Raw genomic sequence first — 115,060 nt, forward strand, 5'->3', positions numbered from 1 at the left:
ATCTATGTATACATATATAAGGTAATCATATAATAATCGCTCTGCTTTATTTACCAGTAGGTCTTTCCAGCGGACACAAGATCACCCATTCTGTTTAGAAGTTAGGCAGGTTAAAAAAAGTTAAGTATGAATTTGATGGGCATGTCTTTTTTCATCCTAACTTACTATGGTACTATGTTACATGGGACCCTCCAGCTGTTGCTTAACTACAATGTCCAGCCTCCTGACAGGGGTTATCTATCAGTTCAACAGCAGGAGGGTCACAAGTCGGATAATTTATATTAAAATATCTACCATCTGTTACACAATGTCTACCCACAGAGGCCCGGGAAAGCCTGTTGTGTGGAGGATGTGCAGGCTCCTGTTTCTATAGGCCAGCATAAAGCTGAGCTAAGGAGTTTGGGTGTGGGGGAGATACAGCTCTGCACTGATGAATGAGGATTTCCCAGGACACTTACAGGAAACAGAAAGCACTTACCATAAATATCATGAGAGTTGCCAGGGCAGCCAGAAGCAGCGCAATCTCACACAGGTAGCAGTGCATAGCGGCGGCAGCATCCCTGTCACATCTCACAGGGGAGACAAGAACTAATAGGCATACAGTATATATGGAACTAAATTGGGTACAGGCAAGCAGACGCATGTATAAGCATGTTTAATTTGTATACGGTTACCTAAGTATGTGGCATATAGGGGCCCCAAATTGTAGACACCCAATTTGAGCTATCAGTTCTGTCATTTACAGCAAAATCAACACATTTACATACATTTTTGGGGGGGGCAAAGGTAGAAAAAAGTACATACACCCTAGAAATTGGGTATGCATGTCTTTCTCCTCCAAAGCTGAACAGTTTTATGCAGAATATGTATAAGTTTACCTAAGTATGTGACATATAGGGGCCCCAAGCTGCAAACCTTTCCTACACCTGGTGATTTTGGTGACATTTCCAAAAATCACCTCAAAACTTCTATCTTGCAACATCTTATTTACCACATACTATTAGGTACCAAGATAAATCACCCCAAATATGAAATCCTTGGGTACACTGAACAGTTTGATGCCCAATGTACATAGGTTTATCAAAGTACATGGCATGTAAAGTCCCCAAAATCCACTGTGAATACAATACTTATCTGTTGGTTTACATTTACACTAGTTTATAAACATTGTCAGTTTTATGTGGGATAAAAGCTACAATAAGTTATGGTGACCCCTAAAAACCACATAGTATTTGAAAGTGCGCATTCTGACTTATCCAAAATGGATAATTCTGTCTTTCTACTCCAAACTACCCAACTGCAAAGCTACGCTAAAGGCAGCGGTTTTTATGACATTTCGGAAATTTGCCTAAAAATATTGCAATTGGTCACATTTATCTCACCCAATTTCTTACATACAACTGGAAAACAACCTAAATATTGATGCAGTTTGATGCCCAATATGCATAGATATACCTAAGCAGATGGGCCCCAAATGAAAATAGTGCATATGAATTTTCACTCTGGCCAACTCAGCTGCTCAACTTAACAAATAGATCACAACAGACTCTTAAATAAGTTTTATTGATGGTTTCAAATGAAAGTTAGAATTTATTGTGTATCTTTTAACTATGTTTGGCAATATAATATTAGGAATAATATAGTTTCTGTAGGAGAATAGATGAAATTGAAAACATAGATATCAAAATGAATATGTCATAGTCAGCATCAAAGATAGATATAGCTGTTACCTAATCAAAAATTCAAAAATATATTCCCAGTCAATTCTCAAAGTTAAAAAATCACTTTTTATTCATCATAAATGTTAAAAAGTAGGCATACAGACCAATTGATGCTCCGCCTTACGCGTTTCGCACCCACAGGCACTTATTCATAGGCAAATGCCTATGAATAAGTGCCTGTGGGTGCGAAACGCGTAAGGCGGAGTGTAAGCCGGCCCGGGAACTGAGGCAGACAGCCGAGGGGTAGGCAGCCCGGGAACTGAGGCAGATAGCTGAGGGGTAGCCGACCCGAGAACTGAGGCAGACAGCCGAGGGGGAGCTGGCCCGGAAATTGAGGCAGACAGCCGAGGGGGAGCCGGCCCAGGAAATGAGGCAGACAGCCGAGGGGGAGCCGGCCCAGGAACTGAGGCAGACAGCCGAGGGGAGCCAGCCTGGGAAGGGAGGCAGACAGCTGGCCCTGGATCAAATTCATCTACAAATGCCAGCGAGTCTTTTAAGCAAGAGATGGCTGAACCCAAGAGACACAGACAGGAAAAGGTCAGGAACAGGGTGACATAGTCCATGAGTCAGACTGGAACAGACTGGATAGGAATATGACGGAGCGAGAGTGGAACAAGAACAGACTGGATAGGAACAGGACGGAACGGGAGTGGAATGGGAACAGACTGGATGGGACAGGATGGTGGGGGGGCATGTAACGGGGACAGACTGGATGGGACAGGACGGTGCAGGGGCGTGGAATGGGAACAGACTGGATAGGACAGGATGGTGTGGGGGAGTGAAACGGGAACAGACTGGATGGGACAGGACGGCGCGGGGGCGTGGAACGGGAACAGACTGGATGGGACAGGACAGTATGGGGGTGTGGAACAGACTGGATGGGACAGAACGGCGCGGTAGCGTGGAACGGGAACTGACTGGATGGGACAGGACGGTGGGGGGGGCGTGAAACAGGAACAGACTGGATGGGACAGGACAGTGCAGGGGCGTGGAATGGGAACAGACTGTGGATTGAATGCAGAAGGACTGGAGCAGAAGGATTGAATGATGAAGGACTGGAGCGCAGAAGGATTGAATGCAGAAGTATTGAATACAGGACTGGAGCAGAGAGCAGGAGAGGGAGGAAGGATGGGACAGGACAGTGCAGGGGCGTGGAATGGGAACAGACTGGGGATTGAATGCAGAAGGACTGGAGCAGAAGGATTGAATGATGAAGGACTGGAGCGCAGAAGGATTGAATGCAGAAGGATTGAATACAGAAGGACTGGAGCAGAGAGCAGGAGAGGGAGAAGGAAAAGGCAGAGCAAGATACAGAGCGAAACAAGGGAAGATATAAGAAAGGGTACAGGTAGAAGTCAGAACAGGAAGCAGGAACAAGCAAGGTCAGGTCAAGTCAGAAATAGGTTAAGGGAAGGTTAGAAGCAGGGCCAGAACTAGGGGTAGGCAGAAGAGGCACTTGCCTAGGGCGCAAAGGCACAGGGGCGCCAGGCACGTACCTCTTCTGACGCCTTCCCCTAGCTCTGACCGCTATGTTCAGAAGCTGTGGCTGAAGTTCTACGTAGAGTATGGTTTTCTGCGCATGCGCACGCTCGCATTTTCTGCGCAGTCGCACTCGCGTTTGCTTGCCGCTCGCACACTTCTGCGCATGCGCGAGCGGCGGGAGCGAAGTACTTGGCCCGGGTTGCCTAGGGCGCCCGACCGAGTAGGCCCGGCACTGGTTAGAAGTAGGACTGGAGCAGTATTGGGAGGGAAAGACAAGGCAGGAACAGAAGTTAAGATAAGGAGGAAAGGTTCAAGGTAAGGCAGGACAAGACAGGACAGGACAAGGAGGCTAGAGCTGGAACCCTTTGCTAGGGGTGATGCCACAGTCCTAGTATGGGAAGCCAATGCTCAGGCAAGGAGTGTTTGGAGGGCTGGCCTTAAATAGGACAGTGTCAGCCCTGATTGGCTGACTGCAAACCAATCAGGCTGCTGCTGGGCTTGGGCTGCAAAGGAGAGGTAACATATAGCAGGCAAACCTACAGGCTGTTCTCCTGGCCCAGTGGTTAAAGAATCGAGCCAGAAACTCAAAGGTCCCTAGCTTGAATCCCAGCAGTGCCTGACACTCTTTTAGCTTATTACCTAAATGGTTCTCTGTTTTAAGTAATTTATATTCTGGTTTGGAACCGTGAATGGTTTTGAGTTTTTCGTTGCTCACCATTCATTGCCTTACATTCTCTTTTTATCTCTGCTCTTAGGAGTTCAGGGATTTGTGTTTTTTTAGTGAAAGATAGCTACAATAATAGACAGTTGAGTTACCATCTGAGACCACAGTCCCTGAATCTCTGATTTCTCCAGCTTTGTGGTGTCCTGCAGTTAGTCAAAACAGAAGAAGTTCCTATGGGACAACTCTACCTCCTATGAATTTCCTTTTTCCAATTTTTTAACTTCAAAGAATTTGAGCATGAATTTTTATTAATTCTATCTAACCTATTACTATTAAATATAAGATTTCTTATCAAGTAAGTTTATTGAAGCATAATTTGCACTTTATTGTGGGTGGTATAATTTTCCTTTTCTGTAACAGTATAAACATCAGATAACTGAATCAATTGGAGGGTAATTAACTGGTTTAATGAAGATTATTTAAATTGGAGGTTAATCAAATGGTTGAGTAATTAATTGGCATTTTTTTTACTATAGAAGCAATTTTTATTGAACAATCTGTAATTTATTGAGAAACATGGGGTAATCTTTTTTCTCTAACATCTTGTTAAAATTGCACATACTGACGTTGTCAGAACCTTGTATTTTTGATCAATTTAACTAAACTGCTGTTAGATCTATATCCAATTAGAACAACAAATTATTATTCATGGATTTAATTGCTTTACTTGCCTGTACAAATGTGGAAATACAAACACTACAACCAACCACGCGTTCCCAACCACTCTGCAGCAATCAGTTGCACAGTTAAAACAGGATAGACTTCACAGCCTTAAGGTGATTGGTCGGCGAAAAAAAAAGTTTTAAATGCCTATTGGTTGAGAGAAAACTGCACCACATGGGGAAAAAAGCGAAATATTAAATAAAACAAAAAAACAAGACCACCACCTAGAGGTTTTAATGGATATTACTTATATATTGTGACTACTGGAAAGAGGACACAAGGCTGAGAGCACGGAGGGCTGAGGAGGGAGGGCTGATGAGGGACCTGAGACCCCCAGGGCTAAAAGGGGGAAATCTGAGACCTGAGGGGGTGTACCTGAGACCCGAGGGCTGAGGGGGGAGACATGATAAATGAGGGCTGAGGTGGGAGGACTGAGGAGGGTGACATGAGACCCAAGGGCTGAGGGTGGGGGCTGAGGATGGAGACCTGAGAGCCCAGGGCTGAGGGGGGAGGGCTGAGAGCTGAGCCACAAGGGGGGAGAGAATGCAAGATGATTTGTGGGCAGCACTGACGTGTGAATGCAGCCTCTTCTGATACTAAGTACACTGTGCGGCGAGTCTGCATGTTTCTTCTTTATAACAGCTCACGCATGAGAGTGCATTCTCCTAATGCTATCCTACAATGCTTGCCGTAGAGGATAGACATTCGCAAGCCAGATGCTTCTGCCATTCAGGGGCTCTTCCCTGATGCCACTCCCTTTTTCAATAAAGGATGCTGAGGTTTGAGGCTTCCTGCTTCCTACCATACAGTCTCATGCACAGAGCACCTTATGGACCTACCAACTGAGGGTGAGAAATTGCAGCACTACACCCGTCAGAGACCGAGGCCAAAGCGGTCCAGCTGTCACCCTTACAGGAAACCTCATGTAAGCTATCGCTATTTTCTGCAGTACAGCTATGCCGTAGTGTACATTCACAGCCTGCACTATCAATAGATTTCTTAGAATGCAGTGTTTGGAGCTTACAGTATTGCGTTATTGTGCTCAATCGCTATGCTACATCATTTAGCCGCAAATGACGCCCGCACTGTTCTTTTTTTCTTCTTCTGCTAATATAAGCTGCATTGCTACATTTCCTTACAACAGGTTCAAATTTATTTCTGTTTTATTCTGATACCTTTTGTTTTTAATAGAGTCTGGTATAATTAGTCACTGCCCAGAGAGTGGCCAGTTATGAAGGTATAATATAGGTATCTGTAATAAGGTTTTCTGTGAAGTCTGTTAAAGCATTATAAGACAGATGATGTGCTATCTGTGAGTGTGTATATAACAGTAGTCACAATTGTTTTAAGGTCCAGTTATCAATTCACAGCTTGCATAAATTCTTTTTTTCTGTAGCTTGATGCTTCCGCAGGCAGTGGTTGCCTTATGTTATGTGTTTATATCTGTTAATGTGTGTGTGGGTATATATACATATACTGTATATATATACATAAGGTGAACGCCATAGATATATATTAAAACAATATTTTATAGGGCTATTGACACATTCTAGTTTGTCACTATGCCAATGTAAAGATGCCCAGCACTAATCCCACATCCCCTGCCCAGCTGCTACTCAGCTGTGTCCAGACCTCAAGACAGCTTCAAGAATAAGAAAGCTGTAATTGATGCTGGGCTTGGCAGAGGCGGGGCAAAGTAATGATTGGCTAAGGCACTGTTTACATTTATCTGTTTTGGTCTTGAAAAAGGCTCTAGAAACAGCACCAAATATTTAGAGTTTGGACAAGAAGTGAAGCACCTAGCACTACAATTATAAAATGGTAAAATGAAAAAGTAAAAAACCTCTGTGAGTTTTTTGTGTATACATAAGTGTACACTTCCACTTCTGGGAAGTTGTGTGACAATGTATAAGTAAATTGGGTACAGCTATAGAAAGTAATTTAATCCTTTAAGTGCCAGCAGAATTTGACATTTTTGTTTTGCCAAATGCCAGACGTTTTTGAAACATTTTGTGATCTCTCACTTTAGGGGCATTTTCTGAGGGGAAACCTTTAGTTTACCTAGGAAAACTACTGTATACATTGGGTTTTTTTCGGGAGAAACTGAGCTTTCTAAATCTGCCTGAGTTTTCATGTATTTCCACCTCTGCAAAAAGATTTATAGCGCTAAATACCAAAAAAAAAAATTCCTATTTTTCATAATATATGAATTTATACCAGAAACATATTTAATTTTACTCATGAAAATTCAACTGATTTGGAAAGCCCCATGTCTCTCGAATGTTCAAATACCAGATATGTATAGTTTTAGGGAGATTTAGGACTTCTGTACAGCAAAAACTCCCGGCAGTATATTACCGAACTTTGAACGCACTAAAGCAGAAAACGGCATACTTTAGATTCCAAGGCCAAAAAATCCTGAAACAGTAGGTTATCCAAGAAAACCATATATGTTTGAAAAGTACACATTCTGCTTTTTCCAAAATCGGTATGACTCTCTACTCCTAACTACCAAACTTCAAAGCTTGTCTGAATATACACAAAAAACAAAACAGTAGCACCTTCCATTAGTTATAAATTAAAAACAAAAAAGTGGTGTGCATTGTCAATTGAGTATAGAAGTAACAGAAAGAAAAAGAAAAAAGTTTGACCCATAATAATAAAATGATCTGTCCAGAAATTACCAAAGTTCAAATAAAATTAGGAGAGTAAGCCAAGTCCACTCAAGGCCAACAGTTTATAGACAGATTTTATAGAAATATACCTTTAATAGGTGACTGATCTCAGTCCATAACTTCATATCCTTTATTCTGGGTTATCGGGTTGTATTGGGTTATTGGTATTATGGATTGGCAAAAATTACAGGAATATGACCCTATTGATTGGTCGTTGGTACTAAGGTGCTGAAGTAAAACTGGAACAGAAGCAGGGCTATTTCCACCCTGTCTTCCGTGCTTGAGGTGTCATGTATTAAAGGACCAGTAACATCAACATTTTTTTTACAATTTTTTCGTTAATATGGAACGAAATAAAAACACCTTTATTAAGAAAGCCTTTATTAAGAAATAACTTACAGAAACTCTACTTCCTGTCCTCTACAGAAAAGGCGAAAGGGCGATGATAATCCATTGTGCGGCGCTCGATTTCTTCTTAGCTTTAAGATGTCCAACAGCAGGAGTAGCGCCAGCAGCAAAGGAGGAGGTAGCGAATCTACAATGTGCCTGTGGCTTGTACAGTCGCAAGAGGCTCCCACAAACACTACACATGCCTTTTGTGCGCCTACAACGCTAATGGGAGCTGCACCGGTTCGGCCTCAGCTCCCTCCCCCCCAGTGACTTCACACACACAGCGTAACAGAGAATCAATGCCAATCTTCCTTTGCCCTCACTCACTGCCAGTGCCCTCCTGACCTCTGTCCCTATTGCAATGGCCTCTGTCCAGAAGAGTGCTGCGACCCCAGTAACTTACCGCTGTCCACCCGGGCAAGCCTCTGTCCAGATCCCTTGTGTCACTCTCAGTGGTGTAAGTGAGTGAGGGCAAAGGCAGGAATCAAATGGCATTGATTCTCTGTTACGCTGTGTGTGTGAAGTCACTGGGGGGGGGGGAGCTGAGGCCGTTAGCAGCTCCCGTTAGCGTTGTAGGAGCACGAAAGGAATGTGTAGTGTTTGTGGGAGCCTCTTGCGACTGTACAGGCCACAGGCACATTGTAGATTGGCTACCTCCTCCATTGCTGCCGGCGCTACTCCTGCTGGACATCTTGAAGCTAAGAAGAAATCGAGCGCCGCACAATGGATCGTCGTCGCCCTTTCGCCTTTTCTGTAGAGGACAGGAAGTGGAGTTTCTGTAAGTTATTTCTTAGTAAAGGCTTTGCTATTTCTAATTTGTCTTGGTGTTTTTATTTCGTTCCATACTATCGAATTTTTTTTAAATTTTTTTTGATGTTATTGGTCCCTTAAGTTAATGTTGCCAATACGTGGTTAATCGCATGAGTCACCAAAAAACAACACTATGTTACACTCACACTGCTCCCTGTTAATGTGCGAGTAGCCGCCCCCTGCATGCAATCCCTAATACCGGTAACTTGATACAACCTGATAACCCAGAATAGAGGATATGAAGTTTTGGACTGAGATCAGTCACCTATTAATGGTATTAATGCCAGCAGAATTTGACATTTTTGTTACGACAAATGCCAGACGTTTTTGAAACAATTTGGGATCTCTCACTTAAAAGGATACCGTCATGGGAAATTTTGAAATCTGACATGGGGCTAGACATATTGTCAATTTCCCAGCTGCCCCAAGTCATGTGACTTGTGCTCTGATAAACTTCAATCACTCTTTACTGCTGTACTGCAAGTTGGAGTGATATCACCCCCCTCCCTTACCCCCCCCCCCCAGCAGCCAAACAAAAGAACAATGGGAAGGTAACTAGAAAACAGCTCCCTAACACAAGATAACAGCTGCCTGGTAGATCTAAGAACAGCACTCAATAGTAAAAACCCATGTCTCACTGAGACACATTCAGTTGCATTGAGAAGGAAAAACAGCAGCCTGCCAGAAAGCATTTCTCTCCTAAAGTGCAGGCACAAGTCACATGACCAGGGGCAGCTGGGAAATTGACAAAATGTCTACTCCATGTTAGATTTCAATATTGAATATAAAAAAAATCTGTTTGCTTTTTTGAGAAATGGATTTCAGTGCAGAATTCTGCTGGAGCAGCACTATTAATTGGTTCATTTTGAAAAAAAAACATTTTTTCCCATGACAGTATCCCTTTAAGGGGCATTTTCTGAGGGGAAACCTTTAGTTTACCTAGGAAAACTAATGTATAGATTGTTTTTTTTTCGGGAGAACCTGAGCTTTCTAAATCTGCCTCAGTTTTCATGTATTTCCACCTCTGCAAAAAGATTTATAGTGCTAAAAAAAATGGAAAATTCCTATTTTTCATAATATATGAATTTACACTAGAAACATATTTAATTTTACTCATGAAAATTCAACTGATTTGGAAAGCCTTATGTCTCTTAAATGTGCCAATACCAGATATGAATAGTTTTAGGGAGATTTAGGACTTCTGTACAGCAAAAACTCACGGCAGTATATTACCGAACTTTGAAAGCTTTGAAGGCAGAAAACGGCATACTTTAGATTCCAAGGCCAAAAAATCCTGAAACAGTAGGTTTATCCAAGAAAACCATATATTTTTGAAAAGTACACATTCTGCTGTTTCCAAAATGGGTATCTATGACTCTCTACACCTAACTACCAGCCTTAGGTCAAACTTTTTTCTTTCTGTTACATGTCTGAACGTGGCAGTTTTTTAAAAAAAAAATTATCAAAATTCTGAAAAATCACTTCAAAGTTTTAATTTTGCTGCTCCGCATATCCCAGGTACCAAGAAAAAGCACCTTGAATATCATTGACAGGTGTCCACTGAATAGTTTGGTGCCCATTGTGCATAGGTTACCATTTATAGACCAAAATATGAAGTTAGCGCATCCAAATTGTCCAGGACTTTACTTCAGCTACTGAAAAATCAACACATTTACTGCATTTTATGTCGGCTAAAAACACAGGAAAATGTGTTTGCGCCCCCAAAACCATTTATTTTTGTAAATTACACATTCTACGAAATTTAAAATGGGGACCCATGCCTTTCTGCTCCAAACTACTACAAGCCTTTCCCAAATTTGTTAGTTTTGGTGAAATACCTGAAAATTGCCTCAAAGATTCAACTTTCCAGCATTGTATCATCCATGTATCATGTATCAAGAGTGCATATGAATTCTCACGTATGGCACTCTGGCTACTACAATATAAGCACCCGGTATGTATATTATGTGCCATGAGACCCCCTAACAGTATGGAGACCCTCGAAAACCATACAATTTCCAAAAGTACACATTCCGACTACTCTAAAACAGGTAAATATGTCCGCACCCATATTTACAAAATTCTCCCCCGGGCCCCCCAGTCCGACCCTGAGCACAGGCAGCAGCAGGGCATGTAGATTGCACGTGCGTGCTGTTGCCGTGCCTAGGCTCATTGCCTGGGGGCTGGGGAACAAGCTAGAATAGAGCGAGCGGCTTTACAAGCAGCTCCTCCATTCAGAAAGGCAGGCAGCAGCAGGGAACATAGATTGCATGTGCCTTCTGCTGCCTTGGGGCCCCTGGGCGATCATGACCTAGGGGCCACTTGTTACCCGCCTAGGCTCGTTGCCTAGGGGCTGGGGAACAAGTTCCCACTCCCAAACCGTCAGCTGCAGAACAGAACAGAAAAGCATGCCCTCAAGTTCTGCTGTGTAAAATATTAGATGAAGCAATAAGCTAAAGTGTATAAATACACCATAAAAACTCAAATTAATTAAAGAATATGCCACAACAAATTATTATTCATGGAATTAATTGCTTTACTTGCCTGTACAAATGTGGAAATACAAACACTACAACCAACCACGCGTTCCCAACCACTCTGCAGCAATCAGTTGCACAGTTAAAATATGATGTTTCAAGCAGCATAGATTTCACAGCCTTTACATGATTGTTCAGCGAAAAAAAAAAGTTTTAAATGCCTATTGGTTGAGAGAAAACTGCACCACATGGAAAAAAAAGCAGAACATTAAATAAAACAAAAACAAGACCACCACCTAGAGGTTTTCATGGATATTACATAAATATTGTGACTATAGGAAAGAGGACGCAAGGCTGAGAGCTTGGACGGTTGAGGAGGGAGGGCTGAAGGGGGGTTACCTGAGACCTGAGGGGGTATACCTGACACCCAAGGGCTGGGGGGGGGGAGACATGATAACCGAGGGCTGAGAAGGGAGGGCCGAGGAGGGAGACCTGAGAACCCAGGGCTGAGGACTGAGCCACTAGGTGGGGGGGGTTGCAAGATGATTTGTGTGCAGCACTGACGTGTGAATGCAGCCTTTTCTCATACGTAAGTACACTGTGCGGCGAGTCTGCATGTTTCTTCTTTATGAGAGCGCATGCAGGAGCGTGCATTCTACTAATGCTATCCTAAAATGTTGTAATAGAGGATAGACATTCGCAAGCCAGATGCTTCTGCCATTCAGGGGCTCTTCCCCAATGCCATTCCGTTTTTCCATAAAGGATGCTGAGGTTTGAGGCTTCCTGCATCCTACTACAGTCTTATGCACAGAGCACCTTATGGACCTACCAACTGAGGGTGAGAAATTGCAGAACTACACCCGTCAGAGACCGAGGCCCAATCGGTCCAGCTGTCACCCTTACAGGAAACCTCATGTAAGCTATTGCTATTTTCTGCAGTACAGCTATGCCGTAGTGTACATTCACAGCCTGCACTATCATTAGATTTCTTAGAATGCAGTGTTTGGAGCTTGCAGTATTGCGTTATTGTGCTCAATCGCTATGCTACATAATTTAGCCCGCAAATGACATCCGCACTGTTCTGTTTTTTTCTTCTGCTAATATAAGCTGCATTGCTACATTTCCTTACAGCAGGTTCAAATGTATTTCTGATGTTTTATTTTGAGACATTTTATTTTTAATAGAGACTCCGTTATAATTAGTCAATGCCCATAGAGTGGTCAGTTATGAAGGTATAATATTGTATCTGTAATAAGTTTTGCTGTGAAGTCTGTTAAAGCATTATAAGACAGTGTGCTATCTGTGAGTGTGTATATAACAGTAGTCACAATTGATTGAAGGTCCAGTTATCAATTCACAGCTTGCATAAATTCTTATTTTCTGTAGCTTGATGCTTCTGCAGGCAGTGGTTGCTTTATGTTATGTGTTTATACAGTATCTGTTATATGTGTGGGTATATATAGTTAATAATGTACCCCCTCTTGTAAATTATAAGCATATTATAAGTAACCGAGGAGTTTCATGACCATATAAAAACATGAGGCCAAAGGCCGAGTGTTTTTATACAGGTCATGGAACTCCGTGGTAACTTCTAATATCCTCATATTTTGCAACAGGGGGTACTTTATAATACACAAGCTTCAGTGAGACATGTGACAGAAATGACATCAGAACTCACCATTTATAACTGATGACATCAGTACTCACCGTTTATAAGAATATAATTTATAAGATATTCGTGGCTTTTGTGCAGGCCCGGACTGGCAATCTGTGAGTTCTGGCAAATGCCAGAGGGGCTGCTATAAGGTCCCATAAAGTTAGTATTTTGTAGGCTGGTGGAGGCTGGTTGGGCCTCTATGTGGGCCTCTGTGTAACTGAAATACCAGGGCCTATTTTAATTCTCAGTCCGGACCTGCTTTTGTATATTATATACATATATACTGTGAGCAGGATCAGACGAATAGACAGGTCTTGAACAGGGCAAATTCCATTTACTGTTCACATATAAAGACTTTGGGAGCAAAGCAGCATAAAATAAAACAAAACAAAATCTTTGCTACACTTGGCTCTAACTAATACACAGGGTAGTTTCGCTCTCTACTACCGGTCCCCTACTGGGATTCCCGGTCAAACACAAACAGTACAACTCCCCAGAGACACAGTACCTTTACAAAGTCCTTTCCCATTGGGGAAAATAAACATCCGCTTCCAATGGCTACACTAGCCTGCTAATTATTCCCCCTTTCTAGGGGAATTTACCCACTCAGAACTGCTGTACATATGGGAGTAAGACATGAACCTAAGGGAAATATATCTCCCTTCAAACTGTGTTCCAGTTACCGGTTCACAATACATATATATTTACAGGATACATAAGGTGCACGCCATGGATATATATTAAAACAATATTTTATAGGGATGTTGACACATTCTAATTTGTCACTATGCCAAGGTAAAGATGTCCAGTACTAATCCCACATCCCTGCATCTTCCCCTAGCCCTCTACTCAGGGCCGCCATTAGAAATCACGGGGCCCCGTACAACAAAATTTTTGGGGCCCCCTGGGCCCCGCCCACACTGACGACCAAGCTCCACCCCATATCCCGCCCACTCCACATCGCAGTTAAAAGACCACACAGACATCAGCGCTAAAAAAGTAACCCCCCCACACACAAGTTGTAAAAAGCTATTGATGGTCAGGGCCCCCTTATAAAAAATTGGGGCCCCAAAAAAAAAAAAATTAAATTTTTAAAAAAAAAAAAAAAAAAAAAACATTGGCAGCAGGGGCCCCCTTATAAGTTAAAAACAAATTGGGGCCCCAAAAAGAAAATTAATTTTTTAAAAAAAAAAACAAAAAAAAACAATGGTGGCAAGGGGCCCCTTACGAGTTAAAAAAAAATTGGGGCCCCAAAAAAAAAGTTTTAAAAAAAAGATTGGTGGCAGGGGCCTATAGAATATTAAAATACATTGGTGGCCAGGGGATTAAAAAAAAAAAAAAAACACAAACTGGTGTTCAGTAGGATTGAACTCATGGCTTCAGTACTTCAACTTCGCCTCCTTTCGTGACTTCGGGTCTTTTCACCGCTTCAGGACTTCAATTTCGGCTCTTTTCGTGACTTCGGGTCTTTGCGCTGCTTCAGGACTTCGGCTTCGGCTGTTTTCGTGACTTCGGGTCTTTTCGGCGCTTCGTGACTTCGGCTTTTTCCGTGACTTCGGGTATTTTCGGCGCATCGGTTTCGGCTTTTCGGCACTTCCGCATTCAGCACGCAAGAGGCATGACGTACGGCTCGGGCGCTCGTAAGGGGGCCCGGATCTTCAAAAAATGCAGCGCTGCCGGGCCCCCCTTCATGCCCGGGCCCGGTACGCTTGTCCCCCCTGTCCCCCCCTGATGGCGGCCCTGCCTTTACTACTCAGCTGTGTCCAGTAGTGATGTGCGGGCGGGCCCCATACCTGTGGGCCGGGGCAGGTTCAGGCCAACTCCTCCACAAAATGTTCGGGTCGCTAGCAGTGCTCGGCTTCTGGCGCCGGAATTTATAGACTTCTGCCCGCCCCTTTTGTGATGTCACTGCGGGGTGGGCATTCATCTATAAATAGAGGGCAGCAGCGGGCCCGGGCCCAGTGCAGTTTGGGAGGGGCGGGTTAGGGTCTTGCGAATGTCTATCCTCTATTACAACATTTTAGGATAGCATTAGTAGAATGCACGCTCCTGCATGCGTCAATTTGTTAGTTTCAGTGAAATACCTGAAAAATGCCTCAAAGCTTCAACTTTCCAGTATCGTATCATCCATGTATCATGACCAGTATAAAGCATCCTAAATATGAAAGCTGTGGGTCTACTAAACAGTTTGATGCCCAATATGCATATATTTACCAAACTATGTGGCATACAGAGACCCCCAAATCCAAAGAGTGCATATAAATTCTCACGTATGACACTCTGGCTGCTACAATATAAGCATCCAGTATGTGTATTATGTGCCATGAGACCCCCTAACAATATGGAGACCATAGAAAACCATATATTTTCCGAATATACACATTCCGATGAATCTAAAACGGGCAAATATGTCTTTCTAACTGCAAAGCTATGCAAAAAATAATGTTATGACATTTCTGAAAATCATCACAAAGCTTGCATTTTACCCCATTATATACCCCACATTTCATAATGTACCAGCAAAAGACATCCTAAATATGAATGCCAGGGGTCTACTAAACAGTTTGCTGCCCAGTATGCATTGATTAACAAAATGTGTGGCATACAGAGACCCCCAAATCCAAATAGTGCATATGAATTTTCACGTATGACATTCTGGCTACTACAATATGAGCACCTGGTATGTGTATTATGTGCCATGAGACCCCCTAACAATATGGAGACCCTAAAAAACTGTATGTTTTCCGAAAGTACACATTGTGATTTATCTAAAACAGGTAACTATGTCTTTCTACTGCAAACTACAAAGCTATGCTAAATATAACACCTTTTGTGAAACTTCTGAAAATAGTCACAAAGCTTGCATTTTACCCTATTATATACCCCACCTTTCATAACATACCAGCAAAAGGCATCCTTAATATGAACGCCAGGGGTCTACTATACAGTTTGATGCCCAGTATGCATATATTTACCAAACTGTGTGGCATACAGAGACCCCAAAATAACTTCTAATATCCTCATAATTTGCAACAGGGGGTACTTTATTATAATACACAAGTTTCAGTGAGTCATGTGACAGAAATGACATCAGAACTCACCATTTATAACTGATGACATCAGAACTCACCGTTTATGAGGATAAGATATTCATGGCTTTTGTGTATTATATAGTGAATAAAGTACCCCCTCTTAAAAAAAGGGTTAGTGTCAGGTGCGGGTCGAGAAATTCTTAACCCGCACATCACTAGTGTCCAGACCTGAAAACAGCTTCAAGAACATGGAAGCTGTAATTGACACTGGGCTTCGCAGAGGTAGGGCAAAGTACTGATTGGCTGAGGCACTGTTAACTTATCTGTTTTGGTCTTGAAAAAGGCTCTAGAACCAGGATCAAATATTTTGAGAAGTGAAGCACCTAGACATTTAACTATTTGTACGAGTACAAGCAATACAATTATAAAATGGTAAAATGAAAAAGTAAAAAAAAACAAAACAAATCTCTTTGTTTTTTGTGTATACATGTGTGTACACTTCTAAAAGTTGTGTGACAGTGTGTAAATAAATTGGGTACAGCCAAGCATCCGCTCTCAATTACTGCAGTGTAAAATGCTATATGACCCATTAAGCTAAATTGAACATAACTATGGAAAAAAGAATTAATAAACATGCCACAATAAGATTACAATACATCATAAGTTAAAAAATAAGGAATATATTTAACTAAAACACACAGCTCTGGCAAGTAATTTAAGTATGCCCTCTCAAGTTCTGCTGTGTAAAATATTAGATGAAGCAGTAAGCTAAAGTGTATAAATACACCATAAAAACTCTAATTAACCCTTTAAGTGCCAGCAGAATTTGACATTTCAGTTACACGAAATGGCAGACGTTTTTGAAACATTTTGTGCTCTCTCACTTTAGGTGCACTTCATCGCATAGAGGCTTATATAAAGGCTGCAGCTGAAGTGGTGGGCCCCTCTGCAGTAGTGGCAGCAAGTAAAATGTATGGGAAAGCAATAATCTTTGCCCGTATGCTGACTGCAGTGCATGCTCTGGTTTCTCAGGGGCAAGACACTATTGAGGGGTCTTTTGGGGTTCCATTTGAAGGGGTGCTGTATAAAACATTTTACAGCACAGAGGAAGTGAGGTGCTTCCTTTACAAGAATCTGGGTAACACTCGCCAGAGTTGCCCCAAAGGGCATATTAAGGCCATAGCCCCTGTTCCTGCCCCCAGTGCCTCAAATAAAACATCTTATCCTGCTGTGACTATTTCAGCAGGGTCCTGAAAGGGGATATTTCCTTCACTAAAGAACCTTAAGGTGGTTGTTACACAGTCCCCCTCTACTACATCCAAAACTCCTCCTTCTTCACTGAAGTTATCTAAGGCTGCAGCATGTCTTTCAATTGTAGCAAAAGAGAAGGGGGGATGTCAATGCATCCCCCAGGGCCACAGTTGTTCCTACCACAAACATTGTGCTCCTGTTATGGGCACCATAGAGGGTGTGGGGGTGCCCATGATTGCAATACCTGTTGGGGTGGGGGCAGACAGTGGCCTTTCCTCTTCAGATGCCAAGAAAAAGAGGATATTTAAATCCAACTGGCTGATACCTGAGGAATGGGCATCAGTGGTTAATGATGAAGGGCAGCAAAATATCTGCTCCACATGTGGTGACATTGTCTGGCCCAACTGTTGGTCAGGGTCAACTGGTGTCAGACCATGCACTCTTGCCTCCAGACCAGGTCGGGTATAATAAGGGTTAATGGTCTGCAGGCCTTGAACACAGCAGTGTGGGTTTCCCCACTGAGTCAGGGGTACAGCATCTGCCTCCAATTAATTTGGAAGATCTTCCCTGGAGTGTAAAGGGACACCTAATGAGACTCCTGCAGAGTGGGCAGTCAGCATTCCTGGGGTGCTGAGATTTGGGAACTACAACCAGCATCTGTTTTTAGTGCCCCATGGTATTTCACTCCAGGAGTTCTCCATGCAGGTGAAACAAGCCATCCTTAAAGGAATTGTTCAGTGTAAAAATAAAAACTGGGTAAATAGGCTGTGCAAAATAAAAAATGTTTCTAATATAGTTATTTAGCCAAAAATGTAATGTATAAAGACTTGAGTGATTTGATGTACAACAAGTCAGTCAGAACACTACTTCCTGCTTTTCAGCTCTCTTGGTTTACACTGGCTGGTTACCCTGGCTACCAGGCAGTAACCAATCAGAGACTTGAGGGGGGGCCACATACCTGTTGCTTTTGAATCTGAGCTGAATACTGAGGATCAATTACAAACTCACTGAACAAAAATGTACCATGTGGCTCCCCTTCAAGTCGCTGACTAACTCAGAGTTATAGAGCTGAAAAGCAGATTGTTGGATTCTGGCTGTTTTATTAGACATCTGTTCACTCCAGCCTTTATACATTAAATGTTTGCCTAACTAACTATATTAGAAATATTTTTTATTTTGCACAGCCTATTTATTTACAGTTTTTATTTTCACACTGAACTATTCCTTTAAGCTGCAAAAACTGAAAAAAAAACATCAGAGAAATTGCTACAATATTAGGATTGGCAAAATCTATAGTATGGTACATCCAGAGAAAGGAAGAAAGCACTGGTGAACTCAGCAACGCAAAAAGACCTGTACGTCCACGGAAGACAACAAGTGGTGGATGATTGCAGAATCATTTCCATGGTGAAGTGAATACCACTCTCCAGGAGGTAGGTGTATCGATATCCAAGTCTACCATAAAGAGAAGACTACATGAAAGTAAAACAGAGTGTGCACTGCAAGGTGCAAACCACTCATAAGCATCAAGAATAGAAAGGCTAGATTGGACTTTGCTAAAAAAAAACAAAAAAAAAACATCTAAAAAAGCCAGCACAGTTCTAGAAAAACATTTTTTGGACAGATGAAATAAAGATCAACCTCTACAAAAATGATGGCAATAAAAAAGTATGGAGAAGGCATGGAACAGCTCATGATCCACAGGTTCTCTCAGGTAGATTTCCTGCCTCCTGCTTTTTGTGACATCTCGTGGGAGACTAACATCATTAAATATTTAGGGGTCTTCCTATCAGCTGAGGAGCATCCTGTCTCACAGAATTTCATTGATCTTGAGGAGCATGTTCTAACATGCATGGGAAAGTGGAAGCGTTTTGCTAAAGTACTTTCTGTAAGGGGGAGAGCTTTGATGATCAATCAGCTGGTGGTCTCTCAGCTCTGGTACCGGCTGATATGTCTTAGTCCAACTCAAGAATTCATTGCTAAGATCCAGAGAAGGTCACTGGACTGTCTCTGGATGGGAAAGCACGTGTTTCAAGCCTCCCCTTGAGAGAGCGAGGGCAGGAAATTGTGTGCATAGTTCTCAAGTGCACACCTTCCGTCTCCAGAAAATACAGAGATACTTGTATGCAGATCCTTCTCTACAGTGGTGTACCCTAGCATTGAGCTTTTATCACCAGATACGCAATATGGGGTATGACCGGTAATTGTTTGTCATTGAACCTGAGGGTTTCCTAAGAAGCATCACAACCCTGCCGGCTTACTACCAAGGCACTCTAAAGACCTGGAGCATGATCTCCATGTTAAGGCAAGGAGCCATTCAAGGGGAAGACATTCTAAATGAGCCCCTACTTTACAATCCATCTTTTAAGACTAGGATGTTGGAATCCATCGGCATCCACCACCGCCTTTGCTAGGCTCGGTTAACAAGAGTTAGGGATCCTCAGGCAGTTATGCAACACATGGGATTTCTCACCACTAGGGTTCTACACCGCCTGCTCAAGGAAATCAAGGAAACAATCTCTGCTGATTCTTACACCTTCATTGATGGGGTTTTACATGCTGGAGAGCCACATCCACCTTAGATCTCCTCACCTCCAGACATAATAATTGCACTCAAAACCGAATTTTACATTGACAAGTATTCATGATATAACAAGAAAGCTGTTGTACTCTCTCATGCTTCACACTGCACATTTCCTTGCCCTCTTCTCCGACTTTAGCCAAATTAGCCATTCATAAATCTAGAAAGCAATATTTGGAAGGTGGGAATACTCTGCCAGTGGAGGTCTTATTCCGGGTGCTGGTGTGTTCCCGCATCCGAGCAGAGTACACCCAAGCAGTGTTGACTGGTCAGTTGAATGAATTTGCTGACCAGTGGGCAATAGATATGGTACTTTGCTCAGTATCCTCAGACCTGGTTTCTGATCAGACAATCCTCACACTCCATATTTAAGTGCACTTTAATCTAAGTGGCAGTTGTATTTTTTTTTTCACTCAAATTTTGTCTTTAATGAAAAAAGCAGATATTAGTGATACATACTTTTCACGTACAGTGAAGTAACAGAATCAACAATATGCATCTGAGAGGTCACTGCATAACATGTAAGATACACATAATTTTTCAACAATAGTACCTCTGATAAGCTGCCTATGTATAGCCACGCTGTATAGGGGATAGGGTGGGGGGGAGGGGGGAACGGGGGAGAAATGAACTTGGGCATAAACCATTGCGGCTGCGTTCCAACCATTGACAAACCTGGTATCTGTATATCAAATATCTATGCTCGATTCCCCTATCATTACTTCTCTAACAATCCCTCAGCTCTTACTGCTGCCATGTGTTGGATTTAGTGAACCTTTGGTTGTCCTATCGTAGAATAAAGTCCATTGTTGCCATTTTTGACTGTCACTGAGAGGATGGTTCATAGCCGTCAGTGCTGCTCTCTCATACTGAATATTGGAATTTATCTCTTGTATTAACTGATCATTTGTGGGGGATTCCTTTTGTTTCCAGAATCTAGCTATTAGTCTCCGAGCTGCTATAAAAATATGAGTTAGCAATTTCTCTGATATCCTATCATTTATGTTAGTGTCTAAGCCAAGAAGGGCCGTTGTGGGCGCTCTTGTAACTGTTATATTTAATAGTGCTGTAATTGTGTGATATACCTTGGTCCAAAAGTTATTCAGTACAGTGCAGCCCCACCATATATGTATCATTGATCCTTTGTTTTTACAGTCCCTCCAGCAGAGATTGCTGGTACCTGGATACATCAGTGCGAGTCTGTCTGGAGTATAGTACCATCTGTGTAGTATTTTAAAATAGTTTTCTAGGTGGTCCGCGCAGCTGGTGAGTGTTTTCATCCTTCTGATGGCCCCCGACCATTCTTCCATCGGAAAGGTTTGTTGGAGGTCCTCCTCCCATCTCAATATTGCTGGGAACTTTCCCTGTATGAACCTTGTAGATATTAGATCATAGCATCGTGCAATACCTTTAGGCGCCGCTGGATTTTTGTTACATAGGATCTCCAAGGAGGTTCGATCCCTATCATATGGGTTAGGAAATTTGGAGAGTAAATGCCGGATTTGTAGGTATTTATAGAAATCTGATTTATGTACCTTGTACTCCTGTTGTAGTTGTTCAAAAGCCTTCAATCGACCTCCATCGTATAGGTCTCTAAGTGAGGATATGCCCAAGTCTTCCCAGGTCTTAAGCTTGGCTGTAGTGTGCAACTCCAACATTCTTATTGGTGCATTAAGGGACGGGAAAGGTATTCTACCTTCCGGGCCTGCGTTATCCGACCAAATTTGCAGGCCGGCTTTCACCGTGTCCAAGAAAGGTGTTTCAACGACTCGTTCTGGCGATTGTGGACCACAAGATTTGTTGTAGGGAATGGGGGGCGACACAGTGCTGTTCCAGTTCCAGCCATCTTTTATTTTGTGGCTGCAGGTGCCAAGTACAGGTTTGCGCTAAGATATTGGCTTTATAATAGCGTTCTATGTCCGGGACTGCCAGTCCTCCTAATTTGTTGGATCGAGTCATGAGGTGATTTGCTATTCTGGGTTTTTTATTTGCCCAAACAAAGCAGGTAATGATTTTTTGAATGTCCCGAAAAAATGCTCTTGGGATCAGTATCGGGACAGTTCTCATTGTATATAGAATTATGGGGAGGACCATCATCTTCACAATCGCTATGCGACCAAACCAAGAGACCATGCTAAGTTTCCAAGTTGCTATCACTTTTTTGACTTTGTTGAGTAGACCTAGATAATTTGCCTTATATAAGTGGTCTGGTGATTTCGTAAGGTGAATCCCCAGATATTTCAGCTGATGCTTTTTCCAATCAAACATATATGTGGCTTGAAGTTTCTGCTGTATGGTATCAGGTATGTTGATACTCAAAGCTTGGGTTTTGCTTACATTAATCTTGTAGAAGGACACTTTTCCGAATCTCTCCAAAATGCCTTGTAGCATATCTATACCTTCCTCTGGGTTAGTAATTACTATAATAACATCGTCCGCATATAGGCCGATCTTGTGCATTTTTTGCCCCACCTCTATGCCTCGTATCCCCTGTTCCTCCCTTATTGTTTGTGCCAAGGTTTCCATTATTAAATTGAACACTAGGGGGGACATGGGGCACCCCTGACGTGTACCATTGGAGAGCGAGAATCTGTCCGAAAGAAAACCTCCCATTTTTATTCTCGCTATAGGATTAGAGTATAGTGCCAGAATAGCCTTCAAACCCCAGCCTTCTATGCCATACGATTTTAATGCCTGCTCTAGAAAGCCATGATGTACCCTATCGAAGGCTTTCTCTGCGTCCAGGGATATTACTAGGGCTGGGATTATATTTCGTTTGATTATCTGAATAAGATCAATAAACCTTCTGGTGCCATCTAAAGACTGCCTACCTTTCACGAATCCAACCTGATCAAGATCAATGATGTCACTAAGTATGTCTTGTAGTCTGGCGGCTAGTATATTGGCATAAAGTTTCACGTCTAGATTCAGCAGGGAGATAGGTCTGTAATTCGGACACTGTTTAGGGTCTTTTCCTTCTTTGTGGATTAGTGAGCTGTGCGCCTCTAGCATTTCCGCTGGGAAATGTTGTTGCATTGCGGCATGATTAAATAATTGCACAAGATGTGGGATAAGCAAGGTTGAGTATGTCTTATAATAAATTGCAGTATATCCGTCAGGACCGGGGGCCTTGTGAGGTTTGAGCTGTTTAATAGCTTTTTCCACTTCAACTGCTGTGATTTGTGCATTGAGCAGGGCAAACTGGGTTTCCGTTAATTTCGGTACCTTCATCTGCCTAAGAAATTCCGCTATGTTTTGTTTGGAGGGTTACGAGGTGGTAGGGTCCCTGTTCAAATTATACAGCTTTTGGTAGAACCTGGCAAAACAGTCTGCTATTTGTTTAGGATTGTATAATATCTGCCTTTGTTCATCATATAAAGATTGTATTTGGGTTCTTACCCTAATATTTTTAACTTGTCTTGCCAGGAGATCACCTATTTTGTTTCTTTTGTAGTAGTACCTTATTTTTAGTTTCCTAAGGCCTATTTCCATTCTCTGTAAATCCATGAGATGCAATTCCTCTCTAATTGATGCTATTTGTTTAGTGATCTTTTTTGAGGGAGCATGTTTGTTTTCCGTTTGCAGTGTTTGCAGTTGCTGCTCCAACTCGGTTTTTCTAGCTGTTTGTTGCCTTTTGATTCTAGAGGCCATTTGAATGTACAGACCCCTAATGGTAGCTTTATGAGCTTGCCAATTAGTAAAAGGAAAAGTTTGTGCCGCTAGGTTATGTTCAAAAAAGGTCGTTATTGCCGATTGAATCAGCGATTTGTTATGTTGTTGTGTCAGCAGTGCTTCATTCAGGTGCCACAGCAGGAACGACCGTGGTTGCTGAAAGGTTGTAATTGTTAAAGTAATCGGTGTGTGGTCAGACCATGTTATGGGTCCTATGGTGGTCTCCGTAACCTTCTGTAGGGTATATTGGTCTACTAGAAAAAAATCTATCCTAGAATACATTAGATGTACATGAGAGAAGTACGTAAAATCTTTCTGTGTCGGGGATTTTACTCTCCATGGGTCATAGTAAGAGTGAGTTGCTATTAGCTTGGCCAGTGGGGTTTCCAACCTAGTGTTCCTGACTTTAGCGCTATTGGATTTACTCCTGCATAGATCTAGTTCGTTGTTTTGGACTAGATTGTAATCCCCTGCTATAACAGTACTACCCTTTTTGATCAGGTCCACCTTTCGCAGCACCATAGCAATGAATTTACATTGTCCCTTATTCGGGGCATATATATTGACAAATGTGTAACATTCACCTCTGATGAGACCTATCACTATGAGGTATCTACCCTGCGGATCTCGCCATTGGTTCTCCAACTCAAATCCAGTGCGATTGCTAAATAGGAAGGCCACTCCTCTTTTTTTTTCCTGTGCTGATGCCGTATATACTTGTTGAAATTGTTTATTCCCTAGGGTGGGCTGTGCATCTCGATTAAAGTGAGTTTCTTGCACCCAGACCACATCACCTTTACTGTGATGAGCCTCCTGTAATAGCTTAGATCTTTTAAAAGGGGAGTTCAAGCCTTTGGCGTTGATTGATATACATTTAAGCGCCATTGTTTCTTAGGTAACGGTGCTGGTGACCACTGGCGAGATCCCTGGGGCTCACAACTGGCACTCTCCTAGAGGCAATAGACCATAGTGCTCGCAAAGATAAACAAATACATTCAGTATCGAAGTGCCGCACGATCATGGGGATAAAACTGGGGGTCAGCAATTTTTGGGCTTCATGCCAACTATGTACATGTATGGGGAACAACCATTTCCTCATCTTTCCCAAATGTATGGGAATCTAACTGTGAAACCGTGCATAAAATACAAATCGTCCAAAAGTTAGATAAGAAAAAATAAAAAATAAAAATGACCAAAAAGACAGTACTCTAAACAGCCAGTCTCACAGAGTTGTGGGGGAGGTGAGCTGTTAAAACGAACAAAAAGAAAAACTTTTCCTCTGGGGTGCAGATCGCATCCACGGGGCTCCGGACCAGGCCCTGCATGCCCCAAAATACATACGGTAGTAGAGCTTGCTAAGTAGTATAAGTAAACACAAAGAGAGAGGATTATACTTAGACTGTCCCGGATCATGGAGAGCGTCTCATATGGGCTTTAGGTGTCATCCATTCCGTTTCCATTCGATGCCTTTTTTTCACCGGAGAATTGGGACTGTAGGGCTCCAATCGAATACCCCATGCTGGTAAAACTTTCAGGCCGTCCTCCGGTGTCTGAAGAACTGTTATGGCTCCGTCTCTGGTAACGATCAGCTTCGTGGGAAAGCCCCATCTATAAATGATTTTGTGGTCTCGCAGTGCTGCAGTGACATGGGCAAACTCTTTTCTTCTCTTTATCGTTGCCGCTGAGAGATCCGCGAAGAGGGAAATATCTTTATATGTATCCGGTATATCTTGCTTGGAGCGGTGTTCTTTGAGTAGTTGATCTTTGATGTGGTAGAAGTGTATCCGCACGATCACGTCTCTTGGAGCAGGGGCCGGTGCATTTTTCGCTTTCGGCAATCTGTGGGCCCTGTCTAGGATTAGAGCTGATTCCGGCGCTTCAGGGAGGATCGCCGCCATGAATGCTTGGACATACGCAGTTAGGTCTTTGGAGGGAACCATCTCTGGAATTCCTCTAAGTCTAACATTATTGCGTCGTGATCTGTCTTCTATGTCCGCTAGTTTCTGTTTCATGGCTGCCAACTCTTCTTCTAAGACCGATGTAAGATCGATAACCTCGTTGTGCGAGCCGACCATCTCCTCCATTTTGTTTTCGAGGTGCGCAGTTCTGGCTCCAATTTCCTGTAATTCTGTACGCAGCTCTGCCACGGATTTCTGCAAGTCGCTTTGAATATCTTTCCGCAGCGAGTGTAGAAGGGTTTTTAGCGTAGCCGTGGTGAGGCTTTCTTGCGTTTGGGACGGGCTATTTTCCCCGTATTGTGATTGTGCCAGCGAGGATGCTGGAGAGGATGGTTGCGAAACATCTTTCTCGTCGCCATCTTGGTGTCTACTCCGGGCGTCCCCTCCCTTGTTTTTCGATCCATAAAAGGCTGTTAATTTGGTAGGGGAGCCTTTTTTCTTTAAGGATTTTCCCATCTTCGTGTATCAAAGAGGTTATGGCTATCTTTCCAGCCCAGTCTTGGCTCTACTACTCCGTTGATTTGCCACGTTAGTGGGCCCAAGTCAGGAGCTCTCACGGAACACGTCTCACCCCATGCAGTGTTAGGCCACACCCCCCAGCAGTTGTATTTTAATCAGTTAATTATCTCCTTTGAGATGTGATTAACTTTGGTGAGCAATCATTCACCTGCAATTTGAATAATATATCAGCTAATGAAAAATCAACACATTGACTGCATTTTTTTTGTGGGGTAAAAACACAGAAATATTTATTTAACCCCAAAAACCATATATTTTTGGAAAATACACATTTTACAGAATCTAAAATAGGTACCCATGCTTTTCTGCTCCAAACTACTGAATCGCAAGGCTTTCCCAAATTTGGTGGTTTTGGTGAAATACTTCAAAATTGACTCAAAGCTTCAACTTTCCAGCATTGTCCATGTATCATTACCAGCATAAAGCATCCTAAATATGAACACTGGGGGTCTACTAAACAGTTTGATACCCAATATGCATAGATCTTACCAAACTATGTGGCATATAGAGACCCCCCAAATCCAAATAGTGCATATGAATTCTCACGTATGACTCCTACTACAATATAAGCACCCGGTATGTGCCATGAGACCCCCTAACAGTATGGAGATCCTAGAAAACCATATATTTTACAAATGTACACATTCAGATGAATCTAAAATGGGTAAATATGTCTTTTTTTTTTACTGCAAACTACCAAACTGTAAAGCTATGCTAACTATAACGCTTTTTATGAAATTTCTGAAAATCGGCACAAAGCTTGGGTTTTACCCCATTATATACCCCACATTTCGTAACATACCAGCAGAAGGCATCCTAAATATGAACGCCAGGGGTCTACTAAACAGTTTGATGCCCAGTATACATAGATTTACCAAACTGTGCCATACAGAGACTCCCGAACCCAAATAGTGCATATGAATTCTCACGTATGAAACTCTGGCTACTACAATATAAGAACCTAGTATGTGTACTATGTGCCATGAGACCCCTAACAGTATGGAGACCCTAGAAAACCATTTTCCAAAAGAACACATTCCGATCAATCTAAAACAGGTAAATATGTCTTTCTACTGCAAACTACCAAACTGCAAAGCTATGCCAAACATAACGCTTTTTATGAAATTTCTGAAAACCGTCACATAGCTTGTATTTTACCCCATTATATACCCCACATTTCATAACCTACCAGCAAAAGCATCCTAAATATGAATGCCAGCGGTCTACTGAACAGCTGATGACCAATATGCATAGATTTACCAAACTATGTCGCGCACAGAGTCCCCTAAATGTATATATAACAGACAAAATTTCCATGGGACAAAGAACAGAGCCAAGCACAATAAAATCTCTAAAATCCAACAAAACCACAAAAATCAATGCTTTTTTCCTCGACTACTGTAATCAGCAGTTAGAATCACAGTCTAAGTTTTTTTTTGCATGGCCAAATAGGTTTTAAGGATAGAAATAAGCGAACACCACCTGCACAAAGCTGAAAATGTAATAAAATGGCTAAATATGCAATAAAATGGCCAAAATGCACCAAAATCACAGAAATTGCAATATAATCACAGAAATAACATGAAAAAGGTATTGCGCATTGCAATTAGAGAAAATACTATTCGCAAAGGCAATAAAACTGTTTTTTCAAGCAAAAAAACAGACAATGCAATAAGAAAAAAAGACACAAAATAGTGTAAGTAAGTGTGTGTGTGTGTGTGTGTGTGTGTAAAATAAGTGTGTGTTTGTGTGTGGAGGGGGCACTACCCTGGGGTGGCAGGTTCACTGATCGTCCAGGAGTGCTTGCAGTCTTTTTGCTGATCTGGTAAAAGGGGTGGAGCTACAGGGACAGAAAGTGCGGGCAGCAGCAGAACACGTACATTCCATGTGTCTGCTGCCGCCTTTGGGGCCCCTGGGCGATCTCGCCTTAGGGGCCACTCCTGCCCTGGCTTGTTGCCTAGGGGCTGGGGAACGAGAAGGAATGGAACAAGCAGCTTTAATGCTGCAGAACATAGATTCAATGTTCTGTGGCACTTAAAGGGTTAATTAAAGTATATGCCACAACAAATTATTATTCATGGAATTAATTGCTTTACTTGCCTGTACAAATATGTATGTATATTTTTATTTGTAAAGCGCTCCTTGAGGGCAAAGCACTGTACGACAAAACAATAAATTAGTAGTAACAAACAAGGGGTCATTGGAATAAAAAGTAACAATAAGTGCATTATTAGAAATACAATTCACATAAATATAAAAAATATTATTACAATACAGATTAAGTGCTCAGTGTCAAGGAAACAAAAGGCTAGGGCTTACAGTCTAAATGGGAGGGTAACATACAGACACAATTCAGAGGGGTATTAAGGTGCTGTGGGTTACAGTTTGTTACACGGTTATATAAGTGCCAGTTCAGGTGTTATCCAGGTGCTCCCAGAGGTAGTCTTTGAGTTTTGTTTTAAAAACACTGAAGGAGGATTCTCTCCTGAGAGATTCAGGAATGGCATTCCAAATATAAGGAGTCGCAAGAGAGAAGGGTTTGATTCAGGAAACAGCAGTAGTAGTGGGGGGTACAACCACTCTGAGAGGAGCGGATGTTTCGGGCAGGAACATATAGAGAGACAAGAGATGAGATGTAGTTAGGTGCAGAGGAATGAAGGGCTTTGAAGGTTATGAAGAGGAGTTTATAAGTTATTCTTTGTTTTATAGGAAGCCATGATAAGGACTTCAGCAGCGGAGGGTCCTGTACCCTTTTCGATGAGAGGAGAATAATTCTGGCAGCAGTGTTTAATAAAGACTGTAGAGGGGAGAGATGGGAGTTTGGGAGGCCAGTTAGTAGAACGTTACAGTAATCTTGTCGGGATAGGATGAGAGCATGCATGAGCGTCTTGGATGTATCAGGTGAAAGGAAGGGACGGATTTTGGCAATATTGCGTAAGAAAAAGTGACAGGTTTTGACAGTGGTGTTAATATGATCAGAGAAGGAGAGAGAGGAGTCAAAGATTACCCCCAGACAGCGAGCTGAGTTGAAAGGATTAATGAGCATGCCATCAATAGAGATAGTAAATAGGGGAGTAGGACCAGACTTAGGTGGAAAGATGATAAGTTCAGTTTTTGTTAGGTTGAGTTTGAGGTGGCGCTGGTTCATCCAATTTGAGATAGCCAGGAGGCAGTTAGAGATCTGAGCCTCTGTTTCAGCTGTTAATGAGGGGGTGGATAAATATATATTTGGGTATCATCAGCATACAGATGATAATTAAAGCCAAATGAATGGATGAGATCTCCCAAAGACAGAGTGTACACGGAGAACAACAGCGGACCAAGTACAGAGCCTTGCGGCACCCCCACATTAAGTGGAACTGGAGATGAGGTTTTGTTATCATAGGAGACAGTGAATGATCTGTTAGAAAGGTAAGAAGAGAGCCAAGATGCAGCCCGGTTACGGACGCCAAGCGAATAGAGAATCTGCATCAGGAGAGAGTGATCAACTGTATCAAATGCAGATGATAGGTCAAGGAGGAGAAGGATGGAGAAGTGACCTTTAGCTTTGGCAACCTGAAGATCATTTGTAACTCTGCACAAAGCAGTCTCAGTAGAGTGACCAGGCCAGAAACCAGATTGCAGAGGGTCCAACAGATCATGGGTGTGTAGAAAGTTAGTAATATGGGAGAACACAATACGCTCTAGGAGTTTAGAGGCAAGTGGTAGAAGGGAGACAGGACAGTAATTTGATAGACAGGCTGGGTCAAGCGTGGCCTTTTTAAGAATAGGCTTTACACAGGCCTGTTTGAAAGGAGAAGGGAAGGTTCCAGAAGCTACAGAAGAATTGAAGATGTGAGTAAGTAATGGGGTAAGCTCTGCAACACAGTGGTTGAGCAGAGAAGAAGGCATAGGGTCAAGGGGGCAAGTTGTGAGTGGGTAGGATAAAAGAAGCTTGGAGACTTCAGACATTGTTACCGGAGGGAAGGAATTAAGACATGCAGAAGGGGGCTTAGGAAGGAGGAGCTGGTTTACATTAGTAGAGGTAGGGATCTGATTGCGGATGGACTCTACTTTATCTTTAAAGAAATCAGCAAAGTCCTGAGGAGAGTGTGTCTGGTTGACTGATACTGTTGATGAGGGATAGAGAAGAGTATTGAATAGAGAAAACAGGTGTCGTGGGTTGGATTTGTGATCGTTTATATGGGTGCTGTAGTACTCTTGCTTGGCTTTTGACAAGGCAGAATTGAGGCAGGACAATAGAAATTTATAGTGAATAAAGTCTGCTACATATGTGGAAATACAAACACTACAACCAACCACGTGTTCCCAACCACTCTGCAGCAATCAGGTGCATAGTTAAAGCATTGAGTTATTTCAAACAGCATAGACTTCACAGCCTTAACATGATTGGCCAGCGAAAAAAAAGTTTTAAATGCCCATTGATTGAGAGAAAACTGCACCACATGGGGAAAAAAGCAGAACATTAGATAAAACCAAAAACAAGACCACCACCTAGAGGTTTTCATGGATATTACTTTAATATTGTGACTATAGGAAAGAGGGCGCAAGGCTGATGAGAGAGACCTGAGGGGGTATACCTGAGACCCGAGGGCTGAGGGGGGAGACATTATAACTGAGGGCTGAGGGGGGAGGACTGAGGAGGGAGACCCAAGAGCCCAGGGCTGAGGAGGGTGACATGAGACCAGAGGGCTGAGGGGGGAGTGCTGAGGAGGGAGACCTGAGAGCCCAGGGCTGAGGGGGGAGGGCTGAGAGCCAAGCCACAAGGGGGGGGGGAGAATGCAAGATGATTTGTGGGCAGCACTGAAGTGTGAATGCAGCCTCTTCTGATGCGGGGAGTCTGCATGTTTCTTCTTTATGAGAGCTCACGCAGGAGTGTGCATTCTCCTAATGCTATCCTACAATGCTTGCCAAAGAGGATAGACATTCGCAAGCCAGATGCTTCTGCCATTCAGGGGCTCTTCCCTGACGCCACTCCCTTTTTCCATAAAGGATGCTGAGGTTTGAGGCTTCCTGCTTCCTACCATACAGTCTAATGCACAGAGCACCTTATGGACCTACCAACTGAGGGTGAGAAATTGCAGCACTACACCCGTCAGAGACCGAGGCCCAATCGGTCCAGCTGTCACCCTTACAGGAAACCTCACGTAAGCTATCACTCTTTTCTGCAGTACAGCTATGCCATAGTGTACATTTGCATTCTGCACTATCATTAGATTTCTTAGAATGCAGTGTTTGGAGCTTGCAGTATTGCGTTATTGTGCTCAATCGCTATGCTACATCATTTAGCCACCCACACTATTCTGTTTTTTTTCTTCTGCTAATATAAGCTGCATTGCTACATTTTCTTACAGCAGACTCAAATTTATTTCTGATGTTTTACTTTGATACCTTTTATTTTTAATAGAGACTCCAGTATACCTAGTCACTGCCCAGAGAGTGGTCAGTTATGAAGGTATAATATTGTATCTGTAATAAGGTTTGCTGTGAAGTCTGTTAAAGCATTATAAGACAGATGATGTGCTATCTGTGAGTGTGTATATAACAGTAGTCACAATTGTTGTAAGGTCCAGTTATCAATTCACAGCTTGCATAAATTCTTATTTTCTGTAGCTTGATGCTTCTGCAGGCAGTGGTTGCTTCATGTTATGTGTTTATATCTGTTAATATGTGTGTCGGTATATATATATATACATATATATTTACAGGATACAGACAGTGCACGCCATGGATATAGATAAAAACAATATTTTATAGGGATGTTGACACATTCTAGTTTGTCACTATGCCAATGTAAAGATGCCCAGCACTAATCCCATTTCCCCTGCCTCCTCCCCTAGCCCTCTGCTACTCAGCTGTGTTCAGACCCCAAGACAGCTTCAAGAAAAAGGAAGCTGTAATTGATGCTGGGCATGGCAGAGGCGGGGCAAAGTATTGATTGGCTGAGGCACTGTTAACATTTATCTGTTTTGGTCTTGAAAAAGGCTCAAATATTTTGATCAAATATTTTGAAGTGAAGCACCTAGACATGTAACTATTTGTACGAGTGCAAGCAATACAATTATATTGTATTATAATAAATAATCAAAGAGTTCCACAGTGCCAGCACCCAAACCATTTAAAGCGGACCTGTCACTTACACATAAAAAAACTGTATAATGAAAGTCCTTTACAAATTAAACATGGAACACAAATTCTTTTTTTCATTAAAGCTTCCATACCTGTTATAAAGGTATTTAAATATCTGAGCTGTCTATATATCTAAGGCCATTTCATTTAGCGGTTTGAGCTAAATTGTATACGGCTTCTTAGACTTACCAGGCAGGATGAAACCCACTGCTTTCTGTTCTTTGCTCTGATCTAAGTACTAAATTTATATATTAGTTTTGTGGTCCTGTTCCTATATTTTTGTGCTCTACCCATAACTATATTGTCAGCCCAGAACTGGTTAACATAAGGATTTACTAACCGAGGCACAAGACTTAGTTGCTGGTCATATATATATATATATATATATAAAGCCCTGAATCCTTCCTAAAAGATTCGCCCGAATACCGAACCAAATCCGAACCCTAATTTGCATACGCAAATTAGGGGTGGGAAGGGGAAAACAATTTTTACTTCCTTGTTTTTCTGACATATGCAAATTCATATTCGGTTCGGCCAGAAGGATTCGGCCGAATCCTGCTGAAAAAGGCCGAATCCCGAACCGAATCCGGGATTCGGTGCATCCCTAATATATATATATATATATATATATATATATATATATATATATATATACATACACACACAGTATACATATATATACCAGTTATATATAATTTTGCAGGTAGGAAATATATATATATATATATATATATAGGACCGGTGTTAGAAATCACAGGGCCCTGTACAACAAAATGTTTGGGGCCCCCTGGGCCTCGCCTACCCCGTCCACTCCACATCACAGTTAAAAGACCATACAGACATCAGCGCTAAAAAAGGTAACCCCCCCCCACAAGTTATAAAAAGCTATTGGGGACCAGGGCTCCCCTATAAGTTCTTAAAAAGCATTGGTGCCAGGGCCCCCCTTACAAGTGAAAAAAGAATTAGGGCCCCAAAGAATATTTTTTAAAAAACCATTGGCACCAGTGCCCCCCCCCCATACAAGTTAAAAAAATTGGGGCCCTAAAGAATATTTTTTAAAAAAAACATTGGTGGCAGGGGCCTATAGAGTATTAAAATAATACATTGGTGGCCAGTGGATTAAAAAACACATTGGTGTTCAGAGGAATTGAACTTATGGCTTCAGGACTTCAATTTCAACCTCCTTTCGTGACTTTGGGTTGTCGCTTCAATGTCAACTTCAATTTCGGCTGTTTAGCTTTTCGGTACTTCCGCATTTCGGCTGTTCGGGACTTCAGAACGCACACGCACATCTGAGTTGTCTGTGTGGGATAGTTAACATTTTATGTTTGTTTTTATAATGAACAATAATTCATATGTGAATACAGCAATTTCAACTTGTAGGGGGTTATTTATCAAAATCCAAAAATATCTTGAGTATTTTCTGAAAACTACTCCAACCAAATCCGCATGGGTTTTTCCCCTTATTTATCAATACATTTTTCCAAAAATTTCCTGTGCTTGAAAAAACTTGTGAAAAACTCGAATCGTACAAATATTTTTGATTTTCCACCTGAAAACCACAAAAACTTTGGATTATTGCACCAAACCCAGCACAGATCAGGATATCTTCGGCACTTCTCCCATTGACATGTACTCAGCAGGTCTGAGTTGGAGTACTTTTTTATTTGGACTTCTGACACCCTCAGGTTACATAAATACCAAATAAGTGTTAAACATCAAAACTGACCATTTACTCACTGCACCACTGTCAGACAAAAAATCACGTACATTGAAGGTACTTAAGAAAACATGCATGCCTTGCATCCCCATATAGTTGCATTTACCGTTGCTGCCTGCGTCCTGTTTTGAATTGAATGCTGCTACATTCAATAATGCTGTGGAACGAGGCAGTAGCATCTAGGCTCTCAGTGCTGGTGTGCCAATAGAATAATCCACATGGGACACTCAAGCTGAATGGCAGAAAGGACATCTTCAGGGCGACCAGCCCAGAATTTCTTTTAAATTCGTGTTCAAACGATTAATGTATCTCCACAACAAAAATGATTTTCTAGGGATCCACTCTCTGTATCTACATATTCTGATTCAAATACCCTATTGTGCACTGATGAGCCAAAAAAATAGCAAACTGGTCTGCAGTTGGGAATCCAATCAGCTTACTGCCTTGGCTGTATTTTAAAACCCAGTGGGTGAGGCTCAGTCTCAAGGGTATTTCATGTAAATAGAAATTTTAGTAGTAATCTTGGGTTTCCTTTCTATTCTGCTTTGGGTATAAAAGAGCAATGTATCTTCCCGACCAAATGCTTTTCTAATTATATATATATTGTGGGGAATAGCTCAAAGCAGCGGGTAGGGCTCAGGTAAAACAGTTCTTACAGAGGAGACAGGAGGCTTAGGTTTGCAACAAAAATGAAACAGGCTCCTGTCTGGGGTTTATTGTTCAAACCGGACAAATTAAACAGGCACAAGTTCCGTGCTATAACAGTCAATAATAAGGAAAACCTCACCGGTTTGCAGTGTTACAGTCCATAGGAAAGTTCCTTGCGGCGGTACCAATCAGTCGCTCTTTGGAGTTGCAGTCAAATACACATTTTGTTCACAATCACTTCACTGTGTTCAGAGGTTCTCTCTGACTCCCAGTACAACACACTCCCACTCCCCGCCAGGCTCCCTTAAACAGCCCCATCTGCGGACTAATTGGGCAGCATACTGAACTATCCTTGCTCCAGGCTCCTAACCTGTCTTACCCTGGAGATTTAAAGGGGCCAATACCTCAGGCTGGGTGCTATATACCTCCCATCATATACAGGCAGCCTATTGGGACATAGCTCTTTGTCACAATATATATATATATATATATATACACACACACACGCACACACACACACATACGGTTATATGAAAAAGTTTGGGAACCCCTCTTAATTCTTTGGAGTTTTGGTTATCATTAGGTAAACTTTCAAAGTAGCAACTTCCTTTTAATATAGAACATGCCAAATGGAAACAGTATTTCAGCAGTGACATAAAGTTTATTGGATTAACAGAAAATAATGCAAAATGCATCATAACAAAATTAGGCAGGTGCATAAATTTGGGTACCCCAACAGAGATATTACATCAATACTTAGTTGAGCCTCCTTTTGCAAATTTAACAGCCTCTAGACACCTCCTATAGCCTTTGATGAGTGTCTGGATTCTGGATGGTGGTATTTTTGACCATTCGTCCTTACAAAATCTCTCCAGTTCAGTTAAATTTGATGGCTGCCGAGCATGGACAACCTGCTTCAAATCATCCCATTGATTTTTGATGATATTCAAATTGGGGGATTTTGACAGCCATTCCAGAATATTGTACTTCTCCCTCTGCAAATTCCTTTGTAGATTTCGAAGTGTGTATAGGGTTAATTGTCTTGTTGGAATATCCAACCCCTTCCAACTTCAACTTTGTGACTGATGCTTGAACATTATGCTGAAGAATTTGTTGATAATTCATCCCACCCTCGACTTTAAAGGGCCCCTGAACTAGCCACACAGCATGATGGAACCCCCACCAAATTTAACAGTAGGTAACAGGTGTTTTTCTTGGAATGTGGTGTTCTGTTTCTGCCATGCAAAGCGCTTTTTGTTATGACCAAATAACTAAATTTTTGTCTCATCAGTCCAAAGCACTTTGTTTAAAATGACTGTGTCTTGTCTAAATGAGCTTTTGAATACAACAAGCATGAAGCATTTGTAGCATGAGTGCAGAAATGGCTTCTTTCTCATAACCCTCTGCAGCAAGATGTTCTTGCAGGTCTTTGGAGGTGATCTTTGGGTTGTCTGTAACCATTTTCACAATCCTCCGCATATGCTGATCCTGTATTTTTCTTGGCCTGCCAGACCTGGGTTTTACAGAAACTGTGCCTGTGGCCTTCCATTTCCTGATTGCATTTCTTACAGTTGAAATGACAGTTTAAACCTCCGAGATAGCTTTTTGTAGCCTTCCCCTAAACCATGATACTGAATGATCTTTGTTTTCAGATCTTTTTAGAGTTGCTTTAAGGTTCCCATGCTGTCACCCTTCAAAGGAGAGTCAAACAGAAGCACAACTTGCCACCTTAAATACCTTTTATCATGATTGGACACACCTGCCTATGAAGTTCAAGGCTTAACGAGCTAATCCAACCAATTTGGTGTTGTCAGTAATCAGTACTGAATTTCTTTGTTCAAAAAACACCTCAGTACTCAGATGTTGCTGGGAAATGAAAGACATACCACTGTTATCTTTTTTGTTGATAGTGTAGAAAATTATTATGCAGGCTGAAGTGGGATCCCAAACTAAAAACATGGAGGAGCACGCCCGAAACTTGTTTAGCAACTTGTCCAGGTGCTGGTAAATAAGGTAACATAGTACCGCACTCAAGGGAACACATGGCAAATTTACTTATGGTCGAATATCGAGGAATATCGATTCAAGTCGTAGTCGAAGGTCGAAGTAGCCCATTCGATGGTCGAAGTAGCTAAAAAAAACGTTTGAAATTCAAAGTTTTTTTTATTCTATTCCTTCACTTGAGCTAAGTAAATGGGCCCCCAACTGTGCTCTTTCTCAAGGATAATCAAAAAAAGAGCACAGTTGGTGTTCAAAACGTCAATAATAATAATTTATTCTTCAATAAATCTTGATTTTTTCAATATTTTTTTTCCAATATTGATTCCCGTTGAGTGCGGTATTCTGTTAATATATATATATATATATATATATATATATATATATATATATATATATATATATATATATATATAGACAAAATGCAGGGATTGACAGCACTCCAAGGAAATACATCAAGTCAATAATTCAAATGAAAGTGGAGATTTATTGGTGATCCAACGTTTCGGCTCCGCACAGAAGCCTTCGTCAGGGAAAGAAAAGCAGTGCGCAGGTGTTTGGTGGTTTAAATAGGGTAAAAAATGGCTCCAAGACACCTGTATACGATGCCTGTCACTCATCGTTTGTTATGCAAAGCAGTATATACATGTGGATACAAAGGCAAATGTTGTTATCCATGTTAGGTATGCCCCTTTGTATGGGAGAGTTCTGCTTATACACAGGGTGCGTCCTACTGTTACCCCACTCTGTCACATTATTCTGATGTGTAGCGAGCTACCCGTCCTATGCCCTGTATAGATGGGCCGGAAATGCACCAGAAACCCACAGTGAGCGGCGTTGTACCGTTGCTAGGCAACCCATGTGCGTCGCCGAGCACTCAACTGCTAGCAACCGCAAAGGGAAGCCAGCAGAGACAGCGCTTGTGGGCGAATGTTAGCGGAGGGTTTTGCGGAGTGTGCAGTCACTGAAACCAACGGCTGCCTACTGCCAGCGGTTCTACCCAGCCGCATCATTAGGGTTACATGGGTGCCACCGGCCTTCGTACTGCTTGTGCTCAGCTCACCTTGGTATAGGAACCCACATGCAGGGCAGGGTAGTACAAACACGTTAGGGCCATGCAGAGTTATGTTAGGGGAACTGACTAAAGCACCACCGCGTCCTTAAGCCAATTAACCTCCCAGTGGTCATCAGTGGGACAGACAGACAGGGCAAATATGGATACATAACAGATGCATATAGTCAGAGTGAACTGCGCTGTGTTTACATAAGAAGGGGAGGACAAATGGGTAAACCAAAATGACAATAAACATAATTGGACAAAAAAGCAACATTTGTAGCAAGCTATATGGCAACAAAACAGGATACAAGGTAGTAAAAGTCAATATTGTTTCACAAAAGCAACCCAAAGGCAGGGTCTCATTGAGAACTCGGGGAGCAACTGTGTCCAGTTTCAAAATCCAGCGGGACTCCATTCTCAGTAGGGCCTGGTCCCTATTACCCCCTCTTACCAAGGGGGGTTGATGGTCAATTGCCATGCACCTGAATGTAGGGAGACAACGCCGCTCACTGTGGGTTTCTGGTGCATTTCCGGCCCATCTATACAGGGCATAGGACGGGTAGCTCGCTACACATCAGAATAATGTGGCAGAGTGGGGTAACAGTAGGATGCACCCTGTGTATAAGCAGAACTCTCCCATACAAAGGGGCATACCTAACATGGATAACAACATTTGCCTTTGTATCCACATGTATATACTGCTTTGCATAACAAACGATGACTGACAGGCATTGTATACAGGTGTCTTGGAGCCATTTTTTACCCTATTTAAACCCCCAAACACTTGCGCACTGCTTTTCTTTCCCTGACGAAGGCTTCTGTGCGGAGCCGAAACGTTGGATCACCAATAAATCTCCACTTTCATTTGAACTATTGACTTGATGTATTTCCTTGGAGTGCTGTCAATCCCTGCATTTTGTCTACATACTTCTCAGACTAGCACCCAGGTTTCTGCATACTAATGGTTGTGCATTCCATTCTGTTTGATATATATATATATAAAATATATATATATATATAGAAGATTTGCTTTTGTAATAGTAGGTAAACGGGTATGTTTTGCAGAGAAGAGACAGGGACACACAAAATTGCAGAAAAATAAAGACTTTGCCTTTATTTGTTAAACAAAAACACATTAACAGGGTGTTTATCTTCATATGGCAATCTAGCATCAAAATATAGGAGTCTCTCATATTTAAAACTGTAGTCTTTCTGACTACCCCAGAGCCCCTCCTAGACTCTGGTCCACTACAAGGTCAGCACCCTGTTACTCAAATCAGCTTCACTGCTGCACTTGCATCAAAACACTCAGCCTCTCTCAGGCACAGTCACATGTCTCATGGCACTTGCTTTCTTTCAAGCTCAGTCACTCTGTCTCTCTTTATCAGACACTCTCTGTGTCTCAGGCTCCACAGGTCCTCTTTCAGGCTATTGTTCCCACACCAGGAACACCCAGGACTGTGTCACTTCTAGACCTCCTGGGAAGAGCCCACAGGTATGGGAGCACTCCCCTTTGACCTGCAGTAGCAGCTCTGCTCTCAGCTGCCACCTAATTACTTGATTGGGAGGGAATATTAACCCTATCTGGAGTAGGCATCCCCCTCCAGCCCATATCATACAGAGTAAATGGATGCTTTTCTGTACATTTTCATGCAATACAGATGTGTTTTCCAAACACACTGTCTATATATATATATATATATATATATATATATATATATATATATATATATATATATATATATATATATATATATATATATATATATATATATATATATATATATATATATATAGTTTCCAAGAAATGCTGTTGCACTCTAGGGACTTTTGCAGTAAAACACCCAGGAACCCACCAGGAACACCCAGGACTGTGTCACTTCTAGACCTCCAGGGAAGAGCCCACAGGTATGGGAGCACTCATCTTTTACTTGCAGTAGTAGCTCTGCTCTCAGCTGCCACCGAATTACTTGATTGGGAGGGAATTTTAACTCTATCTGGGTAGGCATCCCCCTCCAGCCCATATCATACAGAGTAAATGGATGCTTTTCTGTACATTTTCATGCAATACAGATGTGTTTTCCAAACACACTGTCTATATGTGTGTGTGTATATGTATATATATATATATATATATATATATATATATATATATATATATATATTCCGTAAGGCTGCTGCACACACTTAAAAGGAGATAATGCCCTGGTGCTAACAGAAGCATTATATATAGTTTCCAAGAAATGCTGTTGCAGTGAAAAAGCTTTATTGGAATATATATATATATATATATATATATATATATATATATAAGCATAGAAGCAAAAATAGCGACACTCACAGGTTTTTCTTCATGGTGCAAAAATAGAAAGATTTATTGTGCTCGACGTTTCGATCCCCCACAGGGATCTTTGTCAAGAGATTTCCAGTGAACAAACAGAATACCCACAACCCCACATACTTTTAAACCTTGGGCCGTTTATTTGGCGCCAAACTAGGTTGCTAAGCAACCCAGAACGCTAAAAAGTGAAGTGCCAAGTTGGATCTTTAAAAGAGGGAAGTGAATCAGTAACAACGTAACCCAGTGTAGTAAAGAGGAAATAAAGTAAAAACAAGGTAGCAAAAAGATAAGTGAACAAAGTAACAAAGGTTTTAAATGAAAAAGAAACGAAACAGCGCTTAAGCAGAGCACACAAAGCCATCCAATCCGACGTCCGCAATTAGCTAGGCAGTCATGGCGCTTAGGGCCAATCAGATCACAGTATAGAGGTGGGTGTGCCGGAAACCCGACTCTAGATCGCCGCATCTAGTTTCCAATATGTGAGTAACATAGCAACCGCGCCCAGGGATCAACTGGAAGCCGGATCGAGGAGTATAGCGCCGCAGGGTTTAAAGACCTTTGGCGTCTACTCCTACACGGCGGGTAAGAAAATTAATTAAAAGCCGAACCGGGGGCAAAGCACCGCCAGGTATTACAACCTATTGGTGTAGGTCCCCAGTCGGCGGGCACTCATCAATGTCAGACGGCTGTCCTTATAAGGGTGCGTGAGAAGTCATAAGGGTGCAGGAAAAATTGCTCTACCCATCCACCCCGCGGTGGTTCAACGCTGGAAACTACTATGCTTTGATCAACCCCACGTATTACTGGTAATGCAATGCCTGTCAAGTCATAATCAAATAATGGGGGCCAGTGTAATTTCTGCTGCGCTGGAAACATAGTTGAAACAAGTACGTTCCGAGGAAAAGGAACAGACAGTGAGGAGATAGGAGAGGAGATCAGAGGGTTAGGATCAGAGCATGTAAGTCATATACATCATTTGGCATACAAACACCTGCTATACATATAGGCATCACGGTCAAATGAAAGCATATTGATCAAATCTATAGTCCCTAATTCATATGAAACATCCTAAGGGCAAAGTCTCGTTAAGTCCCCGCGGGGCAACGGTGTCCAGCCGGTAGATCCATTTAGATTCGCGTCTCAGTAACGCAAGGTCCCTGTTACCACCACGTGCCAACGGTGGTTGAAAGTCAATAGCCATACACCTAAATGTAGGCAGACCATGTCCCTTCTGCAAAAAATGTCTTGCCACTGGTTGTTTTGCGGAGTTCTCTTTGAGGGCCTTACTGATGGCTGCGCGATGATTCGCGATTCTATCTTTCAAGGGTGTTGTTGCCTTGCCCACGTAGTAGAGGCCACAAGGGCAGGTGATAATATATACCACAAACGATGAGGTACATGATAGTCTATGTAATATTTTAAACCTCTTACCAGTGTGAGGGTGTGGGAAATCCTTCCCCGTCAGCATGGATCTGCATGTCGTGCAGTCCGGGCATCTATAGCAGCCTAATTTGCGTTGCGTGGTCAGCCAATTGGTCTGTGTTGTGGTGGACGCCTGTGAAAAGTCAGTTTTCATTAAAATGTCCTTTAGATTCCGATTTCTGCCATGGCCGAACATGGGTAATGGAGCCTGATACAATGAAAGGGTATTATCCATAGCAATAATCGGCCAGTTCTTGCGTATGCTCTTATTTAAGTCTCTGGAAATGTGTGAGTAATTAGTTTTGAAGATCATTCTGGACACAGGCTGGGCATCCTTAGTCTTATTAGCAAGCAAGTCAGTTTGGGAAAGTGCAAGAGCCCGCTGGAGTTGCTCTCTAAGTAGTCCTTCCTTGTAGCCCCTATTCAGGAATCTGTTAAACATATCATGGAGTTGGAGTTGGGCTTTATCCGGATCACTATTGTTCCTTATCGTCCTTAGGAATTGGGAGTAAGGGATTGCACGGATGGTGGTTGGAGGATGATCACTTTTCGCATGCAGGATCGTGTTACGATCAGTGGGTTTCTTGTATAGGCTAGTGCCTATTCCTGTCTCTGTTTTGAAGATCTGTAGATCAAGGAATTCAATACTCTGTTCACTATAGTTCAGAGTGAACCTAATTGGAGAATCCAGTTTATTGAGTGTGTCAAAGAATGTGGTTAGAGACAAAGGATCTCCATCCCAAATTAACAGCAGGTCATCTATGTAGCGTTGGTATAATAGGAGTTTCTCCGCTGCCCTCCCAATGATGTTCTCTCGTTCATACTGTAACATGAACAGGTTGGCATATGATGGTGCCAGGGCACTGCCCATGGCCGTGCCCGAGATCTGTAGGAAGAAGCTGTTCTCAAATCTGAAGTAGTTGTGGGTTAATGTTAGCTCCAATAGGTCTGTTAAGAATTCTGTTGGTACTGTTTTATCTGCTCGTTGTTCTAATGCTTTTCTGCACGCCTGGATCCCCTGATCGTGTGGTATTACAGTATATAGGCTTTTAACATCCATCGTGGCTAAGAGATAATTATCAGGTAAGTCCCCAATCTGGCGTAAGATCTGTATGACCTGTGTTGCATCTCTAGTGTAGGATGGCATTGTGGTCACCAATGGTTGTAAAAATGCATCTATATAAGTAGCCACTGGCTGGAATAGTGAGCCCACCGCTGAAATGATGGGTCTTCCTGGTGGCGCCGATTGCGATTTATGAATTTTAGGGAGAGAGTATATAATCGGAATTCTTGGACAGTCTGAAATCAGAAATCGATATGTATCTTGATCCAGCCAGCCAGCCAGAAGAGCCGAATGTAGCTTATTGTCCAGCTTTATCTTGAATCGTGCCGTTGGGTCCCCAGGGAGACTCCGATAGGTGGAAGTATCTGATAGTTGATCAAGGAGTTCTTGTTTGTAATAGTCGTAATTCAGAAGGACAATACCGCCTCCCTTGTCCGCAGGTCTGATAACCAAGTTCTGGTCCTGTGTCAGCGTTTTAATCGCCTGTCTTTCTACTGGAGAGAGATTGTGATGAGGTTTTGAGTTGCGTATTGTGTCGGTCATTTCTTTCGACATAATGTTGCTGAATGTACGTATGGCTGCTGGTGTATTCGGAGGGTCGAATTTACTCTTTGGTTTGAATAAAGGGGCTGGATTGACTGGGCTGTTCTTAAAATATTCACGTAATTTCAATTTCCGTTGGAACCTATGTATGTCACTTAGAATGTCTATTGGTTCTGGGGTCGAGCTTGGAATAAATGAGAGTCCTTTACTAAGCAATGATATCTCGCCGGAGGTGAGGATGTGGTGACTTAGATTGAAAATTACATTCTCCTCCCCCGAGGGGGTTTCTTTTTTAGGTTTGTATCTCCCCCTTCTGGTGTGGCTTCTCTTTCTTTTGATGTATCCTGCCGAGATCGTGTTCTTACCCCTAAAAAAAGGTTGTGTTCACCTTGGGTAGAGGGACCAGAGTCCGAGTCTGTGGACTGATCTGAGCTGTCTACTGTCAGCAGTGTCCTCGGTTTGTGCCTTCGTCTGATATTCATCGAGCGATCTGATTTCATCCCCATAAGCCAGCCATACACCCTTTTATGTTTATAGTCGTCGGCCACCTTTGGCTATATATATATATATATATATATATATATATATATATATATATATTATGGATTTGTTAGAATGTTTACAAAAATACTTGCTTTGCTAGGGTAAAGTTACTGTAATTGAAATATGATTTCTGGAAAAGTGTTTTGACAGTAGTATACTGTCAGACCTTTTGGATTTATAAAAGTCTCTATATCTATATAAGACTTTATATATTTGATATTATACGCTTGGGAGACATGTTGCTTCCCAGATCAGTTTATTTTCTATAATAATATAATATATACATTAATTATGAAAAATAGTTACTTATTTTGAAAAATAGTTAATATTGAGTATAACCCATTTACTTGTATATCACTGTGAATTATTTTGCTGCTTAATAAATATGTGGTAATAATAAGAATATGTTATCTTTTTACAGATGTGTGATTACACAGAAATTCACACTGATTTTATGTCTGTAAAAAAAAAAGTATATAAGTGGTTATTTGTTATTTCCCAGGGCACAGGTGCTGGAGTGCTAAGGGGTGCAAGAGCATGTTCCTTAGAGTTCACAAACACTTGGTGCAGAGAGCAACATTAGGAAGTGCAGCAGGTAACTGCCACAGACAGCACACACCTAAGGGGCAAATCACTGCATTAAAAACAATGGAGGTAGCAGTGTGCAAAGTGTAAAAAAATAGGTGATTGTTGCCTTTTTTTGCTCTTTTACGCATTGTAAATGACCCCTTTAGTGTAAAGGAAAAAGTGAAAGAAAGAAAAAAATATTAAAAATTGGCAGTGAAAAGCATAATCATCTCTAGTTGCAAAAAATGCAAAAAAACCTGTCTTTATTCCAAACATCTCACATAACATATGTTTCTGTTTTCTAATATAAGGTGCAGACTCCAGAACAGGAAAAAACAGAGGTCAATGAAAAAGAAGTGTCCACAAAATTGGATGAAGGATTGGATGAATTTTTCAACAAGAAACTTATACAAGACTATCAGTAAGTAACACAAATCTTAAAAGTTATACAACTTGTAGTGAAATGTACTCTGATCATCCAAAACTGTGTAATTTTTTTAAAGAACAGTATACTCGTGCATTAAAAAAAAAATTGTAATAGTGCTTAAATACAACAAACAATGACATTGAACAGTACATACTAAATATATAATAGATAAAATGTAGTACCGTAATTTTCAAAAACACAGCTGCATTATGCTTATAATATGAAAATGCATATTCAATTTCCTACTGTGAAACACTAACAATATGCATAAATTTAAGTGCATTGTGCATATATTGTAAACAATAAGTACTAAAGTGCAATGTGCCATATTATTAACAAAACACAGCAACCAGATGGTAACAATATTTAAAATATCCAAAAATATAACAATATATTCAGAATTTCCTCAATTTTAAAATAATAAAAAAACGGTGGTGGCATATCATGATTAAAGGAGAAGGAAACTGTACCCCCCACCCCACGTAGTCCTCCCTCCCTCACCCAGGCTAACTGCCCCCCGGGGAAATGCCCCATACTTTATACTTACACCTCGTGGCAGATTCTGGCAGCGGACTTCATGGCATCCATCTTCCGAGTCCTCGGTAAGCTGACTGGGAGATCAGCAATCTCCGTCAATTTCAGCACATGTGCAGTTGAAAACCGGAAAATTGCTACAACTTTGCATGCGCCGACATACCGATCTCCCAGTCAGTTTACTGGGGATCCTGAAGATGGATGGAAGTCTCTACTTTCTGCGAAAGCTGAAAAAAGCCCACCGTCCACTACCCATTCTCACTATCTTCTACAGAGGGTCTATTGAAAGCATTTTATGCAGCTGCATCACTACCTGGTATGGAAAATGCTCTGTATCAGATCGCAAGATCCTGCAGCTGGTCTGCTATCAGGCTATCATGTATATATTTAAATAGGACACTCTCCAGCATTTCAAGTGTAACTTCAGGCAGTACACGATCAATTGCAAATGCATGGTTTGGGTTCACCTTTTCTTTCAGGGCCCTATAAATAGGCCTCTTCTGCCATAATAACTGGCATATACGCAGTGATTTCTGCTTTGATCTCAGCAGTGCCTCCAAATATAGCCCTCTTCTGCTACTGCATGAGATCTAACACGTATTTAGTTGCGTGTGGCGCTACAGGAGTCCTGTGCCTCCACTATATGGGAGAACAGGTAAACTTTAATATGGCGTGCCTCCACCCAAGGTCAGGACAGGCTGAACTGTAATACCCCTCTCTGGGAACTTCTCTGATGGCAATACACAGTGGAACGGTTGATGGATTTATTTGGCAGGACACTATACCTTTAAATTACAGTCATACAGGTAGCCTGCCAGCCAGTAGCAACTTCACTGAATAAATGAACTGCTGAGGGAAATCTCCACTTATGTGGCAGTTGCTTCAAAGTCCTGAGAAGGACTCCCTTTGGTTTTCCATGCCCTGAAAAGAGCACGCTTTGTTCTTCAGAGCCTTGACTAGGACCCCCTTTCCTTCCGCACCCTAAAGAGAGCACACTTTTCTGTCACTGGGGTTCCCTATTAACTTTCCCACACAGAAACTCTGGGAGCATGCATACTTTGCTTGTATTCTCTGCTTCTCTCTCTCCCAGCAGCCCTTTCTCTCCCAGCAGCACTTTATTCTCCCTCTTCCTTCCTGTCAGCTCACAGAGGGTGGGGCTCCTCCCCCCTCCTTACACAGAAACAATATAGAGGAGACATAGTGTACACAGCTCTCATACAAACGTTTTCCTGATTTTAATAAGTCAAACAGATAATTACAAGATGAGTTCTATCTTTAATAATTCTGAATGCTACATCTCCTTTCCACAATTTTCTTAAATAATAGAGGCACTGCCTGGCCTTCTTAGACTGTACTCGAATATCTTCAGACCCTGTCAGGTCCTCAAAAATTTGGACCCCTAACTATTTAAAACTACTCACTCTCTACTGCAGCCTCACCAATAGTAATTGTGGAGTAAGTGTCAGAGCCGTTCAACTCCCTCGGTGTAGTTCATCTGCCAGTCTCCTGATACTTTGAACAGTTCCCCGAGTTTTTAGCTTCTCCTTAAAAATATTTGTGTGCACATGCTCAGTAATTGTTTTTTAACACACAGGGCCTAATGTGCATGAGTAGTAAACATTTAGTGAAGTTGAAACAAGATTTTACGCATGCACAATAGCATCACAAACAACGTCATGACCCCAAATTTTGTGGTGATTATTTCAGTTAATATACAAATATTCATAGATAGATTAGTAAATATACAAAAAGCCTGACTGTACTAGCATATATCAGTAATTCTCTCCCTCTTCCAAACAGTGAATGTCCACTGCAAGTTTCTTCAGAACCCTCTTCCCTTTCATCGTCTGGGTCAAGGACCTTTAAAAAGAAAATAGGAGATTTTTTTGCATTAAGAAAACCAAGAAATTCCAAGGGGCATAAGCCTGAAAAGGAGCAAGATGGGAGTCCAGTAACTGAAAAAGGCAGAAAACCTACTTTATCAGATATATTAAGACCAGCAAACAAAAGTGGTGAGACTAATAAAGAGAAACCAGAAGATGCCCCATCAGCAGAGTTGGGATCAGTGGTGGATCCTGCATGGACACCTGATGCTTCAAGAAAGATTAAACCAAGATGTTCCAGAGAAGGAAAATCCCAATCACTGATCCTTCTCTCTGAAGACGAGGAGCCATTTAGAATAAAACAAGAAAAGGTAAGCCATTTTTTCTTGCAGCCTTTATTTTTAAAATGAGCTAATACCTGAAAAATAGTTTGGCTAATGGTATCTTGTGTTATTTTTCAAAACCTCAGATATATGAGTTCACAGCAGTTCTATGGGGCTAGTTGCAATCCCTGCAGGCAGGATGACAGTGATTGTTATCCTGGAACTTACTTTTCAAATCCCAGTTCCTGCTTCCAAAACTTCCCTTCTAGGCTTCTCCCTATCTAAACAGCACAGCACAGACTCCCCTCCTGCAGAGGTCCTGTATACTGTAAGTCAATGGGAAAGGCACCAATCTTGATTTGAACTTATCATGATTTCTGTTGGGTTTAGCCAAAAGCCGACTTTTTTTTAATAAAATATTAGATAAATTCAGATTTTAGTTACTAACCCCCTTAAAGTTTTCATTAACTAGCATTGAATCATGTGGACCTTATTGATTCTTCTATTAATAGAGTTAACATGATCATTACATAACTTAAACAAGTGCAATTGCAGCATGCGTCTGACCTCATTAATCTTTTTTTATCAAAAGATGACCAAATAAACTGTTTAAAGTTGAGCCATTATGCAAAAACTATGTTGTTCTCTTAAAAATGGAAAGCCATGCCTTCATCTAAAAAAGATGATACCATAAACTGAGCTAAAATAGAATTATCATACAGTATCATTAGTGATTATTAGGAGGTAGAGAGAAATCAGTAAAATAACATTTTAGTTTAGGAAATATTTGGTTTTATCCTTGAGCACGAACAAATTTTACTTGTCCCCTTGTGTTAGTATGTGCATATGCTTAATAGTCATAAGAGCAAGCTGGGCAGGTGACTTTGGGCCCTCTGCAAGTACTCACACATTCTAGGAGTATAAATGGGAGCAAATGCCTTTTATGACATTATGATAATGCCAGCAGCACCCATTTTTCTTAAATTGTAACCTCAGCTGCTTCAGAAACTGTGAAGTGGCATTTGAGGGGAGTGATATGGTTAGGCAGGTGATAAAGTACCAAGTAAATATCCTTAGAACACTGAATCTCATCTGCCATTTAGCTTCCCAGTTTCCCAGTTTGTCCAAATACCCCTGCAATAATGACACATCCTGGCTGAATTGTTTTGATCATGGCAGATAGCCAGTGCACCACACATTGGCAGATATGGTGCATTACCAGATACGATTTTCTAGCATACAGGATCCCTGGTACATGGATATCTGTCTGTATAGGCAGGTTGCCATACGTGTACCAAAAATCGTACAAAATTTGAAGTATTGGATGTTGATAACAGTTGTTATTATGTAGGTTAATGGCAGACTTGGTAAATTCTAGTATTTAGTTGCTCAGGTAGTTAAGCGATTTGCTGTTACTAGACATGACTGGTTGCTTTACTTTATTTCCCATTGATTTTGAATGGAAGATGATTTCTATGTTTCCACCTCACAGGACAAAAAATTCTCAAACTAATGGCTAGAAATCACCCAGTCTGTTTAGTGCTAGCAATATCCTGAGCATTCACCAATATACACAAAGGAGTTGAAGAAGGGGAGAGTAAGGAAATAAAAGGAGCAAATATTTGTGCAGGTACATGACCATCTTTAGAGTGCTCTGGTTTAAGATCTATTCCAGTGTTGAAGCTGTTCTGGTTCTGTGTGCTGTGACTTAGTAGGAACAAGGTCATTGGGAACAGCAGCAAGTGATATCCAGATTGGGACAGAGTAAAGAGAATATACGGGAAATATGACGTGGCTAGATTTTGCTTGTCACCCTGTGTGAATGTCTGAAGGGGAGTGGAGGGGTAGAGGGAGCTAAAGAAAGATGAAATGTGAGCAAATGATGGGGAAAGCTGAGTTAGTGACGTTGGAATCTGAGGAGAATCTATAAAATATGAGTTTAAATTCTTAATTATAGAGTGGGGAGAATTCTACTCCACCTCAACTGAAAATCTTCAACTACTATTGATAAGAAAAAGAGGAAAACTCTGTTTAGGTGGTGAGGAACAGTTTGCTGGAGAACATAGTGCTTTTAAAATTTCATGATTGGAGAGGTAAGATGAGTAAAAAGACTGTATGACTTTACAATATCACTTTAAATTGTTGGGGTATGAGGCAAGGGATGTTTAAAGAAGGATAAGAGTGAAGAGAAGGGTAGAAAATTTCAAATGTGTGGCTGCAGCTAGTTGCTTTCTTAGTTTTCCAACTTGGTCAGTGTCTTAAGAAAAGAATGTGTGGTTCTCTATATTATTTTATTTTAACATACCAACAATTTAAAAGGTGGGTGGTCAGCCTACCACAAATACACATTGCCCCCAATGTTTTAAATTCGTTCAAATAACAACTATAACGAAAATGAAAATATAATATAAGCTTCAGCATACTGAAATAAGAAACTTTCTAAATACAATCAATTACAAATTCTGTACCATTTCTGAAATAATCAAGATTATCTTCACTATGCCTCTCTCAGCATCTGTTTCTCTTCATTCTCTCATCATGCAGCAGTTGGGTGTCAGATACTCACTGACAATTAAATCCGATATGTCTTATATGGGGGGCTCCTTTTGCCTAAAAGATGTATTAGAGCTCACTCTATTAAAATCACCAGAAATCCTGTATCTCTAAATGCAGGATTTGTGCAAAAGTCAGTTATTTTGTTATTTTTGTTTGTACTGGAATTAGTTATGATGAAGCGCCTCACCATTCTAGCTCTGAATACACAAGCCGAGTCTGAATCAAAGAAAGCAAGCTGTGCAGTAAATGACAGAACAGAAATTAGGGGCAGTAAAAATTTACTGTATCTTGCTATCAATAATTAAGTAAATAAAAATGGGTCTTACAGAAAATTTTAAAAAAAGATGCAAATATAAATCTCCCAATTAAGAGCAGATCTAAATGGGTTGCAGTAGACTACATATAGCAGATGTATGCCAAGATAAGCAAAATACCTGTAGGGGCAAGTCAAGTCATTGAAATTGCCTTGTTTAACTGCCATTTCTTAGCACTTGTCAAATATTAGCTCTAATTATTAACACTATTCATACATTCATACATTAAATAAAATCATCAAACTGTAACAACCACAGATGTAATTACTTAATCCATATAATTATTGAAATCCTTTTGTGTCCAGAAAGCAGCTTAATAAATACTATTCATTAAGTCGGAGTCAGGGCACCCGATTAATTAATTAATTTTTAGAGTTCCCAATGGTTTAGAGAATGTGAATTTCTTCGGTGTAACAAAGTGGAATGGATCATATGTAATGGTTCACCATCTATTGCAAAGAAAGACAAAAGATATATGAAATTAGCTAAAACTACAAAAAATTTACTTTGGATCTGCGCAGTCAGAGCCTTTTTAAAGGGGTTGTTCATCTTTAAATTAACTTTTAGTATGCTGTAGGGAGTGATATTCTGAGACAATTTGCAATTGGCTTTTGTTTTTTATTATTTGTGTTTTTTAAGTTATTTAGCTTTTATTCAGCAGCTCTCCATTTTGCAAGTTCAGCAATCTGATTGCTAGGGTTACAAATTACCCAAGCAACCATGCATTAATTTGAATAAAACACTGGAATATGAATAAGAGAGGGCCTTAATAGAAAGATGATTAATAAAAAGAAGCAATTACAATACATTTGTAGCCATAAAGAGCACTGTTTTTAGCTGGGGTCAGTGACCCACATTCAGAGCTGGAAGAAAGCAAATAATTCAAAAACGATAAAAAAAAAAGTCCTGTTGAAAAGTTCCTTGTGATTCTATAACATAATAAAGTTAACGTAAAGGTAAACCAACCCTTTAACTATTAAAAATGTGTGTTTTTTTTTAGAAAAACTTGAACTTTCTTTATCTCCCTTAATTATTCCTTAATCCTATTTCTTTAATAAGATATAGTGCTAAAATACATAAATTAAGAAAAAAAATAACAATATTACAAAATACAGAGAAACAATATATTTCATCATAAGCATAAAAATATAACTGATTTGGAAAGCCCTGCATTTCCTAAACATACAGATACCAATATGTATAGTGTGAGTATTTCTGTTTTGTATACATCAAAAACTAGTAGAAGTATACAACAGAATTTTCAAAGCATAGCAACAGAAATCACCACATACAGTAAGTTTAACCTAGGAAACCATATATATTTAGAAATTAAACATTCTGATTTATCCAAAAAGGTAATTTTTTTTTTATCTAAACTAAATTCAAAGTTTTGCCAAAGTGTTTTACCTTCCACATTTTGCACATTGTAGTTCAAGGGTTCTTTTCAACAGTTTGATTGTTTGATGCCCAAGATACATAGGATTACAAAAGTATGTGACGAGTTCCCAAAATAAAAATACAGGACTGTGCATACAGGACTTTTTACAGTCAGGAATTTCAATAAAACTACACTTGTGGTATTGGGTATTCAGCTTGGCAGGTCAGGGCTTTCACAGGCAGTTATAATTTCACACATATAAAATATACTTATGATATTAAGATATTTAGAATAAGTAACAACACTATACTTTTCCTTGGTTATCAGATTTCAAATATAAAAAAATGATAATCCCCCATAAACTCACCTTTGAATTTGGATTTGGATTTCTGATAACTTCTAAGCTGGTCATAAGCTAAGCTAATTTATCACTTTCTAGAAGAGTATACTTATCTTTAAGAGGCTGCTAGGATATCAAATTCCCATTACTAGACTCCACAACATGCTTCAAGAATTTGATTTCCTTTGTCTTCTACGATGAATTAAAAGGCCAGCCAAAGGAAGCATTAAAATTAAAATGATCGTGTAAAGGAAGAAAAGGAGTAAACTGATAATTGGTATTGTAACGCTTGCATAAAAGCTTCCAAACTATAATTGTATCTCTATACAATGAATTCTGTTTAATCTCTGAATTTTGGCTTTTCCAAGTTTTATGAAAACATTCTATCACGTTTGCATTGCTGTTTAATTGCTAGGTTTGTAAATTTACCCTTAACCAGATAGCCAGTCCACAACATATATTGAGGGCCGCAAGGCATATTTATCAAAATCCGAGTTAGTGAAAAAAAACCACTGACAAAACTAGTTTGACTTTTTTCTCAAATGTTAGCTTATTTAAGTAAATAAGTCTACAACGGACTGTCAGAGCAGCTGGCTACATCATTGAAGTGGCTCTTCCATCACTGCAGGTCATCTTCCACAAGCGCTGTGCAAGAAAGGCCTCTGCATTGCACTGGACTCCACACACCCCTCACACGGACTTTTCACGCTGCTTCCATCCGTCAGACGATTTCGCAGCATTAAAGCCCGATCAACCAGGTTGAGGGAAAACTTTTTTTCACAAGCTATCAGACCTCTCAACTCACTGCCTGCCCTCCCACTACATTCCAGACACACCTGAATCTACCTCAGAGACACTGACATCTGTACTAAGTGGAGCCACGTTGTCTCATCTCACTGTATGACTGCTGAGATGACAGTAAAGTTTACTTTGACTTTGGATAATGCAACAAAATATTCCCACACGCGTCAATTGTTAAGACGTTATTTTCGTCAATAAAGGGATTTTGACAAACTTTTGTTAAATTGGATAGCAGTCTGTTCGTGTTATTATCGCTTTTGTATCGGTTTGCATGTTTAGCCCTAAAATTAATATGAAAATAAGATTCCCTCGGTTTTAACCAATCTTTCATTTCCTTTAGGCTATTCCAACTAACAATAACTGGAGTATGATCAGAATAAAAGAATTGACCCAGGTTCTAGAATATAATCTATTCTAGAACCTGTTCCATGCTGGTGCGAATAGTAGGAAAAGTAATTTTCCAAAGGGTTGAAAAATCACCAAGAATCAGGTGTAGGGCTGAGGGGTGAAGATCAGTTAAAAACTAAAGCAAAAATTAACATTTTTTATGAGAGGGCTTTGTATGTGACATGCATTTGTACCAACTATGGACTTCATTAAGATATTCTCATGGGAGATCTGGATCTATTCTGGATAAATTCTGATGCTAATTGCACTGGTTTCTGAGCTGACATGTAGTAGTCATCTATATTAAGTACTAATCAGCCTTATATTGTGACATTTCTACTCCACATACACAGTACACATTATGTACAACATTTATACCCTACTTCTAGCCTAGTTAGGCTTTATTTCTACTTTGATACCTATTTGATGAAGCATTTGGCAGGAATTAGTGAAACCCTTAATTTTAACACAGTAACATAGTACGTTAGGTTGAAAAAAGACACACGTCCATCAAGTTCAACCTCCAGAGGAAGGCAAAATCCCCATCTGAAGCCTCTCCAATTTGCCTCAGAGGGGGAAAAAACTCCTTCCTGACTCCAAAATCGGACCAGTCCCTGGATCAACTTACACTATGAGCTATCTTCCATAACCTAACCTATCTTCCATGGCTATCTATAGTATCAGCCTGTAAAACTGAATTAGGGAGAGAATTCCACCATCTTCCATCTTCACAGCTCTCACTGTAAAAAAAACCTGTTCCGAATATGTAGGCGGAACCTCTTTTCTTCTAATCGGAATGGGTGACCTTGTGTCAGCTGGAAAGACCTACTGGTAAATAAAGCATTAGAGAGATTATTATATGATCTCCTTATATATTTATACATAGTTATCATATCACCCTTTAAGCGCCTCTTCTCCAGTGTGAACATCACATCACATTTGGCCAGTCTTTCCTCATAGCTAAGATTTCCCATACCTTTTACCAGCTTAGTTGCCCTTCTCTGTACCCTCTCTAATACAATAATGTCCTGTGCTCTATAAAGTGGAAGACTGACCCCTTCCTGCCGTTAATCAATGCCCATTTTAATACAGCTCAAGACCTTATTTGCCCTTGATGCTGCTGACTGGCATTGTTTGCTATAGCCAAGTTTATCATCTACAAGGACTCCAATGTCCTTTTCCATAATGGATTTGCCTAGTGCAGTCCCATTAAGGGTATAAGTGGCTTGGATATATTTACATCCCAGGTGAATGACTTTACATTTATCAACATTGAATCTCATTTGCCACTTAGCTGTTAGATAAAAGAACAGAGTAGAACGTGCTAATACAAGAGACTTCCCAAAGGGTACCTCACTCGTGGTATTTGGTTCCTGAGAGACAGTCCCAATGATATCCATCTTCCTTTATGCAATGCTTCAGAGCATGTAACCAAAAAGGCTAATTTCTTCATATCTGGTGGGACTGTCCAGTGGCAATTAGCTTCTGGATCAGAGTTTACTCTTTTATAACTAAAGTTCTCCTGAACAAACATATCTCTGGAGGCAACAAATACTGAAGATCACTTATATCTTTTCCGTAGCTAAGCAGAAAATAGCAAAAGCTTGGAAAACACCCACATTGGACAATCTGTTTATCATGGAAAGAGCCTCTAGCATCGAAACTAGCTGAACCAAATCCTATAATAAGATTTGGAGTCCATGGGTAACCTATATGAACATTTGCCAAGGCTTGCTCAACTAACAACTTATTAACCCCTCTACATAAACGTACAGTATCTTTTATTTATTCACTTTTTTTCTAGTTATTTTAAAATGTTGTAATGTTTTGTATCTTACTCTTTCAAACTAATTTCTTTCAATTGCTCCCTGTTTAATTGCTACACCCTGGGAAAACCTGGTAGATGCAACTACACATTGTTGCCCCTTTGAAATGCAAAATAAAAATATCTAAATAAGATCAGATGGTTTGTTTTCTTGTAAGCTTGAAGAATTTTTGTTTCGTCTGAGTTGTCCAGAAATTTAGCAATTACTGTTCTAGGTTTAAATTGTTTCTCTTTCAACTGTCCGATGTGGTGAATTCTCTCAATTTGGACTGCATCTCATTTTTCATTCCAAGATTGTGTAAAAGCCAATTTGAAATACGCTTTTCAAGGGTTTCCTGTTTGTAGGACTCAGGTATTCCTACAAATCTGAGGATATTTCTGTGAGATATATTTTCTAAATCATCAATTTTGTTTTCCAGTAAAAACATTTGAAATAGAAGGAAACATTGTCATCTTGTAAATCAGAAACCTTCCGCTTAAGCTGCTTTATATCTTTATCATGTGATGTGATTTGATCAGTTATAACAACAAGTTTTGAGTGCAGTTTATTAATGGCCTTATCAATTGTGAGTTCAATTGTTGGATTTACAAGGTTTGCTACTTCAGTAGCTATTAAAGGACCAGTAACATTATTTTTATTAAAAAAAAATTTGTTTGTATATAACGACCCCCTCCCTGATCACTGACCAGTTCAGAGCTCTTCTAAATTTAGTGGGGCCCTGATGGTCTGCCTGATACAATATTAATTACTATCAAGATGGTGGCAAATTAATAAGAGCGAGGGGCTGGGGCCCACTGTGTTTTTCCCCGGCAGGCCAGTCCGACCCTGAGTCCAGCACTAAATACAGCTTTAGCCAGCAACACATAAAGGCTGCAGGGCAGATAGAAAAAAGAATTACTGATAGTACTCAACACTCACAAGGTTAAAGCAACTGTTCCCCTGTTGTCCCTACTAGTGATGGGCGAATTTATTCGGCAGGCGCGAATTCGCGGCGAATTTGCCCGATTCGCCGCCAGCGAATAAATTCATTGAGTCCCGAAACCTGAAAATTAGAATTAATTAATTTCACTGGAATCGAGCCGCTCAATTTTTCGAGTTTTTGGCCGAAATCATCTGGAAAAACTGAACATCTTCTGTTAACATCTTCAAATGTTTCAGGGGACCATTGCCATTGACGCCTACATGACCTCAACAGGTTTTAGATGGTGTATTTTGGGATTCAAGCTATTTCCAGGGTTGTGGTATAATAAATCTAGAACATTTTTAATTTACTTTTTTTACTCAAAATGTGAGTTTTGACCAAAAATACAACTTGAAAACTCGAACCTTAATAAATGTGCCCCTTTATTTTCATTACTTTAAAGCACTTTCATTTTTTGCTGTTACTGTTCCTATAAATCACCAGTTGAACCAACCAATGATGTGAGAATTGTCACCAATGGATGTGAGAATTCCAAATCTAGTACAAGAATGGGATCCGTTATCCGGAAACCCATTATCTCGGAATTACAGAAAGGCCATCTACTGTAGACACCATTATAATCAAATAATCCAAAATGTTTAAAATTATTTCCTTTTTCTTTGTAATAATAAAACAGTACTTTGTATATTTGATATAGTTAATCCTTATTGGAAGCAAAACTAGACTATTGGGCTTGTTTAATGTTTACATGATTTTTTTTAGTAGACTTAAAACATGAAGATGCAACTTATGGAAAGACCCCTTATCCGAAAACCCCCAGGTCCCGAGCATTCTGAATAACGGGTCCCATACCTGTATTGTAGGTCCAGTAAATGTAGATAGGTCCACACACAAACAAATATTTAATACAAATCTAGAGCGTGCCATAGAAAATAGGAATGACATAATTTGGGAAAAAAGTTGACTGGGGGAGGGGGCAAATAGAAAGACAGGATGATGCATACAAATATATCCCCATTTACCACAAAAATGCACATCCACAAAGTAGAAGCTGACACACTACAGTTTTTTTGGATGTGATTATCATTTAGTTCAGTGAATAAATGTCTTATACAGTAAATCGTTCAATTTCATAAAAGTAATTACATATTACAGCAATCAGGAAAAAAGCTGTTCAACATGGCATTCAAGTTGTTGTTTGGCAGGATCAGTAATGTTAAACTCAAAGCTTTACATCTGTTGTGAATTAAATATTTACATTTCTGACTTGCTGAGGATGCTGGGGCTTAAGTTTCAACCTGCATAAGTTCCTGTACAGGAATTCCTAGCCATGGTACATGTCCCATGTGTTAGCTTTCTCCTGGCTAGTGAATCCTGAGCTGGCAAGAAGTCCTACCTCATGTGTAGATTCCACAGCAACGGAACAGTGTAACAGGGTTTAACTCAGAAATGGGGGTAAAGGTGCTTGAGGCCACTGGAGTGTTAGACCTGCAAGGAGCTCAGTTGTTCCTGACTGTCTGTGAAACTGTTATAGTGGGAGGGAATTATTGAGCAGCCATGCAGTTCTGACTAGCCTTACTTTGGCATGTATAAGTTTCCTATGAGTTTGGGCTGTACAGAAATTAGCTATCAGCTATCCGCTATATAATTCTTAAATTAGTTCATGTATCAACCAGTCTTTTTTCTGTTCCACTGCAAAGTAGTCTGCATTTTACCACTTTATTCTAATTCATATGAACAGTGAAGCCAACTTTTGATTAATCAGCCATATTTCCTTTTTATATATTCTGGATAAATAGCTGGATGACACTGCAGAAAATGGCAGAACCCCAGAAAAATCAATACTATTTGCACTACCACTTCCCAATGGTGATAACAAGAAAATTATATTGTTAGAAATAATCTACCCCAAAGTAGCAGTCACTTTGGAGCTTCAAAACCTAGTTTAATGATCCTGTCAGGCAGCTCAGTAATCTCAGGCGCAGATTCTGAACTGTTACAATTTGCTACATTACTTGATACATTTCTCAGCAACATCTGTGGAATGTTTAGCAATTATAACAGCTTCCTTTAATAAAACTCGTGGATTCTTGCTCAGCAGGGCCAAAGATAAGAAATGAATCAACTCAAGAGGAGCAACAAGAGCTGCTTTAGAAAGACATAAGGTGGAAAATGAAACACAAATAGATAACAGAAAGTAATTTAAAAAAAAGTCTTTATTTCTGGTGAACTATCTGGAAACTGGACTAAAAAAAAGTAAACAACCCCATTACCTTAGGGGTGCTGCACGTTATAGAACTGCCATTTTCAAGCAACTTTTCAATTGGTTTTCATTATTTATTTATTTTAGTTTTATAGTTAATTATATGCCTTTTTATTCTGACTCTTCAGATTTCAAATTTGCGTCGCTCACTCCCTTCTAAAAAACAAATGCTCTGTAAGGCTACAGATGTATTGTTATTGTTACTTTTTATTACTGGTCCTTATTTTCAGGCCCTCTCCTATTCATATTCCAGTCTCTTATTCAAATCAATGCATGGTTGCTAGGGTAATTTGGACCCTAGTTACCAGATTGCTTAAGATGCAAATTGAAGAGCTGCTGAATAATAAAAAGCTCAATAACTCAAAAACCACAAATGAAAAAAAATGAAAACAAATTGCAAATTGTCAGACTAACACTCTCTACATCATACTAAAAGTTACCTTAAAGGTTAACAACCCCTTTAATTAGTGATATTTGCATTTGGTTTTAATTTTTTATTATTTGTGTTTTTTAGTTATTTAGATTTTTGTTCAAGCAGCTCTCACGTTTGGAATTTCAACCTTTATCTGGTTGTTATGGTAATTTTTACCATAGCAACCAGACAGTGGTTTAAATGAAAGACTGGAATATGAATATAAGAGAATCTGAATAGGAAGACAATGATAATAAAAAAGTTCACAGAGAAACATATTTTTAGCTGCTGGGATCAGTGAACCCCATTTGAAATATGAAAAGGTGTAGAAAAACATTGAAAATAATTAAAAAACTAGAAATAAATAATGAAGACCAATTGCAAAGTTGCTAGATATTCTATATGTCATTCTATAACACAGTAAAAGTTAACTTAAAGGTAAACCACTCCTTTAAATTGTACCTACAAGCTGAAATTACAATAAAATATTAAATTCTTTTTATGTTTGTTTTTTTTGCAATAGAAAAGGCATTGTGAGAAGATGGATGGGGAAGCCTGCCACACATTTGAACACAGAGTTCAGAGCATGTTACATCGTATTGGTGTGACACGAGTCTTATCATCAGAAATCAAGAAGAAACAGGTGAGAATAAACTGGTGGATTGACTTTTTTTAGGTTCAAATTATACATTTTGTTCATGGTCCCCAACAAGATTACAGATATATGAATACATTGTTACTCTTCTGTAGTGCCAGTAATATGTAGGACATTATATGAAAATAGATAATAAGGCCTTGCCAGAAATAATGGTATCTGCAATTTACTTACTCTAATATGAATTGTATTTAAATAATTGACATTGAAACCAGGTTTCCAAATTCCTTGTGTCACTATTAAAATTCCAGAACTTTGTATTCCATTCACAACTTAATGTTAGGGATGCACCAAATCCACTATTTTATGATTCAGCTGAATCCTTTGTGAAAGATTCACCAAATATTGAATAGAATCCAACCCCTAATTTGCATATGTAAATTAGGGAATGAGGGGGAAAGAGAACAGCGTGGTCCAAAATGTTTTGACTTCTTCATGGCTTTTTGTATTTGGCTCAGCCAGACACTTGGATTTGGTCTAATCCTGCTGAAAAAGGCAGAATTTTGGTCAAACCGAATCCTGGATTCAGTGCATCCCTACATTTCAGATCCTTTTAGATCTCAACACAATTACACAAAAAAATAAGTGACACCCTAAACATATATAGGCAGTATGAATAGGTCTTGCACTGAAAATAATTTTTGCCTATTGTTTTAATCATGGAAAATCTATTGGTTACAAAGTTTGTTCAGCACAAGCCCTTTCTTGCAACTGCAATTTTCACATCTTTCCACAAGTGTACAGTGGGATTTAGATCTGGACTAATTCCTGGCCACTTCAGAACAGTCCAGTTTCTTTTGTCTTTTATCATTTCTGTGTACTTTTTGAAATGTACTTTGGGTCAGTCACTTCTCAGCCTCTTGGATAATATCAAATAATATCTGCAGTGAGAAAATTAAATTTCCATCACATTTTACTATTGTTTCCCACAATGGAGTGTTTTACCAGAATTCCAACAATATCGCGTTTGCAAGGTGGTAATGCACGTGGAGCAGTTGTGCTGCTCCTACCACACATGCATTGGATTTACCAAAATTAATTAATCTGCACCCGCAAGTGTGCTGCGCCTATTGATGCTGGGTGTGAAGGAAACCCTAAAGCTCCCATCTGGTCAGGAGTTGGTGCTAGCTCCAGTGTTCCCCTGCGTCAATAGGCACAGCAGTACTCGATTCAGAATAAAAAGGCAGGAAGGACTGAGCAGCGCCAAGTGCAACTATACTATAGCAAACTTTGCCAAATGTATTTGATTAAAATAGTATTACCCAGGGAGACCAGGGGGCAGATTCCGTAAAGGGCAACGAGCGGGTGCAGGTGTCACTTAGTGTAAGGTCCATTCGCGCACGAGCGTCAACATGGACGCGGACGCGAGCGCGTTGGAAACTGTCGCGCGCCGAAGTGGACGCGGGCGACGAAACACCCGCTGACGCAACGGCGTGCGGCGTGATGACGCTGATGACGCTGGCGTCTTCACGTTTGGCGCCAAGACACTGCCTTTAAAAAGACGCTCTGGAAAAGGATCTTTGCTTGGTTATAATCCTAGCTCTTGGATGTGACTTGATTCCTGATTTCGGTTTGACCTTCGGCTTGTTTCCTCGGACTTCTGATTGACTTCTACCTGCTTGACCCCTTGCCTGTTATTGGACTTCGCTTGCTATCTGCCTGCCCCCGACCCGGCTTGTTTTCGGTTACGCACGAACTCTGCCTGCCCCGACCTTGGCCTGCTCCGACGATTCTTCTGCTTACTCCTTGGTACCCCGCTTCCGGCTTAATCTGGGACTGTTGGCCATTCCTTGCCTCCTCACATCTGGACTCGATAACCCAGGCTTGACAGTATAACCAAGCCAAATGGAGTCCAAAGAGGAGAGTTCGGTGTTGAAGACTATTTCTCAGCAGATCGCTGGTCTAGCTCAAGCTGTCCATGAGTTACAAGGCGGCTATCAAGTTATGCAAGATCAGCTACAAGCTCTGCAAGAACCAGTGACTCATCCGCGTTCTGCTTCGGGTCCTTCCTTCTTGTCTCCTGAGGATTCTGGGGCCGGCTCTGGATCCTCCTCTGAACCCAAGGTGGCTCTACCTAACAAGTTTTCAGGGGATAGAAGCACCTACAGGACTTTTGTTAATGGGTGCAAACTCTTGTTCACTCTGAAGCCTAGAACATATGCTACTCAGCAGGCTCGTGTGGGAACGATGATCACCCTTCTACAAGGACAACCCCAAGCGTGGGCCCACCGCTTGATGGAACAGGACAGTCCTGTCCTAGCTACTACTGAGACTTTCATTCAGGCTTTGGGCGCAATCTATGAGGATCCTTACCGCATTGACACTGCGGAAATTGCCTTGGGAGCTCTTCGCCAAAAGCAGAGACCGGTGGAGGATTATATTGCCGAATTTCGGAGTTGGGCCCCAGACACTGAGTGGAATGACAGAGCTTTAAAGAGACAATTCCGCATTGGGCTGTCCGACGGCCTTAGAGATGAGTTGGCTCGAGTAGGTATTCCAGATACCTTGGAAGAGTTGTTTCAGCTGGCGGTTCAAATTGACCGAAGACTGCGAGAGAGGCAGCTTGAGAAGGTGCCAGTTAATCCTTCATAGTCTCCTTCATGGGTCATTCCTGTAGCTCCGCCTCCCATCCATCAATCAGCCCCCTCCGCTGTCTCATCAGAGTCTGAACCTATGCAGATTGGTGTGGCCCGGGGAGCTTTGTCAGCTGAGGAGAGACTTCGCCGCAGACGTTTAAATCTGTGCCTGTATTGTGGCCAATCTGGTCACTTCCTTCGAGTCTGCCCAACTCGCCCTAAGGGTAGTACATCTGTTAAATCGTCTTCAGTTTATAATTCCTCAATTCCAATGAACTCTTTTGTGACTATTCGTCTTTCTTTACAGATGGGTTCAAGAAAGATTGAGGTTGACGCCATTGTGGACTCTGGGGCTTGTGGCTGCTTCATGAACAAGACTTTTGCTACACTGCATAATCTTCAGTTACTTCCCAAATCCCAGCCACTCAGTATTAAATTGGCAGATGGTTCCTTGATGTCTTCTGGCTCAATTCTTTATGAGACTCCACTTTTTGTTGCTTCCCATGTTAAACATTATGAGGAAATAAAGTTTGATGTGATGGATTCCTTGTTGTTTCCTGTGATCCTGGGTTTGCCCTGGTTGAAACTTCATAATCCTTCTATTGACTGGCACACTGGTTCTCTGATATTTAACTCTTCTTTTTGTCTACAAAACTGTCATTCAAGTCTCCGTTTGAAGGAGTTCATTCTTCTGGATAAAGGTGATCTTCAAGCAGTTCCTCCTGTTTATCATGAGTTTTTAGATGTCTTCAATGAAAAGGGAGCTGATTCTCTTCCTCCTCATAGGGACTATGACTGTCCTATAGATCTTCTCCCTGGAGCTCCTATCCCGTTTGGCAGAATTTATCCGCTCTCTGAGCCTGAACTTCAGACTTTGAAGAAATATATTGACGAGAATTTGGAAAAGGGGTTTATCCGAGCTTCTACATCTCCCGCTGGGGCAGGAATATTCTTTGTGGAGAAAAAGGATCATTCCTTAAGACCCTGCATTGACTACAGAGATCTTAACAAAATCACGGTCAAGAACCGATATCCTTTACCCCTTATTTCAGAACTTTTCCAGAGGTTGAGTCAAGCTAAGATTTTTTCAAAGTTGGATTTGAGAGGGGCCTACAATTTGATTCGAATCCGCAAGGGAGATGAGTGGAAGACAGCTTTTCGTTCACGTTATGGGCATTTCGAATATACGGTTATGCCATTTGGTCTTTGCAATGCCCCCGCTACGTTCCAACATTTCGTGAACGATATTTTCCGCGATCTGCTTGATCAATTTGTTGTTGTTTATTTGGACGATATTTTGATTTTCTCTTCTTCTCTGGAACAACATCGTGTTCATGTCAAAGAGGTTCTTTTACGCTTAAGGAAACATAAGCTTTATGCGAAGGCCCCCAAATGTGAGTTTGAAAAATCCTCCATTGAATTCCTGGGTTTCGTTGTGTCTGCTTCTGGGGTCTGCATGGATGTAAGCAAGGTGGATGCGATTCTTAAGTGGCCACCTCCTAAGGATCGAAAGGGGGTGCAAAGATTCGTGGGCTTTGCTAATTTTTATAGAAGATTCATCAAAAATTTTTCTTCTATAATCAGACCAATCACGGACTTAACCAGTCTCAAGAGAAAATTTTACTGGTCTTCTGAATCACAAGAAGCTTTTGAGAAATTGAAGACACTTTTTATTTCTGCTCCAATTCTCATTCATCCTGAATCTTCTAAGCCTTTCTTACTCGAAGTTGACGCCTCTGAAGATGCGGTTGGGGCAATTATTTCCCAAAGATCTGGAGTTAAGGACAGTGTTCATCCAGTTGCCTTTTTCTCTAAGAAGCTCAGTCCCACTGAGAGAAATTATGGTGTGGGTGATCGAGAGTTATTGGCCATTAAGTATGCTTTAGAGGAATGGAGACACTTATTGGAAGGTGCGTTACATCCAATTTTAATTTTTACGGATCATAAGAATCTTGAGTATTTAAGATCAGCCAAACGCCTACATCCTCGCCAAGCTCGTTGGGCCCTGTTTTTCTCGAGGTTTCAATTTCACATTACTTATAAACCAAGTTCCAAGAATGTGAAGGCTAACGCGCTGTCCCGTCAATTTTCTGAAGTAGAATCAACAACTCCTCCAGCTACCATTCTTCATTCAAAGAACTTTCTGTTACTTCAAGCTTCTTTTCTCAGCAGTCTGCTGAAGATTATCCTGATTCTAAGTTGTTACATGTAAAGGATGGTGTCCTCTTGTTTAACCAACGAATCGTGGTTCCTCCTTCACTTCGGGCGGAAGCATTGAGTTTTATGCACGATCACCCTTTAGCAGGTCATTCTGGAATAAGGAAGACGTTAGATTTGGTGAGGCGGTTCTTCTGGTGGCCATCAGTAGTGAAAGACTGTATTTCTTACGTTCGTTCATGTGAGAGTTGTGCCAGGTCTAAGATTTCTCACTTTAAACCAATGGGTCTTTTGAAACCACTACCACCTCCAGAGGCACCTTGGAGTTCCATTTCCATGGATTTTATTGTGGAACTTCCTCTTTCCAATAAACATAATACCATTTTTGTGGTGGTGGATCGTCTCACAAAGATGGCTCATTTCATTCCTCTCCCTCATCTTCCTTCGACTTCTGAGACTGCGGATGTTTTCATCAAAGAGATTGTTCGGCTTCATGGATTGCCTCGAGAAATCATTTCGGATCGAGGCACTCAATTTACATCCAAATTCTGGTCTGCTCTCTGTAAAGCTCTGGGAATAGTGTTAATTAAATCCTCTGCATACCATCCTCAGACTAATGGACAAACAGAGAGAACGAATCAGACTTTAGAACAATACATTCGATCTTTCTCTTCTTATTTGAAGGACAATTGGGTTTCAATTCTTCCTCTAGCTGAATTTTCTTACAACAACACCATTCATTCATCTACGAAACAAACGCCTTTCTTTTCTAATTTTGCATTTCACCCTACCATGTTTCCTGGCCTTTTTACAGAAGTTTCTCTTCCTTCGGTCCAGGATAGACTTACATTTCTGAGGGAGAATGTTGAGATGCTCCAACACATGATTCGCAAGGCTCAACTCTAATTTAAAGTTTTTGCTGATCGAAGACGAGGAGCAGATCCAAACTTTCAAGTCGGAGACAAGGTCTGGTTAGCCACTACCAATCTTCGCCTTCCTCATCCGTCAAAGAAGTTTGCCCCAAGATTTGTTGGGCCTTTTTCAATTAAAAGATGTGTTAATTCAGTTACCTTTGAACTAGAACTTCCGGGGTCCATGAAGATCCATCCAGTTTTCCATGCTTCCTTATTGAAGAAATTTCATTCTAGTCCTTTCTCCTGCCAGCATCCTGTTCCTGTTCCCCCTGTCGTTTGTCAAGAAGGGATTGAGTTTGAAGTGGAACAAATTTTGGATTCTCGGCTTCGTTGGGGGAAGTTGCAGTATTTGGTCAAGTGGAAGGGGTTTTCTGTTGAAGAGAATTCCTGGGAAGGAAACATCCACGCTCCGAGGCTCATCAAAGCTTTCCACAAGAGCCATCCTGAGAAACCATCCAGAGGTGTCCGGAGGCCACCCCTCAGGGGGGGGCAATGTAAGGTCCATTCGCGCACGAGCGTCAACATGGACGCGGACGCGAGCGCGTCGGAAACTGTCGCGCGCCGAAGTGGACGCGGGCGACGAAACGCCCGCTGACGCAACGGCGTGCGGCGTGATGACGCTGATGACGCTGGCGTCTTCACGTTTGGTGCCAAGACACTGCCTTTAAAAAGACGCTCTGGAAAAGGATCTTTGCTTGGTTATAATCCTAGCTCTTGGATGTGACTTGATTCCTGATTTCGGTTTGACCTTCGGCTTGTTTCCTCAGACTTCTGATTGACTTCTACCTGCTTGACCCCTTGCCTGTTATTGGACTTCGCTTGCTATCTGCCTGCCCCCGACCCGGCTTGTTTTCGGTTACGCACGAACTCTGCCTGCCCCGACCTTGGCCTGCTCCGACGATTCTTCTGCTTACTCCTTGGTACCCCGCTTCCGGCTTAATCTGGGACTGTTGGCCATTCCTTGCCTCTGGACTCGATAACCCAGGCTTGACACTTAGCTAGCGAAGGAGATAGCGTTGCTTCGCGCTCTAACGTCAGGCAAATTTTCGTTCTGGCGACCGGACGTAACTGCAAATTCACTAAGATGTGGATTTTACTAAATGTTACCTCCTTCGCAAGCTCAGACCAGGTGAAGTGCAAAATTTTTCCCAAAAAACAATGGCATCTTTTCCTTTTTTCTGAGCGATAGGCTGCAAAGGTCCCTAAAATTTTTTTTGGGTAACTGGGTTCCCCCATCCATTTTCTAACATATGGAACATAAACTATACACTTAATACTAGCAAGAAAAGTGCAGGCTCTGAAATCTATAAGGGCCTGTAGTAATATAAATTGTTGACCCAGGAACAAGCCATGCAACAGGAGGAATATTATTTTCAACACCTGATCACTGGGTATTTCCTGGGACAGAAATTTAAGAAAGTTCGAACATTGTTTGGATGACCATCAATATATAACTGGGTATCCAGAGAAATTCCCCCACTTCTTTATTTCATCAAACATAATACAAAACAGCCATTCTAATTGTTTAACAGCTTACATTTAGTTTACAGTACTTTAATGACAGCTCAATCATTTAAGGCACTTTAAAGGTGAAGTATACCCCTTGTTAAACACAAGTTCATGTTTTCAGAGGCTGATAATTTTTACATACCCCAATGCTGCACAAAGCCAGAGTCCGAAAATAAGGGATGCACCGAATCCAGGATTCGGTTCGGGATTTGGTCATGATTCGCTTTTTTCAGCAGGATTCGGTCGAATCCGAATACTAATTTGAATATGCAAATTAGGGCAGGAAGGGAAATCGCTTGACTTTTTGTCACAGGAAGTAAAAAATGTTTTTCCCTTCCCACCCCTAATTTGCATATGCACATTATGATTCGGTTCGGTATGCAGGGTTTATAAAGGATTTATAAATATGTTATAAGATTTTGAAATTAAAAGAATAGGCACAGTGGGGCTCATTTATCAACACTGGGCAGTTACCTATAGCAACCAATTAGTGATTAACTTTTTAAAGCCAGCTGCAAGTAGAACAATGAATGCAGTAATCTGATTAGTTGGCAAATTTGCCAAAGTTGGCAAATTTGCCCAGTGTTGATAAATGTAATAGTGTATTCGGTGCATTCCTACCAAAAATCCGCCATCTCAGACCGTTCGAGGTCCTGTATAAATCAATGGGAGAGGCATCTATCCCAATTTGAATTTATTGTGGTCTGTGCAGGCTTTAGCCCGAAAAATCCAACTTTTTTTAGGGTTTTTGGCCAAAAACTCGAAAAATGCAAGCCATTCTGGAAAAAGCCCAAATAAATTTGTATGATTTGAGTTTTCACTCGATTTTATCTAGTGTTTTCACAATCCGATTAAATTCGGGCATGGGAGTGTGGTCAAGCTTTTTTTAATAATATGAGATAAATTCAGATTTTAGTAAGTAACCCCCTTAATGTGGATATGCCTGTAGTTCAGAGGGTGATGTGTAGTGTATTAGTTTTATAAAAATGATCACTATGGATTAGAATTATCAAAAATTGAGGTTGAAGCTTAACAAATAAGAACTGACCCACATTTTATTCATTCCTATGGGACTTTTAGAACCATATTTATCAAATGATGAGTTCTACCTTTCACCCACGTGGATGAGCTTTTATATATTAAGCCCTAAACTCACATTTTGATAAATCTGCCCCTAAACATGAAATCAAAATAATGTTCTTTTAATACTTATAATAAAACATAGGGGCAGATTTATGAATCTTCTCCAGTTTGGGTTGGGGCAAATGTTTGTAAAATCTGCAAGTGAGTTCCTGGACAGGCAAGGATTTATAAATATGTTATAAGATTTTGGAATTACAGGCAATGAATTCAGCAAGCTGATGGGTTGCCATGGGTTATAGCCCATGGGCAAATTTGCCCAGTGTTGATAAATGACCCCCAGTGTATTTTCAGTATAAGTTCAATTCATTTTGAGGGCACTGTCACAGTCTTTATATTTCCGTTTAACTTAATATTTATTTACATTGCAGGGGTTGACACTTGATCCAGCTATCCCAAATGTATCATGTAAAAATGTAACTTCCATAGTCACTTGAGAACAGTGGAATAGTGCAGAATATATAACTGAATCATCCTATATCTGTAATTGGGTGACATTAAGACAGCCATGACATCAGATATTTTAGGTCCTTTTCCCATTTGTCAGTAAGAAGATGTTTTCCAAATTATAGTTTGGAAATTCTATTTTTACTGGAGAGAGTACTTAATATCTCAAAAATCTCATTCTACAATTTTAATTGGGTTTAATGCATTTTTTGAAAGCACTACTGATCAGGCAAGGTAAAATGGTAGGTAGGACAAGTACAGATCAGGCAAAGATCAAAAAGGTGTTAGACTGAACAGGATGAATGTTGGGGAAAGGCACCCGGTATTGGTTACCAAGATGTTAGGAACTGGATACAGCACCAGGAAAACAGAAACACAAATAGTGCTAAGATAAATGCTCAGACACAGTGGAATGGTTTTTATTGGCTGTAGTCTAACAAGGTATGGTTGATCTGAATCAGTAAATAGGCTGTAAGATTTCAGTATTCATCGCTAGAGAAGCAGATGGTAAAGCAAGAACCTCTTGCTCAGAACATTGCTTTAAACCCAGCAGGCCTGGCAATGCCAGTACAACTGTTTCTGAGAGAAAATGTTACAGTTTCATACCTCCCAACTGTCCCGTTTTTAGACAGCTCAACCCGCAGTCCCTCATTTGTACCGGAACGTCCAGTTTTTCTCTGCACTGAACAGCCAGAAAAAGAAACAAAGTTTCTAACTTAATTGGCTTTTGACAGATAGCCCAGAACAGCCACAGCAGCAGATAAGATACTTTTGTAACAATTTTGAGATGAGCAAATAAGTAATTGTAACAATATAAGATAACAGGTCCCTTGGGAAAAGTTAGACTCACAGCTTAAAGGGCAATTCACCTTCATTAGCAAAACTGTAATAACTGAAAAAACACAGAAATATGTTCAAACTTTCATAACCTGCCAAATTTTGTAAAATTAACATGATAATTAGGGGGTGTGGCCACAAAAATGGGTGTGGCCAAAAATTCCCCACACAGCAACTTTTTTTATCCCTCTTCTTATTTCCAAAATGTTGGGAGGTATGCAGTTTTTACTGTTAAAAACCTTTTCTGAATTGTTCTTCTAATCTCAGATGATGGCCTTGTGTTATTTGGAGTCAGGTTTTTTGTCCACATATATTTATCCATACTATATCTGTTACACACCTCTTTAAACTTCAAAGCATTTATATGTGTTTCTGTGCCTGTTCCCACTTATTTATGGACCTCTTAAACTCTTCCCAAGTCTAAACAATACCAATTTGGCCAGGATATCTTCACAACCTCTATATAGCATTAATTAGCTTTCTTACAATTTTCTCTCTTTATCTCACTTATATCCTTTTTGAGTTATATATATCTCTGCATACATATTACATTCTCTTTCCATGAATGTATAACTATTTTTAATGACAACTTCATGGTCCATCACCTGTGTTCCAAGGTTTTAAGGACCACTAATAGTAACATAGAAAATTTCTCCCTATATGTATTTATGAACGCAGTCTGTAAAAAATGATGCATCGTTTCTAGAAAGCACAATATTTTTCTTTAAAAATATTTTGATTTCTTTTTGTAGGGATTTCTGACCCAAGTCATGAATATGTATTATATGAACTATCATTCAACGCAATTGACTGGGTGAGACTATGTTAAGGCAACAGATAAAAGATGACTGCAAACCCCAGAACCCATAGCATACACACTGCAATAAAAAAAAAACAGGATTTGTGCTTCTGCTTCAAAGAAAAAAAAATCATGTACAGGATAGATATTAATGGTATGTTAATTCAAATAAATATTTTTGTTTGTGTGTGTTACATGCTTTGTAGTGCAAACTTACTCTGACCTGATCTGGCTCAGTGGAATCTAATTCTTGTAATGTTCCCATCAGCTTGGGTAGCAGAGTCAGAGTTCTGCACTTGTCAATAATAGAATAATAACCTGCAACCAACAACACTGTATAATATTTAGTCTTACCAGTAACTACTTGTATTTACAAAGTTTTTCTAGTAACAATATCTCCTTAGTCAGCGTGAATAGCCCTAGTGAAATGTGCACCCATCTGGAGACAATAACTTTTTTATTCTAATAAACGGAAAAAACATCAAACTTTACTGAAAAGCTCCATGGTTATAAAAGTGAAATTGTTATAAAAAAAGGAACAGTGAAAAAGGGATGAAATATATATTGTACACGCCAGGAATTCTCAAGGGTGTACTGTGCAGACGGTATAATTGCACAAATAAGAATGTCTAAAAAGAAGACCAGAAACACATCTGTGCTACATTGTATCAGAAATTGTACCATATAACAAACATCAAACATCAAACAATGTACAACTCAGTATGCAAGTTGCCAAAAATACTCTACAAACTCTACAAACTCAGAGGGCATGCAATACAATATAATGACACATATACATATGTATAATACAGCTATGGGATCTCTTATCTGGAAACTCGATATCCAGACAGCTCAGAATAACAGAGTTCCTTGCTCTTTGTAATAATTTGATGGTAACTAAAGCATAAATCTGTATTCTTGGCAGTCCAATTTGAGTTTATTTAATGTTGAATTGTTTCTTAGTAGATTTAAGGTACGGTGATCCAAATTAAAGACCTTTATATGAAAAATACCAGGTTGCAATCATTCTAGATAAAAGATCCCATACAGACTCCTAGGGGGTTATTTAATAAAATGTGAATGTTAAAATCTCAATTTCAATTTTTTTTCATTAGAAAAGGCACATTTTTCAAGATTAGGGGTGGGAAGGGGGAAGACATTTTTTACTTCCTTGTTTTGTGACCAAAAGTCACGAGATTTCCCTCCCTGCCCCTAATTTGCATATGCAAATTAGGATTCTGATTAGGTTTGGCCAAATCCGAATCCTGCTGAAAAAGGCTGAATCCCGAACTGAATCCTGGATTTGGTGCATCCCTAGTTATATTATTTATAGAAAGCATGATTTATTTTTTTCTTACTTTAGTTTCATATTGCAGTACTTTCTGACCAAGGTAAAGTTTATTAGATGTGGCTTTTATTAAATTTATATAGTGCTGACTTGTTACCCATCTTACATCAATTCCTAACAGATCTTGAGTCTAAATCCTGTCACAGTCATAGAAAACATAGACTAGCTTCATTTAAATGACTAATATGCTTTTGTAGTAAGGTTGGAGTTGACCTCATGACCACAACAATGCTAACCACTGAGCCACCATGCTTTGTTTTGACAAAATATAAAGACAGCTAAATATACCAAAACTAATAGAAAACTCACTAATAAAAACATTTTTCTACTTCAACAAAAATGTTTTAAATGTACAGTTCTGTGTTCTATGACTTAACCCAGATCCATTTTCTATATTTTTATTTTACAGAACAAAGATGGTGACATCAAAAAGGCTGGTTCAGAAGGTGAGCAAGGGTTTACTTTAACAATATGTTTAATTGTTCTGTTTATGAAAGGTGAATTAAAATTGGTTAATATATAGAGAAAGATTAGGTGCATTTTCATTCTCAACTTAGCCAGCTTCAGCTTTGCCCATATGTTTGACAAAAACATTATTTTCTTCCAGAATCTTTTATTTCTAAATAAAACAGACTGCTGTGCTTATAGCCTCTGAGTTGCTTTAAAGAGATACTGACATCAGAAAATGACCTTTTTTATTATCTATCATAACATTGTCTTTGAATGCTGTTTATAATTTTGCCATAAAAGTATTTGCCTGATGCTTTTACATTACCTTCTTACTACCCTGTTCCTCTATTAGGGGGCTTCCATATTTGTGCAGCAGTAGTCCGTTAGAATAAGAAACTCTGACAGGATAAGAAGGGACAGTCAGGTTGGCAAAACAGTTAGGTTTAGGAACTTCAAGATCTATCAGCATAAAACGACCAACATGACCTATAGCCCCTGCTAATTTACATATGTAAATTAGAGTCAGGTAGGGAAATCACATGTGTTTTTCACAAAACTAGGAAGTAAAAAATGTTTTCCCCTTCTCACCCCTAATTTGCATATGCAAATTTGTGTTCGGATTCGGTTCGGCCGAATCTTTCACAAAGGATTCGGGGGTTCAGCCGAATCCAAAAAAGTGGATTTAGTGCATCTCTAAACTATATATAGGACTTAAATACCCCAGCTAGGGGCATGAAAGGTAAACTGACTCACCTAAATCCCTGTCTCACTAGTATAATTACAAGACACATTCATGGGTAATTGAATACATTTGTATACGTCTACCCCACAGAGGTTTTGATGTCCTAGACATATAAGCCAAATACAATGCAGATAAACTACTCTCATCACACACCAAGGGCCACATTTACTAAGCTCGAGTGAAGGATTCGAAGTAAAAAAACTTTGAATTTCTAATGAATTTTTTTGGGTACTTCGACCATCGAATAGGCTACTAGGACCTTCGACTACGACTTCGACTCGAACGATTCAAAGTTTAAACCTACCGAGGTACAATGTTAGCCTATGGGGACCTTCCCCATCAGTTTTCTAAGGTTTTTTTGATCGAAGAAAAATCCTTCGATCGATTGATTAAAATCATTTGAATCGTTCGATCAAACTATTTTTCCTTCGATCGATCGTTTGTAGGATTTGCGGTAAATCCTTCGATATTCGAATTCGTAGGATTTTACTTCGAGGGTCAAATTCGAGGGTTTATTAACCCTCGATATTCAACTCTTAGTAAATGTGCCCCCAATTGTTAATACTTTTAGCAGTGAAATAGGGGAAAGTAACACTAATGTTTGCAGTGGTAATGTTTGCAGTTGTTTAACTGAACAGTATGCACCTGTGGTTTAATCAGGGGCAATCTTGGATCCTCCGCCGCCTGAAGCAGCTTGGTGTTGCTGCCGCCCCCCCCCAGTGCGCTCATCTTTTTGGTCCAGGGGGTGGGTCCATGAGGGCGGCAGAGAGGGGCAGAACGCTAGCGCAGAGAGTTCAATTATGCTCTCTGACGCCCTCGTTTGAAAACCGGAAATTTGGCTCTTAAAGTACCTGAATAACTTTATGCAAGGAATAACTTTGCACATATTATGAAGGGGTGTGTGTGTGGGGAATTGAAATATATTTATCACTGGACACATTTAGGGTAGTATGAATAAATTGTAAATATTGGTAGATGCAAGAATATTCAACATCTTTTGGTGAAATTTAAAAACAAAAAAAAAATGTAGGTGTAAGAGGTAGGATGGGAAAAAATTAGTCGTTAGTGAAAGGCACGTGTTAGGTTTATGTTACTTGGTTACATTGAAGTGGAAGGAGGAGGGTGTTTTTTTTAGGAATGGTATTGGCTCGCCTGAAAGGAAATGTTATAACAGTATATGGTACATATCTTTCATCTCTTTTTGAAAGCATTGTGAAAGTTTTTATTACTGAATTTTAAATAATTGTTTTATGTTTGCACCAAAAAAAGGGGGGGCTTGAGTGAAATGGAAATTTCAATGTACTGTAACAAGCATATTGACAATAAAGATTTTTGATTTATTTGATACCTAGCGGGGCGCTGCCGCCTGAGGCGAGTTACTGAACTCGCCTCATTGGCAGAGCGCCCCTGGGTTTAATGTCTTACTTTATATTTTTAGGAGACATTGTGGATAGTTCTGCTGAATCCCCGCCACCAAGCCTGAAAGCAAGAACACACTCAATGTCGACAGGTATGAAAGAAATTAGTGTTTAGTAAATTAATTTAAAATATTAATGCATTGATTTGCAGCTGAAATTGCAAACTGGAGAGTTGCTGAATAAAAAGCTAAATAACTTAAAAACCACAAATTATAACAAATGTCAGTTGCAAATTGTCTCAGAATATCATTCTCTACATCATACTAAAAGTTAATTTAAAGTTCTAAAACCCTTTTAAGATCAAAAATTGACACCGTTTAGTAAGCACTGAGGTGAGGGGAGGCAAGGAGAATCCTTTATTAAAAAAACATAAGCAACACTGGGGTTAATATAAGCATAGTGAAAAGTGTTTTCACTAGATCTTTACAGAGGACATAGTACCATCTGCTCAGATAAGAAGCTTTATCTTCGAGGGTAGAAATAATAGTTTCAAGATAGAATTGGATGCCTGTTCACCCTGTGGCATACTACAAGATTAATGGCTAATTACAGATTGACATTTTTGAGTCAGGGTGATTTAAGACAGCTTCAGTGTTCTTTTTTTTCTTTACATGTTTGGATTGTCAAAGTTTACTGTAAACATGCACTTTCACCCTAATTAAATAGGTTCTAGCACAATAACATTTGTTTTTTACTTGTTTATTTTATTACTATAGTTTTTTATTTCTTTTACTTCAAAGCAGAAAGATCCACACCAAAATCTGAAATGGTCAGGAATCCAGCAGACCAGAGCATGATTTGGAAAGACATTGGAAAACAGTTCAAGGCAGAGCTTAAGGGAAGATGCACACTAGTCCATGCCTCACCAAGAAGATCTCTTGTCATTTTGGAACACAGAGAAATAGCTGTAGAGAAGAAATCAGAGGACTCTTGGAGTCTCCCAGGCCTAGAAAGAAACTCTCCTGCTCCTTCTCCCAGTAGAATCATTCATTTGGAGAATACTTCTGATGTAAATGAGATTGTATCAGAAGAAATTGGCAGTGAAGGTATTGTATGTAATTACAGATCATTAAAATTCTCACAGTTTCTTCTCATTTTTGTTGTTAGTTAAAATGTGATGGTACATTGGGCTCTTTGTCGCCCACAGAAAAACATGCTTTACCCTTGGCAATTCCCATTCACTGCAAAGGAAAATTATTTTTGGACGTTTCGCTGTTTGCAGGGAGTGAGATTTCTAGTTGACAAGAAAGTGATCTGTGTGACTTTTCCCTACTATACATTGTTTTATATATATATATATATATATATATATATATATATATATATATATATATATATATATATATATATATATTCAAATGGCAGACTTGACAATAACTTTTCAAAGTAAGAAAGTAAGAGGCAGCAACATCCAGGGTATCTTTAAATAGAATCAAAAGTAGGTGGTTATTGTCCATTAGATCACCAGAAATAATGACTTTTTCCAATGACTTTATATTTTCTATGTGTCACAGTTTTTCTAATATTGAAGTTTAAAGTGTAATTTTTCACCTTCTGCAGCAGCCCTGGGAGGGGGGGTCGCAAACCCTGTAAAACTGTTTTAAATGGATATATTTAGTTGATACATTTCTTATCTCTGTCCCTGCTGAGCAGAATCAGTGATTTTCATTACAGGCAGCTGTTAGAATTGATACAATAGTTGCTAATACTCAAGAGATGCTGCTGAGAAATGTATCAACTAAATGTTGCAAAATTGTAACAGTTTAGAGTCTGCGCCTGAATTACTGAGCAGCCAGAATCAAACACCAGAGACACGAACATTCAACTTTAAAGGGATACTGTCATGGGAAAAAAGTTTTTTTCAAAATGAATCAGTTAATAGTGCTGCTCCAGCAGAATTCTGTACTGAAATCCATTTCTCAAAAGAGTAAACAGATTTTTTTATATTTAATTTTGAAATCTGACATGTGGCTAAACATTTTGTCAATTTCCCAGCTGCCCCAAGTCATGTGACTTGTGCTCTGATAAACTTCAATCACTCTTTACTGCTGTACTGCAAGTTGGAGTGATATCACCCCCCTCCCTTTTCCCCGCCATCAGCCAAACAAAAGAACAATGAGAAGGTAACCAGATACCAGCTCCCTAACACAAGATAACAGCTGCATGGTAGATCTAAGAACAACACTCAATAGTAAAAACCCATGTCTCACTGAGACACATTCAGTTACATTGAGAAGGAAAAACAGCAGCCTGCCAGAAAGCATTTCTCTCCTAAAGTGCAGGCACAAGTCACATTGACAAAATGTCTAGCCCCATGTCAGATTTCAAAATTGAATATAAAAAAATCTGTTTGCTCTTTTGAGAAATGGATTTCAGTGCAGAATTCTGCTGGAGTAGCACTATTAACTGATGTGTTTTGGGGAAAAAAACATGTTTTCCGATGACAGGATCCCTTTAAACTAAGATTTTGGAAAAACTGTAAAAAAATAAATAATGGAAAGTAACTGAAAAAAGTCTTTATTTCTGGGGAACAATCTGAAAACAATTGAACTGAAAAAAAGTGTTTGGAAGGTGAACATCCCCTTTAACTAGAACAACTTGGTTCTTTGGCACAAGACCACATAGTTATTGCTTCCTGCAGCAAAGTCTTTGCCCCAGTTATCCCATATATATATATCTCTGTTTTCACCAGCCTAGGGTAACTCAGGGGGATTTACCCCACATAAAATCTCACTCAACCAGCCACTCACAGACTTCCTGCTTCCCCCCAGGGTATGATCCAGCCATCACTACACAGAGCCTCTCTTATTCTTCCCATATGCCATGCCTTATAGAGCATCCTATATCCTCTAGTGTTTTCCCAGCCACTGTGCTACACTTGGCTTACAGGCCAAGGGCCTTAGGGAACTTAAAGCACAACACAGAGCCCCTTTTATTCTTCCCATATGCCATGCCTTATAGAGCATCCTGAATCCTCTAGTGTTTTTCCAGCCACTGTGCAATACTTGGCTTATAGGCCAAGGGCCCTAGGGCGCTTAAAGCATAAGATGATGATAATTTTAATGTAGTCTTGAATACATGTTTTGTATTTTTGTGGAGTCCTGGAGTGCCTGAGTATACATTTTTACTTTGTAACATTGCCAGCAAAAGTACCTAGAACTCATCTCTTTTGCTTTTTTTCCAGAAATCATGGCCAAACCTAGGCTTCGTCTCAAGCAGTTTCAAAATAGAAGAGCCATCTCAGCTCACGAAGAACAATTCAGGGACCAGGGGTATATGTCTGAATTGAAAAGTAAGTCTTTATACTGTTTAAAGCCTATGGGATAAACACCCAGAACATCATAACAATGATACTATAGCAGAGAGTTGTATAGGCCCATCAGAGAGCTGTTTATAGTACCTAACTTTACATTGAATACAGTTATTTTCAAATACATTGCCTTTCGAAATCTTTCGTGAAAAATTAATCCTGAAAAGGCAGCTTACTGCAATTCTCTCCCAGGGAGGTAATCAGATGCAATAAGTGGTGTCTGTTTATATGTATGGCACATTTCTATGGTATTGTGACCATTGCAAAACCAACTATTACTACAATATTCCTTTGCACTTAACACCAATTTCTTATTAGTGGAATAACTAAAAGCCACAAATATATTTTCCAGTTTATTTAGTCTGAACTGTGGACATTTTATATGCCACTTCCAAATGAGCATTTTGTATTATAGAAAACATATTTTCCAAGTAGTAACTATAAAAAGTATATTTCTGTTGATCTTCTGTTTTTTTTTTCATGCACTATTGATCTACTTTAAAAGATGCGGGCTTCTATGGAGGCAAACTTGATGACCGCTCATTCCAAAATGACATTGGTACGCAGGTTAAGAAATTAAAAATTCAACCCCTTGGAACCGTTGCCTGGAACCTAATATGCCATATGTGCATTGTATTTGTAGAAGAAGAGACATTTGGACTTAACAGGAAACTTAATAAAGAATGCAGAGAAGTGTGGAAAAAAGCAAAAACTGTTAAGAGCTTGATACATAGTTGAGTGAGATTTTGGGATTCATTATACAAATTAAATGTTTTCAGCACTGCTATACACTTGAAACCTGATTATGTATAATAAAAGCTCACACAAATTTGTTTAACTGTGATATGGTTATATAGTGAGCGAACTCCCTTGGAGGTTTTCTTGTTTTCTTGTTATAGAATGTTGACTCACAGTGGATTTGGTTAAAAGAAATAGACTATTTCCTGTTGAAGTGAAAACAGATTTCTGCAAAATTATTTAAATAAATTACAATGAAAAAATGCTAAATTACTGATTGTGTAAGTATTTACCCCCTTTAATATGACACACCTAAATCATCAATTGGTGAAAGTAATAATTTTCCAGTACCATAATTAACTAGAGCTGTGTGTGGTCAAGGAGTTTCAAGTGTTTGTCGTTTAAATATACACGTATCTGAAAGGTCCAACTTATGGTGAGTCAGTATTATAGCATAACCTACACTATGAAAACAAAAGAACAATCCTACTTCATGAAAAGGTGATTGGAAAGCATAAGTCACTGAATATTAATTGGAGTACAGTTAAATCAGTCATTAAGAATTGAAAGTATGGCACAGAATATCTGCCAAGAACAGGATGTCCACCAAAACTGGACATCCCCATGCAAACTGACAGACCTTGAGCATTCAGATGTGCAAACCTGATAGAGCCAAAAACCACACAACATTTTGGGGGCGTGTCCCTTCGTTGTGTGTTTTTGGTATAATAAGATTTCGGGGCTAGTCCCCATTGGATCAGCTTTCAGCATTGTGTGCCAGTAGTCTATATTTTGAATAATACTTTGGAGGGAGTGTTGTCTCCTGAAATACTGAGCACAAAGCATACACCACTGAGGCCTGTGTTTGCACATGATATTTGTTTTTTAATCCAAAGATTATAGATACCAATCCACACAGATTCTAGGCTGGAATTGCTGCCAAAAGTGCATGCACTAAATACTGACTTGAAGGTACATTAGATATCTTCAAGAAAAGGTTAGATGCCTTTTTAGCAAGTGAGGAAATACAGGGCTACTGAGACTGGTCGGGTTGCCATCTTAGAGTCAGGAATGATTGTCCCCCCTCTAAAACAAATTGGAGAGACTACAAATAGTGATTTCTGTTCCTCTGAATCAACTACAAGTTTGGCAGGTTTCACTTAGGGGCAGATTTACATAGGGTCGAATATCGAGGGTTAATTAACCCTCGATATTCGACTGCCGAATGTAAATCCTTCGACTTCGAATATCGAAGTAGAAGTATTTACCGCAAATAGTACGATCGAACATGGCACCTCGGTAGGTTTTAGGTGGCGAATTAGGGGGTTGAAGTTTTTTTTAAAGAGACAGTACTTCGACTATCGAATGGTCGAATATTCAAACGATTTTTAGTTCGAATCGTTCGATTTGAAGTTGTAGTCGAAGGTCGAAGTAGCCAATTCGATGGTCGAAGTAGCCAAAAAAAACATTCAAAATTCGAAGTTTTTTTTATTCTATTCCTTCACTCGAGCTAAGTAAATGGGCCCTTTAGACATAAAAGGTTGAAGTGTATTTTTTTCAACCTATACTACTATGTATGTATTTATTATGTAAGGGGATGTTAATGTATTCAATCAGTGATTGTTGTGAAGCGTGTAATGTCATGTTTAGTCTGCTCCCAGATATTCCTTGTTCCAACCTGGTGCATATACAGCGGTAAGACAAGAAACGACCTTTATGAGAATTGGGAAGAAACACTATAATAACCAAGAGTAAGTGGGAAATTATAAGATGTATTCTCTAACAGTTAAATGGCTGTTAGAGCATATAGCTTGTAATTGTCTTTGAAATGTATGTAAAAAGGAGATTATAAATTCATTTATCCAAGTAGGCAGGCTTTTTTCATTTCATACCATAAAAATATTTTCAAGAATATTAATAGTGATTTCATGGAACAACAGCTAACATTTGCTTATTACAACTGGAAGATGTGTTGTATCTTTCATAATTTTTGGTGAAGCCTCATATCCTTTATAATTTCTGTCTCGTTTTCTTGAGCAGAAACTGAGACGAGTGGCGAAAAAAAGATTGTGGCACCTCTGACCATGAAAAATGAAGGAAATACCCCACATACTACTGTAGAGACTACATCAAGCACAGAAATAGATAGAGGACCTGAGATCCCATCAAACCACCAAAATATCGAAAATGTTTAACAGTGACTGAATACATCTTCGGCTCCTCTTTATAGCTAATGTCTGGGAAAAAGGATCTCTGGCGTTAAGACCTAATTACAACAATAAGCATTGGTTTCACTGTAAAGACAGATTATCTTTAGTGAATCATTTCAAATGTGCAGCCTTGTTAAACCGAGCTGAAAGGGTTCCTATGAATGCTGAAAAAGTAAGTATGTAATGTTATAAATCTACTACATGGTGCACTGGCAAAGTCTGCCCAAGTCAAATAACCAATAGTAACAAATAAGATATTCAATATTCTAGGGGACTTTGGGTTACCAAACCAGAGCAACTAATGTAACATAGCCAGCCTAATAGTTTTTATATTGATGTGCACCTACATGAGACTGCATTCTCAGATGAAGTATTTTTGATTTGGGAATGTACACTATTACTGTTCAATAAGTTGTTAACCAAAAATTGCATGCATATGAAAGTTTCAAGATCCTCGTTTGTTTCCAGAGCTGCAACCCTGTCAGTGCATTTGCTCAAGCATCCTACAATCCAGCTAGAAAACTATTTATGTTTATACTATGTGATCACTGCAAGGAAGTCCTCTGCCCAAAAGAAGCCTTTATTGGATTATTGGTGTAACGTTTTGTACCAGATACAGAACCTAATAAAACAAACATGTAAGCTCTACAGAACATTGTTTATTTATACAGCTATAATACATTATTATAATAGTAGTGCAATATAAGGAAAATGTTAATTTCAAGAAGAAATTCCACTTGATTTGAGTGGAGTTTACATCTCTGGCTTTGTTAATTACATCTACATAATTTGTAAATAAAATACATTTATAGTTATATATTAAGCTCTTTCAGTTTTTTTGCAGAAGCCATTCCTAATTCAACTACTTTTTCTGGCATAGGTCAGACTGAGCATATAAGAGTACATTAATCAGAATCATAATTTCAGTCCAGGTATAAGATCTATTATCTGGAATAGTTTGGACCTGGGGTTTTCCAGGTAAGGAATCTTTTCGTAATTTGGATCATCATACCTTAATTCTGCTACAGATCATTTCAACATATGCATAACAATAAATACACCCAGTAGGATTGTTTTGCCACAAATATGGATTTGTGCAGCTTAGTTACCATCAAGTACAATGTACTGATTTATTGTGACAGAAAAAAAGAAAATATATATATTTTTTAGAAATAGAATTCAATTATTAAATTGGGCTTTATGGTAGGTGGGGCTTTGCATCATTCTAAGCATTTTTGTATAACAGGTTTCCAGATAATTGCTCACATTCTTGAACTTGGCTTTGATATGCCCACTTTTCCCTCAACCTCCCATACCATAGCTGTCTGATGCCACAGCAGGCTACATGAGACAATGTCATATCTGGCCAAACATTATTTTTCCAGTTGATAAGGGTAGTGTATCAAAAATAGCCCTTAAGATGGAAGTATACCACTATGTTTCGGAATCTTGTAGCAATTCCTGACAAGGGCAAAGGCACACAGGTCATTTTGTTGCCAGTGAGTGCAATGATTGCAAATAACCCTTTAATAGACTAAGCTTACAATTGCTCTAACACTGCCAAAATAATAGCCTCATCCATCAGAAATGATCAATACTGTGTTTTTGAGGAATTACACATACAGGTTCAGAGTGATTACAAGCTTAGTATATAGAGCAGGTATTTGTGGTCATTTAGACTATATAGACTGTTGTTACTGAAACATAGCTTTTCTACTTGCAGTCATAAGCAGCACCACTTCAGACTAGTTTTGCTGGCAGACAAAAGTTGAATATACAGTACAATGCATGAAGGTGTCAGCAACAGATTAGAATTTGTAGAAATGGTTGAGCAGGATAATGAGCTATAGAACTTGTCAAATTATTTATTGCTCCTGTTTTGAATTGTTTTTAATATTAAAAAATAATCATAGAAGCTGGTGTCTTGCACAGATGATTATCTATATTTTTCATATCTCGCACAGACCACTAATATTTTTCATATCCTGCAAAATAACAGCATTACTGCAAAATGAATGCCCAGGGCTGGATTTCAATGTAGTGCAATTTACATTATTTGTATTTGTTTGCTAGATATTAGCTGTCTTTAAACTGAAAGAAATCTGTTGTGATGTTGCTGTGCTTAGAATTAAAACATCAGGTGATTCTCTAAGTATAGCATATAGTATCACAAAAAGTTTATTTTCTCATATTTAGTCTTTTTTCCCTAACTGTAGGCTTAAATGATCAATAGGTGGCAATGTTGTTACAACAATAGTTTATTAGCAGCTTAAAATGGCTAATATCTGGAAAAATAAAAAAAGAAAATGTAAATTGCAAAAGTGCTTAGAAGATCACTCTGAGCAATTTTTATATTAATTTGTTTTGAGGGGTTACACTTCCTTTAAGGGTAAAAGTAGCATGTTTGTTTTAAAAGCCCAGAAGGATAACTTTACATTGTCTAGTGTTGCAAGGGCCAATACCTGTGAGATGGGTTTGGGGTAGCTAACTCTTTTTCAGCAGGTTTCTGCCCCCATCCCATCCAGCATTCCTTCACTGGCCACCCCCCCTTTTGATGTCATAGATTGGTGAGTCATGTGTAGATATGCACATTTCAGGTCGGGTTTGGGGTGGGGTCTACTGTTTGTTACCCGCACATCACTAATTCAATCCATCAATGTTTCCTGACTTTGTGCAAAAAGGATACATTTTTGGTAAAGGTAGCATGTATTCTTTTAACCTTAAATAGATTCTCATTTGCCCTGATCACCAAAAGCCCCTGCACAAGATATGCTGCATGGGTTATATTTCTCTATATAGTATTTTTGTTATCAACAAAAACAGAGACCTGGTTTTATAAGATTATACATGGCATTATGATTTATGAGCACAATAAAGGTGTTTATACCAATTCAATGTGGTATTGTTAATTATTAACAATATTCAATCACATTTTCTGTTTGTGTATATACAATTCCTGCTCCACACCGGCTAATATATTTATTTAGCCAACCATCTATTTAAAATTACTCTACAATGGAACACACCTTTTCTGTTGATTTGCTACTTCGGAAATATGAAAAATTGTAGCTTAAGCCTTACCAAACCTCTATCTTTCTGTGTAATATTACTGACTGGCAGGTCTGAGACTGAAAGTATCTTCAACCTTCCATGCTCTCAGCATGTCTATGCTGGATCAGTTTATGTTATACTTATCTGTTTGGGACAAAGTATGTATACATAAAAAGATAGTGTTGCCTTCAGAGATGCTAATAACCAACGCTGGAAACTGTGGAGACAGAAGGAGAACTCAACTTCAACAGTGCCTTTTGCTTTACTCTCTTCAAGATCATCAAGAGCTTCTCTGTGTTCCTTCTGTGTAAAAAAGAGTTTCATGAATGTCAGCTCTTCTTACTACTCCTTCCAATAGTTGTTGTTTGTAACTGCCTATTGCCACTATTCTGTTTAGCATTTTTGTTAGTAAATTAACCCTAATGTCTCCAAATCTGATATCGATCCCATCCGTGTGTACTCTATTTCACTCCCTCTCCACTCTACTACAGAGTCCATATGGGCCACTTTATGTCAGTCTGGAGCATTATGTGCAAGATCTGTGTGTATCCATTTGCCGGTGATTATGCTCTATATGCCTTATTTCTTAAGGGTTGTGGTTGCCTTGGGCTGGTACACATGCACAAAACAGTGCAGTTTTTCTAGCCTCGTTTTTTATTAAGCTTTAGTAGTCCTTTAAAAGGCAAATATCACATCCCAGTTATCATCTTTTAGTTTTCTTTTTAACCTTGGAAATACTTTAGAACTGCCCAAAGATGCCCTATGCACAGTGGTTTTTGGTCAATGGGACCTTTTATCCCAGAATATGCCTTGGAGTTCTCATAGGATTTCAATTTCAAAAAGTTTAATATATCTGAAGCTAGTGAGTAAAAATACAGGCTTCTACTAAAAGAGATCCCCATAGTGATACTCCTGGTGTAGTTTGCATCTTGCCCCCATGTCATTCCCAGGCTGTACTCAAATACATGAAACTCAACTAGAGATATGAATCCTTAAAATATAATAAATAAACTTAACATATGCTCCATTTTGAGGATCTTCCAGAGACCAGCATTATCCCCTCCAGGGAGAGAACCAGAAATGATCTTTGCACCACAATGTCTGCTGCCGGTATTCACTGCAGTACGCTACTCAGGTGGGGTACAGAGTACTCAACAATGGTAAATGGCAGTTTGGATAGTCTAATCCCCTAACAACCAGGCTTCATGACACAGCTGTACTTATACAGGTATGGGATCTGTTATCCGGAAACAAACTATCCAGAAAGTTTTGAATTACGGAATGCACATCTCCAAAAGACATTATACCAAAATAATCTAAATTTTTAAAAAGGATTTCCTTTTTCTCTGTATTAATAAAACAGTACTGAATCAGTTAATAGTGCTGCTCCAGCAGAATTATGTGCTGAAATCCATTTCTCAAAAGAGCAAACAGATTTTTTTATATTCAGTTTTGAAATCTGACATGGGGCTAGACATATTGTCAATTTCCCAGCTGCCCCAAGTCATGTGACTTGTGCTCTGATAAACTTCAATCACTCGTTACTGTTGTACTGCAAGTTGGAGTAATATCACCCCCTCCCTTTTCCCCCCCAGCAGCCAAACAAAAGAACAATGGGAAGGTAACCTGATAACAGCTCCCTAACACAAGATAACAGCTGCTTGGTAGATCTAAGAACAACACTTAATAGTAAAAACCCATGTCCCACTGAGACACATTCAGTTACATTGAGAAGGAAAAACAGCAGCCTGCCAGAAAGCATTTCTCTCCTAAAGTGCAGGCACAAGTCACATGACTTGGGGCAGCTGGGAAATTGACAAAATGTCTAGCCCCATGTCAGATTTCAAATTTGTGTGTGGAGAGCAGATTGCTGAATGGAAAGTGAAAGCAATTGTCTGCCCCGCCTCTATGCCACTGGCATAGAGGAGGGGCAGACAATATTTGATTGACAGCTGAGATTTTAAATGAGCTTACAACAGCTATGAATGCTTTAATAAAAAATAGAAATTGGATTTCATGTTTAATTTGAAAAGGACTTTTATTATACAGATTTTTGTGTCTGGATGACAGGTCCACTTTAAGGTATGAAGATCCAAATTACAGAAATATCCATTATCTGAAAAACACCAGATCCTGCACATTCTGAATAACAGGTCCCATACCTGTATAATAATAGATTCATTACAACATTATACAATCTGGGGGAATATCCAGCAGTGTCTGTGAGATCCAGGAATGACAGCATCCACATAGGAACAATACATTTCTACAGCCCCTTTGCCTAGCAGTGTCAACATCACTGGCCCACACCTACATGATATTGACATTAGATTGCCCTTTCTTGCTGTCATAATCAAAGGCAAACTTGGCAACAGTTGAACTTCTCTTAGGTTCTTAAAGCATTCAATTCATTCTGATGGTATTCAAAAACCAAGTAGGATTCACAAGGATGAGGAATGTGGGACAGCCATAGGCATTTGAGGGTCACATGTATACTTTCCCTACCATCAACTATGTTTTTTTGGCATGTAGGCACAGTAGGGATACAGGTTTCTCATGTAGAGATTTATGTTGCTCATATGTCCAGCTCTTGGGTAAAGCAACATATACATGATGGGGCAGCCCCAGAATTGCCGCTGGTATTGTGGCTGGAACTGGGGCAAGAGAGCCACAGCAGGGTGAAGTTCCCAGCTGCAGAGGAAGCACTCATGCTGCCTCTATTGGCTTCCAATTAATCATGGTTATTCACTAGGAACGCACCGAATCAAGGATTCAGTTCGGGATTTGGCCTTTTTAGGCAGGATTCGGCCGAATCCTTCTGCCTGGCTGAACCGAATCCAAACCCTAATTTGCATATGTAAATTAGGGTCAGGGAGGGAAATCACGTTTTTTTTTCACAAAACGAAGTGAAAAATGTTTTCCCCTTCCCACCCCTAATTTGCATATGCAAATTAGGGTTCGGATTTGGTTCTGTATTTGGCCGAATCTTTCACAAAGCATTCGGGGGTTCGGCCAAATCCAAAAAAGTGGATTCGGTGCATCCCTATTATTCACCAGAGCTGTGTGTTTCTGTGGTCTGAGCTGAAGAGGCTGTTGCCATGCACCATGTTAGCAAATAGAAACAACCTGTGCCTACAGGAAGAAAGGGAGATAGTAAGTGCCCTTCTAGGAGCTTTGGTCAAATGTTTGTGGGTCTAAGTACACTGTAGTTTAGAGGGAGGGGGCATGGGCACAGCATATGGCCTCAGAAGAAGGATGTAGGATGAAGGGTTTACAGCGTAGGAAGGAGAACATTGGAGGGGCCTGTGAGCTAAGATGGAGAGTGCTAGTGAAGCTTTTAGCAAAGAAAGGAGTGTGCAGCCAGGATTAAGGAAACCTTAGAGAATAGTAAAGGCAATGGAGACCATAAATAAAATATTAAATAAGAGAAACCAGTTCAAGGCACTATCTGCAAGGAGGTTATATATTGTACCTATTTTTATTTGTATGCTGAACTAAGATCTCCCTGTGTGATCAGATCTGATTCAGTCTGGCAACACTGCATTCATTATGTTGGTTAAAACACAAGTTCACCCAGTTAAAAACAGATGCTAGAATATCAATACAGAATCCTGCTACAGAAATCAGTATTCTGACATCTAGCTAGCTGGTGCTACCATGCCCTCCTCTGATAAAGGCTATTTTCCCAGTATAAATTACTGCTGAGAGGGATTTGGAAGGGAACTTTCTTTGTGGGTCTACCTATCATATTGGGCCCCTCCCATTGTTAGCAAGGTAGTTGGTTTAGAAGCTGGTAGTTGGGCAAGCAGAGAAATTGTGCTCTAGTGATTTATTTTGCTAGATAGGGAAAGGGTTTATTTAGGTTTGTTGTACATAAACTGAATCGAAAGACCACACTAGCACACGAGACTAGTGTGCTAGTCATGCTTGACAAAGGGGCGGAGCCCCGAAACGTTGCACCACCGCAGTAAAAACCTTTGCAAGGGCTTGCCCTGCAGACACAAGTCTCGTGTGCTAGTGTGGTCTTTCGGTTCAGTTACTGGGAGGTTACCGTATCCTCCATTCACTGTGCACCGAGCAAAGCTATATTCCTGTACAACGGGTGTGCGAGAGTCTACTTCAATTGATGTACATAAAAACATTTCCTGTTGAGTTCCCTGCAGCCACACAGTGCAAAGGAATGCGTCCCAACTCCCAAGGATTGAGAGCAAAAGGTGATAGCCCAAGCCTATATATAGAGCCCCCCTCATCACTTTAATGGATGTTTCACTATGCCCCTTGTGAAAAACCTCCGGGGCAGCTGTGGGCTGGTATCTGGTACTGTCTACCCACTTCCAACTTATATAATGTCTCTCTCTGGATGTCTCCATCAGGAACCTGAGTGCAACAAATGAATGGCCTATTCAACTGAATAGCACCCACCTTGAATATGTCTTTCACCTAGCACCCTACCAGGCCCGGACTGGCAATCTGTGGGTTCTGGCAAATGCCAGAGGGGCTACCATAAGGTCCCATAGAAAGTCAGTATTTAGTGGGCTGGTGGGGGCTGTTTGGGCCTCTATGTGGGCTGATTGGGCCTCTGTGTCCCTGAAATGTCAGGGCCCATTTTAATTCTCAGTCCGGACCTGCACCCTACCACCCTTAGTGCTGGTTGATCTCCATCCCCAGGGATTATTGTGACATGAAAAGCCTCTTCTGACTTGCCTGCTTCAGTCTGTGGGAAGAATGAGTAGTTTACCTGCAGGGTCACAGTAACATTGGATTTAGCTCTGCTGGGGGAGGGGAGCTGGCAGCAGATTTATAAGAAGTGTACACATGTACAATAGGGTAGAATTGGAAGTGACGATAACACCAGGGGGCAGAGAACTTGGTGGGGTAAGAGGTGTGGGACAGATAAAAACAGTGAGGTAAAAGGGTGGGGGACATCAGGTAGAGAAGAGATAGATAGCAGGGGAGGGGTGTAGAGGATCGGAAAAGAGCAGGGGTAAAAGGGACAACGCATATGAAAAACGGAATGGTATAGAAGTGGTGGTGGTCAAATCAGACACACAGGTCAGATGAGAGCAGGGGGTATAAAGAAAAGGGTACAGGAGCATCTACAAGTAGGGTTGCCACCTTTTCTGGAAAAAAATACCGGCCTTCCTAGGGGAAAATTTACTAAAGGGTGAAGTGGCTAACGCTAGCGAAAATTTGCCAGCGTGACGTCATTTTGCCACTTTGCCGATTTACTAACGGGTGCTGGCGTAAATTCGCTAACGAAGTGGACCTACTCTAGCGCTACTTTGCACCCTTACGCCAGACGAAGTTGTGCTATGGCGAAGGGACGTAACTACGCTAATTCAACGTTACCTCTTGTGCCAGACTTTACTTCGCCACCTCAGACCAGGCGAAGTGCAATAGAGTAGATAGGGATGGTTCAAAAAAAGTTGCAATTTTTTCTAAGTCCCAAAAAAACGATGGCATCTTTTACTTTTTATAGGGTGATAGGATGAAAAAGATCCCTCCTTCCCCCCTACATTTGATAACATTTGGCACCTAAACTATACTGCGGGCATGTGTAGGGCATTAGAAAACATTTATTAAGGTTCCCTGGCCTTGTGTGGTGTAATGTGTTTGCTGCAGCATATACGGCCATTGTACTTTAACTGCACGCCATATGCAAATTTCCGATCGCTAGCGTAACTTTGAACCGCTGATCGTAACATCAGTAGCGCAACCTTGCAAACGATCAGTAACTTGTGCGCAACTTCGGATCTTCGTGAATTTGCACAGCCCTGGCGAATGTACGCCTGGCGAAGTGCAGCAAAGTGAACGCTGGCGCAACTTCGGAGGTAAGTAAATTTGCCCCTAGTTCCTACATATTTATAGAGCGAGGAACAACAATTGGCAAACACACTTAAAATAGAAAAAAACGGGACCAGCACTCCCTTATGTGTAAAAAAAACTAATTTTTTTAAATTCACATTTAATTCATTATATTTAAAAACGTGACCAATTTTATGACTTTTTGCAAGGATCTTTGAGGTATCTAATGGACATGGGGCAGATAGCAAACAGGCTAGGGCACTAGGGATACGATAATGAATTGGCTAAAATGCAGAATTATCTTTTTTATCGCTAAAAAAGCTATCCGTACTAGGATCCTCTCATGCATATCAGGATACAGTCCGTTCCCTGTTCCCACTAGTATTCAGGCGTAAAGATAAGACAACTGACGCTAAGCGCCGGATGCTGACAAACTTCCTTTCTGGATTAGCTTCTCCCATGGAGACCAGTACAGCGGCGGAAGCTGTAGTTGCTATGGAAGAGAGGAGTGTTGTATTCAGAGAGATCGTCAGGTAAAGTATGTTTGAGAAACCATGCACAGATAAAAGAAAGTTCTAGCATCGCAAGGTACTTGTAATTGGCAGGTGCGGAATTTAACTGAAATGAAGTAAGAATCTAGTGTGCGCGTGATTACAGGGGTTTCTAAGGAGGGTTTTTTATGGAAACATTAGCCACACGGCACGGGAAATTGTACACACTTCGGTGTATTATATTGTATTGTCACTTCGGTGACGGCTGCGTGGCTAATTGTGCTTTGTGGATTCTAGATGAGCTCATGACGTCATATAACAATCGCTGGACCAGGGAAACTGTACTGCACAATTGCTTTTTTTGTCTGGCAGAGTAAATTGCGATTGATCAATTGACATGTGATGGTGGCAGTGTCGGACTGGAACACCAGGGGCCCACCAAAAAACCTTAGACCAGGGGCCCACTCTCAGAACTATTCTACCTTTCCTCACTCAACCTCTAATCTCCTAGTCTCTTTTCTTTACATACTATAATCCATTATTCCATCTATTTAGCCTCTTTTTCTCATAGAAATAGGGAATGACCATGAAATATTCCAAATGCTTAGCAGCATGAGGGCCCACTGACACCTGGGCCCACCAGGACTTTTCCTTGTATACCTGTGGGCCAGTCCAACACTGGATGGTGGTGTGTACGGAACGCATTTTAGGACATCATCAGAACACACGCTCCTGCCTTCGCTCTCCTAGCGAAGAATTGTACAGACTCGCCTCATATTTTACTCACTGATCCGTGCTGCCAGATATTTATACTGTTGCAATCTCCCCCTTGTGGCTCATTCCTCAGCCCTCCCTCCTCGGTACACAGTACAAACTTTCTCTGTCCTCAGCTCCTAAGCCAGGCTGATACCTGAGGAGGAGGTAGGGCTATGGAGAGTGTTTGTACTGAATGCTGAGGAGGGAGGGCTGAGGATGGAGAGCGTTTGTACTGAGGACCGAGGAGGGGGGCTGATGGCTGAGGAGGAAGTGCTGAGGAGGGAGGACCCAGGACGGAGGTGTGACGTCAGCCTTTGAGGATGGGTAAGAGAAAAAGAAGGCGATGCATTCCTCTGCCTTATGAGATTGCATGCAGGAGAGCACACGAGAAGTGTAAAAAATGATTTTATCTCCAGCGCATCCCCAGTGTTTTTGAACAAATGTGGGTGTGGTTGGGCAGAATGCCGCCCCCTAAAATCCTGCCGCCCTAGGCCCGGGCCTTGGTGGCCTTTCCACAAATCCTGGCCTGATTCTGAGCAACTTTTCAACTTTTCTTTTTTTATAGTTTTTATAGTTTTTGAATTATTTGCCTCCTTAAAAAACACAAATAATAAAAAATGAAAACCAATTGCAAATTTTCTCATAATATTACTCTCTATGTCTTTCAAGTTAATTTAAAGGTGATCAACCCCTTTAAGGGAGACCTACTTGTTTTAAATTTGAGCTGATTATGTTTTTATCCCCAATGTTAGGCTTTCTGTATAGGCAAGAAAATGTCAAAAGGTGCATCCAGAATATCTGGGCCCATTGTTCCAGATGCAACTCCGTTTTCAGACCTGAACAAGCGGCCTTCTTCTGGTAAGAGATTTTTCTGGTGTACTAGCTCCCTATCTTTCTCCTCTATCTCCTGTCTAGGTCTTATAAAAAATCTTGAATTCAAAAGTAATATAAGCATATACTCAATAGCTTAGTTGTGTTTTATTTGTCCTTATTTGTCATAATGGTATTCAAATTTGGTTTATATTACAGTTGTTCTCTTTACTGGCATGTAGTCATCAATTATGATTTATATGAATATTAAACAATGGACTCTAGATTTACTATTTTTGAAGAATCTACAGCCAAATTCAGATTGTTTATGTCATTTTAATTTGGCGATATTAATAGAAATTTAATTGAATTTCCACATTAAGGGGGATATTTATCAAAATCTGAATTCATCAAATTTTTTAACTAAAAAAGTCTGACCAAACTAGAATCCACAATGTAACCTTATTTATTAAAAAAAGCATGACTTTATCGGATCTGGGACAAACTTGATAAAATCGAACTATTTTTTCTGAGTTCTTTCCCGAAAAGCCTAAATTATTCAGATTTTTGCCCCAAAAGTCCGAAAGAGACAGATTTTCAGGCTAATTCCAGCACAGATCACAGAAACTTTCAAATAGGATAGGGACCTCTCCCATTGACTTATGATTATACAACCTCGGCAGGTTTGAGATGCCAGATTTTTAGATTCTGACCTTTTCCATCCTCTGTATAATAAATGTCGAAAAATTAGAGGGTTTTTTTTATACTAAAAATTCTGATTCCACAACCTCACTGTGAAGAACCACCTACGTTGCTTCAAATGAAAGTTATTTTGTTCTAGTCTGAAGGGGTGGGCTCTGGTACGGTGATCCTCTTTATGCGTAAAAAGGTCCCCTGATATTTGTCTATAATGTCCTCTAATGTACTTGTAAAGTGTAATCATGTTCCCTCGCAAGCGCCCTCTAACCAGTTTAGTTGCACGTTTCTGCACTCTCTCCAGCTCATTGAAATCCTTTTTAAAGGAGAACTAAACCTTTTCGGCGCTAAAATCCTTCCCCCCTCCCCTGTGTTTCCCCCCACTCCCTCCTCCCCCCTGGCCTACCCCCCCCGGGCAAATGCCCCTAAGTTGCTACTTACCCCTCGGCGCAGGTCCTGTCCACGGAGTTCACAGGCGCCATCTTCTCCCGTGCGGTCTCCTTCCTCGATTGCCCGCCGTTTGGCGGCGAATGTGCAGTAGGAGGCATTTGCCGGTTCAGCTCTACTGCGCCATGCGCTGAAAGTCACAAAGTTTCCGAAAAAAGAAATCGGAAAACTTTATGACTTTCGGCGCATGCAAAAGCCAGGCAATCCAGGAAGAAGACCGCACGGGAGAAGATGCCGCCTGTGAACTCCGTTAACAGGACCTGCGTCGAGGGGTAAGTAGCAACTTAGGGGCATTTGCCTGGGGGGGAGCTAGGCCAGGGGGGAGGAGGGGCAACACAGGGGAGGGGAGAAGGATTTTAGCGCCAAAGGGGTTGACTTCTCCTTTAAAGGACCAGCAACATCAAAAACATTTTTTAAAAAATTCGTTAGAATACAACGGAAAAAAACACCAAGAAAAATTAAATTTTAAAATAGCAAAGCCTTTATTAGGAAATAACTTACAGAAACTCCGCTTCCCCTCCTCTTCAAAAAAGGCTACAGGGTCACTATCCATACTGCGGCGCTCGATTTCTCCTCCCTGGCTATTCTACTGACAGCGTGTCCTCTGCCCCATCTCCTTCTCCAGCTCTCTGTACTGATACCTTTTCCTGCGCTGCCAGTATATTATCCATCCTTCGCTGGAAATAGTAGTATTTCAGCAATGACAAAGTTTATTGGATTAACAGAAAATATGCATCATAACAAAATTAGGTTCATAAATTTGGGCATCCCAACAGAGATATTACATCAATACTTAGTTGAGCCTCTTTTTACAAATGTAACAGCCTCTAGATGCCTCCTACAGTCTTTGATGAGTGTCTGGATTCTGGATGACGGTATTTTTGACCATTCGTCCATACAAAATCTCTCCAGTTCAGTTAAATTTGATGGCTGCCGAGCATGGACAGCCTGCTTCAAATCATCCCATAGATTTTGGATGATATTCAAGTTGGGGGAATGTGACGGCCATTACAGAATATTGTACTTCACCATCTGCATAAATGCCTTTGTAGATTTCAAAGTGTGTTTAGGGTCATTTCCCCTGCGTAACTTCAACTTTGTGACTGATGCTTGAACATTATCCTGAAGAATTTGTTGATATTGGGTTGAATTCATCCGACCCTCGACTTTAACAAGGGCCCCAGTCCCTGAACTAGACACACAGCCCCACAGGATGATAGAACCTCAACCAAATTTGACAGTAGGCAACAGGTGTTTTTCTTGGAATGCGGTGTTCTTCCGCCATGCAAAACGATTTTTGTTATGACCAAATAACTCACTTTGAGAAAGGCATTGGGGAGGCCGAAACGTCAGTCCTGTGTAACTAATAAATTATTTTTTTTTCTCTATAAGACCTGTGAGTGCGGATCTTTCTACAGTTTTTGGAGATATTTTGTTGTTTCTGCACCCAGGCAAATTAATTCCTTTTTCGAGAGTGCTGGCAACCTTTGGGACTATACAAATATAAACTTTCTCCCTGTGCTCTTTTTGTGCAGCTGGTGGAAGACTTGAGGGCAGAAGCCTGGCGTTGGACTTATTATTAGGTCCCATAGCGCCAGACCCAAGACTATATCCATCTCTTTACAGTTCCCGCACTACACACCCTCCTCCTAGAATCCACTCTAGTGCTCATGATATCCTGAAGCGAGGCCAGAGGGGAACTGTTGGAGATCTCTTGCAGTTAGAAGGAATATCTCTTCATCCAAGACTACCTACAAAAAGTATGTACATTTTAGAAAAGAGAAGGCTAACATATTTATGTTTGCATATTTGTCTCATAATTTTATTGTTAAGCCTTTCATCTGATGTTCATGATATAAAAGAATGTGGACATTCCTTTTAATTTGTGGAATTGGCTATTTAAGCCATACTTATTGATGGCACAGGTATATGACTAAACACACAGCCATGCAAACTACAGCAACTGGCAGTTTAATGGCTCTGCATCAGGTAGAATTTTCCATGTTGGTTGTTAATACACATTTCTAAGTCAGTTTGTCAAAATTTTGTCCTACTTGAACTGTCCGTTTACTATAATTGAATTGATTTTGAAGTCCTTACACACTCATCTTTCTAATATATTTTGTGCTTCCTCTACTGTAAGACTAAATAGTGTGGTCTGTACTTTATTTCAACATTAAAGTGTTATTATTAAACTGGCTGCACATTGGTTAGGTGTGAATTTATATATGTATTGACTATTATATGAAGTTTGGTGTGGGCCATACAACTGCAATATTGAAATATTACGCTAAGTGAACAGGGCTGATGCAATTAACAATTTATGGTTACTTATACATATTTTTTACATTATTCCTTTTACATTCCTTTTTAGCTATAATAATAATACCTTGCGCTGGATTCCAATGATAGATAGATGATAAAATTACTGAATTTACCTGTATTTATTCTTAAAGGGATACTGTCATGGGGAAAAATTTTTTTTTCAAAATGAATCAGTTAATAGTGCTGCTCCAGTAGAATTCTACACTGAAATCCATCTCTCAAAAGAGCAAACAGATTTTTTTATATTCAATTTTGAAATCTAACATAGGGCTAGACATTTTGTCAATTTCCCAGCTGCCCCTGGTCATGTGACTTGTGCCTGCACTTTAGGAGAGAAATGCTTTCTGGCAGGCTCTTGCTTTTATTTCTCAATGTAACTGAATGTGTCTCAGTGGGACATGGGTTTTTACTATTGAGTGCTGTTCTTAGATCTACCAGGCAGCTGTTATCTTGTGTTAGGGAGCTGCTATCTGGTTACCTTGTTCTTTTGTTTGTCTGCTGGGGGGAAAAGGGAGGGGGTGATAGCACTCTAACTTGCAGTACAGCAGTAAAAAGTGATTGAAGTTTATCAGAGCAAGTCACATGACTTGGGGCAGCTGGGAAATTGACAATATGTCTAGCCCCATGTCAGATTTCAAAATTGAATATAAAAAAATCTGTTTGCAGTTTCGAGAAATGGATTTCAGTGCAGAATTCTGCTGGAGCAGCACTATTAACTGATTCATTTTTGAAAAAAAATTTTTTCCCATGACAGCATCCCTTTAATATTAAAACTCTTGATATAAATTGTGCATTTGTCCTAGGTAAAAGTAAGGACCATGTCAAGGAAAATGTCAGAAGAATGAGGGAAATACAAAAAAAGTGCAGAGAGATAGAACTAGAAAATGTGAAGGGTACTCCGAAACCTGTCAAAGCCCTTTGGAAATCCCAAAAGTATGTAAATGTGGAATCCAAAGTTATGACCAAACTTCAGGTAAATGACTCTTTATACAACAATACAGTGTAATATACTTTGCTTGCTAAAATCCCTTTGTTTTGTAAGAGTTAATGAAATTGATGGTTCATTTATTTAATCTGTAATTAGTTAATTTTCATTTTGTCCTGGAAATCTCTCTCTTTAGGCAAGTGAAAGTGGTTGTTTACATTTAGGGGGATATTTACTCAACCTCAAATTTATCTGGTCAGGCTTTTTGGGGCAGAAACTCTTTTAGTGGGGAAAAAAAGCAATTTTTTGAGATTTATTACAGTATACCCCGATGCTGCAAAAAGCCAGAATCCAAAAATCAACCACCTCAGACCTGTCGTAGTCCTGTATTAGTCAATGGCAGAGGCACCACTCTCATTTTGAAGTTATTGTGGTTTGCGCTGGGTTTAGCGTGAAAATTCGAAAAAGTTTTAGCAAAAAATCGAGCGATTCAGGAATTAATTCCAGAAAAAATGGATGATTCAGGGTTTCACTCAATTTTATCAAGTTTTTTGCCAATCCGATTAATTTAAGTTTTTAAATTAATAAATAAGGTCAAATCGGGCATATGAGTTTGGTTGTGGTTTTTTAAATAAAAAATTAGATAAATAAATTTAGTAAATAACCCCTATGTATGACATATTTGAACTTTTAAGTCTATTTTCATATTTTAAAATGAAGACAAACACTTTTGCATGACACCTTGGATAATCCTATCAGTAACTACACAGAATCAACACCTCTGTGAATTTTCAGATGTCACCTCTTTGAAGAGTTACAATGTGATTGGATTAGTGGAAGAGTTTATATGCCGAGAACTTCCCATACCAGTCAGTTGAACTAAAGAACCTGCTCGGATCAGTAGTGAAACTTCTTTAATGATTATTCAGCAAGTCCAGTTGTTTTTAGATTTACCTATACTAGCTATACCATGACCTAGATGAATGAAAATCTTCATAGTCATATGAAGACAAACACAATGTCAGGACTTTCCCTGGTGGTCTAGTGGGCAGCGGGGTCCACCGCCGCTCCTTTGGCGTGGACGCCCGCTGCACAGCCCCTTCCTCCTTGACTGCCGGTCTCCCTATTGCGCGCGCACCGGCGCGCTTCCGGGTTTATGCACAAGGCGTGATGACATCACGCGCATTGGTGCGAAATTCAAACAGTTTAAAAGGGGAATTTAGTCTTCAGCAAGTTGCCCGATGTTAGGTTCAATTAGCTTGTTCCTGGGTGTTTATTCCTAGTGATTCCTGTTTGATCTACTGTGTTTGATCCTGACCTTGCCTGTCTGAAACTACGTTGATCTCTCCAATCCTGAAACCTTTGCCTGTCCTCTGACTATTCTACGATCTCTAATCCTGATTCTGGCCTGTCTGACTATTCTAACTGCTTGTGCTGGCCCGGCCTGCCTGTTTCTGGTGGTGTTCTTCATTCAGTATCCTGGTGAGATGATCGTGCCCCTTTGCTAGTCCAGAACCGTTAGCTTTGCTCCTCTCTCTGTTAAGACCTGGCGGCATCCAATTAGCCGAGGGCTCCTCCAGAGGTGAAAGGCGGCGGTTAAAGGCAGAAGTGAGAGCCGAGACCAGGGAGCTTAGCTTGGGTTCTGGATATAGGCTGCCGAACGTGACACACTGATTGCTCTGTGAGACTACAGTTTTATTGTTACTTTGCATACTTCTCTTACTTTTCTGGCCCTCTTCTATTGATCTTACAGTCTCTCAATCAATCAACTGCCTGGTTGCTAGGGTAAATTGGACCCTATCAACTATATAGCTGCTGAAATTCCAGTTAGAGCACTGCTGAATAAAAAGCAAAACAACAAATGAAAAAATAAAGACCGACTGCATATTGTCCACAATACTTTTACGATTTACACAATAAAAATTAATGGAAATGTGCAATACCCATTTAATTATAGAATTATAATACCCATTCACACATAAATGAAGAGGAAGGCTCAACTGCTGCTAGTTTGGGCAGGTCTAGGGTTTAGTTATCCAGATGTTAACTGGGGCAACATTACTATTATTAGAATACAGTTCATTTGCTACATGACAAGTTACATGATTGTTAAGGAGCCACCCAGAAAATATGCTGTACTGGATTTTGTGATTTATATTTCTTATGTAGGTTTTATTTTCCTTCTTGAAAAGGTTTTTAAACTGGACTTCTTAAGAAAATCCATATTGTATGTTAAGATATATGTTTTATTTATTAATGACCTGGGGGTGGGCATTGAAAGTACTGTCTCTGTCTTTGCTGATGATACAAAATTGTGCAAACATCCTGCATGCAAGTTCCATGCAGGATGTTGCCACTTTGCAGAGTGTTTTCATTAAATTAGAAAACTGTGCAGCAGACTGGCAAATTAGGTTCAGTGTGGATAAGTGCAAGGATATGCACTTTGTAGATGTGAGTTATACTCTAAATTTTAGTGTATTGGGGTATCCTTGTTTGAGAAGAATCTAGGGATTAACTAGCTGTGTAATTCTAGGTAGTGGTATTCAGTGCCTACTAAAGCAAATAAAATGCTGTCTTGCATAAAAATGAAAACATAATTTATAGACCCCTGGTAAGACCTCACCCTAAATATGCAGTGCAGTTTTGAGCTGGATAGTGTGCAGATAAATGCAACTAATATGGTAAAAGGGATGGAGAATTAAATTGTCAAGGTTGGGATTGTTTCCCCTGGAGAAAGGGCACTTGCAAGGGGACATGATTACTCTTTTCAGGTACATAAGAGGGGATTATAGACAGATAGCAGGGTTTCTTTTTCTCTCAAACCTTTCATTAATTTCATTGAGAGGTTGTGGAATGCACTGCCAAATGACGGCAGATTTGATGGCAGATTCTATGAATGCTTTTAAGAGTGGCTTGGATGATTTATTGAACAAGGATAATATCCCAGGCTATAGTGATACTACAAATCTACAATTAATATAGATATTGGTACAGTACATTTGGAGGGTTAAACTTCATGGACTTTGGTCTTTTTTTCAACCCAACTTAACTATGTAAGTAAGGAAGAATTGCTGTTAGAATGGTTGTATGGGCTTGTCATTGTATCCAGAGTATGTAATAGTGGCACACAGATCTGTTCATTGGCTCCTTGTAAAGAGGAGCACATTGGCCGTAGGCAGAGAAAAGCAGGTTAACAACCCTGTGTGCCTCTAGCCTTGCAATTATTTTATTATAAACAGGGGGTTTGAAATAATTTAACAAACAAGTCTATTTTAAGGTTTCAGTCGTGGAAGAAGAATGCAAGAGTGAGGTTTGATTGAGGTCTGTTTGAGGTCTACATAGAGCTTGGTTCTTGTGTTATGTTTATAGTATTATACACTAGCATTAGCACTGCTGCTTTAGCATAGATAATACATTACTATTGTAGCCATACCTTGTTTTTGGTAAGGTTTTGAAATGGCGTTCAATATTAGACATTGCCTGCTAAGTATAAGCTATTGGGGTTGGCTTTGGGGGCATCTTACATTTCAAGAATATGCATATTAATATTATGATTATTCCTTTCTGACTTGTGTCTTTGGCTTTTATTTTTCAGGAAAACCCATCACCTTTAGAACCAAAGTATTTTAATTTCCTAAAAGCTTATTCTGGCTGTGGGTCAGGGGTGCAACCTAAGAGGCCAACACTTTCAGCACCAGGAACACCTTGTTACAAAGATGAGCAAGAGAACAAAAGTAAAGAGATCAAGGTGATTTCTGTTTTTTGGCAAATATTTCTACCAAATGAAATGTGGATGTTGTTTGGTAACATTTTTTAAGAACATGCATAAATCCTTTATTTGTAAATGGATTGAGCATAACAACCAATCAGAACTTTGAGTTATTAGTTTGAGATTGTTCAAAGCTACTTGCTGAGACAAAATTATGCTTTCATTCCTTGAGTCAGTGCTCATACAACAAAGCATTAGTTAGCTTTAGCTTTCAAAGGTGGTTTAAAGTTATTCATTTGTTTCTTTTGTTATGGTTTACATATGTATTGGTCACGTAATTCAGAGGTCACTCCTAATATATTTTTACATTTTAGTGGGCGGTAAATTATTTATTATAATCTACAGAGTCTTAGAGTCTCTTTTCCAGTCCCTGTTGTTGCATGCACATGAGCATTGAAAAAGGAGAACAGTGATGAAGGCTGGGGTAGAAAGGCATTGCAGGAAAGCCATCACCAGGTACTATGTAAAGTACACAAATGTGTGCTTGTCTCTTTAAATTATAAACAATGTACAGTTTGGTCAATAAGAAAATGACCAAACTGTACATTATATAGTAATAATGTACACCATATTGTAAAATTTAACAGTGTTCTCTGCATGAGGTTTTGGTCGGATGCATTGGCTGGCTGATTTCTCCCATGGCCCATCTTTTCTTTATCCCAGCTTTGCCCAAAGCCACAAGCACAGCATGTTGAAGCTGCTAAAAAGCACAGTCCTATCAGCATGTATAGAAACCAGTTATTTTAGTGTAGATGGGAGTAATTTTAGAGCAGTAGAATAAAACTTGCCAGGATTTCTCTACTGCACATGTGTGAACAAGAATCTGCACAAGGGACACCAAGAAAAAAGTAAGTAAAATGCGGGCGCATTGCAGTTGTAGTGATTTCACATGAGTGCTTCATAGAATGACGTACTTATTGTGTAGTGTAAGTCAGAAAGATGAGTATGTACTATTTACATTTTGAGGTCACTATAGACCATGTGTTTTGGGTACCCCATTTATATGTTTCATGTATTAGATCTCCTGACACCTGCTTATTAGGTATTATTGATGAGTCAGTACTCTACAAAAATCTAGAACATTATGTTAGCTTCATTATGTTCTATGCAAAAAAAGTTAATAATTAGCTCAATAAAGTGGATGAGCCCCAACCTTTTTATAGTCCAACAATGGAATAAGTAAATAAATGCTACATTGCCTCTAATCAAATTGACATGCAATGCTCGAGGAACACCCAGAAAGTTTTAGAAAATATGGTAACCATGGTTGGATGCCAACCCTCAAGTATCATTACCAGAGGACTGAACCGTATGTATGATTTGGTAAACACTTTAATAATCTGATGTTACTTGCTTTCCTCCACTATGTGACGGTCACTGTTCCTTTGTACACAATTTAACCTAATCGTCTTGTAAATGCCAAGCATGATTTTTTTTTTTTTTGTAAAATGCAAAATATAAACCTATTAAAAATATATATATATATGTATATGTTTCATGTATTTTTACGTTTCCTGGGTTTTATATGACTGATTCTTGCCTTTGTACACAAGAACACAAGTCGACTGGATTAGTAACAAGTAACCTTGTACATATTCTCTGAAAGTCCAATCCACTGGAACCAAACCACAGATTCAACACTGTTATTTATTGTTTGTTTACTTTGTATAAGTTAGACGTGACATTAGTATTTTTTTTTTTAAATAACATGTTTATATTTTAAAATACAGGTGAATGGTTCAAGGATTGACTTTGTAGCATATAATGCAAGGAACGCGAAAAGAGTACAGCTGAGACCTTCCCGTTCCCTACAGAATCTGAATAATATCGTAGAGCAGAAAAAACGGGAGCAGGAAGAATATGACTCCAAGCAAAAGGGGTACATTCCTCAATAGTAAGTTACATCATTCCATGATAATGGCTATTACCAAAATGAAACCTAACTTAGCTATTTTATCAGATCAAGCTGTTAAAAGAGAACTAAAGTCTAAAATAGAATAATGCTAGAAACACTGTATTTTGTATACTAAACATAAACATGAATTTACTGCACCAGAAGCCTAATTAAATAAATGAATTATGTTTTCATAATTCATACATTGCATACAGTCCCGTTTATTATACTTTAATAAAAATGTAATAAAAATTTGCTTTAAACCAATATCTGCTTTATTCTCAGTTTGGCACCACAAAGATAACCAGATTGGCTTATAAAAGCAGATATATGGATGGTTGTCAGTTGACTGACCAACCAGAAAGTTTATCAGCTTAAGATTGCATACATTAGTAAATGCAAATATTAATGGAGCAGGTTGTCCAAATGCCTGATCAAATGCAGAGAGGAGCAAGGGTTAACTATTTAAAAAAGTAATCGCTGCCATAAGAATCTTTGAGGCTCCCATAGGGGCATAGTATCAATTTATTTTGCTAAGCCCCCTCAGTGCACTGCATAAAAAATCAACTAGCAGGTTGGTTTTGCTAGGACTTGATGGATGTGTTTGTATAATTTTTTTTTTCAACCACAGCTATATGAACTCATTAATCAGATCCTACAGCTGCTGGGGGGGGCAGGAACTATAGGGACCCTCTGGGACCTACAGTTGCCATACATGTGTATGGAAATTCTCGTTCCCAAAGTTCAAGGGTCCAATGTTCTTGCTGTGGAGCCCAATAACTAGACATCCCACTGCTAAAAGGTGTATGTAGGAGATAGATCATATAATTCAATAAATAGAACACAATATAAACAATTGATGTTACTCTATATAAGTAGTTTATATACCTGTAAATAGTTTAGTTAATATGCTAAGACAATTCATTCCTGGTCAGTGGACTTTACCTTAAGATACACAAATATATATGTATGTTAACATGTAAGATTCTATACAGCCAAGCCCCCTTCAGATAGAAATTTGACAGGTCCAGTTATCGCATTTCCCGATCTCTTTTTTTTGATGGTGGCTCTGAAAACAGTGTATGTGCAGATTTTCCAATAAACTTTTTTTTACATAGACCAGTAAAGTTGCTGAAGAGCCATGTTTATCCAGTGTTTTTCAGAATTGTAGTTGATCACTTTGTTGCAATGGCCTTGGCTGTTATTGCTTACAATATACAGGTGTGGGGTCTATCATCTGGATGCTTGGAACTTGGGGTTTTCTGTAATTGGGATCACCATAAATTAAACAAATTTAAACATAAAATTAAGCAAAATATATTGTTTTGCAACCAATATGGACTTATGCAGCTTAGTTACCACCAAATACAGATTGTATTTAAGTAAGTGTTGCTACAGAGAAAAAGAAACAAGTTTTAAAGACAAACCAAACCCTAGCTCATCCTCAGCACCCTCCTCACAACATCTATTCTGCCATAAATCTGCAGAGTTGCACAGTGGAGTTCAAAGGTGCCGTCTTACCCTGTCTTCTGATCCCCTTCTTATGCCAGAATCAGCTTCAACAGTGCATGCTCCCGCAAGATCTGTTTAAAATTGACTCATGGGAAAAGACCGTTCTGTAACAGAACTCTATATATAGATTTGCAGGCAGTTATATAAGGGTTTTTATATGGCTACTGTCAAACATATGCTCTGTATAAGTCATAGAAGAACTGACTGCCTCTATAAATAAATTTAAAAAGAAAAAACTGTTGCACATTGTTTTGCAAATTAATAAGTAAAATGATATTTTACATTACCACAGATAGACAGAAGTCTAACAGTTCTGTGCTCATTGTACACAAGATTGTATGCCTATAAATCCCAGAAAATAAGCTTGTCTTTTTTTACACACAAAGGAATTCTTTTATTTAGAAGTTTGTGGACACAATACAAAGAATTTGGATTTAGAAGTGAGCAGGGGTGCTCCGCCCCTTGGTTGCCAGAGGCAGCAAAAATGCCGCTCCTGTCAAATTTCTTTTTTTTCAACTTGGGAATTCGGCTTTTCTAGTGCAGAGAGCGCAATTGCGATGTCTGCATTAGCAACGTTGACCCCCCTCTGGCGCTGAAAAGGTGAGTGCCGTGGGGAGGGGGGCAAAAGGAAGGCCGGGTCAGGCGGCAAAATGGCCAGGATTGCCCCTGGAGGTGAGTGGTTTGTTTTTGAGCACCTATCCGAATCAGGGGCTGTCCTGAGGAGGGGCTAGGATAGAAATGACATACAGAATAACTGCAGTCAGTTCATATGGGCTTGCTAATTTGAACAAGAAAAAAAAAAAGTAAAATTTTTGTTGTGTTTACAGCAAAGTATGGCAATGTGCTTCAATTCATGAAAAAGTTGGTGAATATCCATATTTCACTGTATCATTATTTAATAAATATATCAAGATGTATATAATGGCTTATGCCAATTCTTAAGATCTTATAAAATACCATCACCTATAATAATGATACCCATTTGCTTTACTTTCACCTTCAGTCTGGTGGATTATAAGGAAATGTGGCTCAAAATGAAAGAAGAAAGCAAGAAAAACACCCCAGATGTTTCCACACCCCCCGGCCACACCTTGATGCCAGAAGCTGAAAAACTCGGAACACTAAATAATCTTAAACAGAGTAAGTTTTTATTTTTTCTTAATATCTGTAATTTGTAGCACCCCTTGTTGTACCAGACAAACCAGAATGTGTCCACAAAATGGCTGCTGCCTGCTCGCTATAATTATGAATTCCTAGACTGAAGGAAACAAGATGCAAATAATTTATATATTTTAATTAAAGTTAATTTTGCTTGACTAATGTGATAAAATAGGATTTTGAATATTTTTTTTGGGTGATGGGTCCCCTTTAACGAAACAGAATGTTGCCCTAGTGTGTCTGTGTGTATAAAGTGCATTTATTATATAGCTATGGGATCTATTATCCAGAATGCTAGTCACTTTTTTCCCTCTTGTAGAAAAAAACTCCCTATTTTTGACTCTGTCCCTGGGCATTTTCTGTAATTGTTCTATGAGTAGGTATATAATAATTTTAGTAAGGTATATATAACACTTTCCCAAAAAAGTGCTGCTAAAGCAATATAATCTTGTTTTCAAACTGCCCCTACCCTTTTTTTATTTACAATAATTTGTATGCAGAATGGCTAAAGACTACTGCTTAGTAACCATTGTCCAACTAATCAAACTTTTCTTTTTTTTTTTTTCAATTCATTTTTAGACCAAGAAAAATTGGTAAAGGAGTTACAAAAGCTGCCACTTGGATCAGACACACTCAGTATTGTGAAGCGGCGCACTGAGCTGGAAAAGAAACTATTAGAGGTGGAGGAGGCAATCAAAATATTCTCCCGCCCTAAAGTCTTTATAAAAAAGGACTCTTAGATTTGTTAATAAGGCAATGTACATTGTTCTTCTTGAAAAGTATCAAAGAATGATATTCTATGGCCTTTTCATTGAGAACTGCAGCCTTCCCTGACAACATAACAGCCTTCCCTGACAACAGCTGCTTCCCATTGTGGTGCATAGGAATTGACTTTCATATTGCAATGCCATTATGTAAGAATCATTATAGCTATCCAACACTATATAGCATAGAGTTTTATAAGGCTTTTCTAAATTCAGAAGTGGAAAATACTGCCAGCAAGCTAGGTGGTTTTGATTTGCATTTAATTAACTGCTATTTAATGTGTTTTTTGTAAAGGCATAATAAACATTTTTTTTACTTGTGAATTTGAAACTACCGTACTATATTTTACACTCTATCCCTATGCAGAACAAAGAAGGTGGAAAATCTACACCCACATAATGAAATCTTGCTTATCTGATTAAAAAATACAGGTATGGGATCCATTATCCGGAAACCTGTTATCCGGAAAGCTCAGAATTACGGAAAGGCCGTCTCCCATAGACTCTATTTTATTCAAATAATCCAAATTTTGAAAAATTATTTCCTTTTTCTCTTTAATAAAACAGTACCTTGTATTTGATCCAAATTAACATATAATTAATCCTTATTGGAAACAAAGCCAGCCTATTGGGTTTATTTAAAGCAAATCTATACCCCCAAAATGAAAACTTACGCAATGGATAGTTTATATCAAATTAAGTGGCATATTAAAGAATCAACCTGGTAAACATATTCAAGTATTTGATTTTGATAATATTGCTGTTTTACATCTCTTGCCTTGAGCCACCATTCCATGATGATCTGTGTGCTGCCTCAGAGATCACCTGACCAGAAATACTACAACTCTAAGGGCCCTTACTGAAGAGCGTTTTTACCTGCGCTCCCCTGCGTTCCGTTTTTCTGCGTTCAGCCGCAGGGGAGCGCAGGAATAGACGCATTACATTTTTCCCAATGGGGCTGTACTCACAAAGGCGCGTGTAGGTGCCGAACGCAGGAAAAATGCAGCATGTTGCGTCTCAACCTGCGTTCGGCGCCTACACGCGCCTGTGTGAGTACAACCCTATTGGAAAAAATGTAATTAATGCGTCTATTCCTGCGCTCCCCTGCGGCTTAACGCAGGGGAGTGCAGGTAAAAACGCTTGTCAGTAAGAGCCCTAACTGTAACAGGAAAAAGTGTGGAAGCAAACGACAGAACGCTATCTGTTAATTGGCTCACGTGACCTAACATGCATGGATTGCTTTGTTTGTTTGTGTTCACCGAGAATTGTACGATCCCAGGGGATGGCCCTTATTTTTTAAAATATATAATAATTTTCTATTTAGGATTACCCCATGGCACAAACTACTAAAAAAGTGTATTATTATGAAAATGTTTATTTACATGAAGCATGGTTTTACACATGAGCTGTTTTATGCAATATATTTTTATAGAGACCTACATTGTTCAGGGGGGTATAGTTTTATGGTATGAAGATCCAAATAATGGAAATGATCAGTTGTCTGGAAACCCCCAGGTCCCGAGGATAACCATACCCATAAATTTATTTGCTTTGGGTACCAATACAACTGCTGGTGCCTTGCCTGAAAAAAGGCATGTAGTGTACAGTTCAAAGAATCCCTGTGTTTTTTTCTGCACAGACCAGGGCGCCAGAGAAAGAGTTTGGCTTCATTAATCCTTTCAATGCCAGACAATTTCTACATTTAATTTGCACTCAAGTGCCAGCCGTTTCATTAACTTTTTGTGCTCTCTCTCAATCTTTAGGGGCATTCCCTGGGTAGAGCAAACTATATTGCTTTTTCCATGGCATCAAAAGTTCAACCAATATAGCTTCAGCCTTCTCTTTCTTCACCATATTTTCTATTGGGGTTTCAAATCATACTTAACATACAAACAGCCTTCTTTTCTATTTACCCTATGCCTTTGAAACAAGGACTAATCTATATTTACTGCCCAGTTCTGTTACTCATTTAGCCACTTTTTTAACAAAGCCAGTTACAATATATCATAAATCTAGTGCTAATAACATCATATTTCATATCTTACTGGTCAAGCGTCTTTGTTGGTAAATACACATTTAGCTTTAGTATCAGTTTTTTAATATTTTTTATATAACATCTGGCGTTACCTGCCATATATGATATCCCACAACCACCTAGCTGCATCATTTTCCCCTACTATGTCTAATTTAACCTAACTTAAAAAGAGTTTCTCTCTGTTCCCTCCCCCCATGTCTAGTTTAAAATCACCTCCAACATTCTAGCCATCCTCTGCTTTTAAACTAGTTGCACCAGTTTGTTACAGTTTATAAAGGAACAGTGGCCAGCTCCATGTTGTAGCTTCCACCCTTTCCAGCTATAGTCAGGTGATCCCACAGGTGCGGCAACCATGTTTGGGAGTTTTAACCTTGAAATCAGAAAGTAAGTTGCAGGTAAAACGTAGTCCCTGAGTAAAATGTTAAAAGAAGCAATAGAATTCTTAATGAATCCGTTGAAAGTTCACTGTAGGACTGGCCAGACCTGGGATTACTGACGTAGCTGGCCATCTTAAATATATTGCAATATATGGACAAACAATCCCTGTTTTGTTTAAAGGGTAAGGCATTTTTAAGTAGCTTAAATCACTCAATGTCCTTAATATATTGATAATGGGTTGAGTGCAGAGGACCTCTTGTATTTGTCTGTAAGAAGTTTGTGGGTGCAGCCTCAACACAACCTTCCCTTGTTTGTTAACCTTCTATGTGGTTATGTAATGAAAGGTACAGATTTTGCTACATATATAATCACATTTACCAACCAATCAGAAAGTATCATTTAGTGGTTACCATCAAAATCAAACATCTTATTGGTTGCCAAGGGTTACAGTACCTGGGCAAACATTGTGATGTCTATTACATATGGTACTATACAGTATACCAGAGCTGTTGAGTTCGGAGTAATTTTGGGCATCTAGACTCTGAGTCCGCAAAATTGTACCAACTCGGATTCCTAATAACTGTAAATACCAGCACTGAAAATAATCAGATTTAAAGCGATACCGACATATTCCTATAAAAAAAGTTAAAAGTTTGTGCCGCACCCGCAATAGTTCCCCTCAAAGCCACTTCCAGCCCCGCGAATCTGCATGAACCCAATCCTCCGACACTGCTTAAAGATCTTCAGTGCTGTTTCAGTGACGCTGGGCTGGGGGCGGCGCGATCCTTCCATAAGACTTCAGCCTATGGAAGGATTGCTCCATCCCCAGCACAGCATCACTGAAGCAATACGGAAGATCTGTTAATAGTGTCAGCCGGGCTGCTGTGCCAAGGTTCGCGGGGTGGGGGCAGCTTTGCATGGGTCTAAATGGGTAACTATTGTGGGTGTAGCATGTACTTGATACTGAAATGTTCCTATGATTTTTATAGGAATATGTCGGTATGTCGGCTTCTATGAAGGAGAATATGGCAGAAGCAATTCTGTTTCTACGAACAATACTTTAGTTAATTTTAGATTTTTAGTGACTATTCTACAGCTATCTGCCAGGTTCAATTAATATATGTTGTTTTATGTTTTAGGTTTCCCAATATGTAGTTTATTTGATTTTGGTTTATAATTACCAAAGGATATGGTTTATATTTTGCTTTGGCAGTAATAAAATGCCTTATATGTTGTGTACGTAACTTCTTTCAACCAACATGTTAAATACATTAAGAACAGTAACACCAAAAAATTAAAGCATTTAAAGTAATTAACATATAATATACTTTTAGCATGCACTGCTAAAAGATGTGTGTTTGCTTCAGAAAGACATACTATAATTTATATAAACAAGCTGCTGCGTAGCCATGGGGGCAGCCATTCAAGATGGGAAAAAAAGAGAAAAAACACCGGTTACACACCACATAACGGATAAGCCCTGTCCAATACAATTGTGTTTTATCTGTTATATGCTATGTAACCTGTGCTTTTTCTTCTTTTTTCCAGCTTGAATGGCTGCCCCCATGGCTACACAGAAGCTTATTTATATAAACTATAGTAGTGTTTCTGAACCAAATACACAGCTTTTACCAGTGCAGAGCTACAGTACCTTATAGTTTAATTATTTTGATACACTTTCAGTTTTTGGTGTTATTGTTCCTTTTAAAAATAGACCGGATCGAGGTCATGTGGTCAATGGCAGATGTCCCTATGCCATTTTGAAGATATTGTGATTTGTGCTGGGTTTACCCCAATAATCTGGAAAGTTTGAGTTTTTCTGGCAATAACTCCAAAAAAATCGAGCTATTCTGGAGAAAAGCCCTGAAAAAATTGATCGATTCCGGTTTTCATTAAATTTTATCCCCAATCTGATTTATTCAAGTTATCCTCTATGCCTTAAGTATAGAGGCAGAGCAGGGAATTACTTTCACTTTCCATTCAACATTTACTAGATATCATGCACTCCCCACATTCCCCCTCTCTCTTTACCATTTACTTGTGTAACCAGTGTATGGGGATGGACATCAGGTCCGCCATTCTGGTGCATAAACAAGATTGTGAGATGATGCAAGGCTTGCCTTTATAACAGTGTCCACAAAATGGCACCTGCCTATTTGCTATTGCTGGGAGTTCCCAGACCGAACGAAACAAGATTCAAATAATTTATATAGTGTAATTGGTGTTTATTTTGCTTGACTAATGTCATAAAATAGTATTCGGAATAATTTTTTTGGGCGACAGGTCCCCTTTAATAAAAAAAAAAAGATAAATTCAGACACAATGGCAAGCGAACTTGTCACTAAGGCGAAACGTAACACCACTGAATTTTACCACTTTCAGTGTGCAACAAAAAAATGGCAGCCTCTTGATGCAGTGCATCTTCTCCACTCACCAATGTAGCGGAGCAACAGGAGAACAGTTCGTCTGTGGGGGAACTGTCAGCATGGTAAGCCAGTGCAGGGAATAATAGTCACTGAGGAAAATGTGCAGTTCTGTTTTGTGTGGCCCCTGCGCATGACGCATCCAGCACTTAGCATATCTGACTGTGCCATTCATTCGTTATGCCCAGCCTTCTACAAGGTATAGAGAAATTGCTACTGCCCCTTTTCCTTCCGAATGCAATTTGACTTCGGACAAATAAGATTCTCTATGGCTGTATATTTAGAGAGCAGTTGAAGGAGCTTCTCATCGTGCCTCCTCCCGTCTGGGTGCCATAACCAGAAATCCCTTTAGTTAGGAGCAAGTACAAGCTACTATTGTATTGTTACAGATAAAAAAGGAAATCATTTAATAAAAAATTGAATTTTCTGATTAAAGTGGACTCTGAATGGCCTTCCCATAATTCCGAGCTCTCTGGAAAACTGGCTTCTGAATAAGCGATCCCATATCCTGTGAATTGAAGATGTTTATCAGATTTTCAGATAATGGATCCATACTTGAATATGGTTTTGTGTGGTTACTTTTGTACTGTAAGATACAGAGCAATTGTCTGCAGGAGCCAAAGTGTCATCCGTGAAAAATTATGAAATTCATCAGTCGAAAAAAAAAATAAAAATAGAGTAAATCCATACATTTATTGAAATAACATAAAATGTCACAGTTATAAAGGTGTAGTGGCATATCATAAAAGTTCCCAGCCCAAATCAATTACCCTCTGTTGTCCTATTTACTCCCACCACTTTTTTAGCTCATGTCAAAGGATGTGCTGAATACAGAGAAGGGTTCAGACTCAAAACGCTACACAGCATAGCATGGAGTTTCTCAACAGATAATTTCATAGGGAATGCTTAATAGGAATTAGCAATGATGTGAAAACCGGTCAGTCACAAAGCTTATCTTCTCCACTTTTTGTAATAGATAAAAAAAACTTTTTTTATCTAGGAGGTTTCCTGGTGATTAACGGGTGGCTGCCAATACATTTGTTAGTACACCCTGGTAAAGTAGGACCTTTTTTTTACATAGTAAGTTAGTTTGAAAAAAGACACACATCCATCAAGTTCAACCTTTTTACTTTTTTAACCTGCCTATCTGCCAGTTGATCCAGAGGAAGGCAAAAAACCCCATCTGAAGCCTCTCCAATTTGCCTCAGAGGGGGAAAAAATTCCTTCCTGACTCCAGAATGGCAATCGGACTAGTCCCTGGATCAACTTGTACTATGAGCTATCTTCCATAACTCTGTATTCCTTCACTTGCTAAAAAGCCATTCAACCCCTTCTTAAAGCTATCTAATGTATCAGCCTGTACAACTGGTTCAGGGAGAGAATTCCACATATTCACAGCTCTCACTGTAAAAAAAAAAACCCCTTCTGAATATTTAGGCAGAACCTCTTTTCTTCTAATCGGAATGGGTGACCTTGTGTCAGCTGGAAAGACCTATTGGTAAATAAAGCATTAGAGAGATTATTATATGATTCCCTTATATATTTATACATAGTTATCATATCACCCCTTAAGTGCCTCTTCTCCAGCGTGAACATCCCCAATTTGCCCTTGATGCTGCTGACTGGCATTGCTTGCTACAGCCAAGTTTATCATCTACAAGGACTCCAAGGTTTTTTTCCATAATGGATTTGCCTAGTGCAGTCCCATTAAGGGTATAAGTGGCTTGGATATTTTACTTTTACACTTAATCTTATTTAGTAGACTTAAAAAAAATGACATTCTATGACACACATGCCTTTATCTTTTTGTACTTTATACAAGACTGCAGACACCACAGGTTGCAACTGGACATGCCATGTATTTCATACAAACAATGATACCAGGGCTCCCTGCCAATGGCTGTGGGAAATGATCCCCTTTACTTAAGGCCCACAAACGAAGTTCAGTATACTAGTTTAAAAAACATATCGCACACTGCTTCCTGCCAAATTAAGCAGACAGCAATAAGGAATGAATATTTTTCAATTACGTAACTTTAATGAACTTGTATTTTTTGACACCAGGAATATTATACCATACATATTAAAAGGTGTTCTTATTCCAGGAATGTAATATTTTTTAGGGATATAAAAAATTAAGCTTAAAGAATACAAAAGTGTGGTTTGTTTAGTGTAAACTGAAAAATCTGACAATTTATGCATTTCGACTGCTCCTTAACATATTGGAATTGAGAAGTGTTCTTTTCCTGAAATCAATTTCAGAAGAAAATGTTATTTTTTGCATCTTAAGTTCAACATAAGTTGTCCAGAAAATCTGTATCTACAAATGCATCAATTGAAGCCTGGTGGTGTGAAAGTTCATAAAGAAGATTTGAACTGTTTACAGTTTTATGATGTCAGTCACTTTCCGTAAACAATTTGATATTTCTCAAATCGAACCCATAAGAAGACTGCATTTCTCTACTACTAAATTCAAAGGTTATGCTGAATAACCTCAGATAGATTCTGATTTGAGTCAGTCTCTTCATTTGTCAGTTCCACCGATTCCCACTCCCCTGAACGATTTGACCTTTTGATTGCATCAACCACCCTTTGCATATACAAACCATCTTCAAATGTGGCAGCGACTGACAGTGGCTTATGGTCCCAGGTCCTACGATCCTCCTGGTCCTGGAATGACTGACGTAGTGCTTTCACCATGTGTGCAATTCCCATGAGATATGGAGGAGGCACTTTGTCAAAGTCACTGACATCTGCAATGTCACTTGTTAGTGGCTCTGAAAGTAGTAATTTTTCTTCAGAAGCAGAATTTTTCTGTCCATACAGTTCTGTTCCACGTACAACCAGCCTCCCAGCTGACCCCACAACCATAACTTCATGCACAAATGTACCTGGCATATTAAAGTTAAGAGTTACAGTGCTACAAGCACCCCCAGTCATTTGCATCTGGAAGAAGCAAAAATCATCACTTGTTACATACCGGATGCCAGAAATGGCCTCGTTCTGCTTTACAAATGTTTTAAGGAACCCATGAACTTTCTCTGCTTTTTTGTTTGTTAGATGAGTGAGGAGGTCAACCAGGTAGGTCCCCAATGTGTGCAACCCACCTCCCCCCATAAGGTCATCACAGATCCAGCTGTAATTGCTACTCAGCAAGCTCCCACCATAAACACGTACATCACAAATGCGGATTTCCCCCACATAGCCTTGTTCTAAGATAAGTTGGCGCATTCGGTCAAAGGCAGGAAGGAACCTCAGAGCATTTCCTACCAGGCTCATCAGTTTTGGGTAGTAACGGGCAGCTTTCACCATTGTAAATGCATCTAGAGAAGATGCAGCTTTCTCACAAATCACATTCTTTCCAATACCTGAAACACAAACAAAAGATTTGCATTTTTTTCTGGCTTTTCACATATGATCAAAAGCAATTTTCAAATCTAAAACAATGTTAATCTTTTAAATAAATACGTTATTATATACAGATGAAAGAGACCTTTGACATCTGAATCAGCCTACTGATCTTTACCTGATATGATGGCTACATGCTCAGTGCTGCAGCAAGAAGGGGAGTGGTTGCCTTAGTCTGCGCCTAGGGGTAAGTATGGAATATGGGGCATTTCCCTGGGGGGGGGGGTAGTTAGCCTGGGGGGAGGACTTACCCCTCGGCACAGACTCTTCCAGTGGAGTTCCACGCATCCATCTTCCGCGTCCTCTGTAAGCTGACTGGGAGATCAGTATTTCTGCGCATTCGCAGTTGAAGCATTTTGCCGGTTTGCGACAACTGCGCATGCACGAATAACACGGAAATTGCAGATCCCTCAGTCAGCTTACCGAGGAGCCAGAAGATGGATGCATGGAACTCCGCTGGAAGAATCTGCGCCGAGAGGTAAGTATGGAGAATGGGGCATTTCCCGGGGGGGGGTAATTAGCCTGGGGGAGGAGGGAGGGTTTTTTTCCCACGCAGGTTGAATTCTCCTTTAAACTGTGTACATAACAGTTATGTTCTTAAACTGTTTAGTACAGTTATGTTCTTTGACAGTTCTGTGTTCCATCAGCAGTTCAGAGTTAGATTGAATGACAATGCCCTCTGCAACAAGCCAAGGTGGCTGTTGTGTCTTCATAGCATTGACCTCAAACAGCAGACAACCCATAACCATGTTTTTTGTAAGATGTAATACAGAATGAAAACCTCTTCACTGGGTGAAAAGGTCCATCATACCCATTAAACTGGTGGGACAAGACTGATACGGTGGGTGATATGTGGGCCAAGAATCTCTTTTCTGTGTTTATTCCTATATCGTTTAGAATAAAGATTTGATTTGCAGTGGATTTTGGTGCTAATTTAAATTGCGTTTTTTACCATTTTTTTTGTTAACACTACTACCACATAAGCTGATTCTCAGCCTGTATATAAACACAGGGTAAGAATCAGCTGATCTGGTGGCCTCTGCTCATTCAGGCGTATGCAGTCACAGGTGCTGTGTCACCCTGGGTATAGACACACAGAGCAGATTTCAGCATAGAAAATGCATACTCATGCATACCAATGCAGTACCTGTGAGTCAGACACATGAATGAGCGGATCAGCTAACTTTCAGTCTGCATTTATACTACTGTGTGGCAGTACCCCAAGCCTCTACAATACTAAAAAAAAAAGGGCAATTTGAAAAGCTAACTAAACCAGAAAATGCAGACAATATATAAATATCAAGCATAATATAGATACATGGATACATTACAAACTAATACACAATCAACTAATTATTACCTAGAGATTTTTTTAGCTGATTCTCAGCCTGAATATAAACACAGGCCAAGAATCAGCTGATCTGGTGGCCTCTGCTCATTCAGGCGTATGCAGTCACAGGTGCTGTGTCATCCTGGGTATAGACACACAGAGCAGATTTCAGCATAGAAAATGCATACTCATGCATACCAATGCAGTACCTGTGAGTCAGACACATGAATGAGCGGATCAGCTAACTTTCATTCTGCATTTATACTACTGTGTGGCAGTACCCCAAGCCTCTACAATACAAAAAAAAGGCCAATTTGAAAAGATAACTAAACCAGAAAATGCAGACAATATATAAATAATATCAAGCTTAATATAGATGAATGGATACATTAAACACTAATATACAATCTGCTAATTATTACCTAGAGCTTTTACGGCAATCTGTCGTGTGAGAGGGGGCGGAATGCTGATACACACTAAATCTACTTCTTGGTGCAGTAAGACGTCATCTGTATGGCTGGTATAAAATGGTATTCCCATTTCTTCTGCAACCACTTTGGCATCTTCATCTGTTTTTCCCCATAAAGCTTCAATGCTAAAACCTTCTGCTCGTAGAAGCTGAATCAAAACTCTGGCTGTATTTCCAGTTCCAAAAACTCCTATGCCAGGTAAGGTCATCATCTTTGGCAAGTTATGAACCAATTCCTCTTCTGAATACTTCAAGACCTACTGTATTGATACAAATACAAATGATAAAAAAGAATGAAATGCCTGAAGAACATGTCTATGTCTATGACTTCTAAAAGGAGCAGGAAAAGCTAAAATGAAGTAAGATTTATCAGAAAGGTCTATAAATACACCAGTAAACCCTCAAAGGAATGCTGTTCTGAGTCCTCTGTCAAAAGAAGCACCTCATTTATTTCCTTCTATTGTGTACACATGAGCTTCCTGTTTTCAGCATAAACCTCCAGGGCTAGGGCTTGAACATGCTCAGTTTGCTCCCCTCTCCCTCCCTCCCTGCTGTAATCTGAGCCCAGAGCTATGAGTGAGCAGGGAGAGACTCAGGCAGGAAGTGAGGTCACAGCAAGCTTATATGGCAGCTGCTATCCTATACAAACCGAGAGAGTTTCTAGAGCGGTTTACTCAGGTATGGAAACATATTCTGCTGAATAAATATAGTCTTATAGCTTGCATTGTAGCTAAATAAACTGCTTTGGTAGCTTTTCTTCTGCGTTAAGATACTAACACTTATGTAATAGAGGAAAAAACTTCCTATTTCTGATTCTGGGCATTTTTTGGGCATACTTGTGTAATAGAGGTCTATAAGCATTAACTGCATATACAAGATCTAAGATTTGCTCCATAAGGGCAATGGCACATGAAGAGATCTGTCATCCACGGGCAACAAAATATATTTTTGCAGCTACATCAAGAATTTGCTTAAAAACACACTCCCACTGCCTATAAATACCTTGCAATTTCCCGGAATGTAAAACTTGGAGAACACACCAATTAAATAACATAATCACACAATTACACGAGTGATTATGCATACTGAGTAACATACCTGTGTCAATTTGCATTCAGGACAATGGCAAGATATCTTCTCCCGGGAGCACAATTTTAAGTAAATATGTGATATCACTTCAATAATACACATGACATACTGATGCAAATTTTGGACAAGGAGAAAATTTGCACTGTAGTGCATGTGCCAGTTATCAGCAGCATCAACTTGAGCATCACTAAGTACTTTACTTAGTTGGTAACACAGTGCATTGATAACTCCAAGAACTTTGTGAACAACATTTAGCAGCTAAAACTAGAGATAGACAATGGTGACCTATATGTTACATAACTATTCATGTGCATACATCCCACAGA

General features: G+C 39.8%; 3 protein-coding genes across 13 annotated transcripts in view; 2 read left to right on the forward strand and 1 right to left on the reverse strand.

The window, feature by feature from the left end:
• Positions 1–5,107: 5,107 nt before the first annotated feature.
• LOC108713971 (capping protein, Arp2/3 and myosin-I linker protein 2) lies at positions 5,108–80,016 on the forward strand. Of its 5 annotated transcripts, none has more exons than XM_018257744.2 (10): positions 5,108–5,515; positions 43,955–44,064; positions 46,405–46,798; positions 58,473–58,592; positions 70,741–70,777; positions 72,962–73,033; positions 73,682–73,987; positions 76,126–76,233; positions 76,757–76,810; positions 79,030–80,016. In XM_018257744.2, the coding sequence occupies exons 1-10, from the start codon at positions 5,420–5,422 to the stop codon at positions 79,182–79,184; spliced, it is 1,452 nt and encodes a 483-aa protein (XP_018113233.2). In that variant the 5' UTR covers positions 5,108–5,419; the 3' UTR covers positions 79,185–80,016. The 5 variants fall into 5 exon arrangements, with proteins under 5 accessions (XP_018113233.2, XP_018113234.2, XP_018113236.1 ...); XM_018257745.2 differs by lacking the exon at positions 5,108–5,515 and adding an exon at positions 11,556–11,857; XM_018257747.2 differs by lacking the exon at positions 5,108–5,515 and adding an exon at positions 30,398–30,759.
• Positions 80,017–88,432: 8,416 nt separating this feature from the next.
• On the forward strand, positions 88,433–103,926 carry enkd1.L (enkurin domain containing 1 L homeolog). Of its 5 annotated transcripts, none has more exons than XM_018257749.2 (8): positions 88,433–88,588; positions 90,055–90,160; positions 92,791–93,015; positions 94,384–94,553; positions 98,101–98,253; positions 100,005–100,168; positions 102,684–102,820; positions 103,418–103,926. In XM_018257749.2, the coding sequence occupies exons 2-8, from the start codon at positions 90,076–90,078 to the stop codon at positions 103,576–103,578; spliced, it is 1,095 nt and encodes a 364-aa protein (XP_018113238.1). In that variant the 5' UTR covers positions 88,433–88,588; positions 90,055–90,075; the 3' UTR covers positions 103,579–103,926. The 5 variants fall into 5 exon arrangements, with proteins under 5 accessions (XP_018113238.1, XP_018113241.1, XP_018113239.1 ...); XM_018257752.2 differs by lacking the exon at positions 88,433–88,588 and adding an exon at positions 88,638–88,660; XM_018257750.2 differs by lacking the exon at positions 88,433–88,588 and adding an exon at positions 88,661–88,683.
• A 6,307-nt stretch (positions 103,927–110,233) lies between these two features.
• The window catches only part of gfod2.L (glucose-fructose oxidoreductase domain containing 2 L homeolog), a 7,703-nt gene continuing 2,876 nt past the window's right edge, over positions 110,234–115,060 (reverse strand). For 2 of the 3 annotated variants that reach the window (XM_018256424.2, XM_018256425.2), the window contains exons 2-3: positions 113,599–113,905; positions 110,234–111,806 (exon numbers count right to left, since the gene is read on the reverse strand). In XM_018256424.2, the coding sequence (XP_018111913.1) occupies positions 110,911–111,806; positions 113,599–113,857 (1,155 nt within the window). In that variant the 5' untranslated portion in view covers positions 113,858–113,905 and the 3' untranslated portion in view covers positions 110,234–110,910. 3 annotated transcript variants of the gene reach the window in all.

This window comes from Xenopus laevis, chromosome 4L (assembly GCF_017654675.1).
Source record: "Xenopus laevis strain J_2021 chromosome 4L, Xenopus_laevis_v10.1, whole genome shotgun sequence".
In the NCBI taxonomy this organism is placed as follows: Eukaryota; Metazoa; Chordata; class Amphibia; order Anura; family Pipidae; genus Xenopus; species Xenopus laevis.

What these genes read in the sequence shown, in the direction of transcription:
- enkd1.L (XM_018257749.2), top strand. Translation starts at nt 90,076, where the DNA reads ATGTCAAAAGGTGCATCCAGAATATCTGGGCCCATTGTTCCAGATGCA. An exon ending in GAACAAGCGGCCTTCTTCTG is followed by an intron (nt 90,161 to 92,790) that starts GTAAGAGATTTT and finishes CTTTTTGTGCAG; the next exon opens with CTGGTGGAAGACTTGAGGGC. An exon ending in AAGGGGTACATTCCTCAATA is followed by an intron (nt 100,169 to 102,683) that starts GTAAGTTACATC and finishes TTTCACCTTCAG; the next exon opens with TCTGGTGGATTATAAGGAAA.
- LOC108713971 (XM_018257744.2), top strand. Translation starts at nt 5,420, where the DNA reads ATGGACCTACCAACTGAGGGTGAGAAATTGCAGCACTACACCCGTCAG. An exon ending in ACCCTTACAGGAAACCTCAT is followed by an intron (nt 5,516 to 43,954) that starts GTAAGCTATCGC and finishes TTCTAATATAAG; the next exon opens with GTGCAGACTCCAGAACAGGA. An exon ending in AACACACTCAATGTCGACAG is followed by an intron (nt 73,034 to 73,681) that starts GTATGAAAGAAA and finishes TTTACTTCAAAG; the next exon opens with CAGAAAGATCCACACCAAAA.